Source organism: Pelmatolapia mariae, linkage group LG1 (assembly GCF_036321145.2).
Source record: "Pelmatolapia mariae isolate MD_Pm_ZW linkage group LG1, Pm_UMD_F_2, whole genome shotgun sequence".
Lineage (NCBI taxonomy): Eukaryota > Metazoa > Chordata > Actinopteri > Cichliformes > Cichlidae > Pelmatolapia > Pelmatolapia mariae.
Window position 1 is genome coordinate 21,217,240 of NC_086227.1, and position 144,179 is coordinate 21,361,418.

General features: G+C 38.8%; 1 protein-coding gene across 2 annotated transcripts; it reads right to left on the reverse strand.

Annotated features, from left to right (window-relative positions):
* Positions 1-21,776: 21,776 nt before the first annotated feature.
* On the reverse strand, positions 21,777-108,946 carry galnt18b (UDP-N-acetyl-alpha-D-galactosamine:polypeptide N-acetylgalactosaminyltransferase 18b). 2 transcript variants are annotated; one of them, XM_063475358.1, is made up of 12 exons: positions 108,407-108,946; positions 72,257-72,452; positions 67,799-67,965; positions 61,476-61,508; positions 60,119-60,302; positions 58,502-58,699; positions 58,138-58,252; positions 40,661-40,846; positions 38,678-38,815; positions 30,602-30,697; positions 27,643-27,807; positions 21,777-22,362 (listed from the first exon to the last, which is right to left on the reverse strand). In XM_063475358.1, exons 1-12 carry the CDS (start codon positions 108,642-108,644, stop codon positions 22,216-22,218), a joined length of 1,863 nt encoding a protein of 620 aa, XP_063331428.1. In that variant the 5' UTR covers positions 108,645-108,946; the 3' UTR covers positions 21,777-22,215. The 2 variants fall into 2 exon arrangements, with proteins under 2 accessions (XP_063331428.1, XP_063331437.1); XM_063475367.1 differs by lacking the exon at positions 61,476-61,508 and having other exon boundaries at positions 108,407-108,945.
* Positions 108,947-144,179: the final 35,233 nt, after the last annotated feature.

The window sequence follows — 144,179 nt, forward strand, 5'->3', positions numbered from 1 at the left end:
GGGGAGTTCACTGGCTCACTGAAAGATATGATTGGCAGGCTAATATCATCTTATCCAAAGATTGATGTTCTGATTAGTGGGTCCATGGTTTCCATCATAGAGAGCTTCTTTTTTGGCACATTTTGCCCCTTGGGGACAAGAACGCCTTCAGTCATGCCATTGGTTACAGCTTCGGGCTGCTCAGTGTACTCTTGTGTGGCAAGGAAATCCTTATAGTGAAGGACCCTCCTGGTGCCACGTCCTCCGTCCCTGGTATCTTAGGAATGAATGTCAAAGGCACCGAGACCAGTTTTGGAGGCCTTACATCAGTGTCACCAGTCTGCAGCCCAAGCCCCAGAGGACCCTGTCGGTACCGTCAAGGTACAGGGCCCGCGGGCTGTGCGGATACCTGGTGGCGTCATGCAGCTGGTGGCCACCACCTGTTCTCAGCAGTTGTCAGGTCAGGCTATGCTTTTTGAGCCTCCTGAGTCCAGGTTGCCAGTTGGGTTGCTGGCCTCTCCATGTTTGGTCCAGGTGGATAAGGGTGTTGCCCACTTCCCAGTCACTAATGTGGGGACAGCAGAAGCTGTTCTCCACCCACGGACCCGTTTAGGAGTGATAAGCCAAGCTACTGTTGTTAGCCTCCCTGCTGGTGTTAGCGAGGAACACTCCTTTCCCGTCACAGTTTCCTCCCATACTACAAGCAGCTCTGCTCAAGACATGGTGGATGCGATTGACCTGTCTGCTCCCGCTGAGTCGGAACAACATGAGGTGCGGTTACTTTTACAGAAGTACCGCTCTGTTTTCTCTGCTCATGAGGGAGACTTGGGCTGCACAAACCTCATTTCGCACGACATACCTCTGCTTGATGGCGTACCTGTCCGGCAGAGGTACAGGCGTATTCCTCCTTCCGATTATGAGACCCTAACCGTGTTCGAGTGGAATCGTATGCCATTCGGGCTGTGCAACGCTCCCGGTACCTTCCAGCGCCTAATGCAGAGGATGTTCGGGGACCAGCAGTGCCAGTCGCTACTGCTGTACCTGGACGACATCATTGTGTACTCCTCGTCAGTCTCTCAGCATCTGCAGTGGTTAGAGATGGTGCTGGCAAGGCTGCAGCAAGAGGGGCTCAAGGCTAAGTTGGAAAAGTGTGCCTTTTTCTAGCAGAAGGTTAACTACTTGGGCCATGTAATCTCTTGCAAGGGTGTCTCCACCGATCCAGCCAAGGTCAACGCAGTAGCCAAGTGGCAGTGTCCTCGTTAGGTGTCAGAGTTGCGATCCTTTTTGGGTTTCGCCAGCTATTACCGGCGCTTTGTGGAGGGGTTTGCCACATTGGCGGCTCCCCTGCATCAAGTGGTGGCTAAATTGGCTGGCACCAAGTCAAAGAAGGGCTTGGGACAGACCTTGAGTGCCATCTGGACAAATCAGTGCGAGGAGAGTTTTGAGGCCCTGAAAGCGAAGCTTGTGTCTGCCTCGGCGTATGCCGACTTCACACGCCCATTTATCTTGGAGATTGAGGCTCGTTGTAGCGCGGCCGTTTCTCTTTTTTACTTCAGCCGTGGTGGGGAGAAGCGTTTGAATTACGTCCACCGTGCAGTATAGCGCCTCCGGTTTTGGGGTAAGCCGCCTATATTATAGCTACTAGTTTCACTACTTTGTACTTCATTGTATTATAAAATTCTTGCATTTTTTTTAATTTTTCCTCTCAAAGTCCTGGAGAAGAAGAAGTTTTTCTTCTTTCTGTTTTATCTCCTGTTGCTCTTTCTCTTGAAGAAATTCTTTATTTTCTTGCAGTGTTTCATCAAGCCTTATTTGGAGCACTCTGTACTTTTCCTACGTGTCTTCAAGCTTGCAATCCATTTCTTTCTGTCTTATGTCCTGTTGCTTTTTCTTTTGAAGCAACTCTTGATTTTTGTGAAGTGTTTCATCAAGGCTTACCTGCAGCCCCCTGTATTTTCTCTCCATGCCTCGGAGTTTGCACATGCATGTCTCTATGCTTTATGTCCTGTTGTTCTTTCTCTTGGAGGATTTCTTTATTTTTTCCAGAGCTTCATCAAGCTTTACTTGCAAGACTTCATTGTGTTTTTCGATGTTCTGAAGCTTGCAGTTCATTTCTTTCTGTTTTATCTCCTGTTGCCTTTTCTACTGAAGAAGCTCTTCATTCGTTTGCAGTTTATTAACTTTGTACTTTATCTGCATGTTTTGGAGTTCAGCTGCAGCCCTCTCTGTTTTAGGTCCTGTTGTTTCTTCTCTTGAAGGATTTCTTTATTTTTTCCAGAGCTTCATCAAGCTTTCCTTGGAACTCCTGATTCTTTTTGACTATCTCTTTTTGTTTTATGGCCTGTTTTTGCTTCTCTTGGAGGATTTCTTTATTTTTTTCAAGAGCTTCATCAAGCTTTCCTTGGAGCTCCTGGAGCTTTTTGTCCATGTCTTGGAGATCCCATTGTTTCTCCTCAATAATACCTTCCATTTCTTAAAGCTGGTTGGAATTTTTTTTTTTTAAATTCAGGGCCCTTTCTTTCATTTTCTTCCATCAGGAACAAAATCTATTCACTGTTCATGAGATTGATACCAGTATTCGTGGATGTTCTTGTCTCATCCTTGACTGTGGTGCTGACACTCACCAGTCCCCGGCCTTTTTTCTGCATAGCGTACAGCCTCAGGGTACTGGACTTGGGGTGAAACCCTCCATGCATGGTCAGGAGGGTGCCTGTTCATCTTAGCCGCTATGATGCCTGACAGGAGGTTCCACGTGGTATTGAGGCAGGTTATTGGTCGGTAGTTGGATGGGACCGGTGCCTTCTGGGGGTCCTTGAGGATCAGGACTGTCCGACCTTTGGTTAGCCATTCCGTGTGTCTCTCGTCAACTAGTAGCTGATTCATTTGTGCTGCCAGGAACTTGTGGAGTGCAGTCAGCTTCTTCAGCCAGTAGGCGTGAACCATGTCGGGGCCTGGTGCTGTCGGTGCTGTCCAACTCTTCATACTGGAGACCCTTCCTTGGATGTCTGCCACTGTAATGGTTACAGGTTGCTGTGGTCTGCCCTCAGATCCACTAGCCACTGAGCATTGCCGTTATGGGTTGCATCCTTCTCCCATACGCTCTTCCGGTATTGCTCTGTCTCCAGCCTTGGTGGTGCTGTTCTCATATTTTCATATTGTTCCCCTGCCACTGAGAGTACACCTTGGCTGGTTCTGTGGAGAACAGCAGGTTTATTCTGCTGGCTTCTATCTCTCTGGTGTACCAGAGGGAAGTTATTATTTCGTCACTGCGGGCCATTAAACATCAGACCGATTTGAGTCTAAAGAGCAACACAGGAAAGGAAGTCCTGTTTGCCTATTACTCACCAGGGGATGTCACATAAAAAGAGATGAAAGAGCCAAAATGGTGTGGCATAATCATGGGTTAAAGTAAATCTATGAACAGTCAGTTTCATGTTCAGCATTCACATTCCAAAAGGTTGATTCTGTTCATCTAGACGTAGTGTTTTCAGTGGGAGAAATGTTTCGTCACTCATCCAAGTGACTCCTTCAGTCTCAGCTGACTGCAGGTTTCTCCAATCTTAAAAACAGTATATCTGCACAATGGCTGAATCTAGCCCATCTAATGAACAATGGGTTGTGAGGTCAGTTCCTTGATCATTAATATGCACATTGTCACGACCATTGATCAACAACAACTGATCAAAGCCCATTGATCAATAGCCATGAGTACCATGAGTACTGAAGAAATCGCTTGGATGAGTGACGAAACGTTTCTCCCACTGAAAACGCTACGTCTAGATGAACAGAATCAAACTTTTTGTATTTACTTACCTGGATGAATTAGCATGCATCAAGACAGCATTCAAATTCATTCTGTTGGAGTTGTATTGGCAATTCATTGAGTTGTTATTGATTATTTACAACTAGCCACTTTGCGCATACAGTGAGTGAAAGCAGTGGGTGGACTGAATCAGGCCAAATTAAATCGAGGTATTAGAACTGAGTGGACTCGTATTGATCAGAGAGTTAGAACACCAACTATAAGAAACTTAGATTAGGAAGAAAGTGCTGTTTTATTCTCCTCTGTGTTTTACAAATTTAGGCTAATGGATTGCAGTGTTGGGCAAGTTACTTTGAAAAAGTAATTCAATTATAGTTACTAGTTACTTCTTCAAAAAAGTAACTGAGTTAGTAACTGAGTTACAATATTCTAAAAGTAATTAATTACTTGGAAAAGTAACTATTGCGTTACTTAAAAAAAAACAAAGAACGTTTAACCCTCTGGGGTCCAGGGTATAATTGGCCATTTTTTTACTGCTCTTGATTTTCCCTCGACATTTTACCTTTAAAAACTATTTGCTTTGCCTTGTTTGGTATCATTCTTTTTAGCACAACATCACGTGTCTGAATTTACAGTCATGTTTTCATTTTGACAAACTGTATAACCAGAATTGATCTAAAATCAGACAAAAACCATAAAATCAGAGTAGAAAAAGTTATATTTTTACTGTAACAACCATAAACATGTTTAATGAATCATATTTCATAACTTCAAATGCAAATATTAATTGTCAATTTTAAAATCCTATGCACAAGTTTTGCAAACAACAAATTTATTTGCATCCATTTACCTTTTACCCTTTTTTAAAATAACCATTTCAAACTATTTACAGAACAATCAGCTGTTCTTCAATAAGATGCCACAAATTATTTGTGCCACTCCAAAAAAATAATTTCTGTCCACTATAAAGGAGAACATCACAGCCTGATACCTGCAGGTCTGAGAGCAGGTGTATCACTCCTGTTCTCTACCTGGAGACAGCAGTCGCCTCATTGTTCTAACACACAACACAAAACTATCCACAACACTACACACTAACTACACAAGACAACACATTAACTACACACTCCAAACACGCTAAACGTCACAAATCTCTCACATCTCAAAACTCTCTTTCTCTTTTTCTGCTCTCTCTCTCTCTCTCTCTCTCTCTCTCTCTCTCGCCGTCACTCCTAAAACTTCCCCTGTTTTGTTTTGGTTTTTTGCTCATAAGCAGAGAGTGCTTGCTAGCGCTAACGTGGCAAAACTATTGAGGTAAAAACGCCGCGTATATATTGTTTATCACGACTCTGGTTTTACGTGGCCCATCAACACAATTTATAAACTGGTATATGTCACCTTGTTGCTTTGTCTTTAAGTGGTCATGTGATTGACTTACCACGACTACTTTATTCTTCCTCAGTCAAACAGCAGCACTCCTGCGATTGTTTTGCCCCTTAGCTCCAGGTGTTGTGCTAGACAGTGATCGTGATTGCCATCCGCAGGAGCGCGCGCAGCTGCTTAAAGCTGTAGCACCCAGATTACTTACAGCTACTTCCTGCAGCTGATATAAGATGCGGTAAGCTGAACACAGCTTCAACCGTCTGTTTGTTGAAAAATAGTAACGGACCGCGTTTCCTTGTTAGTAACTGTAACGGCGTTGTAACGATAGGAATAGTAATTAGTTAGATTACTCGTTACTGAAAAAAGTAACGCCATTAGTAATGCCGTTACTTGTAACGCAGTTATTCCCATCACTGATGGATTGTCACTTTTTACTTTCCCATCAGCTGTCACATACAAGTCGCCTGCTGAGTAAGCTGGCAGTGTACTGATTCCAGTCAAATACAACATGGTTTAACCAAATATGGGGATAATTTGACATTTTTGTTTTTATATATACTTAAACTGATACAGCTCTAATATCTTTGTACAAAGCCATAACCTGTCTGTCTAGAGCTAAACCCGTCTGCCTATGAGCACCTGTAGGTCCCACAAATTAACACGTTACATCATGTTTGTTTAATGTTTACAAAAATCAATGAGCAACAACAAAACACTGTGGTGTTTCTGTGAATTATGTACAGTTGCCTGGCAACCATCAGACTGGCCCATTCAAGATTTATAGTTGGTGCTAAATTGGATCGGGCAAAGGAACTCTCCGTTCTGCTAAGACTAGCTCCAGTTGTTTGTCACGAAACTACAAATATCACAGCAGTGTTTAAGGGTCACACTGCTTTGCTCTTGTAGGTTAAAAAAATTTGGAATTGTAATTTTGCACCTCTAATTGAAAGCATTTAACACATCTCTGTATCCCACTTCCCAAGATTCAGAAAATAGTCTGAGGGTTTGTTTAAACAACAGAGTGTTTCAGTTCTATTTTTGTACACACTTTTATCTACATTTTGCATGAGAAAATCTTACTTTTACACATTTACAAATTGAGCTAGACTCCATTGATCTCAGACGTATGACTGGCCAAGCTAGTCCATTTCATGTGCACAATATTCGTGCACAGTAGCGCATGCTCACAGCCACATGCTGCGATGTTAGCATGGAAGTGAGTGAAAAGACAAATGTTGCAGGGAAAGATGCAAAAACATTTGTAGCAATAAATCTAATGAGGCACTTAAGCATGAACATTTTACAGACGCTAACAAGAAGTGGCTAGAGCTAAAGCTATCAGAGCCAGGGATAACACATCATCTTCTGTATGAGCAAAGGATCAAGGTACTTTGGAGGAAAATTATGGAAATAAATGTGAAAGAGAAAACGGTTGTTGTTCCGTTATCTCTTGAAAGTGTGCTGTGGCATCTGGCAATAAGATGTTAGCAACAGATCCATTAAGTCCTGTAAGTTGCGAAGCAGATTGGACGTTTTTTGTCTGGCACATCCAAACAGATGACTAATTGGATTCTGTTCTAGGGAATTTGGAGGCCAAGCCAACATCTCGAACTGTTTGTTGTGCTCTTCAAACTATTCCTGAACCATTTTTCCTTAGATTCATTATCCTGCTGAAAGAGGCCACAGACATCAGGGAATGTTTTTTCGATTACAGAGTGTACACAGTCCATAACAAAGCTTAGATAGGGGTACATGTCAAGCTAACATTCACATGGAACACACTACTGGCACCATTTTCTCCCTTTTCCCATAGTGCATCCTGGTGCCACTGTTCCCCAGGTAAGCAGTGTACACACCTGCCATCAATGTGATGGGATTCATCAGAATTGTTAGTGCTTTTTGCACCAGAGTTAGCATGGACCACCCCACAAGAGCTGCAGTTTTGGAGATTCTCTGACTCAGTCGTCTTGCATCACAATTTGGTCTTTTTCAAATTTGTGCAAATGCTTGCTTGCCCATTTTCCCCACTTCTAATGCATATTGCCATGGATGAAACCCATAGCTGGACTGGCCATTGGGCATTCGCCCAGTGGGCCGATGGTGATTTTTCGTTTTTATGGGCCAATGTTTTTTTGTATGTTTGTTTTTTTGTAACGGTATAAACAATGAAAGGTGGCGGATTGGCCAGACGCTGTGTAAAAATAACTCAGTTGTTTGGTGGTGGTGGCTATGTCGGAGCTTCCACAGAGGCCAGCAAGTGGATGAGGGAAAGGGGAGGCAGGAGGAGAGACCCGAGGCGGCTGCCGGTCCGAGTGTCAGGTGAACTGAACTTCAGGTGAGAAGTTATGACCTGCACTCTATCTGGGTCAGATATAAACCAAGTTTAGGTGGAGTTTATTTTCGTTGTGCTGACTTTTTACAGTCAGTTACAATAACTCGCACTGCGTACTAGCTAGCATGACGGAGTTTCTATACAGCTGGGTCGGTGCTATGATGTTACTGATAGTGAACTTTATTTTATTCATAAGGTTAGTTAGTAGAGTTGCCAACCGTCCCGTAAAAAACGGAATTGTCCCGTATTCAGAGAAAATATTACACGCTTCGCATTGAGCTGAAAAGGCACACATGAAAAAGACACAAAGCTGGAGTTATTTTGCATCTGCCTATTCTTCTCTCATTCTCTCCCCCTCCCTCTCCTGTTGCTACTTCAATCATGAAACTGGTCAATGATCAGCTGATCAGCTTTTCTGACGCAAGTCCCGTCTCTCTTGTTTGTTTATCGCCCACTTTGTGCCGGAAAGAGAAAACCAGTGGATGTCGCGCTAAACAACAGCAGCATGTTTAAGCTTGATCAGCTGTTGTTAGAATTTATTTAATATTAATTTCTAGTATCAGCTGATGTTTGCTGGAGCCACAGCTGTAAAAGCTGCTGGTCATGATGTCGGTTTGGTTATCTGGTGAGAGGGAAACATGAAGATGAAACCAGGAGATGTCCTTACTGAATCATCAGAGCTGAACAGGTGATGGAGAAACAGGTTTACCTTTTAGGTGACATGAATGAGTTGAAGGGAAGTTATGAACTGTTTCTGAGAGACAAATAACACCAGGATCCTTTTCTAAGTAGCTGACAGCTGGTAACTGTGCAGGGGCGGGTCTAGCAAAGTTTTGCCAGGGGGCCAGGTAGGGCATTAACAGGGAGAAGGGGGCACAAAGAAATACTTTTCTTTCTTATTTAATTTAAAATGTCTAGCTTTTAATAAATAATTATCTGAATCTTACAATCAAAGTTTTTATCTGATGTAAAATGTATAGAAATCATACATATACCAACAAGGCAGTGTACATCACTGTCACAACAGTGTTTGTTTTCATTCAAAGGCTGTATGGCTTTTCCTATAAAACCTGGTGGGCCGGTCTCTAGTCAAAATGCCCGGCCGATTTTTTGTCCCAGTCCAGCCCTGATGAAACCGGGATATTCACTTCACCTTTCAGTGGTCACAATCTTATGTATCTTATGCTGATGTATGTTGCATTGAAACAAAATAGATTTTTGTTTTTATATGTTGTCGGTTTTTGTTCTTAGAAGGAAAATCAGAAACGGTCAAGAAAATCTATTTGCTGCTAATTAGGTTGAACTGTAAGTAAATTTTTTAAACAACAAATATTGTGATTGTGGATATGTCGGGGACAGATTCACTAAAGTTTCCTCACTCTGCCTCTGTCTACCTTAGATATTTGGTTGATGTGAGTGGTTATATTTGGCTAACAGTGCAACAACTAGTCACATCAGAGTGTCAGTCTAGTCAATGCAATTAAGCATCATCTAGGAAGCATCCCAGCTCAGAACCAGCTGTGTATTCTTAAAAATGAGTTATACGTGCCTCTGTCTATATCTATCTAAGAGTGAAATTTTTTTCTCTTTTTACTCTTAATAAAAACATGCAACATTTGTTTCTCTGTTAGTTTGTGAAAGGAGAGTGGCTTTGACATGATTGTAACAACTGGTAATGCGGTACTGTTTTATGATTACATGGACTGAACCGAGAAGTGGTTCAAAAAGTAAATACCGCAAAGTTGTCAGATAGACGCCTATTTCAGAGTTTCAATATGGCAAGCAATCTGTTTTCCCGGACCTCATCTAATTGAGTTCTGTAAGGACATTCAGAAAAAGGCTATTGATGGATTTTCTCCTGCAATATACAGGGGATTATAGCTTGTTGTGTGGTGTGTGTGCCCTGGATAAGTTCAGAGTCAGGTGGTCATAGAAATGTGCTTCTCTCTTTCTGCAGCACATACCATTAGATCAGTGCTCTCCATCTGCTTGACAGATGCTGTTTGCTAGAAATGATTAATTTTGCATCTAGGTCAGAACATTTGTTTGGAGCTTTGAACATCAAACAAATGATAACATGAAAATGAAATCCAAAAAGGATGCAAATGAAAGATGAGAAGGATGTCTTCTAACTTAATTGAGCCACTGTTACAGATCAAATTAGTATTGCTCTTTAGCTTTATCTGTAGCTGTGCTGCTGGATATTCAGACACACATCATACAAATTTTTCCATTTAATTTGCCGCAGTTTTCAGCGTGTTATTAGGAACAACATGGTGCACTGCATTTGAAATGCCAGCTCAGAGTTGTAACCTGTAGTTTAGTATTTATGTATCAGGTCAGTGTATAATATGCATATTTTAATTAGCTATTACTAAAATTGTGGCTTGCAAAATGTTTTTTTTAAAATATAAAATATCCTGAAAAATAACGAGTAATGAGTGTACTTTTTCCAGCTGAAATGCTCTGAAGAAGATGAATGGCAGTACTCAAGTACCCCAGTTTCTATTGAAGAACACTACTTCGCTTGCTCTGTGTAATTGTTTTCTATCCCTGACAGATAAGACCATGGACAAAGTAACCAGAGATACACTGTGTGAGGCAGGTGTAGAGAAGCTTGTATCTCCTCTGTGTTACCAGCTTTCAGCATTCGGTACCATCTCAGAACAGCATAGTGTTTAGGAGTTGCGTGACTCCAAAGATGACACATTAACTCAGCTGTCAATAACATGAAACCACACAGCTTTTTGTGTTCACATAGACAAAGTGAAGTCTTTCAAGAAGCTCATCCAGTGGAAGAACAGAACCTGGATATCCATTGTGATGCGTTTTTCTGTTTGGAGGGACGGGGGATCTGTGCGCTAGGGAACAAGAATAGAAATGGAGTTTTGCTCCAGTACTCACAAGATGTCTTTTTCAACATTGATGTGGGAGTGGAGGGGAGAGTCTAAATCCAGATTGAAGTGATTAGAGCGTCTAGGACGTGACTTCATGAGTATAAGCCTTTTTCCCTTCTTCGGATGAATGCGCTGTCTGAGAATTTTTCAGGTCAGGGGTGTCAAGGGGTATTTTCAGTAATCAGTCTGAAGTCAGATTGTTGTATAAGAAAGATGAACTATAGATATGTGTCTGATCTAACCTAATGCACTCTATGTATGACAGCCTCAGACTGAATCAGCTATTGAGTTGTGATTAAATTTTGATTAACCCAAGCTGTCTCAGATGTTCCTTGTTCCTGTGTGATTTGACAGGCAGGGCTTCACTGAGGCAAAACGCCATAACTTCTGTCTTTCAGAAGAGGATTTCCTGCTCTGATTAATATTTGAAGGGCCTTCTTTAAAAAAGTGGTTGCAAAAATCAGATGTGGAAAGGGATAGATGAGAAGATTCTGATTATCTACTATAACCATGATCTAGTTATCTTAGCTTAGCATAAAGACCGGAAACAGCCTGGATTTATTCATAAGTGTCAAAGCACAGACTTACAGTTTAGACAGTATTAAAAACACTTTTTTGGTTTGGTCACTCAAGATTTAAGAACTGGCGTGAGTCTTTGCTTTGGACACACTTTGCTCTTTCTATTTTCAGTCTGTAACAAGGTAACTGGAGCAGTTTCTGGCAGCAACTTTACATTTGTTGCCAAATGCGAGGGAGGAAAGTCATCACGTCTAACTTTCAGTTGCATTGTAAATAATCCATTTCCCAAAATTTCACACTAGTTCCATAAACACATCTTGAAAACTCTGTTTTACATTACATTTTAACTGAAGTATGTGTGTGTGTATATATATATATATATATATATATATATATATATATATATATATATATATGTATATATGTATATATGTATGTGTATGCATATATATATATACACATACATATATATATATATATATACATATATATATATATATATATATATGTATATATGTATATATATGTATGTGTATGCATATATATATATACACATACATATATATATATATATATATATATATATATATATATATATATATATATATATATATATATGTATATATGTATATATATGTATATATGTATGTGTATATATATATATATATATACACATACATATATACATATATATATATATATATATGTATATATGTATGTGTATATATATATATGCATGTGTATATATATATATATATACACATGCATATATATATATACACATACATATATATATATATATATATATATATATATATATATATGTATGTGTATATATATATATATATATATATATATATATATATATATATATATATATATATATATGTATGTGTATATATATATATATATATATATATATATATACATATATACACACACACACACATACATAAATATATATATATACACACACATACATACATATATGCACACACATACATACATATATATATGTACACATACATATACATACACACAGGTGGTATCCGGAGCTGAGGTGGGTTCTTCCAGTTTAGTTTTGTTTAGGACATTTGACTCCTTAAATTCCTTAAACTCAGTAATATAAGATTATGATCAGTAATTTGTTGAGGGGCAGCTGATGGATGTTAAAGAAGACAAAAAAGAAAAACGAAAAATGCACACAATCTTTCCATGAAGGCACATTTGGCTCCAGTATGAAGTTACTAAAATGTAACAGCAAACAGAATGCAGACATCACAGTCAATACTCATTTTCACAGTTTAATCTGATTCACGTGCTTCTGAACGGAACCTCATCCATCACTGTCAACATCCAGTTAAACTGTAATGAATAAAATGTCATCATATCTACATCCTTTCACTTGTTAACACATACTGAGTGGAACAAGAGCAGTACAATGAGCCGTTTAAACATATGCGTTAATGGCTCAACTGACTGGCAGACACAGAAAGAAATTGTTTCAACTCGTGAAAACAATGTGGAAATTAATGACCCACAGTTCTAAACTGGGGAAAAAGAGCACACATGTAAAGATTTCAGAACTGCACTAATCAGTGTTTTCACAAGTTTAAATTATGTGGAAGGTGAAAGTTGTTGCTGAGAACTTCAGCTGTATTTCATTTCATAGCAACAAGCATCATACTGTTGCAGTCCGTTTTTGCTGCTAACATACAGAAAGAAGAAAACTGTAGATGACTGAATAAAGCGTTAGGTCCTAAAACCTAAACCGATTCTTCTTGGTGAAGTGTAGACAATGAGTTCATTAGTCTCAGAGCCTGAGGAAAGAAACTCCTCCAAAGTCTGGTGGTATGGAGGGAGATACTTTGGGTTGAGTAAGTATTGTCTCTTAGTATCCTTTGGGCTGTGCACAGACAGCACAAAAATATCAATTATAAGTGCATGGGTGCTAATGATGTTCTGGGCAGTTTTAATCACCTGCTGCAGAGCCTTCTGGTACTGGGCTGTCCACACTAATATTTGGAGCTCTTTTCAGTTTGGATGCTTTCTGTTGTTTGTACAAGTTAGCAGTAACTTGATGCTAGAACACAGATTTCTTTAGTTTCCCTCATAAGCATAGTACTTACTGAGTTTCCTTTACCAGGGTGGATCCTTATAATATCGAGTCCAAGAATCCTAAAGCTGTTCATAGTTTTGAGCCATAGTTTGTTTGCCACTCTACCAGGATTACCTGTTAATTTTTACTGGTATCATCCTAAAAACATCAAAAAGTAGGCACACATAATAAAGCTGCACAACTCATTTTCAGTCAGCACTCATGAGTCAGTTTTTACAATAAGGTTATTAATGTCTACACTTTCTACTGCATCTGAAAAAAGGATTTATAGCACACTAAAGAGTAGTGTGTTCATTATTCACTGATTGTATCTAATGCTATCTAATTTTATGTGATTATACATGGAATTATACAAGTTGTGCCACTTTAAAAATCAAACTCCTACCTGTGCTCTCAGCTTTTTGTTTCAGTTGTCATTAGTTTGATGGCACAGGTTAGGATCAGTTGTTTATTAGATGCAATGGATGCCTTTTCACCATCCATTAGTGCTCTTTTTTTTGCTTGCTTTTAAACAGTTATGGTTACAGACTTACTTTTCACCTTTTTATACTCATATTTTGAGTGTTTTTGCCATAAATAGAAAAAAAATATCTGTAAGCACTATTGATATCATTGTTATTTTAATTTTTTACACGCATTGTGAGAATATCATTAATTCTTTTGGCTAGTGTTACTGTATGTGTAGTTATGTGAAAGCCCTGCTGGCATCAGTTAAAAATCTCCTGGCTGGTCAAATATCAGCAGATTCTTCCTCTTGGTTTTATCCAAGCGGGGAACTTCAAGTCTGCTGCGGCAAATCTTTCACCCACCGTTATGCTGTTTTACTTTCCATGCAGCGCACAAAGATATGCACAAAAACAAACAGATTCGTTAATTTGCATAGGTCATTCCAGTGCAGGATTAAAAGGGCAAAGATTAAAGGTGCATCTGTATCTGAATGCAATTACATCCTGTCAGGTCTCTTCAGTTAATACGCTCACCTATGGTCTGGTTCCTGGGGATATCTGAGAATATGCAGCTTAGGAGTTGTAGCCATGGAAACGCAGTTACAACACGGATTCATTCTCACAGAAAACAATTAACAGTGACATTTATCCACATGTGAAACATTTTGGCTGCGTGGTGAACACAAATTTCACGCCCACGTGCATTGTTCTGGCGAATCTGTTTTTCTGCTTAAACATTCTCCATTACATTTCTGGCTTGCTGTACATTGCAGGGGAAGATTCGCTTCATCTTTGGCAGGGTTTATGTTTATTTTTAACGCAAAAAGTGCCTGCTTTAGCTTTTCCCTGTTTCTGCTTCTCTCTCTGTGTGTGATGTCCCACACACCCTGCAGTACTGACAGCTTCCCCTCAGCTACCTGTGGCTCACCTACAGGAGAGACAACAGAGAAAACTTTCTGTCTCAATCCTAGGGGGTGCTCAGATAGTCTCACTTCTGACAAGCTGCTTCCTTTTGCCATATGGTATTCTAAACTCAGTTGAATCCCCTGATCACATCTTGACTTGTGCCAGGAATATATTCCTCAATGTTTCATGCTTCTGTGTCGAGGGCAGAAAATAATGACAAGATGTGATAGGTTGTCTCTCAGAGCGTGCTCCCATAAGAAGCAAAAAGATGAATGTTAGACGTAGAAAGAGACTGAGATATCGAGGGAAAAGAGAAAAGAGGAGGCGCGCTCAGATTTTATTTTAAGAAATGGTTTGGCATTTTGGGAAATGCGCCTATTTGCTTTTTTGTTGAGTTAGAACAAGTTCATACAATCTGCATATCTCTACAGTTTAGTGCTGTGCATCCTAGAAATCATTGGCTAAAATCACTCACAGTCAGTACAGCACTCATACTGTACCAGTTGTTACTGAATTGGTTGTTTCTACACATTTTTACTTTTTTCTTTATCTGTTTCTTACCCCACTTAAAATATGGTGGTTGGGACTGAGGTTAAAGTTCAGATTTGACCTTAAATGCACAAATGCAAATATTACCTTAGTTTGTGATGTTTACATTTGTGTCTTTCCTTTTATTTACTGGAAATATGCTGCCATAGGTCACTCTGGAATTTTAGGCCTTACAGAGACTAAAATCCGGATAAGTAAAGGACATAATAACAAAAAGCAAAACTAGACAGGAGTCATAGTTTATCTGCACTGAGTCATAATTATTGATAGTTTACTTTAAAGAAGCTATGGAAGAGATAATGATTTTTCCATATTACAATATTTTAGATATGGGTAATAACAAAAGCATAACAATAATAAACACACAAAAAATGAAATAAAATTAACACTGGGGCAAAAAACCTGTGCCTGGCATGGTTTTCTAAGCACTGAACCTTTCTGAGCACTTAACTGCAATAGTGACCCAAATTAATTTTGACACTGTGATTTTCAGTGTTACGTGTCATTGACCAGTGACACTCTGGCTCAAACTTTCAGCTCAGAAAGCTCAGAAATGATTTGACCCACAAACCTCTGTAAAATGGGATGGATGGATTTTGTTACCTTTGAAATGATCTGGAGTTTTCCGTTCCCCTCTGCGTCCAATCTTCATGCTACAATAAGTTCTATGACTTGAAAGCAGTAACCAACTTCTGACTCTGAGTAACAAGTGTGCAAATAGATATTTTTCTTTTCCTCAAAAGATCAACTGTTGTGTTAAAAAAAATCATAGACTGAACTAAATTGAGGAAAGACGTGCAAGAAATAACATGACTCAAGAAATAAATTACACTTCAAATACGTGTAAATTACCAGGAACTTATCACATACTTGCAGAGGATCTGATGCAGCTTATATTCAGCAGCAGTTTTTGCTCATTACATGTCAAAATGAAAAATATAATCAGAGCTTAATTTGTTTGAAGTACACATAATTGTTCTGTTTTACTGAAAGATTGTATATTAAAGATTACTAGCAACTGTTGCATAATCCATCAGTTTTCAAAGTCCTGTTTTGTATAGTGCATTGCATGTTCATATAGTATTGACTTGTCAATGACAAGGTTTGCAAATCCCAAAGCAAGCTTTTGTTTATCTTCATTCTGAACACTAATGGGGTCCATAATTTACAGAAGAACAATGAACATGAAGTATTAAACAAGTCTCTGCATGACCACTGATCTGCAATTTTGCTGTGAAAACACTAGTTGGTGGTGGTCCATTCACTTACAGTCGATTAATGGCAGCATATAAGGAACTGCCGGAACAGTTGCTGTGAACTGCGTTGATGTGACGTGCAGGTAATTTCCAGTGAGGTAAATGTCAGGTTACAGCGTTAAGTTATAACATAGGGTTTTACCAGGGTTTTGTGGTTAACCATTAGCAGCTGTCACCATGTTGAGATTGGGTAAGGTTTACAGGGTTATAGTTACAGCGCTTTTTTTCTGCTAATGTGGAAACATTTCTTTCCCTTTCTCTACGGCTTTTTAAATTTTTATTTGTTTTTAAATTGGTTTCCTTCCCTGAGCTGCCTTTGTGATTGCCTGATTGGTCCCGATTAGTTTCACCTGTTCCTTGTTACCTTGCCCTCCTGCCTTAATTAGCTCATGCGCTTTCTTTGGTCTTTGTCAGCTCGTCTGTAACCATTACCCGTGTTCCACGTCTGTGCTTCTTGCCTTTGTCCCTCATGCTATTTTATGCTACCCCCCTTCTTTTGTGCCTCACTTAGTGTTTTTTTTCTAGACTTTATTATAACATTTGTTGAATTTAGTAATTTTTGTTAATGATGCTCAGCTTCATATTTGCATTTATTTTTTCTGTCCTCCCTTTTATAACACATAGAAAATTACTTAAAAATACACAAAATTGTTATTTTCTTCTTAAACACAGAGTGAAATCATTATTCATTAATCTCTACAAGAAATGTCCCACAACATAAACAAAGGTTTCAGCAGCATTATGTCGGACTTTAAGTATGAGCTGTGTGGGGGAAAAAAAGAAAGAAAAATCAATTAAATCAGTAAAGCAGGGAGAAAAACGGTGGGAAGTCAGGAACTCAAATGTTTTTGCTGGACACATTTTCACCTAGAGAGCCACTTCATTTACTCAACTGTAAACACATTTCCTTCAGTGCCCTGTGGTTCATGTTAGTTATTAAAAATTTCTGATATATACTTGTACAAGATAAAATCAGAGCTGCTAAGTTTAAATTGAAGAAAACTTTTCTCCCTATGAGGAACACCAGAAAAAAAAAAAACATGTTAAAAGTCAATTTTTGCACGTGTTAAAAGTCAGTTTTTAATTCCCATAGCTCGAGAAGTGACTGTAATTTTGCAAATGCTATATCTCAAAGGGAAGACAGGCATATTATCACTGTGGCTTCATCAGAACCAGGCCAGCGCTTTTCTGAGAAACTGAATGTGACTCATTGATTCTCAGACAAGAGCAGCTCCACAGCTCCATCTCTGTGGGATACATTTAGATGTAGCTACGTCTCCACATTTACAGGAATTTAATTCTCTGCTGTGTACTTTGTAAACCCTTTATCGAGTTATTTTGAGGCACACTATTATGTGCTAAATCAACAAGGGTGAAATATGCATTAAATACAATGAATTTCAAGCAAATATCCAAACAAAGACCCCCTATTAACAGACATGCCCAGCTTAAAGGTGAAAGGAAGGTTTATAGAGTGCATCAGCGGGCAATCAAGACAAGAGCTCTGCTAAAAGAAGATAAAAGTAATGTGCATGGGAGCACTGTTTTGGAGTTCTTTCATTCAAAAATTCAAGCGTGCTCTCTTATTGCATATATTAGGACGTGTTAGTGGGGAAGTCCTTTTGATGAAAGTGGGTTTCCATGTATATTTAATGCCATGGTTTGCTGAGCTCTGCTTGAATGTGAATAGTAACGAGGACTGGCATGTTGGAAGCAGTCTGTGCCACTCGCCTCGTCCCCAGGTGCATACAGTCAGACTAGATAGCTGCCCCATTTCTCCGCTTCTGCCCCAGCATTTGTCAGTACAAACTGACAAGATCACTGCCGTAGCTCTGTACCTTTTAAATGTTCTATGTGTGTGTTTTAGTCAGAGTTAAATAAAAGGTCTCTTTGAAGGTCAAATCTCAACATAGAGCAAAATTTCAGCCTCAGCATCTTGTTGCTTTTCAATTTTAGTTTTTAACCGGTCCTTCTTTAGAAAGCTCGGACACTCTTATTTAATTTTTTTCCTTAGCAGTGCAGCTTTCTCTCTTACATTGTCACCATTGTCTCATATTAACCTCCAGGTAAACTTGTCTTCTTATGTAGAGACATTAGAGTGAGGCTATTTGCAAATATATCATATATACACATAACACACACAGCAAATATTTTAAAGTATAGATTTCGGAAGATTTATAGCCAGCATTACCCCAAATTACAAGTAAATCAGTGTGTCACAGTAAGTTCAAGTGTTAGTGGTAGATTGGACCAGTCGGAGGACCACGGTTTTGTGTTTTGGTAGGTTTGCTGTCAGGCAACTGATAATGCTCTAGAGTTCAAAAAGTTTGTGCTACATCTAAGTGGGTCAGTTTGCCGAGTGGCTTCTTTAATGTTTAATCTTCCTTGTTGTTGACAGGTAGCAAAAACACATTTTTAAACAACTAAACTGCAATTTTTCCATCCCCAAGTGAAAGCCCCAGCATGGTTTCAGCAGGTGTCTGAAACCTAAACAAAACCATTAGCAAACCATTTCCTGAAAGAAAGTGATTTGCAAAAAATTCAGAAAATGGTCTCAGAGTTCAAAGTGACACCATCACAGTGCTTGCTTTTTCCAACCAACAGCCCAAAGCTGGAATTACTGAAATGGAGTGGAGCCCATTTGCATGTTTAAAAAGTGGCAACTGTGAAATTTTGCAGCATTTGTATATACAATTTAATCTGAAGAAAGATTTTTCGGTTTTTGTGATGCCACTCTGTGCTCTGAGGAAATTTATACAAAAACTTCTAGTTAAACATTATCTGTCTTGCCTTGTCTTCCTCTGTCTGACAGATGGTTTCGAGAGTGTTTGAACTCCCAACAGTTATCTCTGTTATCTGTACTGGTTCTGTGCCACTTCCAGTATTTCTGTATTTGTGATTTCTAAATCCAACACGGGTCTGCATTATGAAAGAGGATGTGGACTTACCCAGGCAACTTCAGGGTTAATCCTGGGTTTTCCTTATTGTCACCATGGTAACTTATGTTGCAGGCCTAACCTGCTCCAAAGCCGGTCATGTTCCTAGTTTAACAGATAGAAAATTACCACATGCTGAACAATTAGAGCTCAAAAAAATCCTGTTACCATTCCTGGAAGTCCCTCAGACTTCTGTGCACAGATAAAAGGAAGGTCTAAAGTGTTTTAATATCATCTAAAGTCTTTGTATTTCCCTGATGAGCAGCAGTACGACGCTTAGAGAAGATAAACACAACTCTTCTTTGATTTCGTTTCCTGTTTGCTGAAAAAACGATTTTTTTTTAAATTTTTAAACTACAACTGATATTTAGATGGGCATAACGTCTTATGCTAATCAAAATATCAGTTTAATGAATAACTCCATCAGATTCTCCTGTGATTTAATGACAAAGTATTGGTACTCTTAACTTCTACAATTAGCATTTTGGCCAACTTTCCTCCTGGCTTCAAACAGACAATGTTATTAATTAAGTAGGTCTCTTCCAGTCTTAACATCAAAATTGTTTGGATTGCACACATTCATGCACCACTTTTAACGGTAAATAACTGTACAGTGCTTTTCCTCATGACACAGTACTTGTCACGGACCCGGTTCCGGGGACTCGGGGTCCGTGAACAGTGTGGACCTTCATTATTATTATTATTATTATTATTATTATTATTATATTGGATGTATGTTTTCTGCACTGTGCTCTTGTGTTCCATGCCGGTGGGTGTATATGTGTGCGGGTGTGTCTGCGGGTGTGGCTGGAGAATGAAGGACAGCCACCTGCAGGCCTTATGGGTGTGGCCCTGCCAGCTGCCGGTCACGCCCAGGTTCTCACACACCTGCTTCTGATCAGGCTCGTCGGGGGAGCTACATAACAGAGCGATGAGGCTTCCTCTGGCGCAGGATCGTTGAGTTAGACTCCATGTCAGTGTTTAAAGTGCTGTTTAGTGTATGCCTGCTGGAGTTGGTGCCATAACGGCTGCATCTGTTGTTTTTCCTCAGGAGGAGAGCGGAACACAGGACTGCAGGATGCACAGGGGTGTGCGTAGGCACAGGGGCAGAGAGCACGGGATACCAGCACTTGGGAGAAGACACGTCACGGGAGTCAAGGGAGCACTCTGGAGATTTATTGTGTGGTGTACATTTACCTCACTGTAAATAAATGCACTGCTCATTCCAATAAGTCCAGCGTTTGGGTCCTATCCCCAACATTCCCCACGGTCTGCCACACAGACCGTGACAGTACTAGCTGTGTAACGAAAGTGTCTAACTTCTTGATGTTTTTCTAATATCATAGTTTTATCTTCCTGTTTAAGATCAATCATACTTCTGCCTGTGGACTTTACCGTTTTCCTAACAAGTCAGATGGTGCCAACGCTAACCCCTTCCATGTGAGTGCACTTGTAGCTAGATTGAAAAACTCTGGGTTAAATTATCAAGCTGATAACCGCCTTTGTGTAACTGCTTAGCCTGACTGACAAGTTAGAGCAATTGAAGCCAATAATGGAAAGTTATCCTGGGTGTGTTGAGCTTTGTAGCACAGTGTGTAAACAGTCTTTTTTGAGTTTTAAAATCCTGTCCTGTCTGACAGCTTTTGCAATCAGAATTGTGATCTAAATGCACTTTGGTGCCAAACACACTTTGCTTCAGCAAGAACAGCTATAGAAAATCTCTATAGGCTCCTGTTGTTCATGTGAATCTTTTATCTGTTTATTTAGTCATTTCTATTTGTGTAATTTCAGTTATTACACTACATGTTGTATGTCGATGTCTACGGCAGGACAGGCAGGAAAAAAAAAAGAAGCGGGGAGGGGGGAGATATAATAAAATGATAAAGCACAAATAGAAGTGCACAGTGTATCGCCAACTGCTGTTGCTGTAAGAATAAAAGACAAACACACAGCTCCTGGAACACATAAATCAAAAAATATACAGATACATAAATCAACAAGCTTCTCTCACACACACTCACACTTGTGAGTGTGTGTGAGAGAGAGTGTGTTAGAATGCCTGTGTCTTTATCACTAATGTACTTAATAATGAGGGTGGAAACCCACAAAAATGCCCACCAGGAGCCAGAGGCAGACAGAGATGGACCCAGGACAACCGCGCCATCTGCAGCCAGCTAGAGGCCAGCCACCCTGGTGCGAGTCAAGAATAAAGTCCCAGGGCCTCAGGCACCGCCCCGAAGCAGCAGCAAACCATCCCAGGCTGGGTGTGTGAAACAAGGGTGTAGGAAGATGCCCCCCCACACACACAACTCATTTTTGAAGGTACTTATATATATATATTGGGTGGGTGTGTCATGGAATGTACGGGGGGCACACCCCAGCCTCTGGGGTCACCCAAGGCCCTGTGTGAAATGTGTTTGTTGATTTGATTGTAAGCTTGAATCCTCCATTCATCCATCCATTCGCTTCCGCTTATCCTTTTCAGAGTCGCGGGGGGCGCTGGAGCCTATCCCAGCTTGAATCCTTTCAGCTGATAATTACTGCTAGATTGACCTGTTATTTCAAATACTGACCTCGGAAAAAAAAAAGGCACTGCACTCTATAATTATTGAGCGTTATTTCAATGTTATATATTACAAATATTCAAAAATATTTACATTTAGAAAATATCAATTTCAGATTTATTCCAATATTTTCCACAACTGTACAGCTCAATCGCATAATAAACCTACAAACCTGAGACACTAAAATAAAAAATAATTACAGCAGGGACAGATTCAGAAAGCTTGCTACACAGTAGCAAATATTAACAAGTACCCATTACATATTTGAAGTCAACGAAAATCTGACTGTACTGTATTTACCACAAAATATACTAAATATACTACATTGTCAGATCTGAAAAATATCTGCCAACTATGGCTGTTCCTTTAGGCAAAATAAAATGTTTAACATTTATGATGTGATGTCGACCGGCTCTTCAGAAGACATCGTGGCTCTCAAAATGAGTGCTCCTGCCTCCTAGACTTTCATACACAGAGACTCACACTTGCATACACAAATGCACACAAAAGAGACGACTTCATTCAGTCCAGTTGCTATTGACTCCAGTGTTTCCTTCGGCAGTCAGTCATAGGGAGCTGCTAAACAGCACATTTGTGATGAACCATTTCTGTCCAGTGCATTTCTGCAGAGCCAGTTGGTAGCCAAACTCATTGTCACTGCTTGCTACAAGCTCTAGGCATCTCTTTGATTTCCTGTTTTGAATGGATCCTCCCTGAAAAGATAAAAGCAGGCTGGTTAAAATTGTGCCAGAATCCAGAAGAGAAAAAAAAATGTGTGCACAATATAACCTGCCTCTTTTTAAACCCACACTGCTGTGAATGGTTATAGATGTAAGCTGCTGAGGAGCCCTAAGCTGGTTTTTTTTTTTTTGGCTGATTCACACCATCCTCACTGGGCCACCAGATAGCATCAACATGGTTAAGGGCAAAAACAGCAACGTGATTACCAGCTTTGTCATTAGCTTTTTTCCTAGCAAGGCTCTGGATAAAACAGGCTTGACTCAAAAGAGGAAAACGAGACACAAACACAACAACAGACATCCCAGACAAACAGGAAGAGAAATTGAAACCAGGGCATGAAGGACACAAACACCTCATATTAGGTTTCAGAGCTATTACAATATTGTTTAAAAAAAACCCTTCATTTAATAGACAAGAAGTCTTTGATTTATTGGAGGATGGGACATATGGAGGAAGAGCAAAAACTAAGGTCCAGCAATTTATAAACTTTAATATGACAGCTGCTGCCAGAGTCTGAACAGAATGAGACCATCAGCTCAGTAAAAATATTGAAGCATGTCTTCATGAAATGAGGCAGGATTTTCTCATTACAGTGTCAGGGCTGACAAAGGGCAAGTGACTGAAGAGGAGGCCTTCAACAGTCAATACAGTGTGGAGAGGGCTGTGTGGGGAGAGCTCTTTTCAGTGCTATGAGAGGAATGCAAAGGGATGTGGGAGGAAAAAGACCCAAGGATTGGACAGCCTGTACAGACCTGGTGCTAAATTATTCTTTCTATGTCTTCACGAGTTTTGGCCCATGTGTGAAGTCCAAGAGACATTTTTATAGATAACAGATTTGCAGTAACTCTGGAAGTGGACATTTAAAGACCATTAAGACATGCACCACCTGATGGGGCACTGTGTGGCCCATCAGGAAATAACCTAAAGGATTGGAGCTGTATAGGCACAGATCCCCATTCCTGATATAGAAACAGAATATTTTATATGACAACAGCCTGCTATTCATCTAAGATACTGTTAAGATATGATTTGCAAGGTCAAATCTCATAATGAAATCTGACTACAGAACCAAAAAATGGAAAATAAGCTCTATTACTTCCACAGTTTCAGCCCTGTGCTCTTCATCAGGGTGCTCGAACCCCAGTAAACAGGACCTACATCAAGATATGATTATTGCTATTATTTAATAAGGTGCCTTTGTTTTAGTGTAACCAGCCATTACACTAACTTACCCACAGTATCCTAAATTCTCACTGCTTACAGAACAGTTGATGTCTAATACGCTTAGACTTCAAATATAGAGAACAATGGCTGCTCAAGAGCAGACACCTTCAAACTGTCAGGTTTCCCTAACCAAGAAGAGGAGGATTTTTTTCACAGGAGGGGGGGCGTTAAACATGAGGCACAGCTATTGCATGAGGTGAAGGGTACCAGAGGGGCACACATGTCTTCTCCATAAGCAGATATAGCGACAGCTGTAGCTGTGATACGATGTAGAAGAATATTGCAACAAATAATATGGTATTTCCCCTGGGCTGACTGCATTGAGGGGGTGTGCAGTAGCAATATAACCCCCCAAAACACTTTTCCCTTTTCATTTATTTTTATTTTTTCAGGTTACGTTTGTGTCATTCTGAACATCAGACTATTTGAGGTTTATTTATAAATGTTGCACCTTCTCTGATTTTTGAAATGAAAGCTGGGATTAAAGCCCGTCCTCCTGTGTCAGGTTGTACATCTGTAAGGCTGAAGTACAACATGCTTCCAGTCCACAGGCAGTCTGTGGACGGCCCGTCTACCTGCAGAGAGTGTTTGTTGTCAATCATGCACAAAGTATGTGACACAATTGGTCTGTCGCCTATTCTTGCTTTTGCTGTTGCTGGTCCATCAGGCAGCCTTAGAGAAGAGCGAAGTTATAACATATAAGAAGCTGAAGTGAAATAAAATATAAAAAGCACTGAAAGGTTTGCACTGTAGTCACTGTCTGCATTTGTCATGCTGTATTTTTTGATTTTTGATATATTATTTTTTTAGTCATGCTTCACTCTCTTTCCTATTCCGACCCACTTGTCAACCAATCAGAATTCAACAATAGACAGCATCATCCACATTCAGGAAGGTGCAGGAAAATACCTCTCTCTTAGCTAACTATATGGAAATCCATTTACAAATGGACACCATAAATTATGCAGAAGAGCTGAGGGGTGTATTATGAAGCGAGGTTGCTTAGGAAGCTATGCCACAAAAAATGTCTCTCTTTTTACCTGGCTGAATCACCATGGTAACTAATGCTGAACACATAACCTGTTTGGGAGCATTCTACTATCCTCCCAACACTACAGCTACTAAAACCACTGAATGAAGCGCAAAATGTGCATATCAATGTCATGGGAGTGGTGATGCAGATATCATAAATGATGTTATATTTCATTTTAATCTGGTCTTAAGTCTCTTAACAGAGAACGCACAACAAAAGATTAGAATGGTCTGCCAATATGTCCACAATGTCTTCCTCGTGTCCCTTTCCTCTTCAAATGTGTCCAGATTAGAGTTTCAGAGCTCTAATGTGCAGTACTGAGAGCACACTCAGCGATAAAATAATAAAACTTGAAATAAAATGTTTATTATACTGCTCTGTGTAATATTAACAAGATCAATGATTTTCTGCAGCATTATCCTATTTGTAAGTGTTGCATTATACTATTTTTTTAATGACCACTTTATCAATTAACCTAACATGCATGTCTTTGGCCCAAATAGTACTGGATGAAAACATGCAAACTCCAGATTTACAGTGTGTTAAAAAATAAGATAAAATAATGATAAAACTTAGGGTATGTTCATACCTTTATAAATGTCTTTTTTGGATAATTATATAAGTACATTTGTAACTTAATCCGGGGATGCAGCTATTTGTCTGGCTCTTGCATAGAGGGATGACATCTTTATTCTTATTCATGCCTGCAAAACAATTGTCCCATTGATTTGCAAACTGGGGAAACAGGCATCAATAAACACAATGCAAGACTTATTGGAATCGCTGAACAAACCGAAGACCTGGGCGATGATTCACAGAGCTGGAACATGGCCATTGTAAAAGCCAGAATCACTGTAAATCTGTAACACTGGGTGATAAAAGTAGAAACTCTGGGTTTTAATCAGGCAACTTGTCTACATGAAATCTTGGTACGCCTTCTTAAAATGTGTGGATACATATCATAGACAGGGCGGCTGTTACTTGAATTGTAACAGTGATTAAAAAAAAATGCATCACCCACAAATTATACAACCAAACCAAACTCTACCATTTAAGTTTTCTTTTTAATCTACCACTATGTGAGTAATCTTTACATGAAAGCAAACAATTTATTTATTTCTCAAACTGAGGACAATGGAAATCACACTGTGGCTAATGAGAGGCTTTTAGAGTGAGTAAAGGAGGTGAGGCAATTTTCCACATTTCATTAGAAAGAGATTAAAAATATCTTTATCTAACTAGGTTTTGTACAGAACAGTGCAGCATTTGAATTAAGATAAATCAAAGTTTTTTTTCCTCTTATTTGCAGAGCACTCCTTCTTTCAGAGTTGGAGTAGCTGCATCAAGGCAATCTATTTCTGCTGAAGTTTGACTCCTTGTGCAGCTAAAACTGTGTCAATAATTGATGGCACATTTCAGAGACGTATGCTCCAGCCTGGCTGATATGCCCTCATTCCACTTACTAAATTATACAAAGTTAACTAAAACTGCCACGTTAAGATCAACAAGGGAATGTGTGACATATGATCTTGAGCGTGTGTCTGTTATGCCAAACCAAACAGACACAGGTCTAGAGGCACTGGAGTGAAAACAGTGCTGTTCTTGTTACAGCAAGCCTCTTTAAAGCACTATTTTGGGATTTTATACATAAAAATGGAAAAGAGAACACGAATCTGATCGTACTCTGACAGCAAAGCAGAGAGTATGTGGAGCCAAATGAAAGCACAAAGTAAAATTCCCCCAGTTCTATTGAAATACCACTGAGCTACTAATGAAGTGAGACAGTCATTAATTTTCAGTGAGTCTTTGTGTCCAAATGAGCTGAAGAGAACTTAAATTGTAACTTAACCACCTACATGATTATAATCTTTTTCTGAATGCTTAAACTGATGCTTGGAGTCTAAAACCAAACAGTTGACTGTGTGGACTGTAGATTTTAGGGGATCCAAGATGCATAACGCAGGAGACAGAGAAGCGAGCCTTTTATAGTGAGAACCACATCCAAATACACAAAGAGAAAAGCAATCCAAGCACAGAAACAAGGCAGGAACACACACTGGACTTAGAAAATGACATGACAAAGGACAAGGGGAAGAGAGGTCTATGTACTTTAAATGGAATGTGAGATTTTAAGTGCTCCCTTAATTATTTTTCAATTCAGTTTTATTTATATAGCGCCGAATCACAACGGCAGTCGCCTTAAGGTGATTTATGTTGTAAACTAAAGACCCTAAAATAATACAGAGAAAACCCCAATAATCAGATCATACCATGTGAGCCAGCTACTTGGTGACAGTAGGAAGAAAAAACCCTCAATTTTAACAGGAAGCAGGAAGAGATTTTAGCAGGAAGAGACCACAAACTACGAAAACAAAATGGGAAATAACAAAAAGACCCAACTAAATACTTAGACAAGAAAAATAACACTGAACAAAGAAAACGTTGAGGAGGCCAAAGTGATAACCTAAGAGAAAAAAGGTAATAATATCCCAAAACTGAAAAGCAATACAGCAATAATAAAACCAAGGCAGGGATTTCAAAATAAAACCATTACAAGAATCCAAACCCCAAAACAGATGAGTCAAAACTTTAAATACTACAATATAGAAAACCCAAACTTACATATATAAATGAATGATTCAGCACTCAGAGACAGCGCACGGCCCTGGAACACTTGTACCTTAAACTAAACCAAGTGTGTGAATGCCCTTTTTCTGCTGTGACACCCTTTTTACAAAACTATAAACACAACTCTTTTCCTCTTATGTTCATACACATACATTTTAATATCTGTGTGTATCTGTGTTTACCACAGAACTTCAATTGTCACTGCTATGTGTTGCAAAATGAATGAACAACAGCCACAATTTATACTTTCAGTGAAAATTTGGTGCTAAAATGATGGATGGTAATAATGTGATAATGAGTTTTCCAGGAAGTGTTTGGAAGAGCTATTTAAGGCTTTTTCTGAACATCTGTGCTGTGGGTTTTTTACCTGAGTGAAGAGCCAGTGGAGTTTCATGCGCTTTTCTGCAGCATAGCTGCACTCAATGAGGCGGGGTCTGCTATTCACATCCACCAGGCACTTGTTGTCATCGTCATCAATGGTGGGACTGAGGAGCCCGATGTGGAGCCGCTGAGTACTGGTGTAGTAAACATTCTGAAATAAACACAAAACCCAGCTATAAGCAAACTGCATGCTGCTTTACTGTGCATGTTCAGACTGGCGTGGTTGACATTTAGATAATGGCCCTTCTCCAGCTGTATATGCCATACAGGTATTAAACTATGCAGCAAATGAGGCTTGCTCTTGGGTTTTCTTTCAGTATGAAAGAGAGATCTGTGAGGCTGATTTACATGCATTAAAGATGCATATTTATACTGCTTTCCTGACTGAACACAGGCTAAAAGATAGACCAGGCGAGGCAACAAAAGAATCTCATTGTTAATTCAGGAATTGGGGGGGAGAGAAATAATTGTGCTTTCTCTGATGGAAACCTTCCCAGCAGTTTTTTTCAAGGGCAAATGTTTGCTCATATTAAGCTGACAAAGCTGTAAATCATTTGCAAGAATGAAGCAAAGGAACGAGTTATGTATTCACTGACACAAAACTTGCTTTGGTTTGGTGAAGAGCACACAGAGCGAAAAACACGACGTCTTGAACAAACATAATGTGCTATGCTGTGTACCGATGATATGAATGTGCTCAATCGTGCAGGGGTGGAAGGTAAATAAGTAAACTCGAAACTCTTTGATTAATTAATTACATTTTTAAAAAACTAAAAACATGTTATGTTAGCACTCATTTTTTTTTACCAGAGATATTTCAAAAAGATAAAACTATATGACCTTTAACAAAAAAGAAAATGCAGCTGGACGCCTAAAGCAATAAAAAGAAATTAATGTCGCTTTGTTTTCTTTTTTCCCCTCTCCCACTAATCAACTCACCAGATTTATCTGGTGACCCAGTGGAGGGGCACAACGCCCACATTGGCTGCCACAGTATCTAACTGTGTAGTCCAGAAAACAGTTAAAATTAGCTCCACGCCTCCACCTCGACCAGCCATAAAAAAAAGAATAAAATGCTACTTACACATCAATGGATCAGTATCAAGTGTCTGACTAGACCCCTTTGTATGCAGAGCGAGTACAGCTTTACACGTTGTGCTGTCAGCGCTGTGCTTTTACATGAGCAGAACTGTGACTCTAGTATTTTCACATTGCTTACTAGTAGACTTATAAAAGTAAAGGATCCGGGTACATTTACTGGAAGCTTAAAACAAAGGGATAAAAACAAAGCTCAAAGGTGAACACGTTAATTGTGTAGCAGAATTTAAATGATAAAGAGGTGCAAACATCAACGGAGTAGTGAAATCACCAGAGTTCCAGAGTTAAACTGAGCTTGAAGCAGACAATTACACAGGAACTATGTGGATCTGGGGTACAGATTACCCTCATCATCCCCTCTATTATCAGTCAAAGATACTCAAAATACTTTCTTTTATTAAAGTTTTATTAAAAACACAGAGTTAGATTGTATTACTTTTACTCTAATCATATTTGTCTCTTAATTCCCAAATTACTTCCTGCCTCTTTTGCACCAGGCATTAAAAAAATCTGATAAGTGTGATTTAAAAAAAAAAGATTATCTGTGCTGCTCACTTTTGGAAATGTGCAAGCTGCCAGGCCTTTGTGGCAGTGGCTTCTGTTGTTGCTGTGCTTAAGTCGGTATGTTTTATTACTGCTCGAGCGAGCTGGAGGGCTGTATGTTTGCTGACAACATGCTCTACTGTGGGAGTGTAAGCTTTGTATTACTCTTTCTTTCATGTGTACCTTGGCAGGTTTCTTTTAGCACATTTATGTACTGCTTTTACCACAGCACTTTGGACACAAAGCCTATAAAAGCAACATCTGCGGAAAGTAGCTGACGCTTAAAATGACTCATTCTGACCGACTAGAGCATGCATTTGCAACAGTCATTGTATCTGTACCAATATAAAGGCAATCCAGGGACTAATTCCTCCCGATGATGTAACACTGAAACATAAAAATAGAGCAGACTAGATTTGTCTTGCAGCAGAGATCCCTAATCTCATTAGAAATGCTGGTGCTACTCCAATCCTTTGTTTGATATGCCTGGATTTATAGCTCAAAACAGCTTTATAATTAACAAGTTTTAAGTTATCTAGGCCTGAAAAAAGAGCTGTTTAAGCAGTATATGGAAATAATAATTATTAACATTCCTAAAGCTTACAGAGATATCACCGAAGATTTCTCTGGGATGAGTTTTAAATTGTACAGTGGTGTAAACATCAGCACAGGCCACACTGAGTGTGAAGCACATCCAGTAGTTTCATTTAAATAGAGAGGGATAATGTCAGATCAAACCACACTCTATGAGACAAGTTTACAACCATCACAGCAAGGTTAAACAGTTTGAAAACAATCTGCTCAGATGTAATGGGATGGAGGGATCGATATGCTGGGAGAGACTGGAGAAAGCAAATGATAATCAGGCTGTACTAACATTTGAAGACACAAACTCCCTCCTATTTGAGCTGACATGTGTCCTGAATAAGCATTTCAGACAAACAGCAAATAAAAACTGATTAAAAACAAAAAGACAGAGTGTAAAAAGAAAGCTGGAGAAAAAGATCAAGATACAAAATATTGTAATCAAAAACATGGTCTTTGCAACTTTGTTGATGATGTGGAATTTTATTCCGTGCTGGATTCCTTCAGGAAGGTTCACAGCTAAATTGAGGTGTATTGCGAGTAGAGACAAGTTTAATATGTATTTAAAAACACCGGGGACTGTTGCTCGAGTTATTTTCATAAGATAAAACAAGTTTGGGTAAGACAACCCAAGATATATAGGTATTATATTCAGTTTTAGTATTTGCTCCATGCTGAAGTGAAGCAGAGACAGAGAGGATGTTTAGGAGAGCACTAACCTGTGGTGTCATCCCGTGGCAGAGATACAGGATGGGCATGTTGTCATTGTCAGGCCCCTGGTCCAGACACAGATCAGTCTTCAGAGAATTTTTCAACTGGGGAAATGCACAAAGAAACAAAATTTATTTTTCAAAGTCAGTACTATGACTGTGTTTACATGTGGCACAAGCAGGTAACACTATAAACTAAATGAAGTTTGTTATGTTACCTTTATATCCTTTAGAAATATGTGCTTCCATCAACAGTAGTATCTAATTTCTACAAGGTTCACGCAGCGAAGTGCCGAGCTTCTATTCAAGCCTGTCACAATTAAAAGACAACTCGATGCGCTCTTTTCTAGTACAGCTTGATTTATTCACCTCCCTTAATTTATTGAAGTAGCTACAAAGAAAACTGAAAAGAAACAAGGGAGAAAAAAAAAGATTTTGCTGTCCTGCAGAATTACAATTGTACTCAGAGGGAGAATTCTTGACCAACCTTAAGAGTTTAACTAACTGAGCAAAAAAGGCAATTATTTAAGGTGGTAAATTACATGTCACTTTATTACTCCGTCGATTGATCCTGGTACCATTTTATAATGCTTGCTACAGCACAAGTGTCTTTTCTTTGTCTGAGAGAAGTCCTGTTAGTTCTTCAATTTGTTACTCCAAATGTGTGAAAAATCGATGGTGTACGGAGGACGCTGCTACAAGACAATGATATTTTCTGTGCTGTTTTTTATGCGTGGTCAGTTTTATTTGTTATGCTGGAGTATGTACGGATTATGATGCTTTTGTAATCCAAAGTACTACATGTCAGAGTCTAAGGAGCTTGGAAAGAAAAGCATCTGGACTTCTTTAAGTTGCTTGAAGACGTTTCACCTCTGATCCGAGAAGCTTCTTCAGTTCTAAGGGTCAAATGGTGGAGAGTCCTGGATTTAAGCCCTGTGGGAGTGTCCCCCCAAGAGGGACAAAAGGACCCCCTAATGATCCTCTACCTAATCACACGAACCAAGGTGTAGGTCACAATCAGCCAAGGTTTCGGGTGAGCTCACTGTGAAATCTAGCCCCACCCTATCATGTGATTTCCTGAGGTCAAATGGTCCAGGATGTGAGTGGGCGTTAAGGTGTCTGGGAGGGGATCTCAAAACTGGATTGTAGATGGCAGACAGTTGGTGTTGCAAGCCACCGCCTCTGTTCAAAGATGGTTGTTCACAGTGGACATAGATGGCCTCTTTCACTCCTCTTTCAAACTATCTGGCTTCTCTTTCCAAAATGTGAACATTGGCATCCTCGAAAGAGTGACCTTTGTCCTTTACATGCAGATGGACATGTCAGAGTACTACATGTTTGATCAAAAAGCCAAAAACAGTCCACGAACAGAGCAAGGAAGCTCTGTTCAGCTCTGCACTGCATTATTTCTTCTTCCATAGGGGAGGAAATTATTACCCAGACAGTTAGTACTTCCTGATGCAGTGCTTGCTTTTGCTTTGAAAATACTTCTACAAAACTGTGTAAGTTTGGAGCTAAAAATCCAGAAAGACAAATAAGAATTACACTCACTTGCCACTTTATTGGGTATACCTGTTAACAGGAAGCTAAAAACATGAAACATGATTGTATAACTTGAATATAACCAAAATCGAACAATCGAAGGTTGGAAAAACATTGCCTGGTCTGATGAATCTCAATTTGTGCAGGATCAGTCAGCTGGTAGGGTCAGAATTTGTTCTGAACAACATGAAAGCATGGATCCAACCTGCCTCGTATCAGTGATTCAGGCTGGTTTGATAGTGTGTGGGAAATCTCTTGGCAAAATTCAGGCTCCTTAGTACCAAGTGTACATCTGAGGAATGTTTCCAGCACCTTTTTGAATCTATGCCACGTATAATTAATGCAGTTCTGAAGGCAAAAGGTGATCCAACCCAGTACAAGCGAGATGTAACTAATTAAGAGGCCAGAGAGGTTTACATCCCACAGAAACCATCTAATACCAACATCAATCATACACCTTCACTGAAACTCACAGAATATGAGGTTTAAAGCATAATTACAGAAAATACAGAGGAAAATGGACGTGAGTGGGTCGAAAGATCTAAACATGAATCATATTCTGAATCCTCTTAAACTAATTTTTACTTTATAAAAATGTAAATCAGAACTGTTATGCTTCATGAACATGACTCAGATTTTGAGGCCCAGAGGATTATTCATGTGCGTCATGACAAAGGTCGGCAAGATTGCAAGATACAAAGTGCACTGCAGGGAGCTCAGGGATACTGGTTTGAGCAAGGAGTGAATTAGGCAAAGATGTGAGATCAGAAGAACACAGTTGCTCCGGGGACGTCTACTCGTATCTGATAATCAGTAGATCCACAGGCAGCGCATGGCCACATCAACAGCACAGGTCTAAACTATTCTAAAGCTATAAAAACAATAAATATGTAAGAGTAAGCGACACCTATGGGAAACAGTCACGTTGAACCATCAGGACCTTTAGCTTTTGAAATATGATGTATGAAACATGTTTCAGAAAATATGTGGGTGGAGTATTGTTACAAGAGAGATTTAAAAATGAAATCCTTCAGATTTGATTGGACTGCTCTAATGTGTGCACAGCAAATACAAAGCTGGATAGGAACAGGAATGAGATACAAAGCTGTAGAGGACAAGATGAGGGAGAAATAAATAGACCTGAAACACGTGAATTGAAAATGTGAGGACATTTTTGGCTGTCGAAATAAAAATGATCAGCTTACCACTTTGGTCAAGACTATGAACCCATGCTCAGAGGTTTAAAACACTACAGATGTGTCTTATGATTGAGCAACATCTTGTTTCTGTTAATTAATGCCGCAACATGAGAACAATTAAAAAAATAGCCTACAACCCAACCTGATATCACTGCAAAGCGTGTAACAGAAACACCGGGCCACCGTTTCCATTTTATGCTTTGCTTCTCGAAAGTGTGAAATGGACACGCATGCAGAAGTTGCAATACCAGCAGGCGGCGATAATATATTTAAAGCCAAGAAGTCACTAATGAGCAAGGAAGGTATGAAATACATTCCAGGGTCCTTAATCACTGCAAACAATTAAGATAGGCGGCTAATATGTATTTAGATGCTAATGTGCTAATAATGTCTGTTTAAATTCTTTCCCGTGATTATTTTCATGTTGGCTTAAAATAAAATGTCTCCCTCTGCTGGTACTGCAGCTTACTGCAACTTATTGTGACTTCTGCATGGAAATGGACATGGTGGGCTGGTGTGCCTATTACTCGTTTTGGCCTGATACTGGGTTATACAGCCAGAGGTAATTCATCAGATCGTCAGTTTATCCAGTCTTTTCTTTTATGACCAAATACCTGTGAAAACTAAACAAATTTTCATTCATTGCACTTTTGACTTTGTGTTAGGGCAGATTAGCGAACATTAGGCTAACATTAGCTAGGCTAACATAGTGAATGTGATAAACATTACACCTAATAAACAGCAGATTTTACAGTTTTATTTATTGTTAAAAAGTTTGTGATTCCCACAGCTTCATACACCAAATAAAGCAGCGGTCCCCAACCTTTTTTGTGCCACGGACCGGTTTATGTCTGATAATGTTTTCACAGACCGGGCTTTAAGGTGTCGCGGATAAATACAACAAAGTCAGTGAGATTTTAATATACAGACAAAAATAAAAACAGTAAATACGGCACAACAATGCTCTGTCCTTTTTCTCCTACAGTCAGTAGCAAATATACAACCCATGAGCTCTTATGATCTTATGATTAGTCTACATGATTTTTGAACGGATATATCTTCTTGAGCCCCAATGCTCAAGAGGTATGGAACCCTCAATGACTTTAAGTTCCCTTTAAGTCAATTCACTCAGTACAACACATAAGTATGGGATATCATATCCTCGCATGTCATGGCTGAAGAAACCTTTATTCACGCCTTTAAGGCGGATGACCTGTGATGACATGCGCACAGCCCCGCCTGCACATATACTCCCTGTCATCACAGTCATCCCTCAGTTCTTACGCTCTTCACCTCGCTGAGAATACCTCTGCTGATTTGGGCTAGCTAGCTGCTGCTAGTTAGCTCCGTTGTCTGCTGACTTGACGCAGTTGGAGCGCTAACTTCGACTTTTCTTGTGCAGCATTTTGCTTTGCGTTTTGGAATGGACTCCAAACCTAAGCGAGCAAAGCAGAAATCTTCTGCCCACCCCTGTCCTCAGTGGTGCGGCTTCTGTTTGCACAACAGAGACCAGCACAATGGCTGCCTTGTCTGCCTGGGGATTGTCCATGCTAGGAGAGCGTTGACGGAGCCTGAAGCCTCTGCATTTTGTCACCAGCTCTGGTGCTCAACCCTGGAAAGATGGGTGCCATTTGTGGAGAAAGTGCTGGGATGGACGGCTGTTGCAAGGCATGACACTCTCCTCTCCAAGTCTGGGACCCCGGCTTCATCCGAATCCGAAGACGGATTAAATCACCCAAAAGCGATATTACTAAAACGTGTGACCAATACATGAAATAAAATAAATTTCCATCACAATAGGTTAACCCGCTGTTTTTCATTGTTGTGCCCCAGGAAAGGTACCTCCAACAAAATGTGTTAATGTACATGTTACCATGTTACAATCGACAACGCCACACCAGCAGTGCTGCAGGTCATCTAGCTGGCTCCCTCAATGGCATGCTTGCGCCACCTCCCCGTGGGTGTTGCGAACTGCAGCTATGGGTTACAGGTTGCAATTCCGTTGATGATTCTCGTTTCTGCAGAATCATCAATACTGTTGGCAACGAGGTAGCAGTGATACTGAGGGAAGAAATAAATGCGCTATTGCAGACAAGAGCAATACGAGTGGTCCCTGCTTCAGAGACAGAAAATGTTATTTTGTTGTTCCGAAAAAAGTGGGAGGGCTTCGTCCCATCCTCGACCTGCGAGTCTTGAACAAGTATCTACGAACGTATAAGTTCAAGATGCTAACACTCAGACAGCTTTTGAATTAAGCCAGCCCGGGTGATTGGTTTGCAACAATCGATCTAACGGATGCCTATTTTCATGTGGCTTTACACCTGAACCACAGGCAGTTCCTGAGGTTTGCATTCGAGGGCATAGCCTACAAATACCTGGTTCTGCTGTTCAGGCTGCTGCCTGCTCCTCGCATCTTTGCAAAATGTGCGGAGGCAGCGCTCACACTCTTCAGAGAGAGAGGAACCTGCATCTTAGCCTATCTAGACGACTGGGCTCGTAGCTCGCTCCAGACAGCAAGCGGCGACACAGCTGTCACTGGTTCTGTCACACATTCAGACACTGGGTTTCTTTGTGAACTTTCAAAAGAGCTCGCCAATCCCAAGTCAGCAGATTTCGTTCCTGGAAATATGCTTGCTTTCCAGACATACGCGTTTGTTGGAGCACAGAGTGGCCTTGTTTCATCGCTCACTGCCCACTGTTCTTCTCCAAAATCGACCACGATGCACCCTTGGGCATGGACGGGCTGGTGCACCAATGGCCAGATGTGCTCCTGTATGCATTTCCCCCTGTGGAAAGAATATCTCCGGTTCTAGAGAGAGTGCGTTGGCAGTCTCTCTGATTCTAGTGGCCCCTTGGTGGCCCACAAGGTCGTGGTATGCAGAGATAATCCGTCTGCTAGCAGCAAGTCCTTGGCAGCTTCCTCTCCGCAGTGACCTCCTCTCCCAGGCAGGAGGAGAAGTGGTTCATCCAAGCCCAGATCTGTGGCGCCTATATGCTTACCTGCTGAAAGGTCAAACTTGGTTAATAGGGGCCTGCCACCTAGTGTGGTGGCAACAATTCAGAGCGTTAGGGTCTCATGCAATAGAGGCTTCAAGCAATGGTGCCAGGACCGCCACACTCTCCCATTCTAGTGCTCTATTGTGGATGTTTTGACATTCCTGCAGGAGCTGCTGGATAAGGGCCTTTCATTTTCTACAATTAAGGTTTATTTAGCAGCTATATCTGCTTGTCATATTGTTTTTTTACAGGGTGGCACCAGGTGCACATTCCCTCGCCATACGTTTTTTTAAATGGGGTTCGCGTGACTTGTCTTTGGTGCTGGAGGCCCTTTGTGGCTCCCCTTTTGAACCCATTGAGTCTGTGGATATATAATTTATCTCGTATAAGACTGCATTGCTTCTCGCTTTGGCTTCGGCAAAGTGAATGGGTGACCTTCATGCTCTCTCTGTGCATCCCTTCCGCACACAATTCTCTGCTGTTGGCTGCAAGGTCGTATTGCGTCCGAATGCTGCATATTTTCCCAAGATCATGCCTGCATCTTATAGCTCAATGGAGTTTGAGTTGCTCCCCTTCTTTTGCAGCTGAAGAGCAGAGGAGGATGCATTGTCTTTGTCCAGTGCGTGCACTGGATTATAGAAGCTATCTCACTGGTGTACAGCACCAAGGGTCTCGCTTTGCGCCAGGGAGTGAGGGCTCATTCCACCAGGGGAATGGCAACCTCATGGGCTCTTTTTAAAAGTGTATTAGCTTTATTTTGATACCAAGATTGTTTACAGAGAGTTTGCAATTACAGAGAAATACTCCATTCATTTTGGCCATGTCATTTTCGAGTAGGAAGCTCAGAAAGACCTTTGGGTAGGAACAGGTTATACAAACTGGATTGTATGATGTGTTCTGTCATCTGACTGAACTGTGTACTTTGCCCCCCTCCAATTGCTTGAATAAATAATCAATTTGGTGATGAAGGCTAAACTGTGGCCATCATCTTTTAGATTCATGTTCATATTACAATAAAGGCAATATCTTGTGTACTTACGGGCTATACTAGCCTATAAAAATAACAGATCCTTGGAGCCTATTTTTGTGGCCAGTAAAGTAAAAACTTAGAAGTGCACAGATCATTAAGGGGAGAGTTACTTTTAATGGGTGTGGCTGGTAATTATGCATGATGAATGGGGCTACTCAGTTAGGTGCATTACTAGAAGTAAAAGTAGAGGCACTGGCAGTTCCTTGGCAACCTTATAGGTAAAGATCCAAATACACACCATTAGCTATAATTCATAGGTTAGCTGTAAAGTGTAATTGCTTATGTTAGTGCATGCCATATGGCATGGCAATGTCACATGAAATATCAGCTTTCTTTATCTCTTTAGTAGTGTATTTGTTATGCATGTGAAAGAGTGTATACCTTGGGGAGACTCAAATCAAATCAAATTATATCTGCTGGACTGGGTTAAATAATCACCCTAAATTACATTTGATTGTATACACACACACACACACACACACACACACACACACACACACACACACACACACACACACACACACACACACACACACTAAACATGGAGGACAAAGATAAACTATCTTTAGCATAAATAATACTGAAAAATTAGTTTGACACTGCCGCCTTGCCTTTGTATTTTGTTGTTTTCATTAAACAAGGTTGACAATCTGTTGCATGTAATGAACCCACATGACACCACAACTGAGTAACCCGTGAATGCATGGCACAAATACAGGGTAATTAGGTCAACTAATTCTGGGAAATTAATGTAATGAGAGCCATCTATTCCCTTCTCTGTATCCATCCACTATCTACTGTCAGTTAATGTGGGGGGAAAAAAAGATAAAAATGAGTGTGATAATAGTGTGGCCTGTGTGTCACAGTGGATTAGGGTGGATCATAGTGATGTGGCGTGGGAGGACCGTGGAAATACAGCTGTTTGAGAACACCTAGGAATGGGCAAATAGAAGCACTGCCAGCATGCCAAATGGGTGTTATGTTTTCAGGCATTTCTGACTGAAAACTGTGCCGCAACGCTCTCTAGAAGAATATGCTACAGGTATCTTTTAATTAACCTTACTGCAGTTTATAAGAAAAATGATAAGAATCCAAAAAATAATAAATACTTCAGCTTCACTAATTTATTAAGAGTGTAGGCAAGTGTCAGAGTTGCTGAAGCAACCTGGTCTATGTGAACTGTTTGTGTTCCTGACTGCAGCCATCCGTATCCCAGCACAAGGGATTAAAATGATTTGCTCAGGCACGGTTTAGCCCTGCGCTGGCATTTGCAGACACCGAACTGAATTTAGGATGAAGAGAGAGTCGGCAGCTTACTACTCCGTATGCGATGGTGTCACTGTACATCCTCATATCTGGGTAGATGTTGACCAGGTACCAGCGGAAAGTTTTACACTGCAGCCTCTTCCTCAGAGCCTTCCTCTCAGACACATCGCCAATATCAATCCCTGAGTCCTGCATTAAGGAAACAGCAATACACAGGACAACTCAGAGATGCTCATGCAGAGTTCAGAATTGATTACCTGTAGTTTGTAAAAAGATGACTCAAATAATGTGTCATTGAGGTGCATTGTGCAGCCGTTTGTTGTGCATTTGAACAGCCCCTATAAAGTTTTATTGTTTTTTCTGTTTTGACTTAAAACCCATCTTTACTAGCCAGCTGCCACTTCAAATTTCAATACCCAGAGCTTGCCTTATATTACTAGTGGTGAAAAATAACATTAGATTAAGTGTATATTTAAAAGTACAGCATTCATTGCAGTTGTTTAAGTGAATTTCTTGGATTTAAGATTGAGTTGTTTTTTTATGTGTCACCTCTAGTTTACTTAAGTCCAGGGCTTGGAAACTTCTTCCACCACAGTTACCATCTGCTGCATGTTGTCCTATGCATCGCCTCTAGCACCACCAACGCCTCTCTCAATTAAGATGAAGAGGATGCAAATGTTGCTGATGTGGCTCTCCGTGGTTCAAAAACATCCACAAAAGTGAACTCAGATGGATGCAAACTTCGGATGAGCACTATGCTCATTTTGAGGCTCTTAGAGGTAAATTAACACTGATGATTTCACTGTGTAGTTAATTCATGGGGCTAAAGCTGGGGCTAAATTTCATGCTTCTTGAGTACAGGCTCTGTTAAACGCCTCATTATTGACTGAATGAATTGCCTGCAGATGTTCATCTATTCATAACATGGATTTACATATTCAAACAGATTATTCAGGACAAGAAAGAAGATTCAGTGAACAAACATTTGACTTTGCCTTTGAGGGATGCTACATTTAACATAAGATGACACAGCGTGCATATTTATTTTGATTGACCAAATCCAAGATCAAATAAAAATCATTTTTTTATGAAATCCTTGAAATTTGACACTAATACAACTGTGAAAACACGCTGAAAATGTTACGTAAGTATATGTGAGTATAGCCTCAAATGCCCCAAATGAAGAGACTGAAAAGAGTAAATCAGCGACGTTTCTGCTCCAACATATTGAATAAATGACGTACAGCGCCTGTCTTTGCATTTAATTTTGTTCTTTCTGTATTATTCATTATTTCACTCCCAAGTCACAGCTATAATCCAGTTACTTTCTTTAATTAATCTTTTAAATTATTATTGTCAGCCTTTACAATGGATTTTCTAAATGCTAATGTCCTCATTTAAACCATTTTCTTGAATCATATTAAGCATTTATTTATTCAGTGGCACGTATTTAATTCAGGCCAGTCTGTAAGTCACAAGAAAATCATTTCATTTGAGCCTTCAGGAGGTGTCAGGGGCCTCGTTCAACTAAGCATCTGCGATGGGAGGAGAGCAGCTGATAACAGATGACACTCAACCCTCAACATTTAGATTAGGTAGCTGAAGACTGGACTCAGCCTGATCATCCTGAAATTTATGGTGCTTTTCTCTGATATGATCTCTTATTTGTGGGTTTGCACATCTGACTTTATAAATACTCCCTTTGGATTACGACACAAAAGGAAAACAGTCAATCATGCTGTGAGAAATTATGAAGTTCTTGTTTTGATGTTATTTTTAGGGTTTTGGAAAGGAACCATCATTCTTTGAAGACTCTGAATAGTGAATGAATGCCACTAAAGAAGAGCTGTTTATTTTCCTTGTCTGCACACATCTAAAGTATCAGCAGTCCAATCGTGTAAAAAAATCACAACAATTTCCAAGGGATTAACTTTTTTCATTGCACATTGCACTACTGACAAGCTGTAAGCTGACATTCCCCAACCTCAAATCCAGGTGTGACTTGCGCTTGTTGTCATTAACATGGTCACTGACCTCCAGTGGAATATTCCAGGCCATGTAGACGTGGCTTTTAAACTCATCCATCCAAACTTCTGCAACTCTGAGGGCGTTTCGACGTACGTGCGATGTCAGGTCCTCAGTGTAGGGTTTATGAGCACGCTCTATGTGGGCGATGCGAGCACAAGGCAGGACTTCGATGCTGCCTCCACACTGCCACACCTGGATTTAAGTATTCCAAATACAAAGAAAAGAAAGTTCTGTTAGTTTTTTCACAAAACAACCCAAGCTATTGTTGTGCTGTTTAAAAGTTTATCTTGAAATATTCAATAGTATTCTTCCAGCAATTAAGTCACAAAACAGACAGATACCCCAGAAGACTTTAAGAAAACACAGCTGCACCAAAGGCTGCACAGATGTTGCTGTTACACACTCTAGGGCCTTGTACCTGATGCTCATGCTAGCAAGCAGGCCCTCTATGGAGCACTGAAAGTGTCTAAAGGATACTTTAGAAAGGGACGAGTTTCAATAAAGCTGTGCTGCCAGAACTGACAATATACAGGAAACTTTTTTTTCTGTGAAGACCTGTGACCCATTTTCTGTTGTTTTTTTACACTCACAGGCCACCTTATCTCATTACAAATGCCAGTATAATCAGCCAATGACAACCCAGCAGCTTAATGTATTTAGGCATGTAGACATGGTCGAGACGATCTGCTGAAGTTCAAAGTGGGCATCAGAATGGGGAAGAAAGTTAATTTAAGGAACTTTGAACATGGCATCGCTGTTGGTGCCAGATACGCTGGACTGAGTATTTCAGAAACTGTTGATCCATTAAAATTTTTGTCACACACGACCATCTCTAGGGTTCATAGAGAAAATATACAGAAAGCAGCAGTTCTCTGAGTGCAGATGCCTTGCTGATGCCAGAGATTCGAGGAGAATGGCAAAACTGCTTTAAGCTGATAGGAAGCCAACAATAACTCTAACAAAAACTCATTAGGCAGAAAATCATGTCTGCTGCAGAAGACCACACCAGTTCACCAGGGGCGATCGTGGCTCAAGAGTTGGCGGTTCGTCTTGTAATCGGAAGGTTGCCGGTTTGAGCCCCGGCTCCGACAGTCTCGGTCGTTGTGTCCTCATATAATGAAGACCTCTGGGAGACTCAATGCCCTAGGGCAAGACACTTCACCCGTTGCCTACTGGTGGTGGTCAGAGGGCCCGGTGGCGCCAGTGTCGGGCAGCCTCGCCTCTGTCAGTGCGCCCCAGGGCAGCTGTGGCTACAATGTAGCTTGCCATCACCAGTGTGTGAATGGGTGGATGACTGAATGTTGTGTAAAGCGCTTTGGGGTCCTTAGGGACTAGTAAAGCGCTATACAAAAATACAGGCCATACAGGCCATTTCATACAGACAAGATAAACGTTGTTTCGGGTGATGAATCTCAATTTCTGCTACGACATGATGATGGCAGAGTCAGAATTTGTTCTGAACAACACGAAATTATGGATCCATCCTGCTTTGTATCAGTAGTTATGACTGCTGGTGGTTTCACGGCGTGGTGGATGTTTTCTTGGTACACTTTGGGCCCCTCGGTACCAACTGAGCATTGTTCCACCCATCCAGCAACTGTTTGATGCTATCATGTCAAGAATCTCTGAGGAACATTTTGAGCACATTGCTGACTCTGTTTTACAAAGAAAAGGGAGTTTCCTTCTTAGCTCTCTTCTGATGTTTACATCATACCTGAAAAGCAGACTGTTACTCAAGTGCGAGAACAGTTTTGGAAACTTCACAGTCAGTGCAGTGGGCCATGATGACATCGAGACTGCTTAAAGCACGTAGTGGCTAACAAGCACAGGACCTTCATTATCTCTGCTGCCTGCTGTATCCTTTACTGTGAAGAGGGAGTGCCCGTGGTGGAGAATGTGGATAGTCCTAGTGCCCAGGAGGAAAAGCTTGACTCTTTGACTCTAAAAGCTAGTGGCACTAAGTCCTCATATAATGAAGACCTCTGGGAGACTCAATGCCCTGTTGCAGGACTTTCTAAAAACTTTTCCCAACTGTAATAATCCCATCCAAGAAAATGGAGACCGTTAATGAGCTCAGAATGCTGACTGAAGGGAAGTTTTGCTAAATACAATACATTTGTATAATGACAAACACTTCTTAATGGATTTCTGTTTTGGGAAAAACTTTTTAATCGACATGAAATGACACGTAAAATGGTTGGTTCGGTGACTGCGGTTATTATAAAACACACTTGATTTATATTAACATTTACAATTTCCCCATATTCTTCAACAACCCAATCAGAAATATGAACAATTTCAATTTTAATTTAATTAGTGCATTAGTACATCAAAAAGATTATGAATTTCAGAGTAAGAAAAAAGAAACTTTGAGTGGAATGAAATGAGACTTCAATCTTGGAGGGATATGAATTAGAAAATAAATTGGGCTGTACAGTTCTGCTGATTGCTATCTGAAGAATGTGAATGGCCTCTCAAATCATCCAAAGACTTCAACAAAGCAATGAAGATGTGTTCTTCTGCGTACATGCTCACATTTGTGTGGGTTTGTCACAGGAGATGTCACTAACAGAGCCTGTGGAGGATGCTAAGAAATCACTTAAATGTGTTGAACTCAGCATTATCTCAGAACACCCAATGCTTCAGTGTGAATAAGCTTTAAATGATCACACTGTGCTCTTATGTGAGGACCAAATAGCACAGCTGACATCCTTCCTGTTATTTTCATCATTTTCATCAACCCGAAGAAAACACAAAAAGCATTTGCTGCAAATAAGCATCATCCAGCACAGAGAACAAACATAAGCTGTGGCATACACTCTGGATACAATTGGGGTAAAATTGACATAATTTCTGCAGATGAGTTAAATCGTCAAGCAAATCTGGTCGTGCATTTACTTGTCAGTGTTGTTCTTTATTTTCTCTTAAAAAAGAAATCAAATTCAAAACAAGGAATTCAAATTCATGGCTGGTAATGAGCTGTCGATTATGTACATGATAATGCATTTAATGGTTCTTTGGTAAAAGCAGCTGGAAAGCAGCTGATCACACACCTATTTAAAAGTTCAGGCCACAAAACCCCCTGAGGATCACCTTAGTTTATTTATTGTGTATTTTAAGGTGCAGATCAGGTTTAGCAGATTTCCACAAGTAATACCAAGTCACTGGTTCATGTGGTTGTTAACGCCCGAAAAGAAACTGCTCAGTTGTAGCAGCTGTTGCTCAATTCTTCTGTGTCCCAGAAGAAAACTAAAACACCAGATTAAAGACTAATATTCTTATTCATGCAGTTTCCAAAAGCAGATCAGTGGCATAACTTTTTCTTTCAAAGCTTAAAATCCAGTCAAGTGCACATATGCAAACAGATTAGCACACTAATACAAAAATAAACAAACAAACAAACAAAAAAGAAACTGACCAGAATTTTAAATCCTTTGTATTTTGCTGTTTTAATTTGTGTGTTTATTATGTCTTGAGCTGAGCAAATGAGCAAATAGGTGGATTTTAGGTCCCTGAAGGCTCTTATGTGTCAGATATACTTAATAACAGCTAAAATAACCGAGTTATAGAATTAATAAACTAGCGTTAAATATTATATTGGATAGCAACCTCCTACAAAAGTGATATATTTGTAGAGTTTATCTATCTACAACAACAAAAGGCATTAAATGCGCAGTTTGCATCTGTGACCAAGCAAATGCCGACACTGGAATGATAAAATGCTGAAAATCATTAACAATCTTAGCAGGCCGGCATGTTAACGTTTCCAAATTAGACTGTAACCCAAAGGTCAGCAAAGTCCGACTATACTAATATTTGTTTTTGGATATATTTGTTTACAAATAAACAACAAACTGATATGTTTACCATTATTGTTATGAATGTTTGAATGTCATGATGTGGAGCTCAATGATATCTTTTGAGATATCTTTAATACAATTAATTGAAATTCAACAAACAGTTGTTAGTTACTTTGGTCTGAGCTCGAATTGCGGACTGGTCGGCTAGTAAAAGTTAAGATATCACTGGATAATATATTACTTTGGTGGCAGTTTCAATATTGCACCAATTTTACAGCTTAAACAACTCTGCTAGGACTTTATATAAAACATAATCAATTAGGGCTTCTATGCAGCAGCATTCTCCATTGTTTAGTGTCAACTTTCTTTTCTGACAATGAAAAAAAATATATATATATAATTTTTGCCTTTGTTAAAGCCATGCAGTTAACCACTAATTTCCAGCAGCCTGTTTCTAAATTCATTTCAAGAAACAGGCCATTACTGTCAGGACAGAAGTCTGAGCCTACCATTATTATGCATGCCTATATTGTTATTCTTTTCAAAATACAAAGCCTTACACGGTTACCCTTCCCCTTGAATGATCAAACCCACCACCTAATTTGCATGTTCATTCATACAATCTGTTTTCCAGTGTGTCGCCAAAGCAAAAAGCACAGCTATGCAGCTACTGCAGCAAACAATTACACCACACTTTACTCCGAGGAGTTGGCACAATGTTGGATGAGAAACTGCTCTCAGTCTCCATGCTGTCAAACAGGAGTTTTATAAACCTAATCGCGACATTTAATTGGCCCTTGTCATTACGGGTGGCGGGACTGTTCACCCACACTGTGATACAAATAAATCACTACTTCACCATTTACAGTCCATGAGCCTACTTTGTGTTATTAAGAGTCAGGTCCTCACTCTTCCAAGTCTCCCTGACTCCTGATGATAGAACAATCTCAGGCAGAGCTGCACAACCTCTGCCTTTTCTTGTAAGCTTAAAACCTCCTCAAGAAATAACTCACGTCACCCGCTCAAACCCCTTCCTTCCAGATCCTCTTGCAAATATACTCATGTTTAAATATCCTCTTCCTCACCATCTAGGTGCTCTTCCTCTTAATTTCTTTTTGTAGAACTTTTCAGCCAGAGAGCCTGTCTCACATTACAGCTGTGTTTGCTTAGATCTATTACCAGGGCACCATCAGTCTGAGCCTAAGCTAATTTTACTGCTGCCCTCATCATAATTTGCTTTGGATAAGAGCAAGAGCTAAATACCTTTAATGTAAATGTAATGTGAGTGGAAGTGCTTCATTCATTTTTCTGTGTAGTGGTGCCACTTACCAAACAGATTGTGCAGTGGTTTAAAGTGGATTTTGATGAGAGTAGCCACAAGGTTACTTTGCAAAAATCTTTGAGGATATGAAGCATACCAGCAAAGAACTTTATGGTGCAGCCAAAGTCCTAATCAGATTACATATATGCAGGCTTATCTACTTAATCATTTCATGAACTTTTGTCAACTTCTGGTTTGTACATAGTTTGCAGCTTTAGAGTGTCAAATATTCACTTCCTGCAGGCTTAAAAGGCAGCATGTAAAATGTTTGTGTTTTTCTTCTTCACTGAGAACAGCAGCTACTTGAAGTTGTGTTCGTAACAACTGATTTCAGCATTTTCACAGGCAAAAAGATGAAGATGCACATGAAACACCTCAAAGCACTTTTTTGGCATGAAGTATTTCTCTGCTTCCAAGTATACTCAGGATATCAGAATAGTTAGTCTTTGTTACTCCATGTTTAACTGAAAGATAAACACATTTTACGTTAATGTTATGCATAATTCAAAAATAAAAAATCTGAAATCTGCTCTTAAATCACACACACTATAAATCAATCAATCTATGAATACCTTGTTTCTAGCTGGGAAGACTTGGAGTTCATAAGTTCATGTATCAGTCTTGCTATAGCTGCATCCTGGAGGTGTGCAAATGAAATGGTGTTCGTTTTTGTATTAAATACCATGCCCTTTAATAAAAGCTGGCATGCATTTAAATGCCAATAGATGTAAAATTATGATATATATCTATCTTTGAATAGATTTTCAGCAGGATACCGCAGGGAAAGTTCTAGAGCTAATTTTTGCCATTTGCACTTAAAAGAAAACAGCAACTGAATGGAAAATGGTGTGTACATTGTACTCTTGCTTATGCAAATGAGTGAATTGTCCTATACAACGACACAGCTGATGTAATTCTGACACGAACACCTGGATGTGGCAGCTTGTTTATGACTGAAATGATGCTTCTGAAGCACCATAAAGTCCTGTGATTTTATATATGCTACTTTAGGAATTCTATTTTTTTCACTTCATGCTTGTCTGTGTATCTGAAGGTATCTGCTTTCATCTTGCTGCACAACCTCTCCTGTCCCTCCAGAAACCTTAACTGGCTTTTAAATAAATTCCCTAATATTTCCTACTGCATTCATTTCACATTTCCTCAGTATTTTGTGATAATAAAACCCTTCACATCAAAGCCCAGACTTACTTTAAAGGTAAAGCTTGACTTCCTCTTTTCCTGCCCAGAGCGCAGAGTTAAAGCAGTGCAGACAATTGGTGTAGAGTTTCCACTGAACGTGTATCAGCTTGCACTCTTTGTTGTTTGAAAAGCAAAACACATTTCCCCATCCTTACCGCAGAAATGCTGAACCATTTGCAGACAATCCTAAACACACCAGGCAAAGTATTTCTAATTGACCAAATCAGTCTTATTATGTGTTTGTGTATGGCACAATAAAAACGATTATGTTAATTTAAGCCAGGTTCAGACACTCACTTCATTATGTTAATGTGTTGGCAGTTTCTCATGTTGGTTTTGAATTTAAATAAAAGTCACTGGCATAAAACTCAAAAACAGTCATGATAATGGTTTCCTTAAATGTTAAATATTACGTAAAACTAATATCTGAAGCAAATTAGACTTTAATTTTGGCTTGATCCAAAATTTCAGTGGAGTTTGACTCGGATCACTCAGAAGAGAAGCATCTTCATCATTTTACCTTAGACTGAAGTTTCACTGCTCGTTGAATTAAAAAGTCAAAATCCACGTTCAGATGTAGTGATGCATATAAATGTTTCTCCTGAGTTTTAAACTCTGTACAGTCTAACAGGTGTTTAATTTATGTGAGAAAGGCAGAATTGTAGCCAAAACAAGTACATCTTCAACAATTTCGCTGCCTGTTCTCAGTCGTGAGAACTGCAAAACCTCACAAGGTGGTGTCGCATTAAGCTATCCTCTGAATAACTGTAAAATTAATCAGCACCTTTTTCCGTTCCTGGAATATCTCCTACAGCAAACTTACTAATGGACGTGGATATGCTAATGCTGTCAGAGTGTAGGCGATAAAACGAGCAACTAAATTCTATATTCTACCTAATAAATGGTGACACTGAAGAGAAAATTATTAGGGGATCTTCCAGCCTTGATTAGTGTAGTGAGAAGAGGGTGTGAAGGTCCCTCTTGCTCACTGTGGTCATTAATTAAAGCTCAGAGATAAACAGTCAGTCAAATACAACATAAGTTTTAAAACCCACTCATACAGCGTGTGGGGAGAACTCTCTTCACTTTCACATAATTTATTCTCAGCGCTATCAGTCCCTGTCGCATACTGCGTGCAAAATATTGTTAAACTATGAGAACTAGTGCATCAGCAAGTGTTCTTTCAGATTTGCATATTTAGTACAGAATGGCTAATATACAAAATACACATGTACTCATGCCTGCATGAATCCCATGCCTGAATATTGGCAGGTAGCTAAAGCTGGAGAAATAGACTTTTATTAAATTTTTAGTGTCTTATAGAGACCTAGAATCCTGCACTTCATATGAGCACTGTTTGATATATTCTAGAAAGCGTAGAACCTAAATATTTTAGTTTTTATTATGTCAAACAAGCAAATCTTACTTTCATTGTTATACTGTAATATTTCTAAAATGTTTTCTGACATTTTTAAGGACATCTGATTTACTTATTAAACAAGTTATTGACTTGACAATGGCTAGAAAAATAATAGTATCTACACTACTCTATAGATGTTTTAAGCACAGTGGGAAATATAAAGAACTGTCCTGCAGCAGATGGTACGGGTCCTTCTGGGATTACACTAAGAGACCGAAGACATGGAGACAGTCTAAATCCACTGGAGAACTGTGGCAAGATCCCCAAGTTGCTCAGAACAACTTACTGCCAAGCACATTGAAAAACTTTGCATAAGTCTACCTAAGAGAAATAGTGATATTTTAAAGGTAAAACTACTTTTTTTTTTCAATTGCAGACTACAAACATGCCAACTTTAAATGTGCATCCATAATGTTATCTACTCAGGATTTTTTTTCTTTTTTTGACCCTAACTCAGGTCTGAATGTTGCCCTTGAACCCCCCCCCCTCAAAAAGCTAATAAGGAATAAATGCATATAAATGCAACTTCCTAGGAGACAGGGATGAAGTAATTCATACAGGCGGCATGTGAAGATTCTTAGCCTTGAATTATTAATTAAAACATCCTGTTTTATGGTACAGAAGGGAGCGGGAGATCGACAGACGGATTGGTGCAGCGGCCGCAGTGATGCGGATGCTGTACCGGTCTGTTGTGGTGAAGAGAGAGCTGAGTGTAAAAGCGAAGCTCTCGATTTACCGGTCGATCTACGCCCCTACCGTCACCTATGGTCACGAGCTGTGGGTAGTGACCGAAAGAATGAGACCGCTAATACAAGCTGCGGAAATGGGCTTCCTCCGAAGGGTGGCTGGCCTCTCCCTTAGAGATAGGGTGAGAAGTTCGGCCATTCGGGAGGGGCTCAGAGTAGAGCCGCTGCTCCTCCACATCGAAAGGAGTCAGTTGAGGTGGTTCGGGCATCTGACAAGGATGCCTCCTGGGCGCCTCCTGGGTGAGGTTTTCCGGGCATGTCCCACAGGGAAGAGGCCCCGGGGCAGACCCAGGACACGCTGGAGAGATTATATCTCTTGGCTGGCCTGGGAACGCCTTGGTGATCCCCCGGACAAGCTGGAGGAGGTGGCTGGGGAGAGGGAGGTCTGGGCTTCTCTGCTTGGGCTGCTGCCCCCGCGACCCGGCCCCGGATAAGCGGAAGAAAATGGATGGATGGATAGATGTTTCCTTTACTTAAGAATGGCTTATTGAGAGCCACCACTGTGTTGAGAACATTTCTGATGAGCAGTAGATCAACCGAAGGGTCAGATGTATCAGTCGGGTCTTGTATGTTTTTTGCTGGATTTTTTTCTAGTTCTTAGGGGCAGAACCTTCAGATACTATTCAACTGCTGCAGGTTTTATTTTTAGGAAACATGTTCTTTGGTCTTTAAGGACATACGCCACACAATTCTGAGATATACCAAGTTTTCAGTTTGTAGCTCTTTGGCAATCATGTTAGTGGTGCAAAAATACTATTTTATTCCTGTCAGACTGCTTTATTTGGCATTAGCAACCTAAAGAAATGGGAAAATATTAGGAGATTTTGCAACAGGCTTGATGGTAACAAGTGCCTAAAGATGCAATTAAAAATTATATAGGTAGACACTACACTGGTTCATCTGTTAAATCACGTGTCTTCTTTAAATTCTTAATTAAATCATAGTCATTGTTTAGTGGCTTCATGACCAACCAAACAAACCAAAAATACGGAAAGAAACAAACATGAATACAGCATTACTCTAAAAAAGTACAAGGACTGGGTGGAAAATGAGGGAAAACCAAGGCCAATGTCTAAAAAGAAAAACCCCTGAAAGACCTTCAGAAAGCTTGAAGAACTATTGCTCAAGACCACTCTATAAAAATTACCTTAAAAGGTCCTTGGAAGCAAAACTGAGAGGAATAAGGGATGACTCAAGACTTTTTCACAGTACTTTAAATCTCTTTGTCTGAGTCCTCACAGAAGAAAACAGTGTTTTTCTTTAAAATGTTGCTGTAGACTTATTTTACCTCCAGAAACAACACTAGAAAGAATTTAATTCAGCAGTCTGTATTATGAGTATCTCCTGGTGTGTTTGCACTGGGAAATTCCCACCACTCAGAGGTGCTTTTACAAAATAAAAGCCGGCAGTCTGAACCCTGATGAGCACAGTTCTTCTGTATAGAGTCGATACCGAATCCTTTGAGTCTTTTTTTCTTGAAATCCAAGTAGTTTTCTTCTCGCTCAAAATTTTACACAGATATTTTGGTGCACTGGGTGAAGGTTTTAACATAATAATCAAGCACATTTATCTTCACAGTGATATAGTTGTTGTAATGCCAAAAGCCAAGAACAAAGTGAAGCTCCTAGAGCAAACGTAGCTACGAGTGCTTATACTTAAATCTAATATTTTTCTTAGGAAAAAGGAAACCAGCAATGTTTTTGGTAAGTGGAAAGATGGCTTATGAAATGATGTGAAACACTAATAACAATTTCAGTATAAAAATGAAACCCAGTGAGAGTAGTTTGGTCTTATAATGTTACTCCTACTGAAATTACTTCATATGGGCAGGCCAAAGTAGAGAAGCCAGTCTGAGTCTGTGAACAGACTGGTATTTGTTGGGAGTCATTGAAGTTAATTCTGTTAATATGGCTCCGATTAAAACAGCGTTTCTGCATTTGTCTCAGTACACTATAAAACTATTTTAATGTTACAAGTGTCCAGCTGCTTACTGCAAATGGGATTTAACTCTGGCTCATATAGCATTACCGTATAACAAGGATCATCGTATCCATGAAACTGCAACATTTCTCATTTTTATACAAGACGGTTGCGATGCTGTTCCCATTACCCCTGTTAGAGAAAAGACTTGCTCATTGATTGTCCTGGTGGTCTGAGATTACGCAGTGGAGTTCAATAGATTTTCAGCAGAACAGGGGTCATGGAACTCAATCAGTGCTGTCTTACAATTACAGACTCAGTCATTATGTTACAATGTTTTGTTATTCGTTCGTGTATGATTACAGAGAGCTAAATCTTTTAAAAATTTTATATGGTGGAGAACTTCAAAACAGCATTATGCAGTGTGAATACTGAACACAAAATTGAGCTGGTAATTTATTCACAGGTACTGCTAATGTGAATGTGGCTTTTGTTTCAGATTCACTCACCTGCAATTGATACCCAAAATATTGAGATTAAGACTAAAATAATGACATGTGGGAAACATTTTGTGAATGTGAATGCGTTTTACTATACACAAAGTTTGTATATTCATACACATTATTAGATACACCCTGCTAGTTCTGGGTTAGACCTTCTTTTGCCTCCAGAACTGCCCTAATTCTTATTGCTGGAATCATTCCATATTGACATGATAGCATAACACATTTGCTGCAGATCTCAGTTGCATGTGTTATCTTCTGCAGCTGAAGCCCATGTCCTTCAGCGTTCAACATTTTGTTCATTCAGAGATGCTCTTCTGCATACCTTTGTTCTAACAAGTGCTTATTTGAATTACTGTTGCCACTCCCTGGATATTTTCTTTTTCTGACCATTCTCTGCAAACCGTAGCGCTGGGTCAGGATCAGTACTTTGTGAAATAGTCAAACCATCATCTGGTACCCACAACCACAACACATCTTAAATCTTTCTCTCCTATTCAGCAGGTAATCTTGAGCATGTCTACAGGTGTGCAAAGTAGCGACATGGGCGTTTGCCCAGGGCGGCATCGTGGTGGGGGCGGCATCATGGCATGGGCAAAAAAAGTTGCTCACACCCATGCTGCCCCGACATCATGAGGATTGCAGGAGAGTTTGCCCAGGGCACCAAACAGGCCAGGACCACCCCTGGGTGTGCCTAATAATGATGAGAATATTTTTAAATTTAAATATACATTGCGTGACATTGCTGTTTGATTTTGTATATGCTGAATCTAAATAACTAATTTGCTGTATTGGAATACTTAAACTTACTATATGTGTTGTACCTCATGTCTATTTCATGTGCAGCACATAAAGTATTTCTTCAACAGATACATAACAAAAAATCCTGATGCTTGGTAACTGATCAAACTGCAAGTTTGATTAATGACAACTATCATTTTAAACATTATCACAGAAAAATAGTTCAGTTTGATAACTGGCCTTAATATTTTGTTTAGATAGAGTTTGATTGATTCGACGTCCTATTTATGTTTTTTACATTGTTTTGTTTTTTTAAAGCTCAAACAGATTACACTTTTTTTTATAGCGAATTAAATTGCTTGGTGACTATTTGGCTGAAATCTACTGTGTAAATCATTATGATGACAGTAATGATGCTTTATTGCCACTTCCATAAATACTGTGCACAAAGGCTGCTGCATAATTGTTTTTCATAGCCCTCAATGATTCTCATTTCTCAACACAACCGTCCTGGCACTGTTAGAGTGATGATGTCTGCTTTGGTCTTCTTATGATGCATTGTCCTAGGCTGACTTCACTGGCGCCGTACCCAGTATTCACAGGTGTTTGGGGAAATCATTTGTATTATAATTTTGTTTCATGGTCCTGTGGCAATTTGCTGTGCATTCCACCGTACAGTCTGACTTGAAGGATAACCTCAAAAAAATAAATGATATCTTAGGTTTTTTTTAACGCAGCCACCTTCAGTTTTCAAAAAACAAATCATCCCAGTGTTCCTTGAAGCTCAAACAGAGAACCAGCCCTGTTAGAAACAGGTCAGATTTGTGTTACGGATCTAACGATGCTTTGTGTTTTATTGTGGACATGACTCAGACTCCCTAAGACAATCCTTCAGCATTTTAATGCAATAGACAACATAGATAGATCACATTCAGAAGGACTTTTGATTCTAATTCACTGGATTCAACTCCAACACATACAGATACATTCCCTGAATTTCCAGAGACTGTCATTGGCCCTTCTATCCAGAGATGGGCAGTAACGCGTTACAAGTTACTGCAATCCGATTACTTTTTTCAAGTAACGAGTAAAGTAAGGGATTACTATTGCAAAAAAGGTAATTAGATTACTGTTACTTTCCCGTAAGCATGCTGCATTACTGTGTTACTAAAACTGTGATTTTTTTTTTTGCGAGAGTGTCTCATGACAATGATGTAAGCGAGTGCGACGTTCGTGGCAACAGCTGTGTGCAGATCAACAATGGATAATATAACGAGTGCGGGAGAGAGTATGACCGTGCAGCGTTTACTGACCTTACTTTGAGTTTGATTCTGTAAAAAGTGATAAAAACATTAGCGTCCGCTGTTCACTGCGTGGGAAGAAAACTTCTTTTTACAGCGAAAAAACCCCTAAACCTCCGAGCAAGCACCGACAGTACGCTGCCACGGGAATGTGAAACTCCCAGATCCTTCCACTGACCGCTACGACACACCTGCACCAGGGCAAACCTCCGCCTGCCCCACTCCTGCTATACAGGTGAAAATAGAGCAACAGGACCGCTGAGTCTTTGATTTTATTTATTTTCTGCAGTGTTTTACTTGCATTTATTTGAAAGAGTGAGTGTAAACACAAAAACCTATTTTATTTTATTTATGTGCTGGAATGTGCAGAAAATAGGTTTAAATGTTAAACAAATTTCTTCCAGTCAGAGAATGTTGCATATAATTTAATGTTTGCTTCATGCGTAAAGTTAAAAGATTAAAACTAATAAAACAAATTTTAAAAAGAGACTTTTTCCATTTGATTACATTTTATATGATGGATTATGCAGAAAAAATAGAATTGGGCTGAAAAATCTATTGCTTTATTACCTATTCAGGTTGTAAATAATTTATAAAAAAAGTAACTATGTAACTAAGTAACTAATTACTTTTGAAAATAAGTAATCAATAAAGTAACAGGATTACTTTTGGGGGGAAGTAATCAGTAATTAGTTACTGATTACTTTTTTCAAGTAACTTGACCAACACTGCTTCTATCACGTGTAACTCAGTAGCTATTTTGAAGTCAATAGTTTTGAAATCTGTAAAGATTAAAAGAAAGATAAAGCACTAGCATTAGCTTCCTACAGGCACCATTAGATGGCAATTAGAAATTGCAATGCATTATATGATACTGGTTATAAATACATATATAATGTAATGAAAATGTGAACTTGTAAAAGTGGTCTCCGTTCAGTCTTTGATTGGCACTCAAAATGTGAATTCAAGTTTTTACTGGGGATTTGGTAAAGTCGAAAAGATATATGAAGATATTTAGTATAAATAAGATTATCTGTTCTCCTGCTTTGTTTGACTTCTGAATCTGGATTACCTTTTTGTTTTGTTGGAGTTTCTACAAAACATTGACTTTAAACTGCTTTAAATAACTTTAAACTGATTCATAACAGACAATTGTACATTCTACTAAAGATGTGTATATTTTGTTCCTAGCTTACCTTTGGTAAATAATTATTTGGGGTAAATCATCAACAGCCAGGAGAGAGGAAAACTAAACCAGAGATTCATCTTGAACCAAAAAATGATCTGGGTTATTTAAAGATTTCCCTGTAAAATGTCTTACTTCTAAACATCCCTGATATTCTATGTTATGAATTTTACATATTCAGAACAAATTGCATTAAATTTACATTTGACAAAATACAGTTACGATGGATTTAGCGCACTGACTGCTCACTGTGTATAATAGTCAAATACTCTTTTATATGCACTATGCATCACAGTTGTAAACTTGTGTCAGATAAAGAGAAATGTCCTCAGGTGTGTCCCAACATTTGACTGGTACTGGATTTAATTGAACAGTTTTTTTTATTCTAATGCTTACCAGAACAAAAGAATCTAGCTCTTATGTTACATAGCATAAAATAAAAACCTTATATGAAGCACATGATGCTGGATTTTTTCCACATATGACAGAAATGTATAATCCCCTGTTCATAGGCACAATGACACGCATCCCCCTTCAGTTATACACATAAGATGCCATTTATGAAAACAACACATCCAGATAGTCAAATATTATGCTTCTGCATTGTGACCAAATGTGATCATAGAGCAGCAGTTCATTCAACCCTCACTCTACAGAGCACAAGCCCTTTAAAGCCCCAGCCAAAGCCTGCAGTTTTTGGCCTGGCTTGACTGTGTCTCTGAAGATTCGTCAGCAGCCAGTCTGCATGCTGGCAGGTGGTCTGGAGGCATGACCAATACGCTACAGACAGACAGGCAGACAGACAAACAGACCCTGTTGGGGCTCTATGGGACTGTTAATCTGGGGCCAAGCCAGGGTCCTTCAGACTTGTAGCTCTAAGCTCATTGTCTCACCCTCTGTTTCAAAAATGCTGCAGAACTATAAACTGCATTTAACTCCCAGCAAGGGCAAGTTCCTTCAGTCAATTATAACCATGGAAGTAAACAACATGGTGGACAAAGACTGAACTCAAAGCTAAGATAATAAAGCAAGAAGGCAAAGCGATGGGTTATAATATATGTGATAAAATCATCAATGTGTTCAGCTATAAATCAGGCACTGGGGCTATTATCGGACTCGGGAATTCTAAAAGCATGTAATGACTTGCAGGACTAATCTCCCTTTTTTTACTGATGATTGCATCTCTGTCATTAGTGAGCATGGATATTTCTACATTCAGCATCCTGTCAAAAACTTGTCTCCATTTCCTGCTCACAAAAAAAGAAAAAAAAAAAATCCAGGAAGAGTGCAGTTGAGAAGGAGCTGTCCCTCGTTTCTTGCTTTTAATAAACCGGCTGATAGCTGCATTAATGATCTTGGTATAGTACATGTGTGCTATCATCAGCTAGAGGGTACTTCTAGCTCTGGCCCATCTGCTTTTGGTTCTGCTGAAGTGAATGCACACAAAAGCGATTTTCAGCTCCCAGACAAAGCTGATGAGGGTGTACAAATTAATTAAAGCACTGTTAGAAGGACGCAACTCAACAGCAGACACGGTGCATCTCTCTGCTCTAAACAATGTCAGCATTCTGTTCACACACGGTTGCTATCACAGTCTCACATGTGCTTCAGAGGGATCGCCAGGGCATGAAGGTGATCATTCAGACTTCAGAATTCATTAGTAGTGATCATTTGTTCTAGCTAAATCTACATGAGGGAATATGTCACAGTGTATTCCAGGTACAGTAGGAAAAAAGGAATAATTCCCTCTGCTCGAGTCACTTGTTCCAGTCAAATCATCTCACCATTTGAAATGCATGGCCTCCCTGTTTTTCTACTATTTTTCTTGTTGTAAATTTATGTAAAAAAAGGAAGAGAATTTTATGTTATAAGTAAAAGATGAAAGATTTTTGTTTGTTTAGATGTCACTTGTTTTGAGATGTATTGTTATACATGGCCAGAAATGATCTCTGTGCCTTGATAAGGTAACAATAAAAAACAAAGCAGCTAATTCGAGCCAAGCTAGGCTGAGTCTAGGACAGTGTTCGCATTTTTTTTTATTGTAATGGGAGAAGTAAAATGTTAGTTTTGCAGTTTAATTTTCCAAATAAGCAATATGCCAATATTAATATTTTCCCAAAATTTCCTGTTCCTTAAAAACAAAACAAAACAAAACATATTCTTCAAAAATATGCTTGGTTTCACTTTCTACCCTTCTCTTTTAAGGATAGTAATACATATAGTCCTGAGACAGTCTGCTTGTGAGATGGGAGAATAGATAGCCTTTACATTTTGTGGGTGAAAAAGACAAGAAGTACATCACAGTAAAATGCAAACTGTGCCTGGCTGATGAAAAATGTTTAAATGTTTATCAGCCGAAGAGCTCTACTTCACGTGTCAAGAGGCACCTGCAAGCAGAGCACAGCAGCTCCAGAACACTTTTAACTCAGATGTCATGCCGATTGAAATTCATGAGCTTGTTGCTGCTCACGTGTTGGAGAAGATGCCACCAACTCACTATGCCATGAGTTAGAGTCAGTGCATTCAGAGATAGATGTACAGTAGGTTACATGGCCAACTGAACACCTACCAACAGGAGAAAAACACATTTTTATGGTCCTGCAAATGTGTCCATCAGAATACATTTTTATGGTTGGACAGTGATCGGAGAGGGACACTCCTGTGCAGTTCTCCAAAATCCCGATTGCACGTCTGTGGACGTGGATAGAGTTGACAAGTGTCCTGCAACAGTAAAAGGAGTGACAGTGGAGTTCACCAGGAGTGGCAGAAGCCCAAAAAATGATGAAAGATCAAAAAAATAAAATTAAAATAAAGACCGTGCCTGCAGTGGACACCTTTCATTGTTTTTAACACTCAGTATCACTTGCTGTACTTATTGGGCAGTGTGATACTACTACTACTACTACTACTATGTGTACCATGAAGGGAAATTGTTTTGTGAGTTATATATTTCTGAGAACTTTCCAAAGAATGTTTTGATCAGCAGTAATTTGAAGTGCCAGCCTTATTTTACAGTTCTCTAGTTTTGAGATTAAAAACAGTAGCATTCAGCAAAAAGACACAGTGTTGACAGTTTGTATAATGGATATTCTACATAACCCCAAAGGCTGCTTCATATTTCTTTCCCCCACACAATTTTTAAATGCACAGAGACCATTGCTTGAAGCCAAATTACACTTTCCAAGGTAAGGCTTATGAGTTTAGCATTTTACATATGAATCAGTAAGTGAAGACCTCAGCGACCTTGCTCCTAACAACCATTAAGTTTCATTATCATAGTTAATTTTCCACACATTACCTGGATGAACAATGGCCCATAGCTAGAGGAGTGACATCATTACTCACCCTGATGCCCAGCTCCACGTTTTCACCCCCATACACCTCCATCCCTTCATCGAGCAGGCCAATCTCCTCAAAGTACAGCCTATCCACCACAAAGCAGCCAATCAGAGCTGGGCTCCTGAAGGATTTAAGGGGATGAAGATGAGCTTTTTTTTATTTTATCAGTTGCTATCCTCTGCACATATAATGTTAGCGTGACACAGTTGCTATAGTAACAGAAGGCAGGAAAAGATGTGTGACCCAAGAACGTGTAAAACGTTCAGGGAAGTGCATAAAATCCATTTTTAGCAGGATTTACATGTGTTTTTGAACACTTTAATCATTTTATTTTATTTAGGCTAAAAACGCAATTATGTTGTTCTCTTACTGAATTGGTGCAGTCTTGTTGCCCTTGTGCCACCAGGACTTGGGTGGGTTGAGGTAGCGACACCACAGCTCCCAATCAAAGCCCTGTGCAGACAGCGGATACTCTTCAATCTCAAATGTGTCATATTTGATGTTATCAAAGGACGGGGAGATTATCCGGGTTCTGTCTTCTTTAATTCTCTGCAGAATAGGTTCAGCCCTGTAAATATGGAGAGAGAAAGATATTTCAGTGTCAGTATGTGTTGTTGCGTGCTTTCTCCATCGACTCTATGACCACACTTGTCAGGTTAGGGTATTTGTTCAGTAAACAATTTTATTCAGTTCATTGCTCATCTCAAAACTTTATGGAAATTATATTTTTTAATCAAAATAGGAAGAGATAAGATTTTTTTTTTTTTTTTTTTTTTACACACAATTACACATTTTTTCTTTTCCAAACAGTTTTTCAAAAAATACAATTCATGGAAAAACTAACACAATACACAATAACAGGAACACACACGCACATAGAAAAATTGAAAATTATATTATGAGCTATAACAGAGGTTAGAAACTCCACTTATACAATCACTATACATCTAAATTCCCATCTATGCATGTGTGTGCCCTTCAAAGATTGTGGAAATTTTGAATATAACTGTTATTTTATTTTTATTAAGGCACCTAAAATCCACTTTTTCCCCCTAAAAAAATCATATTCATTAATTTTGATGTGATTTTGACCAAAGGGAGTGAGGTCTTTATGCTTCACATCTAAATACATGAGTGGGTCTTACATGCCGGTTTGAAATGTGGCAAAGGACCCCTGCACCTTTGAATTCATATTTAATATCGGGCTCTGTATTTTTAACTGTTAGTTGATGTGTTTCAGTGATCTTGTCATACAAAGACACAAATTACTGTTGCCGGTAGAACAAAAGTTTATTGTCTTGCTTGGCGTACATATAAATGTATATATTGTGTGAATCACTAAGGCTCTTCACATTCTCTAGCACAAGTCAGTTGTTCAAAGTGCAGAACAAAAATCTTTGGGGAGGGATGCAGCTTTTTTATGCTCTGGCCCACTCTGAGTGCGAGTGAGTGAGTCCCGAGAAGAGCCCGAAGTGCTGTTTATTCAGTCGTAAACATAAAACTACTCAGCTTGGCTTTTTGATGTATGAATATCATGTACTGTGTTTTTTATTTACTTAGTTCATTATACAGACATAGCAATTTTCTTTCTTTTAAAGTAATATGTACACAATACATTTCTAAAATTAGATTTAAGTGAATTTGCAATTTTGTTACAATTTTTTGTCTTTCAATTTTATTTAATCTACAGTAGCGTGACTTAATTTTTATCCACTTGCTTGTAATGCACATTGTGTATGCGTACATTATATTTTTATTTTACAATATGTCTTGTTAATTGATTTTATCTAGCTTTAAATATAATTTAATTTTTTTCAGCTGAATCTGTTCGTACTCTTTTGGAACCTGCGCTAACCTGCTGTTTATATAAAGGAAGTTTGATAAAAAAAAGAAACAATCAACCCTCACAGAGCAATATGGCTCAAGAAGTGGCGCTCTTGTGCTGCTAAGCTGAGCTTTTCTCATGCTGCACTTGTGAGTTACTCACCATCCGACACTGAACTCAACGTGGGCATCAAAGAGGGCAACGACTGGGGCGGTAGCAACCCTCCACCCACTCACTCGGGACCGGATCAAACCCTCCTGCTTGTCGTGCCGCACCATCTTTATGAATCCTGGACGTTGGCTGTTAGTCTCAGAAACAAAATCATGAAGTTTCTCCTTTAGCTCATCTGCAAGAAACAAACAAATGCATATCAGTGTCTGAAGATATCATTTGAAAAGGGTAAGAAAAGTGAGAGCTACTTATAAGTAAACTTCCACCCACAAGAACACATCGTGTCCTCCTCCAGTGGGCAGTATTTCACTGGTCGGAGGCCAGCAGCACTTCTGCTTCACTGCTTTGATCACTGGACCAAACAGGCAGCAGCTTGAGCCAGCACTGCAGACCTCCATGGGGCTTACCAGTCATAACGGGATATTGCAATATTGAGAACTCAGCCTGCAATGCTTTTCAAAACATGGAAGGAGGAGATGAAATGTCTGTGGTTTGATGTTTGGATTCAAAGTTTACCTCCATTATTACCTGAGCTGTATACTGTGTGATGAATCACACCATGGAGAATATGACTCATTGCTGCTTACATGACAAATAAATATGTATTTTACTTCAAGGTTTTGAGAGAGCCACATTTTTGGTAATTTTCTCAAAAAATGCAATAAATTACAACAGCACATTTACAGGTTCACCTTGTGCTTCGACTAGAAAAATGCCAAGGCTAGTGAAACAGACTGAGACGGAAACTAATTCTTTCAAAAAGGCCAAGCTTCTGAGTCTGCTGTAAAATTTCAGCATAGACCAGTGTGATAAGGCAAAATTACATCATAGCTCTATACTGTACTATCAACCAGATAAAGCTGGGGGAAAAAAATAAAAGTTTTATCAGTACTGTGTTTCATCATTCCTTACATAAATCACCCGAGGCTGTGTTCCCACTGTTTTAACCATCTTTTCAGTTTGAAGAGTGAGAAGCAGCTGCGAGAAGACAAAAAGTGGCTACCGTGAAATCATGCTGTGCTGGCTTTATTAGAGGCAGTGTGAGGTGCTTTAGAAATCTGAAAAAAAATAAATAAATAAGTTTGATTTTCTAAACGAATGATGCTAGTAAAAAGTTCTGTTAAAGAAAGTTTCTGTTATTCAAAAGTTGTACAGTCCAGTCCTCATCAACTCTACAAAGATAATAAAGGCAGCATATTTTCTTGGAATGTAAAGATTCCCCACAGTCCTACAATGCATTCAGTAAACCAATATGTGGTCTTTAAATAAAATATTTTTCAGCCTTATTTTCTGCTGGCTTCTGGCTTAATAGTTAATTTTGACAACTGTTAGTAAACAAGTCTCATACCATATGATCCAGTGAATCCACAGCATTGAATTCCTATAGAAAGAGCAGAAATGAGTGCTAAGAGCTTGTCTTTTCTTTTGGAATCCTTTCAAGGGTTGCAAAAGCAGTTATTATCTTCATCTCCTCCATATGTGGAGTATGAAAATTTTATTATGTCTTTCTTTTCATTGATATTCACAGTAAAGCAACATGATTGCCAAAGCCAAAGAATTGCATAGGTTCTTATACACACACATGCGTATACACTGACCGGACACACTAGAGTCTGCTGACATGACATAATTCCTAGCATACTACATTGCCACCCAAGGTCAAGTTGATAAGGGGTCTTGTTTTATAAAAAAAAATCTCCCTCTTGCTGAGGCCTCTTGCTCTTGCTCAAGCTCGAGTCCTCTACGAGACACCTGGGAGTTTAAGGTTTCTGCAGATTATCTTAGCTGTTCCTAGGACTGCACTTTTCTGGACAGAGACCTCTGATGTTGAGCTTTAAAGCTTCTTATGCTCCTATTACCACTGGGAGCACTTTGACCTTTACCTTCCACATCTGCTGCAGCTGTTCCTTCACCCCCCGGTCCTTTTCTATTTATTAACAATCATTCTTTCTGATGTTGTCTACTGGGATTGCCAGATCCATCACTACATCAGACTCCTGCTCCTTGTTAACCACCACTATGTGCCATTGATTGGCCAGCAGCTACTTGTCTGTCTGGAACTTCCTACAGGACTGGCTGTTCCCAACCACCTTTGTTGGTGTCTCCTATCAGGATTTGGAGACTTGTAGTCTATAAAGAACATAGATGATCCCATACACTATCCCAACTACTTGGTTCTGCTTCCTCTGCATCTTATTTCCTCTTACTTTGTGATGGATAGTCTCTGGGGTAAGTTTGGACATTCTGCAACTTGGGTCCTTCTGACTGTGGTAGACTCCTCATACACTCTGTGTCTGTGTTGTCCTTTATGCTGGCCTTTTCTAGCCACTGGTAGGATGTCTTGTCAGCCCCTTCCTCTATCTGATGGCACAGTTCTTCCTTCTGTTCCTCATCATTGACTGTCTGAGTGCCTGAGGCACTCATCTCAGGGGACTATCTTCCAGATGTATTCATAGATGCTCTGTGTTTTTTCAAGGATTCAGGTTATGACGCTAATAAATCTTCACCTTCTCTCTTTCTGGTGCTCGTAGAGCCTCAGAGTGCTGGACTCCAGGTTAAAACCTCAATGAATTGTGAGGAGTTTTTGCGTCTTGACATCAGTGGCATCTATGTCTCCTGTGGCCAGCTTAATATTCCAGGTGAGTATCTGATGACTCATAGGGCTTATTTATTGATGGCTCAGATCCTATTCCTACCATTCAGCTGGCTTCTCAGCACCTGTCTTACTTTCTGGATGTATTTGGCTACGGTTGACCTTCTTGCATCTTGATCATAGTTCCAGTTGGCCTGTGGGATACACAGGTACGTGAAGCTGTTCTATAAAATGTCCACTATCCTGCCTTCACCCTTGAGTCTGAATTATATAATGTCAACAAACTCTATGAAGAATGATAATATAGATAAGATATCCCACCTATAAATGTGAGCGCAGGAGATGCCACTTATTTCAGTTTGTGCACACTCACACTTTCCAGACACAAAATGTCATTGAGCAACAAAATTAAAAAACAAAACAAAAAGATTTACGTATTCAATTCTGGAATATATCACTAGTTTGTTGACTTATGCTTTGGAGGCAACAGCCAACTTTTGGATGATGGGTATAGTTGTTTCTCACACTAATCATTGTTTACGAATACAGATACATTTTAAGAAGTTCTTATAAAGAAATTTGTTGGTTTCGAGATTGCATCTAGGAAATGCCATCTATCTTTTGCTCTCCATTCACACTGTTTATCTGCATGCAACCAAAATCGGACTACAAGCAGACCACACGTGGAAACAGGAGTGCTCCAACAGAAAAGAGTCAGAGTGTGTTTTATTTATTCTAGTGGACGGCTGCCATTTCCCACCAGGTAATAAATAATTCAAGAGCACAGTAATTCTCACAGTAATGAACATGCACTACATGCCACATGAAACTCTGTGATATTTTACATGTCCTGTATGTTGAGTATTACAGTAGCAAGAGGAGTCAGTAACAGTTGGTTTCTATACCTCCTGATTAACTGCAATCAGCTAACAACTGAGATGTGAATTTGCCCCTAATGAGATTTCTCGAACTCAAAGCAGAGTAATTTTTGTACTAATTCAAGTTTAAAGGCATTTAGTAGAGAGATTAGCTATATAATTCCATTTACTTTGGCTAAAGCCAATAAAGCCAATCATATGAGAAGCTGCAACAGATCTATAAGTTTTAATCCATCAATAATTAAGACATACTAATGTGTGTGTGCACTGAAAATAAGAATGATGCTCTTATTCCTCATAACAAATCCTAATAAAACACACTTCATTACACCAGGAATAACTGATAGCCAACGCTCATCAATCTTTCAGGACCAATATCCGGCTGAGGCTCTGCTGGAAAGCAATGAGCTTTGGGATAGAGTTGGACTCGAACAACAAGCAAAACAGGTTATAACATCACTGTGCAGCCGTGCACTAATTCCAGTACATAATTTACAAGTATCAAAGAAAATTCAAGGTTTTTCTCACTCAGAGGATGAATAGCAAATCTAATGGTGAGTGGCAAAATAGAAGAACCTGCCATTTAGCTCACCTCTAGCCTATTCTCAGTCAGATGTGACACAGTTATAGAAAAGGATTTCCTGAATGCACAAACCTTGAAAGCTTTCCATATGGCTACAGGGCTTAAAATCCTCTTGTTCAGATTTTCTCCTAGCTGCACAGAGAATTAGCTGTGACTGTGTCATATATATCATTGCGTGCACAACCAGGCAAAGGATATTTGATGAATGGGATTTTAGTAATTGTTTCCTTCCTCATCTATCTTTCATCATAACTTACATAAATGTTTCTATGAACTGAGCCTATCTGACTATGCCTTGAATATTATATGTTTCTTTCATGCATGTTCAAACTAAACACCATTTATCAGCAAGCAGGAGTTACTGCTTGCACAGCAGATGGCAAATCGTCATGGATACAGGTCTCGCAGTTGATGAGTAGTTTGCACAGCATCACTTGGCAATTTCTCACTGCACAACTCAGTGGTAGTGAAAATCAGTGTTTAAAATATCCAACTGAGAACTGCTCTTCCTCCACAATCAAGCCAAAAAGTCCAAAGGCAGTTTGTTTAAAATAAATAAATAAATAAATAAAAAAGCTAAAAAAACAAAACATGGTGAACATAGAGTACATTGCTAACAGTTCTATCACAAATTGGCACTGCCTGTTTATCATACTCTAGATGTTGATGAAGACATTTGTGGTATGGAAGTTTCAGTAAGCATTGTCAAAGAACAGGAAAATATCTGGACATATTCTTGGCAGTACATATTAACAGCAATTTGAACACTAATACAATCTTTTATTTCTGATCATATCATAACTTTTGTGTAGCCTCCAGCTTTCACTGGCTGGACCTGTAGTAACTGCTTGATGGATATCTCAGTGGTTTCCAACAGCTGCTGGAACCTTTTTGCACACATGAGGGGTTGAACCATTCCACACTAAGCCAGTGGTTACTGGTCAGTAACAAATTTCCATAAAACATGCCAGAAAGTTCTTTAGCAAACTGAATCTATTTCTGTTTTTAAAGGAGCTGAGACTATTATGGTTAGTTCACTATTTTCTGAGCACTTTACATTTAACTTGTGTGACTAAAGGATTAATTAGCCAACAAAAATATTACACTCTATCATATATCAGAATACTCAGGCAGTTTTTGACAACTGTTAAAATCCATAGTAATCTCTGCCTATGACTATTTTTACATGAAGGCAAGGGAGGACATTTCATGCTTAAGCATGCTTAAATTATTTTCATGTTTTTTAGCCACTTTTGAGAAAAGTTTGCATAAATAGTCCGTGTGGCAGAACATTATATTTGCTAAAATGCAATCTTAAAACTATCCTTAAGGTTTTTATTAGCTATCTCTATCTCCTTACTTGAATAAGTGAACAGGAAACCTTGGCAAAAGATTGCATGTTGCCTACAGAGGCTAATCAGCAGGCTAGCCTTTGAATTTCTAGATTGATGCTGCAGAGACAGTCTTCTTCAACAATTTTACATTACTATAAGCATGATTTTTTCTTTCTGCTGTCCATTTTCTTTCAGGTTAGTGTCTCATCATAGAACTCTACACCCTAACATATTACATTTTAGGGTAAAGAATGGATCATAAGTCCTCTGAGCCTGTCTAATAAGCGATACCCTCTCAAAACCCTACTTTTACACGGACAAGTCTTTCGCGGCCCACAGCTTGGGACATTATCCAATTAAGGAGGAATCAGCTAGGTCAATTTGCCCTTCTCTCCCTTGATGGCTACACGTTCTCCTGCATGCTAATGCCTCTCGGAGGTGAGCTGTGACAGCGGCCGATGACTAATGCAAGGCTGTGGGTGCCTCAAAGGTAAGCACTGGATGATGACCCTTTCAGCACTATCAGCAGCATCACAGGTCAACAGGCTAACGACATTTAGCACAGATAAGATTCACAGTCATGGTGATAATGATAACACCAGGCCTATCATACGCAGTGTGACGGAGTGCTCAAGCAAACAGGGCGAAATGCCATCAGCAAAATGTCAACGCGTGACTTGGGTCTCTGAAGGCGCTGAAGGCAACTGCTCTCCAGCTCTCAATTACCTGATGAAATATGAATGAATATTAGTTGTAATTTGGGACGAGACTTCTGGGTTTTACATTTTTTTTATGATACATTTGGATATATCCAACTTTATGGCCAGTAACAGCCAGAAGGAGAGAGATAATTCTTATTCAGTCGAGTTGAGGTAAGTTATCCAGACATACCACAGTGATCTATGTTTTGCTCCAGCAGGCTACAGGCAATGCTCCATGTTGTGCGTTATTGACTCTGGTAAACATATTCCTCCCAGTGCCAGTGTTTCCCCTGTTGATTGGCCCGTAATGGTTGTCTCAGTTCCTGTTACAAGGTGCAGAGCCTATTTAAAAGTGAAAAGCCTATAAATGACCTTGGCACAGTATCATTACCATTTTATAGCCTGCTTTCTGCCTTTGTGATGTAGTTAAAGTCTTCTGCTGTAAATTATCAGGTCCACTTTCACAGGTGACTTCAAGTCTATATCTTGTGCTCTGCAAAGCAGACTAAAGTCACCTGTCAGTGATCTCACACATCAGTCATGTCAGTGATAGCAGCACAGAAGGAACAGAGCTCAGTAGTTACACGCATATATTAAATGTCTTTTTGACCTGACAGTGTTTACTCAACATCCAACGCATACAGATGTAAGAATTAGGTTTGCAAATGCAGACAAGATATGTACAAACACTTCATCACCTTGCTGGATTGTTATCTGCCTTGGGGCAAATTTCCTGGCTTTGCAGCTAATTAGTGTTATTCATCTATCAGTTAAACCCAGTGTACACAGCTCCTAATTAACATTAAAGGAGTTTGAAGGCCCTCAGAGGAGCAGTGCATATAATACAGATACTGACTGCAAGCAAACACCGATATTTAAACTATATTGGCCTTTCCAGCTTTGCATTCTTATGTATGCTCTGTGTTTTTGTGAGCTCATCACTAATTGGCAATTTTATTGAGGATACTTTGGGAGCTGAGCTGTAGGGTTGAATGTATGCATTTTGAAACTTTGACAAGAAGTATTATTGTAATTGTATTGAAGCATAACTCAGTGTATCAGTGGCAGTTTACACTGTGCTCTTGCTTATGCACATTAGAAGAGAAGGTCCTTCAGACTGAAAAGTTTTTGTTGAAGGTAATTTTGAACAACTTTGGCTGGAATTGCTCAGCTCCCCCCCAAAACCAATAAAGGCAGAGAAGGAGAGAGAGATGCTGAAGGATTACTCTGATAGCATCCAGGATGGGCTTCCACACGGTTTTTACATAACCTGTAACCCAACAAAACAATATCTTTATCTGATGGTGTTCTCCATTACCTTGGGAGTAATTGCATGTGACAAGACAATTATCAGATGGAAGCTTAGGGAAAGGTAGATCAACACACTACTTACTCACTTTTGCGCTTGTGATCAAACCACATAAAACTCTTAGAAATGCATAGTAGACAAAGTGTCACCCTAATTGCAAATCCATGCCTATTACTTCAGTCTAGCTGGAAAGGCATCTATTGCCTGTTTGCGGCTGCTGAGCTACAGCTAGACAAACAGTCAATTTCTGTTACATAAAATATGGGTACTTACTATTATTGCTGTTGTCGTCCACCAGGATTATCTCTTTGAGCAGCTGGGAAGGTGTCCTGTTGACGGCAGAGTGAATAGACCGCAGAATGACAGACAAGGCTTCGTTCACAAAAATGAACACAATGCTCACTTGAGGGAGGTTCAAGGGATAAGTAATGTTTCTGCACCTGTGGAGGACAAATAACAAATAAGAGGCAACGTTTAGACCTTCAGCTTGTCTAAAGGATTAACAGACACGTTTGACACTATACCGCTTGAGAGTGAGATATTGTCAGGTTTCTTGCCAAAGTGTCTTCTTGGCAGACTATCAGAACCTTATATCCGATTATCAACGCATAAATGTTGTCACTGGTTTATGGTTAATCTAACAAATACAGGTGCTAGTGCACTCCTGGTGCTCTGCAATGCAGAGGGAAAACAAAAGAAAAGAAAAGTGGTAAGGTCTGTCATCAATCTCCCGCTCCTCTCTTTCTCTTTCAAAACACTGTTTTCTGTCACCACATGTTGACATTTGCATTGTGAATAATGAGTCCAGCTTCTTCTCCTGAGAGGAAACTAAATGTCTGTTTCCAAGATTTGCAGAAAGAGAAAGCTGCACCAAATGCCAATAAAAGTCCGGGAAACATAGCTTTCAGTCTGAACAGAGGTATTTTTAAATGACCCAGGTGTTTATCTGTATGGTTCTATGGTTCCTGTGTTCACAAACAACTACTACCTCAATAACAGCAGTGGACCACACTAGCAAAATTAGTTAAAACCTCCCTATAATATCCTCTAGAAATGAACATTTAATTTAATTAAAAAGAAGAGAATTGGGTTAGGACTGTGTTATTTTATTTGCTTCTACACCCCTCAGAAAAATTCAACAAAACCCCATTGCTGTCCATGCTCATCATGCTCTCCTTTCTTTTTGTATCTACAGAAAGCCATGGATCAGGCATAATGTTTGGGAAATGTGAAACAGAGACACAAAACATGTGTGATTAATGTCTCCCCTGGAACTGTCTCAGATGAGTGTGCAGAGCCAGTGTTAGTAAGAATGAATGTTCTGAATGGAGTTTGGAGAAGAAAATGTCCAAAAGTTCTTTAAGCTGTGTAAACCTTTACACTATATCGCCATTTATTCTCCACCATGGAGCCATCTACATATATCTGGTCCCAAACGTGATGATGTGATGTAATTTTTTCCCTGATCTTTGTTTGGAATAACTAGTGTGATCACATTTTTTGGACTGTGGAGTGGCCTTCATTAAATAGTCATCGTTAAGAAGGTGCACAGTCACGTTTGGTGATGTGAATGATTCTTGTGTTGTGTCCATTTAAGTGCTTGCCCATAGGGGGATTTCTTGATTGTTAGGGTTTCTTCAGAATAGTAGTCTTTACCTTTGACTGTTGGGATAAATATGCATTACAGCTGCCCCAGCACCTTTAAATGGGCGATTTGTGACAGGTATTTGTAGAGTAAGAATTGCCCTTTGACAACCCCAGTGCAAACTGGATTTTTCTTGCATCTATAACATAATTCACTCATCAGCAGGTAGTGAGGGGTGTTGCACGCTTTAGGCAAAAGTAAACTCTTCATTGGGTTTCAATTACTGAGGCTGTGTTTTTCCATGTGACCTTATAAATTCTTTGTCACTTCAAAGTGATTTTTCATTAGAGTTAAAAATCAGAACACAATGCCAGTGTAGATTTCTTTAGCCGGTACATGGATGTTTACAGTGAGATTAGAGACAAAAACCATCAGGTAATTCTTAGTTAATCATCAGTTTATCATCAGTATTAGATTTTAAAAATGTTTAATGTTTTTTTTTAACACAAATAACAAATATTTGATTCTGTTATAGATTTTTTAACATTGTATAGTTTTGTGATGTTTTATAGTTTAGTGGGTGAATTACGAAAATGCAGTTTTCCAAACAGAAAATAGAAAATAAAAAATTGAAGAACAATATTTGCCAGTTCAGGATTTTTACTTTTTTGTTTGGTCAATCGCTGTGGCCCATAAATTTAGAACAGATGTTCATGGTCCCCACAGGATGACTCCATTTACTTTTCACTGCCAAGCTGCAACCTCCAGGGCTTATAAAGGAAGCTAAAGACAAAGTGCTAATTTAAGCTCCTTCAAAGCTTCCAAATATGAATCAATCCCAAAAAACTCCAATAAAAATAACTGCCTGAAGAAAATGGGTTTTTAATTTTCCCCTTCGTACTTTCATAGCAACTATGAAAGTATGAAAGGGAACATTTTAGTTCACTTAATATTAAAATTTATATTAATATTAAGCGATTAAGTAGTATTAATATTAAGGCTTCAAGACAGGGGTGTAGTTATTCTGACTGCTTTGACTGATGGGTGAATTTGACCTCTGTGTTTGTGGTGTTGTATCTACTCTGTGGTACAACCTGTCCAATACATCTGCGCTCCAGTTTTGATGAGTGAAATTCTAGTATTTTATTAATCCCTTCATTAAGCTGCACTACAATTACCATGTAACCGGTCAATATGCAAGTTGGGAGCACTTTGATCGTGTTTCTTTAATTAGGAAGTATTTTTTGTAGTTTTTAAATTAATTTTAAGATGACATTGCCCGTACTTCTTGTTTTCATTCAGTTTTAATAACAAAGCTAAAATAGAATTCCTAAAATTTATCCCATAAAAGGGATTCCTGTATGTGGGAACTGTTTTGAATGTGCCGGAAGTTTTACATATGAGCACTAATCTCTCACAAATAGCTCTAAGCTATTACATTTCAAGGGCCAATATATTAAAATAAATGCATGTACAAATTTATAGACATCATGCACACCAAACAAAAGATATATCTTTTGTTTGGTTAATTAACCAAATCATCAACATCACTGCCAATCAGCCTCTATTCTGCTTTCTTAGTGCTCTTTTGTCATTCTACCATTCAGACTCCTCCCCATCTCTGTCTCTTACCCTCACCTTCAATGCCACCAAGTCTAGTCCTGTCCAAATTTCTATCACTGCTAGGATTCTGTTCTGCTGTGATGAGTCATTGGAGTCTATTTTTTGCAAATAGCTTAATTAAACCCTGTATCAGTAGTTAAAAAAGAGAACACAACAATAATTCAAAAAAACATTAATTTAAAACCAAGATATGCAGAAGAGCATCTCTGAATGCACATGTCTAACCTTGAAGCAGATGTTCTACAGCAGCAGAGATCAGAAAGAGAGCCACTCTTATCAGCTAAAAACAGGAAAGTGAGGCTACAATATACCCAAGCTCACTACAACTGGACAACAGAAGATTAAAAAAAAGGCTGACTGGTATGACATTTGCACGATAAAGTCAGAATTTGGCATAAAAACATGAAGGCATAGATCAATTCTGCCTTCAGGCTGATTTTGGTGGTGTAATAATGTGGAAGATATTTTCTTGGCACACTTAGGGCCCCTTAGCATCAACTGAGAATCATTTAAACTCCACAGCCTGAGTATTGTTGCTGACCACATCTATCTCTTTATGACCACAGTGTGACCACAGTACAGTTTTCTGATGGCTGCTCCCAGCAGGAAAGCCAACCGTCTTCAAAGTGAATTCAAATTAGTTTCTTGAACATGACAGTGAGTTCACTGTAATGTGTGGAATGTGGTGGAATGCCATAAAGAATTAAGCCAGTTCTTATGGCAAAAGATGGTCCAACCCAGTATTAGCAAGGTGTACCTACTAAAGTGACCGGTAAATAGAAATCATAACTGTGTATGTATCACATGTATCATAATTGTTACATGTGAAAAGTTGCAAAGAATTAGTGAGAAAAACTCATTGCGTTACATTTTAGGATAAATGTACCTGTCTCAAGAACCTATGACCTGGATTTTGTGTTTCCCTTTGTATAAATAAAGAAGCCCCCAGGATCTACATTGTGTGCCCCCCCCAGTGCTCAAATGAAGTCAACGAGAATGTTTCCATGTATGACCAAATACCACTGAAACTGAAAAATGTTATAATGCTAAAATGCAAAATTAAGAGTAATGATAAACATTATACACATATACATATTACTATTGTAATTTGTGAATATGGTGCCATGGAAATATTAGTATTTATCATGGATTCTGCATTTAGCATGCAGAATATTAGTCTGCACCCATGCTCATTAATGTGATAAGTTGCCTTCATCGTTGATACATGTAAAATGTGTATCATACATACATACATATTTTTTTAATATGTTATTGCATACCACATCTAATTCAATGCATCTCATTGCAGTTGGAGAGACATATATACTCGCATAGAATTAAACGACCACATTTCAAACATTAAATATGAGCACATGCCTCACTCTCCAACTGGAATTCTGGTTGTTTAAAAAAAAAGACAGTAGGATAGAATTAAACTAAAAGCAACTTTACATCTAAAGTCAGCATATAATCTAGGAATCTAGCACGTAGGCAGTGTTTAAACATTTTTGTACCAGTCTTACCCATCAGGCCGGAGGTCTGCTATTGGCCTGTCTAAAGAGAGACGATCACTGAGGTAGGCATTATATCCATAGTACTGGAACTGCTTCAGAGCCACTCGCCGGTTGTCTGGACTGAGCTCTTGACCCCAGTGAGCAAACAGTGACGAGTCAGAGAATGATGTATCCGGCTGACCATCGTCGTCCTTCCCTGGAGTCTCTATGAGGGATAGAAAGAAAAATAATATAAATATTTGTCTACTCCCCTCCAACTTGTCAGCCTACCTGTGAGGTTTGCATAATTGGATATTTAAGGAATAGTGAAAAACGATAAGCTAATATAATCCCTATGATTAATGTTGTTTTCCTTGTGTTGTAATGTATGTTTGCAGGTGGGGGTGAACTGTTATTTAAAGAGACTGGCTTAGTGTCCTTCAACAGAAATGCTAGAGTTCATGCTGATGATGAGAAGCTCTCTCATGTCCTTGAACACAAGAAAAAGATTCAGTTCGTCCCAGCAGTTGCTGAGCTGCGCTGTAGCTGACTTTGCTGTTTGACCTACACAGACAGGACAAAGTGAAACCAATTTGCCTACAGCAACAGACACAACCTTTCTTTCATAGTTTTTTTTCTCCCTTTCCTTTTAAATCCTGTCCTGTCTGGCAGCTTTATCAATCACAATTATAATCTGAATGCACTGCTGTGCCAAACACATTTTGCTTTTCCAAGATCAGCTCTGTAAATTCTCTATAGGCTCCTCTTGTTCATGGTTTATCTGTTTATTTCTTTATTTCTATTCCTGTTATTTCAGTTATTACATTATATGTGGTATACAGTATGACAATGTTTAAGGCAGGACAGGCAAAAAAAGAGGAGGGGTTGGGGAAGACATAATGAAAGGATAAAGTACAACTAGAAATGCACAATGTATTGCCAAATGCTGCACCTGTAAAAAAAAACAAAAAACAAAAAAAAAAACCCTACAACACCTGGAACGCAAACATTCGAAAATGCGCAGGTACATAAAGCAACAATGCATGTGTAGGTTCTAAGTCATCCAGGTCACAGTAATCTAAGGAGCCTGCAAAGAAAAGTGACTGGACTTCTTTAAGTTTCTTGAAGATGTTTCACCTCTCAGTTCTAAGACCAAAAGGTGGAAAGTCACAGGTATTTAAGCCCTAGTGGGATTTGTCTCTTAAGAGATTCACTGACCAACTATTCATCATGTGCATCATCACATGAGCCAAGGTGTGAAAAAGGGTGTGGGTCATTATCAGCAGAAGGTTTTGGGCGAAACTACTGTGAGACCTATCATGTGACTTATTGAGATCAAATTACGCAAGATGTGAGTGGGTGTTAAGTGTGTGGGTGGGACCTCCGAAGATCCGCCCAGATGAAGTCCCACTCAGACAGTATAAACAGTTATCAGTATAAATTCAGCTACCTACAACATTTCCAAGCACCTCGCCACCATCTTAGCTCCCCTTCTGGGGAACGCACCCCATCACATCAAAAACTCCACTGACTTCACCAACGAGGTCCAGAAACTTCCCACATAACAAAATTGGTATGGCCCGGATCTGGCCCGTACATGGGCCAGCACAAGGCCAGTTGCAGACGCACTGGTGGTCCTGTGCTGGCCCATGTGTGAACTACGTCTGGCAAACCTGATCTGGGCCACCAAAGGGCCATCATTCTTTGCGGTATGTGGGCCATGTGTAAGTTGTGTGTAGCCACGGGCCAGTTGTAGACACACTGCTGGCCCTGTGCTGGCCCAGAACAGTTTCAGCTCTGGCCCCAGATATCAGCCTAATGTGTACCTTAATCAAGCCATGTAATAACAACGTGCCAGAACATGCAAAACAGTGCAAAAGTAACATGACGAACCTCTGTTCAGACAGTGAATGGACTGACTCTTATATAGTGCTTTTCTAGTGTCCCGGATTACTCAAAGTGCTTTATACAACATGCCACATTTATACACTTTCTCTAAACTGAGTGCTTCCTAACTACATTCATACACATTCAAACTCTTGACATGCAGACTGGAGGAGCCAGGGATCGAACCACTAACCTTCTGATCAGTAGGTGACCTGCTCTACCTGCTGAGCTACAGCCACCCACTGGCAAAGATGAGTAAACCGTCACTAGGTTTTGGATAAAGTGTACACTCAATAACCTGTCAAACCTGCATTTGAAATGTTGGCTACCATAGCAGTATAGTATTGCAACATGGCATTTGGGTCTTCTAACTAAAATAGGAAAATAGGAACATAAATAGTGCCATCATTGCCAGACCTGGCCCACATCTGGTTGACATACACCGGTCAGTCAGAAGTGCCAGCTTGATGCCAGATCCGGGCCAGACCTGTTTTCTATGGGCCTGGGCCACATAAACCAAACCACAATCAAACCAGATATGGCATGCCATTACATAGACAGTACCATCTATGCCAGGCCTGGCCCATATCTGGATGACATTATCATGCCAGAAGTCAGCCAATAGTGCTGGCTTGATACCAGATCCGGGCCAGACCTCCTTGCTATGTGGGTTACACTGGATCCAGAAGAAACCGTAGTGTCCTTTGATGTGGTTTCACTCTTTACTTGCAGATATACAACTGAGGCAGTGGAGACTGTCAGAAAACGACTACAGCAAGACAGCTCCTTAGAAGACAGAACCAGCTTTGCCCCTGATCAGATTTGCCCACTGTTAGACCTCTGCCTTACCACCACATATTTTAAATACAGTGAGGGTTTCTACAGACAAAAACATGGATATGCCATGGGCTCCACAGCGTCACCCATTGTGTCCACTGTAAACGATCGTCCTTGAACAGAGGGGATGGCTTGCAGCACCAACTGTCTGCTACCTACAATCCCGGGGCCCCAGGCCCCAGGTCCTGCACCTGGACCCACCCAGAAGAGGCGAGCTTTCCTGCCTCTGCCAGAACCTCTGGACAGGCGTGTAGGACCATATATCATGCATACAGTTCTCAGCAGAGTTCTCTTTGCAGTGGGTGCATATGTTTGAGTGTTTAAGGCCCATAAGATTTCCCATATAACATGTTCTAGATTTTTTATCCCTTTCTCATGCCACGATGCAAACTTTAGTATTTTCTTTTCCTGACAGATGTCTGGATTGTTCCAAATGTGTGTTAGTTTACATGGGGAAAATGAAGATTTAGTTATTTTTAAGATGTCCCACCAGGCTGTCAGAAAAATGTTTATGTTAAGGCTTTTAAAGCAGTTTTGATGCTTAATACTGGAGCTTATGAAAGGCAAATTAGAGATTTTTACATTTCCACAGAGTCTAGTGATTTAAACCAAGTAAAGGGGATTTATTAGGGATAAGTGAGAAAAAAGTAGTTTATTTTTGGCAAAATCATAATTTTCATGGTGGCAACTAAGAGGCGCCTGGCAGAAACATATATACCTATATATCTAATGTTACCTGACTGTAGTGAAGTGGTGGTGTTTTTAAAATTGAAATTCAGAGGCTAAACTGCTGATTTACCCCAGTTGATGGAATAGTATGATATGGATAAGAACTTATCTAGAAGTGTGATTGTCTTTATGAGAGAGGTTTGTGAGTTCCTAAGGAAAAGTAATATATCATCGGCATACAGGCTTATCTTATGGTCTGTATTTTCAATTTGAACTCTTTTGATATCTATATTTTGTCAGATTGCTACCACTACTGGCTCAATAAAAAAATAAATATTTATTTATATTTCTAAATATTTATTTTATATTTTGATATAGCAGAAAAATTCCAGCATTCAGGCAAAGCATACATAATGCTGAGTGCAGAGGGAGAAGAGAAAAGATATGAATGGTGACAAGGGAAATAAGGTAGTGCAGCCACCCAAGAACCATTTTGAGTAACCTAAAATCAACCATCCATCCATCCATCCATCCATCCATCCATCCATCCACTCTCTTCTGCTTATCCTTGCTAGAGTCGCAGGGTGGGCTGAAGCCTATCCCAGCTGTCTTAAGGCGAGAGGCAGGGTACACATGTTGCCAGTCTGTTGCAGGGCTAACACATAATGACAAAAAAAGGAGAGTGAGAAGGGAAAAGCAGAAAGTGGCGTTTGTGTAGATCGAGGTCACCTGACTCAATACAGTCATGGCGTGGTGTTTTGATCGCAATAAAACTGGCCGTTGACATACAGTTTATCAACAGCGATGAAAGCTCGAGAGCCTTCTTGGATGAATTTCTTTCAGATCTCTAACAGAACCTTGTGTCACTCCGGGATGTCTTTGGAAAACTGGTTGTTGACGCTGAAGTCTGTGATTTTTTTTTCTTTTCTTCTGAGAGTAGGGTCATTCCTTCAATTAGGAATTCACTAAATCTTTGAGGGTGGCATTTTCAGCAGCCAGTGTTTCCACCTGCTGCTGGCTGAACTCCACGGACTTGCGCAGTGCCTGAAAATTTTTATGCAGGATTTCCAGGAGGACCAGGGGTACATTAAAGCTGGACAGTTTTGTTAAACAGTGGACGCCAAAATGTCAACAGTGTTGCTGTACTGTGGAGAAGCTGGCTTCAGGGCGGTGTCGTTTAGTGGACAACGTTCCTTTGCTGCTGGAGGGAGTCGGCACCTTGTTACTTGTGCCCAGTACACTTTTTACCTTTCTTTAATAGTGAATCACTTGGTATTGTGTGATCCTTCTTGGAAAATGTGATCCTACTGTGTTCTTACACTACATGAGACTGTAAAAGGACTGTGTTTAAAAGGCTGACAGCCGAAAAATTCAACACAGTCACACAGACATTACAGCTTGTGGTCCGTGTTGATAGACTCACTTCATGACCAGACTCCATAAAGCAGTGGTAGCATCATTTAGACCTTTTGTACAGCTTCCAAGAGACATTAATGCACTTTAGAGGTAAACGTTTGAGTGTGTTTAACAGTGTGAGTGTGATTTATCCATAAGAGGGTCGATCACCAAAAATACAGCAAATAAAGCACATAAAAAAATTAAAAATGAAGTGATGTAATCTCAAAAGAGACACAGTAAAAGTTTTCAAGCTATACTTACAACACTTACAATTATACTTGCAATACCTAATCCCAAAATATTTTCTGTGATGCTTATTAATACAACACTTTTTTCATTTCAGTGAATAGTGTGCAACGGGTCTGAAAACTAAGGCTGTTAGTATTATTAAAAAAACGTGATTGCAAACAGAGGGACTCTAGAGGCGGGAAAAAAATAGTCAGAAAATAATTAACGTTATAAAAAATTACCTCTGTGTCATGGTTAATAATAACATATTGTAAATTAAAATGGCCTCATCAGCAGGAAATGAAATCTAATGGAAAGAGGTTCTGGTGTATCATGTGTTAATAATTTCATTAAGAGAAGGCATCAGTGCCCTGCAGCATAGTGAAACTATAGAACAATAAAAAAGAGAGACAAATTTCATTATAAACCTTCAGTATTTCAGCTCCCTGCTGAAAGACTGCAGCTATCAGGGATAATTCACATCCTACCATATATAAACATTTATGTATGGTTATTTAAAAAAGCTGTTTAGTAGAAGAGTGACAAAAATAATTTCTTCATTTAATTAAATTTTCAAAGTTCAGATTTACTCATTTTTAAGCTGTTTTAATACAGCTACAGTATTCTATTAACTGAAGACTATTATTATTTTTTTACCAATAAAATGTGAGCAAAATAAACTAAGAACTCTCAAAGACCCAAAGAGAAGTGAGGGTTGACTCCTCACTGAGACTGCATACAAAAGACAGGTTACAGACATGTGTGTGTGTGTGTGTGTGTGTGTGTGTGTGTGTGTGTGTGTGTGTGTGTGTGTGTGTGTGTGTGTGTGTGTGTGTGTGTGTGTGTGTGTGTGCGCGCGGGTGTGCGTGTGTGTGTGTATGTGTGTATGCACTGTGTGTTTTAAGCAGATTGGGAAAGGCTAATATTCATGAGCAGATTAAATACAACAATATGGGGAAGCAGGTGTAACAGGATTACATTATGAACAGAACGAAAAACTTCTTCTGAAAAGGCAGGAGATAATACTACTGTGCTTTGAAAGGAAAAGAAAACTACAAAGTTTATACCCCGTTAAATTAAAACACAGTTTCTATCCTGTACACATTTGGTTATTATGAGGACATAATCATAGTTTTGTACCTCAACCCTGAGTCTGACCTTAAAATGGTCTCTTAAAAATTTCTTTAAATAGCCTCTGGGCATCTTGTAATGCAGGCCTTCACTAAATATTTCTGTTTCAGCTTAATATTTCTTTTTACAAATAAGAAATATTAAAACTCTACAAACACATGGTGTGTTAGCCCAACAACAAACAGCAGGCAGTACAGACAAAGCTGACAAGCTAGTAAACATTGGAGAATTTGGAGGATAGAGGCAGAATTAGAGATGAACAAAGCAAACATTACACTCGTATATTCGCCACTGGGCAAGAAATACAATTCCAAATGAATTATCTTGTTTTGTGTAATTCCTGGTGTGTAAATGTACTGTTTGCTAACAAATACAGCATGTAAATGTGATAATTAGTGATGTGCGGCTCGATACTGAAATATCGATTCCTCCGATACCAGTCATTTATGTTCTAGAATCGATTCTCATATTAAAATGTCGATATTTTAATAATTTAGGGAAAATTTGAAGTTGATCATTAACAGGAACACAGTGGAAAGAAACTATGTCATTCGGATTGTCTACATTGGAGGGAACTACTTCCTCTTCCGCCTTTCATAGTCATATACAAAATATGGCTGTATAAATGTGTCGCAGCCCCTTGGCGTGCGCACTCACAACAATGCCTGAGCGTAAATGGAGTCATGTGCGGACGTATTTTACCTCCACAAACAGCCGAGACGTGGTTTGTGATACATGTGGCAAGAAAGTGAGGTGTTGTGGCAACACCACTAACCTCGTCAAACACCTCAGAGTAAATCATATCACAGAATATGACAAGCGTATGTTGAGGCAAACTGAAGAGGAGGAGTGGACAGGGACAGGTGCTGCTAGGGCGAGACGGAGTCCTTTAGTGCTGCAGGCAGGCAACGTGTTCAAATAGCCCACAACTTCAGTTTTTTTATTTCTATATGATGAATTCTGCATTATTAAGTGATAAGAACAAGTAGTCTGATATCCTGTAATCATGATGACACTATAATTTGAGATACAATAAAAGATACAATAAATAAAATAACTTTTTGTACAAAGTATCGGTATCGGATCAGTATCGTCGATACCACCCTGAATTTTACTTGGTATCGGATCGGAAAGGAAATCAGTGGTATCGCACATCACTAGTGATAATGCAGTCTTGCATTATGCAGTCAATCTTGTTCTGAAAATTACTCTGTGCTGTGCTCAAGAAGGCAAAAATATTGCAGAGAAATATGGAGGAATTTTCACTTTTGATTAAAAATTCTAACATGCAAATTCTAAATGTAAATGAGGCATTGAGTCTAGATGGAATTACCTGTAACTAACCTAACCTGTAGGTCTTTTTAAAATGAATTCTGTTTTAACCTCGTAAGAACCGAACTCTTACATGGCATGCATTATTAATTTCTCTTTGCTATTTGGGCTGATTGGGACCTGATGAATGTAAAAACAAAGAATTGCCAGATTTTTTTTTTTTTACCTGGTTTTTGTTCCTGACAAAAATGAGATGCACATATGAGGATATTCGTTTAAAATTTCAATAGAACAGCGGCAGCATAATGTCCTCGTAAGTGGATATCAGGCCCTTGTAGAGCAAAATTTAGTATTTTGGTCTAGACAACCCAAAATGTGATGTCCACATGTGGACACCACCACGTGGACGCCAAGTCCTAGGAGGTTAAAGGTGAACTTGCATAGCACTGTTGTCAATGCAGGACATGCAGCTATTAATGTACTTAACACTCTTTCGAGTCTAGTTGTATAGTGTACACATGTACCAACTAGACTATGAGCTTTAAATGCTTTAAATACTGTGCGCAGTAACAAGGAATAGATTGCACTGAAGCACGAGCTGATGATTGAATGTATTTGTCTTGCTGCACAGAAAGCTACCAGCTGACTGCATGTCTCCTGCATTTATCAAATGTGGTGCAGTATTGTACACAAAGTTATTTATCTTTGATACATCACAGTGGCGTAGCTGTATTTTATAAAAATGCTCAGTGAAACATTTACAAATCAAAAAGCCAGCCAACATCCAAGCTGAGAGAAGACAGAAAACGATACAAGCCCGAGGCAGTAAAACTTACATACAACCCACAGTTGTTTCACTGCTGTGAAGCACAGAGGAAGTGTCTCGGCTCTCGATAAGAGAACTCTGTGATTAGGCTAAGGCCTGCATAAAACTTCTCCAAGTCTTTCAATCTGGGCAAGCATGCCTGAAGGCCCATTCATCTGACTGCTTGTGGTGGTGATTAATTAAGCCTACAGAGATGATTTCCTCTGCGGTGAATCCCAGAAGTAGCTGTTAGGGCAGGTTGGTGTTGTTTAGACAGAGTGAGTTTGGCAACTTGGTGTTTTTTAGTATGTCTACATAATCACATCTGACAAATATGATAGCACAATACAATTACTGCAGTGGTTCAAACGAAGACCAAAGCAATTAAAAGTGTGTCACATGACTCTTCTATTAAGCAGATCACATGACTCACTTTAACCTTGTGTTTGGAGAGTGGTTTCCTCTTGAGCACACATTCTGTCAACAAATACTGCTGCTAATTCAAGTAAAGCACAGCCAAACACCTGAGGCAAAGAGTAGGGCACGTGCATAGTGCATGTAGACTGGGAAAGTATTCCCTAAGCTTCCCAGAAGCACTCCAGCCCTGTGTGGAGTGCAACACTAAGTGTGCTTTCAATGCGTGCACAGCAAGGCAACTGAGTTACGGCCGTCTCCCATAGTCACAGAGGAGAGATGCAGGAAAAAAGATATGCACATACAACCAAAACACACTCATCATTAACAGAAGAAAAAAAGTTGTTAGGGAACAGATAACAGTTAACAAAGACGTCACTGAAAGAGAACAACAAACCTCCAGGTCCTGCATGGTCTAATTTTTGGGAGGAAAAGCAGTACGTGTTAAATTATTCAATTTGATCCCATTAAAGATAGTTCAAAGTGATGAAACCACCCCACAATGCACAAAGATTTTATCAAATTATATTTACTCATGCCCCCATGCTTGTGAAGGGAAAATGTTTTGAATGTCAAACACAAAGCATTATCATTTTTGAGAAATCCCTTCTGTGCAATGCTAACTCACAGTGGTACAGATGTAGACCTCTGATAAAGCTCTTGCAGACATTGGGAGCTTTTTACCTGCGCCTTCAAACACTAAGGTACACAGTACACTTGGTAAGAAAGGCGAGGCTGTTGAAACTATTTAATGCAAATCAATAAGATGATAAAATGTCCTTTAAGAAATCCTTAGTATATCTAAGACCCTGCAAACTGTCAAACGGACAAGAGTGGATGGATGGAGAATATTCTCATTAACCTTATATAGTCCTAAAATAACTTAACTGATGAAAAGCTTTGTTTTGTGATGAATATATGGTGTATATTTCTCAGGGTTTTAGAGACCTTTTTTGTTCACTTTAAGTAGCAGACTGGCCAACACCAAGCTCATGCTAGGTGTGACACCAATCAAGACAACTCAAGTCAGAGCAAACTAATTATTTATATTATTTATTATATATATAAAAAATGATCAAATTAATCTTTTTTTATTATTATTATTTTTTTAGCTCTTATAGTAATGATAATAATGGTTACTATCTTCAAAGATCACACGACTGGTTACCCTTGATCCTTTCTTTATTTAATACATGACAGTAGGCTTAAATTGGGACAGATAATCATCATCATATTTATAAATAGTCGTCCAAGAGCTTCCCCAAGGGATGCTATCCCTGTTTGTATTTCTGACAGTAATTATGGTTTAGTAAGGGGGAAGAGCTTCCTTATAGACACTCTATTCCACTTTGTTAAGATAAAAATATCAGATGAGGTCCAACAGATGTGTTATCGATATGAGAGGCAGAGGTCATATATTGGGCCTCAGTCACATAGGCCTAGAGATCCATTGGTGACACCCTGGCAACCTCTGGCCGCTAGGGAAAAATGTGTATTCCCTGCCTGTATGAGTGGTTACTCGAGATTGTTAGTAAAATCTTCTGTCATCTTCATCAGTTTATGATTTTGATTTTAAAATCTAAATCATTATTAATAATTAATGAGCAGAACAGAAGTTTAAAAAGCCACAACACAATGTCCTTATGATTTCATTGAAATGATTTCAGTGAAGCGATTAGAAAACGTTATTGAACCAGTTCCCCAACCAGCAAGTGGCTGGTGGAGGTTGCTAAGCCTCAGTGTTGGGGGTCATTTAAAACAACAACAACAACAACAACTAAACAGCACCAGTATTTCCCTGAATGGTTGGTGAATTGTTGCCGAAAGTTGCTTGCTTTTACTGCAAGTAGATTACGACAGTCATCACTTGCATGTACGATGACAATAAAAGGCTATTCCATTTTATTCGATTCCATTCTACTCTTACATACCACTTTTGCCTTGAAGAAAAACAATGGTTTGCACAGCAATTTTCAGCACAGCAATTTTCACAGTTTTATGACCTCTTAGCAAGCAGTTAGTGAGTGACAAATCAGCAACTGCCATACAGTCTGCTAGAAACTAGTTGGACAATACTAATTTTTCCCTAGTGACCAATGGTTGCCACATGCTTGCCAAGCAGTCTCGAGGGATAGCATAGTAGTTTGGTAGCCTTGTAAGATATACTGCTTTACCACATTTATTACCACCTCCACAGGTCCAGGCAGAAAATAGCAAAAACATGGTTGATATTAAGAACCTACTTTATAGTCATCATATTTTTACAGCTTATTACTCAGGATATATTGTTAGTGCTTCAGTTTCAGTCTATTATTTTAATCTAATGGCCTAAGTAGAATTTTTGGGGAAAAACAAAATGAAAATCAGATTTATGAACTTCTGGGTTTTAGTTCCGTTATTTCGAAACTAATTTATGTAACTCTCACTGAGATCTAAGCCTCAAAACCCTTAATGCAGGTGCTGAGGAACTCAAATGTGTTTTACTGCAAACTAAAATTGATGAGCACATTTTGCTTTAATCAGTGAATGATCCCTGTTTGACCGAGACATGAGACAATCCTTTCAAAAGGTCTTGTGTCTATTCTTGTGATTTCACTGTCTAGAAAATACCTTCCAATTAAAACAGACAGTCTGCAATCTATCCTATCCTGTCATTTTAACATCCAACATAATGAGAGTGGAGTATGAAGCCAAGACATCAAACACCGTTACGCGATCAATATATTCATTGTATATTCATTCGGACCGTGAGAAGGGAGAGGACCTTCAACATCGATTACAGTCTTATGAAAAAGGCAGGTCTCGTCACATGAAGATTTCAGGCACACGGATTCTATAAAACTAGATCCTGAATAAGCTGCCTGCTAAAAGAGACTGAGTATTTATTTAAAAAAATTTACTGTTCAAGGCCATTTTAACAATAGTGGGGAAAAAAAGCAATGATGACATAGCGACACACACACACACACACACACACACACACACACACACACACACACACACACACACACACACACACACACACACACACACACTTAAGCTATTCTAAATTAAGTGAATGATGATTCAATAACATTTGCTATCTGCTTTCATTAAAATCATACGTTTATGAGCCTAAATATTGCATTTTGATTTTAAGAATCTTGTTCTGCTTATGTGGAAAATCAAATTCATAAATTGCTAAAGATGAAGAACAGAGGACTTGTTTTATGCATTTAAAAAGCTTTGTGATTTATATTGCATTGCAGTTGAACACACACACACACACACACACACACACACACACACACACACACACACACACACACACACACACACACACACACACACACACAGATTATAGGTAAAAGTACTCTTTGATATTGTGGTATTGATCTATATTGCCCAACTCTAAACACACATGCTTCAAAAGTATTTGCCTCCCTCCTGCTTTCCTAGTTTCATATTATATTTGTCACACTTAACTGGTTTGATGATCTGAAATATTTTTCATATTGGACAAAGACAACCCCACTAAATACAAATTGCAGTTTTTCGATTTTGAAATGATTTAAGGTATTAATATAAAAACTGATCCAAACCAGCTTGCCCCCATGTGAAAAAGTAACTACTCCTTTAACATAATAACTGGTTGTGTCACCCTTGGCAGCAATAAGTCCTTCACACCCCTGTGGAGGAATTGTGGTCCACTCTTTGGTCCACTCTCCAAACGTTTGCCTTTTTTAGTTATAAAACAAAAAATCTGAGTCTGAGCCAGGATTGTAAAATAAGCTGGAACCATAAACCCAAATGAAAGACAACACATCATCCCATCCAGTAAAAACATGCCAGACAACTAATAGATAAAAAAAGTCAAAAAACTTACTCATTTCTTATGTACTGACAAAAAGCCTTTGATGCCTTTGAAGCAGATTTCTACTGTATATCCATGTCTCTTCATATACCGAGTTCATCCATCTATTCTTAACCACTTATCCAGTTCACGATTGCAGGTGGTGATGGAGCCTATCCCAGCTGTCATAGGGTGAGAGGAGGGTACACCCAGGCCACGTCACCAGTCATGGAGCTAACACGGGCACAACTAATCATGCTCATACTCAGACCAACTATTAACTAATTAACCTAAGATTCATGTCTTTGAACTATGGGAGGAAGCTGGAGTACATGGAAGAACAATAGCAGGCACAAGGAGAATTTTCAAACTCCACGGAGAAAGGCTCCAGCCGGTCAGCAGCTTCAAACCCGTTACCATCTCGCTGTGAGGCAGTGATGCTAACCACCGGGTCACCACCCAGGCATGGTAAGGTTGAATGGATATTTGGAATATAAAAAAATAAATCCATTAATGCTGCAGCATTATCCTTCACAAACAGACACAGACACAATAAAACATAATGCAGGAAGTCCATTTTCAGTAATTGACTTTCCCACACTAAAGGGAGGATGAGTTGCACTATAAGAGGTTAGCAGTGGACCAGTCCCTGAACTTATCTTTCCCTCTGACCACTGCAGACTGAACAGTAGAAATACTGCATTCATGTTAGAAAGTAAAAGTGTTCTTGCACATGTTCACTTTGCCAATTCAGAACTGTGTGAGGTGGCATCAGCCTTTGCTGAGTACCGTTTAAATTTTTCACACTAAAACTCTGTTGGCACCTCAGGGTTGCAACTCAGTGGTCACATTCAAGTCAGTGTGAGGGGTGCAAGAGAAACAGATTCTTTAAATAAATAATTTGCTGTTGACTGTCTTATCTTATCTGCTTTTACTTTGTTTCCAACAGCAAGTCACGGTAACACTGCTCCACTTTAACACATACGCACTCACATAAGAGTTGTTCAAAGAAAAACACAGTAATTTGCATTTTGTTACAGACTGACACACTGTTCCTTTGCGCCTTTTGTCTAAATGTGTAGCTTCAAAGAATGACTCGTTTTTAATTTTAACTTGATGTGGAAGCGCATGAAAAGACAAGTTCAACGGCTTTCAGAAATATGGTTAAAATAAGACTGTTCTTATCTGACAGTGATGTGAAGAAGGTCACCGATGCTTTGATTTCATTATAAATTACCTTTTTTTCTCTTCCTTCCCTTGCCATTTTAGCCGCAGGTAGCAGGAAATATTGCTGGTAGACGCTTAACAGAAGCTAAATGACATATTAATCCAGTTTTATCGCCTTTTCTCTGTTTCTCCTCGAGGTTTAGAAGAAGTTCAAAGATTTAATTGATTCTGGCATCGCCTGTTTCAAAACCATTTCACAGCCCTGCCCCTCCTCCCCAAAGAGCCAGGCCACAAGAGTCTTAGATCTTCTGTAAATTACCTCACAACTCGTCCAGAATCGAGACTAAATGTGGAATTCATGCAACTGCTGTTAATCAATATATGTAGCAATTAATGTTATTGTCACACTATCTTTAATTCGTATGTTAACAGGGTGTGAGCAAAAAAATATGAGCCGGAAGACAGAGACGAGATTCAACGATCTACATGAAATCAGCACTGGTGTAGAAGCAGAGGTTTTATTGTTTACTCCAATCAGTGAGCTGCAGTTTGTGCTTTAAATGTCAAATTATGAATGCAGGATTAGTCGATACAAACAACTGAATTGGTTTTGTCAAAAGGACATAGAGAATGTCTGCATTTAGAAAGAAATGCTAACTAAAACACTTGTTCTCTTTTGGGGGGTGATCAATGCTAACTTGCCTTAGCGGTATTAATTCAGTTTGGAGCCAAGACCTGTGGTCTGTAAAGCATCTGGCAAAATTCTGCTTTACAAAGTAACGCCATCTTTGTGACATCATTTATTTAACTGTAAATTATGTTACATGAGTTTTAAGCTGTACTAATCAACTTCTGTCTGTTAACACCATCTCTGAAGAATATCGTCACATAAAAGCTGTGACTTCTAATCACAAACTTCCATAGAATAATAACCTGACTCTGCAGTTTGCCTGAGTTTAAGAGGAATAAAGTCCTGTGAAAAAACTAACTACACCCTGTGATTCAGTGGCTTATACAACCACCGTTAGCAGAAATGAGAAATCGTTCATCACTGTCTTACATTGTTGGGGATGAATTTTGGCCCACAATGTTGCTTCAGTTCATTGAGGGTCCCCCGACACATCTAACCAATAAGTGGACTGAACATTCTCCTGTGGTTTGTAATGGCAAATCTTAGTTTCTTTGGAGTCCACTTGGATTTTTCTCTGTGTGAAAAGAACTCAAACCAGGGGAAAGTATACTTACTTATCAACTGATATGGACCAAAGGAAACAAACGATAGGTGCGAAAACATCCTCAGAGCTATGTGAATTACTTGTAAAATGAAGTGATACAACCTGCGCAGTTATGTAAGCTCACCCTTAAGAAGATGCACGCTATGGCAAAACATGTAGAGTGTGATCAGCTTTTCATGTTTATAGACCAGTTACAGCTTTTATTGTCACTCCTTCCTCACACAACTCACCCCTTTTCTGGCAATAAATACAGCTAATAACCAATTAGTCTACTTACTGGCAGAAAGGCTAAGTTGGCCACTGTATAGATGCTGTATAGGCATCTCTGACCTGGGGGGAGGGTGGTAGTGGCGGTGGGAGTCTCTCATTAGGACGCATCAGTAGCTGGCACGTCACACTGACATTTTCCTCTTGAAAGAGGAGAGGGGTGTGCAGCTTTTTCATTGTTTACTCCCAAGAGGGGATATGCAGGGACAGAATTTAGGAGGGTCATGTTTACTTGCAGCGGCCTTTGTCATCTCTACTCCTTTTGTTCATTTCTCCTCATTAAAGCCCTGAAATCACCCATGCCCTTCAGAGGGCCACAGATGCTTTGTTTTTGCTTTTTCATCCTTTAGAAGAAGAAGTCTCCTCTAAAAATTCAATGTCATTAACACCAAAAACATCAGAGCAAAGTAACTCCTAATATTTTCCTTCTTTTGAAGAACAGCAGATATCATGAGACACTGCCGGCGTTATTTGATGTCAAGCTCTGGACATTTTGCTTCTCAGCCACATTTCTCATTCTCACTGCTCAACTTGAAAAGCTGGATTTGCCATTCCATTAAATTCAGTCATCTGAGATGCCTTTTCTATAACCTCGTATCAGATTTGACTTCCTCAGCAATGAGCGTGTGGAGAGAAAAAAAAAAAAAAAAAAACTTCTTCACAGTATCTTTTCATTTTCTATCTTGCAATTTTTATCTGTGCCCTGCATTTAACACCATTCGTCCTTTATGGGGAGGGGTTGTTTTCCCTGAGTCTCGGCTGTAGACTCTTCTCAGAAAAGCACTCATCGTTGTAGGATATAAATCTGAAAATATTTCAGCGCATTGGGAGCAGAAAAATAAACTGATGTAGCCCAAGGCATGGAAAAATATAGGGTCAAGTCTCCCATTTATCTCTCAGAAAGCACATCTGTCTTTTTAAGCCAATACCAACTATTTACTGGTAATGAAGTTTTAAAGTATAACAAAACACTTTTTTTTCTTTAAGACCTAATTTTCTAATAATTTACCATTAACCCAATTTGCTACAACACTATTGCAGAGACAAGTCTGCTCTTAGAGGCAACAGAAAAAACAGCAAATAATTGTTATTGCTACGTTCCTTACTACTAGAAGTGTTTTTCTTTAGCAAGTCATTAAAAGTCCCCCACTTAGCATATATTATGAGTTCCCCGAGATAAGCTATGTATTTACTCTCTATGATGTGTTAGTTGTCTGCACCCCTAATTTGTTTAACCAGTACTAATAGATCAAGCCAGTAAATCTACAAGGCAATACTGACATCAGAGAATCAAATAATACCCACAGACTCGCTAGCTCATTTACATAACTAAAGATCTCCCTATGAAGACAAATAATCTTGGAAAATGCTTCATAACTCATAAAACAAACAAAAGAAAACATGTAAAAAAGAAACCCCCTCTACAAGGTGGGGTTTTTTTTGTTTGTTTTTTTAAAAAAAGGAAAAATCAGGAAATGTTCCTGTCCCAAACACTAACCCCTGAAAGGATGCTTTGAATAAAGCAACAATATATATGGAAAGTATGAATGAAAGAACACATAAACCTGCAACATATAAAAAGAACTGAGAATGAGCTCAAATGCATGGCGTAAACTGCAGCATCATTCAGACTAGTAATTGAAACACTTTCTCTTGGCTAGTGTCAAGCGGTCTCTTCCCAACTTGAAAATTCATGTAATTTTACCAGATTTAAAAATTGTAATGAAATGTTCTGGTTATTCTGAAATTATATGAATTACTTAATTTAAAATAAGTGTTAAAATAAATGTTAAATATGAGGGTTAGTAGGGGAGACCTGTCATTGTTCTTTAATGTTGTGTACTCCTGTCTGATTTTATTTTTAAACTTCTGTTTTGCTTTTTAATTTTAAAGTTGCTTCATTTACGATATAAATTGATCCTTAACTGGAAATTTGACTCTTTAAAGTAACACGATGCACTCCACCAGACTGAAATATTCCAACACTGTTTTTTTCCAACACTCTGCTAGAACCACAGAAACTCTCGGGGTATGCTTTCAACCAAATTCAAGTTCTACAGGAAAATTGGTCCTTACACTAATACCTCTCACTCAAAAGGCTCAGAAGAGGAAAAGCTAGTTGGCAATCCAACTAAGTACAATTCATCTAGCACGTATTTCAGAGCAATCTATCCAACAGTTGTTTAACTTTTTAAGTGTGGAGACAAAAAAAAGTCAAATCATTGACTGACATTGGCAGCAGTGCTATAAGTGTGGCTAAAAACCAAAAGGGGTGTATTTTTTATTTGTCAAAAACCAAAAAATCTATCTACCAACCAACCAACAATAATTTTATTACGTACCTTTTGTTATTTCATTACGTTATTTCTCAAAGGACTGACATAGCTGAGCAATAAATCATCATATGTCAGTGTGTCAGTGACTCTCAGAGAATTCTTTTAGTATTTTACTGTTTAATATCTTATAAGCAATAAAAATTAATTCCAGCAGAGCTGTACAAAAATGTTCAACTACACCAGCACAAATCAGTGAAAAACTTTCTTTTAATGAATGCAGAAAGATATTGGGAAATGTGAAGGATTGTGACACACTAGTAACAGAATATTAAAAATACTGTACTGAGAGTACAGAGGTAGTCTTTTTCTTAATGACCGCATGTAGAAACAGAAATATCTGCTCTATATTCAGTGAAGTCTACATGGATTTAGACAGCAGATACAGACATCGTTATTTCATGTTTTATTTTTTGATCATGCCCTATGTTGACGACTGGTGAGGGGTATTTATCAATTATTCAGGTAGAGAGCTCCTTGATTTTTCACTTGGGGAATTTTGATGGAAATATGGAACAGGTCACCTAACAGCTGGAGCTATTGAAGCGAGTCACTACTGAAAAAGCTGTTCATCTCCTGAGGTTTGTTTTGAGGTTTTATTTCTGATTATACTTGAATGAAATGATGGCACACAAAAGCATACCATTCACACTCTTCACACTTCCACGATCAGGAACTGAACAGGAAAACATCTGCTCGAGTTTCTATTGTTGCATTTGTTTTTGTACTTTAGTCTGGGAAAAAATACTGAGCTGCTCTAGTGCCAAGTGTTTACATAAAAAAGATTTAAAAGATTATATCCAGCCTTCTATTGTAATCTGATTTTGAAACCTAGTGTCTGTAAAGATAGCTCTCTGCCAGATACACACTCACTAGAATCTTTATAAGGTACACCTTTCTTAAACCAGGTTAGACTACTTTAGGCCTTTGGACCTGCCTTAATTCTTTTTGGCATAGATTCAACAAGGTGCTAAAACATTCCCAAGAGATTTTGGTCCATATTGATACGATAACATCAAACAGTTGCTGCAGATCTCCAATTTCACCACATCCCAAAGGTGCTCTATTGGATTGAGATCTGGTGACTGTGGAGGTCATTTTGGGGACAGTGAACTCGTCGTTATATTCAAGAAAACAGTTGCAGAACATTGCATTAAAAATGTGCACATCAGAGCCTGCACAAGTGATTGGGCTAAGAGTAAAAAATATTCAGAGAAATGTCTTATTTGCCTCCTCACATATTAGGACTTAAAAATTCCAAACTTATTGCAGCCTGCCTGAACTACAATCAAGGGAAGCCGATTTTAGCTTAGGCAGACAACTGAAGTCAAACTGCTTCAACATGCCTCACACTCCTCATCACAAAAACCAAATACACTATTCTAATTTAGTTTTCTATTTTAGTTGCAAATCACCCTTCTCTCGCTCTGATATGTTAGTGCTTCTGCTGCCCTATGTCACTGCTTCAGCTTCCAACACACCAGCAAGGACAATTAATCATCACTCCCCATTTTCCACATGTGTTGATGATATCCCTCATTCCGCATCCTCCTTTGTCACACCAACCCTCTGCATGTCCTTCACTACATCCACGAACCTCCTCTGAGCTCTGCAGCTCCATTGTTAACATTCTTTGTCCAATATATCCACTATCTCTCCTCTGCACGTCCAATACCATCTCAGCCTTGCCTCTCTAACTTTGTTTCAAAACTGCTCAACCTGAGCCATCCCTCTGACATACTCATTTCCACTCTTGCACATTCTACTCACTCCCAATGAAAATCTTATCATCTTCAGCTCTACCACCTCCAGCTCGTCCTCCTGTCTTTTTGTTAATGCAACTGTCTCTAAACCATACATCATAGCAGGCCTCACTGCCATCTTGTAAATCTTAGCTTTCACTCTTGCTGCTATCCTTCTGTCACAAATCACCCTTGACACTCATCTTCACCCACTCCACCCTGCTTGCCCTCTCTTCTTCACCTCTCTTGTGCACTGTCCGAGGCTTTAGATGGTTGACCCCAGGGATTTAAACTCATCCAGCTCCACTATCTCTGCTCCTTGCATCTTCACTGTTGTGCGTCTTTACATGCAGAGTGGATAAAGTGCATCTCTGGGAAGTGAAAGCTGGAGAAAGACATTCCTGTATATGAATGTGAAGCAATGTTGTATTGAGGCAAATATCAAAGAAAATGTGCTCATGGGTTAGACTGGCTAAAGCTCCTAAGCTTTGATAACTAATTATCCATTATCAGCTTCTGCAAGTAAGCTGAAGGATTGGAAAATGATCAGTCAAGGCTTTCTCCATTTCTTTTTGGAAAAGGAAAAAAGACCTGAGGTCAAACTGCAGGAGCTACCTGCAGATGAGGGATAAAAACAGACTGAAATAATGTTATCAAACCCAGGAGCCCCAAAATGTCACCGGAAAGCTACACAATTAATTTTGTTACTCCTTTCTAGTTTCCTCATTGAATAATGTGGTTAAATAATTTGCTAATGTCAAACAAGATTGAAAACCAACCTGCTTATGATTAGGAGAAATCAGTTGTTGCATTGAAGTTTTTTGCATTCAGTCACAGATTGTTGCAGTGCCCAGTTTTGATCATAAGGCGATTGCACAGGTTGCATGGTGAGAGGCAAACTATCGCCAAGCAATCACTGTCTGATTAGGACTAACTGCACTCTCAGACAGATTATCAGAGGTTTTCAAATAATTCCCCTCAGACACAGATACGTTGCAGTTCTGCTGTATCGGCCGCCTCAGGTTGAACAAATGGATTTGCTGGACAAACACCAACAGAGTGCCAACAAGCAACCAATTGCTTGTGAAACAAGTGAAACTCACTTGTGACATGTCTCTTTCGAATATGAGACTTGACTCAGCTTGTTGCCAGATGGTTTTATTGTGATTATATTCTTATATAAAAGCAAGGTTACTGACCGCATGTGGCATGTTGTGGTTCAGTTGAGTTTGAGTTTGAGTTTCTGCTGTCTCTGAATCTAAGTAGTTTATTTGAATTTCTGTATTAAGTGACTTTGTATGTACATAGACAGCAACAGATTTTTAATTTTGCAATTCATCACAGCTAATCATCAGATTATCACAAACAGATTGCATGCAATTGCCAGCTTGATGCCCAAAAGTGGATTTGTGTCTGCAGCTGGAAACAAAGACCTGTCACTCTCCATGCAAATGTGGAAACAACTTCACTGACTGCAAGTAGTCCCAGAACTGATCCCTGTCTTTGAAGCAACCACTTCAAAATAAACAAGATTGCAAGTTCACAAGGTTGCAAAAACTTTGGTTGCACCATGCTCTCCAACCACTGTTTTCCCTACTGTAACTGTAGTATAAGACTGTGTTTCTAAATTACACTGTTGATGGATTACTAAAATCTATTCTTTGATGATGGAGAAACTGATCATTAAACTCCCCGCTGGACTGTTTTAACTGAAAGCTAAATACAGCCAAGTTTTTATTGCACCAGTATTTAGCCTTTTTAAATGAATTTCTTTGCTTTGTGCCTTAGATACTCTGTGATATTTTCACCAGTCAGACACAAACAACATGAAGACCCAGATGTTTATCTTAAAGAACAACTTTCAAATTGTCACTTATTTCTAACCACTTTTATGTGAAGTGAAACATAAAAGCACTTCAGCTTTGATATACTTTAATTTTATATTATTTTGCAGTTTTATAGAGACTGAATCAAACATGTTTCTCCTTGTCGACTTCTCCCACCCTTGGTTTTCACTTCACTCAGTGCCCTTATTTGTTGTTTGCCCTTGCCTTTATTGGAGAGAATATTTAAAGATCCCCATGAGGTTTCTTTCTTATCTCATATCTCTGTATATATATTTCTTAATTTCTCCCCATGCCTCAATTTCAGAGGTACGGCTTGTAATAAAAATGGAATCCTTCAACAAAATTCAGGACAAAAACATGGACTGATGGTTCAGAAACACAAAAATCATTGGAAATTAAGAATTTAACTGGATTTTTTTGACAACAGCATAGTGTGTTTAAATGTTTTAAAGGTGGCAGGGGCGGAACACAAAGTGTGAAATGAAGTGTTTTTTGTCAAAGCTGAACAATAGACAGTTGCTTGTTATGTTTTGTGACTGAGGTCAATAAATCAGATGGCGCAGTGATTGGCAACCCCCCCCCCCCAAAAAAAACCCCTATCTCGCCAGGCCTTTATCATACTTGGTTGAGAACAACTTTACAACAATGCTCCCCTATTGATGAATATGACAATGTCTGTACAGCAATCAACTGCTGATTTGTTATTGAAGAAAGGTGACACAGAGGCTGGAAAATAAAAGATAGAGAGGACAAAATGATTGCTACAGGGATTCAGCTGTGCTGCATTCATATTATTGACTTTAAAATACAAATATTACTTTTCCTGAGTTGCTTGTAGTCTATATTCCACCTTTAAAATGCCCAGAAGGAGCAAAACATAGGTCAAAAGGGAAAATGGAGTCAGATTTGGCACCCAGTGTAATGCATGCATAATCATAAGAATCATTAACCTCACATAAAGCGTCACTGTCCAGACGCAAGTATGAACTGGCATGCTTATTCATGAAGAAATAGAGAAAAATGGCCTCAGGCTGTCTTTTTGCAGAACCAGCTGGCTATATGAGTTGCACCTTTCATATCTCTCGTTAAGGGTGAAGAAACAAGGTAAAGGCCAATAATGAGGTTTATCAAACCTTTAGTGGAAAAGGCTGCTAGTGAAAAATGAGTAAAACTGCAACAATATCTCATGGACTGTGAATATGTTCGGTGTTATTAGAGGGAGAAATACATCTAATCTAATCTAATCTAATCTAAGTAATACTATAAATTGAGATACTGTAAGTTAATATAATGCTGAAGCTTTTTTTTTTGCATAAATTAAAACATTGAAAGGAAATAAAACAGTTTCAGACATTGAGTGCTGGCATTACTAGTTGCACTGTATGGTGGTAATGCATGTTATATCCCCACACAACATATATGTAAATGCATTTTTTTTAAAAATGCGCACACAATGCTTCTCAGATACATGCACCAAAAATACACTATGCTTGGGTTTGGGTTAGCAAAATATTTTGGCTGTTTGCAACTTCAGGCAATGGACAGATGTAGCTGCTTCTGTTAAACCCACCAGCCAACTAACTGTAGTGGCCTAAATGTTCTTCCCAGGAGCCACAAAGCCAGGGTTTCAGCCTGCAAAATGACAGCGATCACTGAGAAGTCCAGCAAGTCCATATGTTCAACCTGAGGCTGCAGATACAGCAGAACTGCCAAAGTCAGCTCTCAGTAAAAAAAAAATAAAATATGAACATAGGTGCTTTGTATTTCAATTCTGTAATCACAGGGGAGCAGATGTGCTCCTGCATTTCACACATCACTTTGAATAAAGCCTTACATTCTGCCTCACACTCACACTATCAAGAGTCATAACTCTTCTGCAGAACATATAGGTTAAACATTAATTCCAGCAACAATACAATGAGAGATATAATTAGCTCTAAAACTATGTGCTTTGAAGCAAAAAGTGAAACAACTGACTTCAGTCCTTATCACCGCAGAGCAGATGCCACACAAAAGCACATGACAGGTTTTTTTGGTTTTTTTTTGCAAAGTGCTGGTTTGCACCTCAGGCCAGACAGACGGGATGCTGGTTTGTTGTTGATGGCAGCTGCTGGCCTCTGTACCCTGCCTGACAGCCGAATGCCCTGTCATGTTGTGTCAGAAGATCTAAAAGCTTCCCAAGAACGATTGTAAAAGAAGTGGGACAAAAAAGCAGAGTTAGTTTTATCAGCATTTACACCCTGCAAGGCAAGATAGCTTTTTTTTAACATGGCTTTCAGTGCTCTTCCTAGAAAACGTGACTAATAAATGAAGACATTTTCTTTTTCTGTGACCATATGTTCTCCATACCTTCCACATTAGATGAGCATACAGAAAGTGATGATGATAACTGATGGCCCATGCACCCATTTTCGGGTGGATGGGCTGTTGTAGGGTGAAAGGTGGATACACCTTGGACAAGGACATCATACAGACAGACAACAGGTCTCATATCCACAGTCAATTTAAAATCACAGTTTAGTCTAAAGAGCATGTCTCGTGACTGTGGGACAAACCAGAGCCACCAGAGAAAACCTGTGTGGGCACAGGGAGGGCAAGAAACTCCACAGAAAGACCGCAGTCATTTGTGAGGTTCAAACCCAGGTCCTTCTTCTTTTAAGGCAACAGTGCTAACCACTGCCACCCATAACTGAAGGTCCTATAGAGAAATAGTCCCAGATTTGTTATGCAAGTAACTTTAAATCTTCTCAGGCTACAGTGCAGCTGGGACATCCTGTAAAAAAACAAACAAACAACAATATGTTCCAAAACATTGCGCAGTTTCTTACTTTTTATCTTCTCCTCATATTTATGTTCTCCTTGTATATACAGTAAATTGCCTTTTTAAAAACATCTCTTTTTTTGTATGCAAAAAAAGAAATGCAAAGCGAACCTGATGAGTCAAATTCCTTGTTTGTGTGCACAAACTTGGCCAAATAAAGATGATTCTGATTCTGATTCTAATGACTTCATTTCCATACATATTTAAAGGTGTTAAATAAAAATGATATTTACCACCTTGAAAGGCATCAGTTCTACTTTTATGCAAAGCATTAGCATTCACAAGGCATTTGTGTGCATTTGATAGCTTGCACTTGCACCAGGAAGAGACTCAGACAGGCAAGGGAAGCTGGTGCAGAGCTTCAGGCCTTCAATTGCCTCGTAACGTGACCAAATCTGCTTCTGTATTGTTTATTTCAGAGGGGGAATTAATTAGTGTGTGTGTCTTCACTGTTTATCCTGTCTAAAAAAGGGGAGTAAACAATCTTTTGTTTACTTTTAGAGTCTTTTGTGTATATGTAGGTAAAACTGTTCCTATACATGCTGTCTATACACACCATGCAGACATATTGAATGTTAGTGAATGCAATTGCTTAAGTAATTTTCTTTTCTTAAGACTAATGGAAAAACTAATTTATTATTCACTTACATTATGCTTAAGATTAAACTATGCACTTAAGTATGTATTTGAAAAAGGCTGTAGAAAAACAGTATTCACAGCTCAAAATCCAAGGAAATTCATGTAAGTGCCATATGATGTCCTCTCATCTCATCTTTTTCCCTCTCATCCCACAACCTGTTGCACCCCTCTTTACCTTACAGTAGTCTTTACCTTGCGACTCTTGCTGTCATTTAATGCATTATGAATAAAGCTAGATTGATCAAAAATAACCAACATGATTAAGTCATTTTCACAATTTCTGCATTTTGTCTCATTTTCACCAAAAGAGTATCACAACATTAACTAAAGTACTTTAAACAAATTAATACTTTGATTTGATTCATGACTGTCAATGAAAATGATACAAATTAAAACTTACATATCCAAAATAATATTGAATTTATTGTTATTATTTTAATTGTCCAAAGATTCTGTACACTCTAGCTGAATAAGAAAACATTTTTTTGGCAATTATTTTAATTTTCTGGGATTTATAGTGTTAAGACATTATAGTTTCAATCTTACATGGGACAAATGTGTTTCCATTTTTTGCAGTAATTTACACTTAAATAAGAAGAACATGCTGGTCATCTGAGGCGTTTCTGTGTTTGGATATTCTCCCTGTGCATGCTTGTGTTTTCTCTGGGTGCTTTGGCTTCCTCTCATAGACTAAAGTAAGAATAGATAACAGAGTGAATAACTATCTGTCTCTATGTTAGCCTTATGATAGACCGATGACCTGGACAGAGTGTAAACTTTCTCTCACCCAGTGTCAGCTGGGATTTTGACTCCAGCAACCCCACAACCCTGAACTGAATAAGAAGTTAAGAAAATGGCTGAACTGATATGTGGAAAAGGTGAGTGGCATGAAAAATGTTGACGTAAAGCACATTTACAACCTCTTCATCTCTGTGGGGCATAATGTGAAGTTTCTGTCAGTGATTTAAGCCTCAACAGAGACATAAAAGCTTCAGAACAGGAGGTGGTTCTCACTTCAGATGTTAACAGTGTAACAACTATGTCAAGACATACTGCAAGACAACAACAAAAGCACAGGTAGCAGAGATATCACAGCAGAAAAATATTACTTAATATCTTCACAAATGTGATATTTTCTCTCAATTTTCTTATACACAGCTGTACACTAATTTATATCTCTCTGCAATTCATGCCCAGTTTTCAGAGCAACAACTGGAAATATAAAATTACAGCCCTTTCTATTTTTCAAATCAAAACTTTTATTTATGATATTTTGAAATATTTGTATTTTTTTAAGTCATGTTTTAAACCGGATCGTATGTTTTAAGTGGAAGTGGGAAAGGCCAGTGTGATGGTACTGGTGTTAGGATCTGTCTAATTAAAAGTGATACAATATATCTACCTTAAGGTCAATTCAAACTCCAATCACTAAGGTGGATCTCATGTGATTAATGACTGGATTTTACTAAGTATCTTCTCTGTCTTTTCTGTTATTATTTTATGTGAATTGTGATTTTGTCACAATGTCATTTTTAGAAAGACCGTGAAGATGACAGCCATCACTGCATTTACAAATCCTGTCAATTTAATGAACAAACTCAACATTGCCTCTTGGCAGAGATTGAAAAATAGAATACAATATGATGGAAGTGACTCAGCAGAAATCCCATGCTATAAGCCCACATGAAGCGATGGGACTAAATCTATTGAGGAGATGAACATTTATGATAGAAAGGGAAAACCCCCCAAAAAACTGACAGCTCAGAGAACAAGGGACTCCAAAAGTTCAGCTGCTTCACCTTTGTGAAAAGTAATGCATGCACAAGCAGGATATGGGGACAAGGGGCAAGGGGCAAAGTCAGCAGGCAGGCTAAAATATCAAGAGACCAAAAGCATTAACGGGCAAAAGGCAGAGTCCAAAAGACTGTCAGGATGCCAAAGACAAAAAAAGGCATGAAAGCTACAACTTGAAAAGCATCACAGGCAATTTGGCAGAGGGTAATTGGAAGTGGACAAAATATATTTACACCAGGGAGTGAATGAAGAGATGGAGAGATGTGATGAGAGTTTATGTGAGGGGAATCAAGTGATCAGGAGAGGTGAGCAGAAGTTAGTGTAGGGGTATGAATGTGTATAACAAATGAACTGAGACAGAAAATATCAGATCTGGGTGGAATGATAAGAATGTTCAATGTTCTCCAAATTAATAGTGGAAACAAAAACATTTAGATTAAGCTTTCTACATCAATTTCCACATTTTCTGTTTGGAATTTAGAGTGGTGCATGAATTATTAGAGCCCTAAAAACTTTAGATGGACTCAAGTGTCATTGGTAATACAGCTGAATGCCATTTTAAAATCATCAAGCCTTGACAGTTTGAGATTACAAAAGATTTGCAGTGACTATTTTTAATGATTATTAGAAATAGCAGGAAAGAGTCTTTCTTGTTCAGCACTTTGCTGGAGTTTTAAAGGATGTATTTTGGAACAAAAATTGGAACATTTTAAGAAAAAAATTATCATGTCCATTTGATATTTAGAGAACTGTTTGTTCCATCAGTGTGGCACTATGTGGTGGACAACTACAGTTCCAATTTTGTCTGTATCAGTGATGGATTAATGGTGAGTGAAGCCTGGGAAAATGTATTCTGATAGAGGATCTCAATTATAGTGAGCCGATGATGAATCTCTTTCTGAGGCCACAGTAATTCACTTCTATCTTCTCAAGTCTCACCCTATAATCCATCTACACCGTCCCCATCATTGTCTCACATCAGCAACATCAGCTGACCCAATAAAGAGAAATCAAATACTGACAGATACAGTCCACTATCATGTAGGGCAAAGATGTGCTGATTGGAGGAAAAAATGCATATTCATAAGACATGAAAAAAAATTAACACTATATAAATTTGGCTAACGGAACTTTAATTGAAGTTTCAGTCGAGGTGTGAGCAGATTGGCTTTGTGTACTGAGTGCACACATGGCCGGCATATTATAGATTTGCCATGGAGGCCACACACTGCATGCAGGTCCACATGGTTCATAAAAGCAAATCCAGGCAGCTGGCAGATGGGTGTTGGTGGGTGAACACAAGCCAGACGCTGTATGCACCAGCAGCACCAGCAGCTCGGACCAATTTTCTTCACAATCTGCCCTTCTTTTGTACGACTGTGTGCAGAGATGAAATTATTATTATAATTATTAACTAATATTTAATATTTTACCACTGTGTTCTTGGTATGACTTTATATGAAATGCTGTGTTAGTTTTATGCCAGATGTAGCGGGACACAAACATAAAGTTCAATTATTTATTTATTTATTTTACAAATTTCCCCCCCTTAATAAATGAAATAATTTATAAACGGCATTTTGTATTTACTTATGGGTTATGTTTCACTACTATTGAAATTGATTGAATCTTGAACATTTACGTGTAATAAAGATAAATAAAAAAATCAGAAAGGAGGCAAATACTTTTTCACAGAACTTTGTCTGTCAAAAGAAATTTGGTTTAAAGGGACGAGAGCTAAAACAGACAGAGATTTAAGTATTTGATTGTCTGCTTTAGCTCTGATGAAAGCGTTTGACTTTAATATAGACCCAAAAGTATAATCTGAATGTCGGCAGTCTCATACCAAAGCTAGGCAAACATAAAAGCACAGATCTGGATAATTTCAGATATCTTAAGATATATGCTTTCAGATTAAATCTAATAAAAAGGAGTCGAAGAGACACTACATGAGAAAATGACAGATCTTGTTTATATAGCTGATGAAAACATTCTGTGCATAATGGCATAGCTGTGTTGGAAACGCATACTTCCTCACTTAGTGCCATTAATTATGAAAAAGTGCAGAGGAGCGAGAAAAAAAAATGACTGCTGACAAATCTTGAATGCATAGTGCAACAAAACACTTCAATTTGTTCTTGGCTGTTGCTGCCTTTGCTGATATACACTGAATGTGAAGCATGGAGGTCTGAAGCATTTACAGTGGATTAGAAGATACTTTGAGGACAAACCCAGATGGTGCATTCTTTTACCATTTTCTTTTCAAACAAATACTGGTTTATGATTATTCTGCAAAATAAAGAGTCTCACCTCAATGAGACTCTGTTGGTATTATAACCCCTTACATTAATTATAATTGATATAAAACACTAAACCAAAATTAGGGCCCAGATTTATATAAGAGGTCTGGGTTGCCTAAACATAACCATGAAACAGCTGACGCTTTCCAGTCCATGGATTGACTCCGAATGCTTTGTTGATGCACTCATCGTCTTTTGCGCTGAGCATTTTGCAGATGTTTTAACACAGATACATATCTGTTATGTCCATGCATGTTCTCACAAAACACCCTGTGTTTATTTTTGCTAATTAAATTCTTATAAATGTGGTGTTGACAACTTTGAGGATCACATCTAGCGTGCTAATCTGGGGCTTCATTCTGCTGACAGCAAATAACTACTCCACTGACTGTAGGATGACAACATCTGGTTATCAGAAATGTGTTCCGGAGAAAATACTTTCATTGCACATCAGTCTAAAAATCACACAATACATCTTTATGTTTATCCTGTGAGAATATTTATTATGTTTACATAACCAGCTCCAGGGAAGGAGGTTCTTATCAATAAATCATTGTATATCAATATATAAAGATAAACTGCTTACTGTCAGCTGGGGCTGTAACGTAAATCCCATGCAGTCAGAGCTAAATCAGATTTCCATCTGACTTACAAGGATTGTTTTCATATTTAGCTGCAACTTCAAATTCAGCGGGGGAAAAACAACACTGAGAACATTTGCAAAAGTGAACTGATCAATTCAGGATAAATTGTCAAGGGATGACCTTTTTTGTAAGAGGGCTTTACTTACTTTAACATATTAGCCCTCTGGATTCAAAATAATTAATTGTTTTCATTACCAAAGACTCTCCAGTGGATTAATATCCCTGTGTTTCAATAGCGTCTTGATTTATTGGAATTACCACCCAGAATATTCTCCTGTTTTATATTCCCACTCCTCACACATCCCGCTCTCACACACTGTCTGCAGCCCTGCCTACAGGCTGCGAACAGCAAGTGCTGACAGATGAATCAGACTTGTAATAAATCTACAGCAGAATGTTTAGAGCCACAGTTACATTACAGTACAATATGAAGCACTGTTAAGCTCTGTGCATTAAGATAAAGTCATGCAGAAAAATCCTCTTTGCTATATTTTAACAGATGGTGAAGTCTAAGAAGCACCATCTCTGCTTCATGATCTATTCATAAAAAGAAAAAAAAACATATTGAAAGGGCTGGAGCTATTATAAGCACTTGCATTTTCATGTCTCTCCAAATGTGCCAAGTGTCTTACCTGGCTGCTTACTTAAAAAAAAACATGAAATGTTGCCAGCCTACCAAGACTGCATTATTCCCTAAACAAATATTCTTTTTAATCACAAAATCTTTACAGCAGCGCCAGACCAATATTAGCTCGTCACAGATCTATTGACTTTGCACAAAAGGTATAACTAACTACAGAAACACCCGAGACACCATCCATCCATTTTCTTAACTGCTTATCCAATTCAGGGTCATGGGTGGGGGCTGGAGCCTATCCCATCTGTCATTGGGCAAGAGGAGGGGTGCACCTTAGCAAGGTCTCCGGTCCAACACAAAGAGACAAACAACCATTCACGCTCACATTCTCACCTACGGCCACCAATTAACCTAACATGCAGTGCAGGGTTGCTGTGGCAGGAAACCGCAGTACCCGAGAGAACGCACACAGGCACAGGGAAAACATGTAAATGCCACACACACACTCCACACCTGAGATACATTAGCAGTAATTTTGAAGCAGTATCGAACATACTGCAGATTACTTAACTGAACGCACTGGCATGTTTATTTCCCAGCTGAATTCTATGTATTGGAAATATAGAAATTAAAAGAGTCTGAATCTTAACCAGTTATTATGGAAGTACAGTTTGGAGTGCAGTCACATTTATTCACTCCCATCCCTTTGAGTTAATTTACTGTGGTTCATGATACAAATACCTGAAAAATTAATGACATTCAGCCTTAGCTGCAGGGTACTATAGTACTAATTAGTGATTTTTGGCATGCTAAGGCAGCACGGTGGCTCTGTAGTTTCCACAGTCAGTGCACAGCAAAATGGTCCTGGGTTTGAACCTGATTTTCTATCAGAACACCTACACTGGGCTAAATGCAATAGACCAATTTCCTCAAGGAGCCCATTAGAAAATATATTCCTTTGTCTTATATGAAACGAACATGGCAATTACAGTAGGTGTTGCACCTGTTAAACATGAACCTGCCAGCATTCTTATTGTCTTAGCATTTCACTCAAAGCATTGCTTTGTCTAAGGTGTTTTGCATTGTTTATTTCCAAAATTTCAGTGTCACAAAGAAGTGATATGTATCATGGAAATTCCCCAGCAGGCTAATCTTATAGCAGCAACACCAGGGGAGGGTTCAGAATCACCTGATCTATCCCAAATTACAAGCTTGAACAAAAAGTACAATTTTAAGCCTAAGGAGGGCGTTGGTCTCTTGAATTCAATACAAGAGGAAGTTCTTTCTACAAGAGAGAAACCTGAGAGTGAACGCCTCCCATTCTACTTCTGGAAACTAAGAAGCACACATAAGCCTGCAGGTTATGAGAAAAGTGCTCTATCAGGATAATAAGGTACTATGAGGTCTTTAAGATAGGTCTGATTATTCAAGACTTTGCATGTAAAGAGAAGGATTTCATATTAAATTCCAGATTTTACAGGGAGCCAATGAAAAGAAGACAATATTAGAAAGAAAAATATGATCTCTTTAATAGCCTGCTACAGTAATTACAAGCAGTGTTTCTTCAGTATATTGCAAAGACAGCACTTGAGAACAATGGGTAAAACAACACTGACATTTTCTTGCAAAAATATAATAAAATCACATTTTTGTTCATCATGGATAGCACATTAGTTTGCAACAGTTCTACTAATTCCAAAAACATCATCTTCATCCTTAATGGTTCTGCACGCTAATGCTCATCATGATTCTCTGCCAGTCTGAACCTGTCCTGCCACTTCAGATGCCGAATAGTCTCTCCACCCAGCAGCAGTCTTCAGCTGTTCCCGCTGTCCTAATCCCCTCAACCTGCCAGCACCTGCCCTCAATTACCTTAATTAGCCACTCAGTTTATGCCCACTAACTCTAGTTATCTGCCAGATTGCAATATGTCAAGGTACATGAACTACTAATAGTAGTAGTAGTACTAGTGGTGCTTGTACATTAACCTGTCTTTTGGTATATGACATGTTGGAAAAAAAATCATCACAACCTATAAAAATGTTTCAAATTGTGCTATATCCATAAGGAAAATAAGCTGCTTTGCACTCCAACATAACAGCCGCACCATTTGTGTAGTTTGCCTCACTAGTCTCTGCTGAAGTAACAAGCTCTCAGAGCTGCCAAATGAATGTGAGTCAGATTCAGAAGAAGTTAAATGGTAAAGAGAAACAGACCAATCATCAACAGGTTTCTGCAACGCGAGCCAGAAAGAGAGGTTTTCACACACACACACACACACACACACACACACACACACACACACACACACACACACACACACACACACACACACACACACACACACACACACACACGTATTCTTTTAGTAATACAGAAATGTTTGTGTCTTCTTGTTGTTTATGATGCAAACGCAGTCATTATATTTTATCATAACTTCTGTAAGAAACAAGGCTTGAGAATCCACAAGTATGTGTAAGTGCAGCTTGTTCTTGCCGGGGCTGCATGCCGTAGCCTGCACAAGCAAGCACACGAGCACCTGGACACATGCAGACAAACATGCACCCACCTTTCTCAGTTTTCACCCTCACTCGTTTATTCCAGCCTGCACCGACTTTCCCCAGAGAAAATCACATCAGATAAACAGCCAGCTATAACTGTCCTCTGAGCATCAGCTGAAATGCTCTTTTACTGAGCTTCTCAATTGAGTTGACGGGTGTACAGTATTTGCTTGAAGCCATCATGGGAGCTGTCACAATCATTTGTAGCTAAATCACCACTGCGTTAATGCCTCGCTCACAGAGGCTCCGTGACTGTTCAATCAGACGAATATACGTCCTCAGAGGTCAAATGAAGCAATGAAACCGGCTATCTTTTCATAATCACCGTCGCAATAAAACAGCAGTTTGTTAAAACAGCACAGCTTTTATGGTATACACTCATGCATTTATGTTTGTTTAGTTGTGATAATTAGCCTCATTGTTTTGTTTATACCAAAAAAAAACTAAACAACAAAATCCAAATTACAGGAAACTGGAAGATGCCACCCATTGATTCTTAGAAATTGTTTTTCTTCTTCTTCTTCTTCTTCTTCTTCTTCTTCTTTTTCTTCTTCTTCTTCTTTTTTTTTTTTAACAATTCATTAATGGTTTAACAAAGAACCAAAATGATTTCAAGAATATAATTCTTAGCTGCAGTGCTATTCAGTGCTATTTTTTCCTGCTATGATAACAATGCAACAGTTTGTCACCCAGATCAACAACAAAAAGCAGCAAAAAATAAGACAAAATGAGTTGATGAGCACTATTTCAAATAAAAATATGTGGAATTCTGATGCCTCCTATTTTAATAAAGAATTACAAATACATGTAAATGTACACAGAGCAAAAAAAGCTTGACTATTACACCTAGTGGAGTGCTCCATTAACTATATATTCCAGAGGTTTATCAGACATTTTGTAGCACGACTTGACAATATACTCTGTAAAGTGTCACACATAGAGCTGCAGCATTTGCCCTTGAGTTTTGGGTTTGGTAGCGTAAAGGAAAGAGTGCAGAGAACAGCTCTCATGGCGGACATGTGTGAACGTGCTCGGTCCAGCCATTCGAAAAAACTCTCCTCGGCTGACTCTACTTAATAAAAGAAAGAGTTCAGCCACTTAACATGCTGTTTCCATGATGCTTTATCTTGGTAACAGGCCACTTAACTTCATCACATAGTGGAATATTTCTGTCTCATCCCTGAGAGCGAAGCTGACACCAGAGACATCTCTCTTGACTGTCCGCAGTGAGTCAGCTGCAATAAATGTTTCATTCTCGAATGCGGTAATGCTCTCTGGTGTGAGGGCTCATGTTGGCCTCCGCTGCACTGAAACTAAGTGCATATACAGTTGGTGGCTATGTGACGAGTGTACAATGACTCAAGTCACAGCACTAAACTGAAGAGTGTAAGAGTGAAAATATACCATTTCTGCATTTGTCTCAAATCATCGTACAGAAAGGAAATGTATTTTTAGAGATGTCAAAAGTGCACTAATGACTCTCTGGCTCTTTTTCTGAGGACGCTGTTGGCCACATATGCACTCAGATTATGGGTCTACATTTGCTGCAGATCCATTGAAAGCAATTATCGGGGAAATCCAGACAATATGGCTTGCACTTACAATGATGGGTCATTTTGCTGTTACAGTTTTTACTGTTGCAAATGTGCTCTGACTGAGTCAGCTTCAACAGTCTCCCCCAGCATTAGCCCCAACAGATTTTTGCTTCCAACAACAACACTGTGGTCCCGAACTCTTAAAAAATGACAAGCACTGAGACTTACTGTTGCTATTAAAGTTATCTCTGTCTTGTCTCTGCAGTTTATGACAAGGGCCTGGAAACAGGTTCAGAAACTTAAAAAAAATCCCAAAGCAGACTATAATAATGCTGGCTGACTGTGCAGGAGCTGGTGAAACAATGGAGAAGTGAAAATGTTTGATATGCATGACGTTTTCTTTAAAACTAATTACAGGATGATTGTCCTAGTTTTAAAAGTAGCACAAAAAGACAGTAAGAAAAAACGTGAACCACAGCCTGTTTTTAAAGGGAGTTTCCATTTAGGGAGCTATACCCCTGTTTCTGTTACAGCCAGAAGCCACGTTGACTTAGAGAAATCCGAACAGCAAGCCTTCGTCCAAATGTTAAAAAAAGAACTGAACAACCAGCACCCCAGAGTACCTCCAAATACCATGATACTTCTTGCCAAAGTGAAGGAAAACAAGCTATGGTTTATGGAGGGTTGTGCATGGGAATTGGTCTGGGTGCAGTAATTTCAGCAATATATAACAAGTTAATTAGTGAGCCTCAGAGGGGCTGCAGGCAGATATATTTTTTTTTTAATCTTTGGACAAAGCAAGGTGAGCTTTTTCCCTGTTGGCACTCTTGCAGCTTAGCTTCATTACCAAACAGAAACGAGATGGGAGGGTTTGCGATCTTTTCATCTGACTGAATGCAATACAGTGAATAAGCACATTTCCCCATATGCCAAACTGTGTGTTAAAGCTGGAAAAAGTCCAAGAACTGAGATGTTGCATGTGCGATCTGTCAAAAAGCAGCTTAAAATAAAGTACAGGTGATTCTAGAGACCGAGTCTTTTTCCGTGTAAGCAGCATAATTTATATAGGTTGGGTGATAAGGTTAATAAGAAGCAGAATCGCAGCAGCAGTGGCAATGTCACATATTATCTTTTTCAGTCAGAGTAACAGAAATAGCTGAAACATATACTTTTGAGGCAAGTCACTGGGGGCAACTCAACAAAGCTCCTGCAGATGCCTATGGGTGCCAAGCTGAAATGGAGACCTGCCTCCAGGAGGAATGTTTACCCAAGCTTAGCACAGAGCCTTATTGCTCAAAGAAGCATGAGTAGATTTCTGTCTGCATTTCAGTTCTGCAGCAGCTCTGTGCCATTTCAAATTGGGACCTACCCAAAACGAGCCCCCCTTGTGACGACAAGAATAGCTCTTTTAAAGACAGGGAGAGGACGAAAATTAACCATGTGTGATCAAGCGTAAAGAAACTGCATGCCAGCAAGGAATCTGACCAAAAGGATTCCCGGCATTCCTATAAGTGTAGGAACAGGTCAAGTTCAAGTCAAACGTGATTGGGGAGAAAAGACTTACTTTTTGTTTCAGCTGTTTAATGTATAACTCCGTTTCATTCAGACGAGGAATAAAAGAGCAGATCCAGAAATTCTCTTTGCAAGTTTCTTATACACATAATCAGACTTAATGCAGAATTGAAATATCCTGTCGTGCTGTTGTGTTTTAACGCTGGCAGCGCTCAACGTTTTATTGGATTTTGTCTCTCTAAGAGGAAACGTTTTATTAACATTCCGCGTTGTACAGCATAAACAACCACTAAATAAATGAAAGAAAGATACAATCCCGTGTTTGACAGTATTAATGAAGATTCACTCTCTGTGCGTAAAAAAAGGAGAAAATGCTGATCAGACTTTATTGTATTCTATCTGTTTATTACAATGAAATTCATATATGCAGCTTTTTAAATGGTGTTTATGTGTGCTGTATTACTGTCATATAGGTTAGAGCCTCGCTGCACTCCTTTGCAAACCTGCAGCTTTTCTTTGTCCTTTATTACACCCTCTAAATAACCTGATCGTGAACAGACAAAAGAAGTTCCTGCTCTATCCATTCCCCCAGGCACAACGCACTTTCAAATACCACACACCTTTATGTGACAAAAATGAAACTTTCACATGGTTTAGTGCAAATAGCTCGGACACTATATGTAAAACAGAAGGATTAGTTCATCCAGAACCGCGTTAAAATAACAGGTTTTACCATGAATGTGCTGGTTGACCACATTCTCCAGCCGATCGAGCCTCTCCATGATCCGGAGAGTGTCACCTCGCTTGTCCCCTTCTAACTTTCTCTCCGGTAAAGGCATCGGGACCTTGATGTAAATGTTGGCGATGTAGTTAGTAACCCATCCGACATAGAGCAGGCAAACAATGTTGGTCATGCCGCTCAGTATCACGCATGTGGACACCAAAGTTTTGGTTCTCCTGGTGCAAGCCATGCCGACATCCCTCCATACAGCTTACGGTATCCCGTTAAACCGGAGCAGGAGGCGACAGCCCGCCCGCAAAACTGTGATAGTGAAGTTATTTCCAGCAACTGTTCAGCAACGCAAAATCCAATAGAAAACCATTTACTTCCAAAGAGGTGTTAGTTTTTTTTTAATCCCCCTCTCTCAATTTTGAATCACAGGTTAATATGAAATATCTACAGGTGAAGCTCCCTCTCGCGATCCATCGTAAACCTCCGTCAGCTCCAGTAGCTTTGGAGAATTAAGGAAACTGGAGAGACACCGAGCATCCTGCAGCCAATGGGAGGGTGGAGAGGACTGACAGTCTGCCCGCTGCACGCGTCCTCACACTGCGCACTGATTCACTGTGAAAGTGGATCTGTCAAGACTGTTCGCACATTAAAGGACACAAAGTAGCCAGGCGTTATTTTATTTAGACAGCGAGATATTTCCAGCATGCATGTCTGATGTCTCTCCTCGGACACGTTGGTTTCTTTCTTTCTTTCTTTTTTCTTAATTGTCCCGTGCATGTAGAACACACTTTTGATGCAAGAGCTATGAAATCCACAGCCTACCTGCTGCAATACTGGATCAAACCACGAGATAGAGACAACGGGGTTTCACGGTGAAATCGAGGCGTGGGGTCATGTCATAGGTCTGTGAATCGCCTTGTCAATGCAGAGAAGATGGAGCGGGGAGGGTGGATAATACAGCGAAGATGGAGAATTTAAAATGTATTTTCTGGGCTAAATCGTGAACTTCATTTTTTTCAAATTATCAACATCTACTTCGAGGCAAGCTGAACTGATGTTGCTTCTTTGAAGACCCCCTCCCCTTTTTGAGTGATTAGGTGATGACTGAATTTTAAATTATGGACTTTTGTGTCTGGGCCTAATTGCACCCTCTCTTTATTGACATTTCATTAAAGGAGTCAGTAAATGACACATATAGCGATAACAAACAGCTGTAAATGTTGCCGTTGTGTAGAAGATTTTTCCCAAGTATAGTGCACCAATACTAATGTCTGCAGCAGAGCCTCAGGTTTACGCAGATCTGTCACTTAGTGATTTTCCTTTTCGGTGTATCCAAAGCATATGGCATTTCCTTTTCCCTTTTAAGCAGATCAGAATGTTTTTATTTTATATTAAGAGCACACAGTATTTGTCTGCAGTATATTTTTATTGTCTGAATGAATGTCAGACGTCGTTGACTGTATTTTTCTCCCCCCCACTCCAGCTCTTGATTATGTTTTGACAGCATTTTCCAGTATCATCTCCACCAGATGATTATTTGCTAGTAAAAAGCCTTTGTCATCCAATCTTCCAGACAGCAACAGCACAGCAGCTTGTCAGGGTGAAGCTATTATATTCAGTAATGAAAAATAAAAGTTACATCAATATGATATAGGCATATTTTTTCAAATGGGATAAACAGCGTTAAATGTGATACTTCGTTCCTCCACATTTTTCCTGAGTGACTGAAGCATGTTAGTGAAGTAAGATAGGATAGAAAAGCAGAGCAAATGCTGACAGATTCCTTTGTTTGCAGTTTTATCCCATTCTCTAACTTTACAGAGCAAAACGTGAAATGTCTTCTTTGTACTTGGCTGCTATGATTACAGAGACTGGGAGGGGGAAACCAGGAATTTGGAAAATTGAACTGACAACTGGGAATATGGGGCCATTTGAAAAACAAATCTAAAAGCCTTATTATTCTAAATTCAATCACTTTTAATTTATTTTGACAGTCAAAGATCACCACTGTTACCCGATTTGTGCTTCATCTGTGATGGTCACACTAGCAGCCATTATCACTGAGTAATGTCATTCCCACTCGGCTTCACAGTAATTTGACCCACACTTTGGTATAAAATGTTAAAGGACAGCTTTCAAAGAATTAAACACTGCCAGTGCTTCAGTTTGCATTTTCAGTTTATTAGTTTTGATGCCCGTACTTAAATGAATCATATGTGGTTCTTTATTGGAACTGTAAACACAGAAGTTCTGCTATCTCTAAGATACAGTCAGGTCCATAAGTTTTTGGACAGTGACACTTTTTTGTAATTTTGCCACTGTACACCACCACAGTTGGTTTTAAATTGAACAGTCAAGATGTGATTGAAGTGCAAAATTGAGTGCAGACATTAACTGTTTAGGAATATTGCATTTTCAGAGGCTCAGATGTAACTGGATGAAGTAACTCAATTTGAAATATAAGGACTTTTTTGGATGAAAATTCTTTGCAGTCAAAGACGGCCTGAATCTAGAACCCAAGGACATTTGGTGATGTCCATGGGTTCTAGAGCTTTTAGATGCTCTACCGGGTCTTTATTGCTGCCTCCTTCAATTAGTGCTAGTTTGTGGGTCTCTCGGCCTTCCGTTTTCTATTTAATAACTAAAAAGTATTGGGTTGAGATCAGGTGAATGACTTTACCATTGAAAAATATCAAATTTCTTTCCCATGAGAAACTCTTGGGTTGCTTTTGCCATATGCTTTGGGTCACTATCCATTTGAACTGTGAAGAGCGAGTCCATCAGTTTTGCAGCATGTGGTTATTTCTGGGCAGACAGTGTAGCCTGTACACTTCAGAATTAATCATGCTTCTTCTATCAGCAGCCACATCATCAATAAACACTAATGACCCGGTTCCACTGGAATCAGAATCAGTCAAATCGAGATCTTTCATCTGCTCAATTTGTCATGGAATAATGAGGGACCGGGCCTCACCTGGCCATGAAACTATATGCCAGGCAGTTGTCCAATTACTTTTGAGCGTCTGAAAATGGGGGACTACGAATAAATATGGCTGTACTTCCTAAACAGTTAATTCAGTGCTTTTGTTAAAACCCTTGAATTAAAGCGGAAAGTCTGCACTTCATTCCCATCTTGATTGTCTGATTTAAAATCGACTGTTTTGTTGGACAGAGGCAAAATGACAAAAATTGTGTAGTTTTTCAAAAAACGTACGGAACTAACTGTGAATGATTTCTTTTACTGATTTCCTGTTCGATTGGCAGATTGCCTGCCTTTGGAACAAAAGATTAGACAGCTGAATAGTGTTAATTTTCTACATCTGGGCCCTAGACTGTACCCAGACAGTCTGCTTAAGAAAGAGCTTAGGAGATAATGCACAAATGCTACCTATTTTGTTATTTAAAAAATAATAGTAATGAACTTTCTGAACAGTGTGTTTTGTAGTTGATTTTCATTATTCTGGTTCTTTCCTATCTTATTGGTTTGGTTAGGCAGTATCTATTCCCTGTCAGCGTCACTTAGTGAAGCGTTGTTGCAATTAGAGTCAGTTGCTCAGCCGTGCTGCAACTCAGTTGCTCTTTAACTTGCTTTGTCTTTCAGAACATAGGTTAGCTTATAGTTATCTTTGCTTTGTAAAATTATGTTTATCATTCTTACTGTTACATATTTAATATCGCTGTCCGTTGTTTCAGAGCTTCTGACACCTCTATAAAAGACCACCACCACCTCTGTCCTGTCTTCTCAGCAGCAGCAGCCATTTATGGCTGTGAGATGATCAATGCAGGAGCATGCTGCCCATTCATCTCAGCTAACAGACCTGCCAGACTGCCAAAAGGTAGATTTGTTTTAGTTTGCAATATGTGAAGGGTGTTCCTATTCTCTAGTTACAAGGATCTGATGAAAAAGATTTTTCTTGCTTTTCCCATTGTTTCTACTTATCCCAAACCATTAGATTCTCCAGAAAGTCAATACACTGTTTGCAGTCTTTGCACCTTTTAAGTTAGACTGTAAATTGAGGTCCATGATAAAAGTTTAAAATGTTGTGTATAAGATGTCATTTACAATTATGACACTGGCTATAAATCTTTATTGCTCAGTTAATGAAAACATTCATTTACGTTTGATAATGACATTCACGTTTTTATCAGTATATTTTTCAGCTGAACATTAAAAATGACAGTTCAATTGTGCATATTGTTTCCTTTAGTTCCCTATCAGCTGAACTCCATGATTTTATATGTTTCGGCTAGAAAACGTTAAATACAGAACATCACCCAGACTTCAAAGTAGGACTCATAAAATCATGCTCTTTACATACAAGACTTTCAATAATCAGACCTTATCTTATCCTAATGACCTTATAGTACCGTATCACACCATCAGAGCAATTTGCTCTCCCACTGCAGGCTTACATGTTGTTGCTAGAGTGTTTAAAGGCAGAATGGGAGGCAGCGCCTTCAGCTTTCAGGTCCCTCTTCTGTGGAACCAGCATCCAGTTTGGATTTGGAAGACAGACACCGTCTCTACTTTTAAGATTAGGCTTAAAACCTTTCTTTTTGTTAAAGCATATAGGTGAAGCAAATCTAGTGACCCTGAATCCTCTCTTAGTTATGCTGCAACAGGTCTAGCCTGCTGGGGGATTCCCATGATACACTGAGTGTTTCTTCTTCAGTCATCTTTTTCAGTCACTATGTGTTTATACATCTCTCTGCATTTAATTATTAGTTATTATTAATCTCTGGCTCTCTTCCACAGAGTGTCTTTGTCCTCTCTTCACCCGCTCACCAGATAGCCGCCCCTCCCCGAGCCTGGTTCTGCTGGAGGTTTCTTCCTGTTTAAAGGGAGTATTTCGTTCCCAAAGTGCTTGCTCATATGGGGTCCTATGATTGGCGGGGGTTTTCTCTGTTTTCTTTGTATTATTGCAGGGTCTTTACCTTACAATATAAAGCACCTAGAGGCAACTGTTGTTGTGATTTGATGCTATATAAATAAAATTGCATTCAATTGAATTAAACTGAACAGAATTGAATTGAACGGGTCATTCTTAAGAGCTCACTGAATTTAAAAATGGGTGCTGTAAGATCCAAGTCAGAGTCAATTTTTGACATTTTTTACCTCCTAAGTATTCCACAATCAACTGTAAGTGGTGTTTTTGCAAAGTCTGAATGTTGAGGAAACACAGCAGCTCAGCCACCCTGTGGCTGACCACGTGAATATGAGTCACACGAGTCACCAAATGCTGAGGTGTATTTTGTTGAACAAAAGTTGACAGAGTGCTGCTGATTCACTAATCACAGGGCTATAAACCTGCTCTTACACTAACATCAGCACAAAAACTGTACACTGGGAGCTTCATTGCCTTAGTTTCCATGACTGAGCAGCTTCTGTAGGTGACATGTGCTGGTGGCCCAGCACTAATGTCTGTACCGTGTAATTGCAGCAGCCCTGAAGCAGGCATGGCTTTTTGTTTAACTCATTCATGATTTGTTAAGGTAGTGTTTGATGTAATGTTTTAGGTTTTTTTCCTCATAGTTTAAACTTGAGGTCACTTAGGAACAGAAATAATCACAGAAGTCGCATTTGAATAAGAATTTGAGACATTACCTTTCACTGAGATTGAACAGCCTGTTAGATGCTTATCAGAATTAAATGTCTAAGTCACCAGACGTCCTATTGAAAAGCTTGTTTTTTTATTTACCAAACTGATACACAAATCAAGATTTGTCTGAAGTACAGAATTTCAGCTTTAATCATTTTGTTCTTTTTTCGTTTAATAAGCGGCTGTACTGACTGAACTAAACATAAGTAAATTCAATTTTGTGACATGCAGATTCTGAGAATGACACAAACTTTGAGGCTACTGGGACACTAATTTACTTAAAAAATAACGTTAACACACAGAAAATAAATAAAATGAGTCAGTACAGTTAGTTGTGAGGAAGGAGCTTTACAACATAGCGGCAGGGTAAGCAAGCATCAATGCTAGATGATTTAATTTACCGAAATGTTTTATGATACAAGAAGACCTTCAGCATAAAACTAAAAGAGAGATTACTGTCTTTTCTTTCAGAAATCTCACTGAGTTACTTGTTTTGCAGAGGAGCACAATTAAAGAACAATGTGTCTTTCAGTCAAAACCATTTTTGAAATTTTCCTTAGACAAAAAGATTATTTCCAAAGCAGTATAGCTGCAGCAATTCTGTGTTTCAAGGCTGATCAAAACTACCTGGATATCATGTCAGTATTTGAATGAGTCCTTTTTTCCCCCTTTCCCCTTGGTGTGTTTGACTATAATAGAAGATAAGTGCTTGTGAAGAGAAAGTTGTGCTTCTGCTTACTTTTCTTTTTGACTTCTGTAGACTAAAATTGCAATAACCTTACTTGATTCCTTCCTGCCTGCACAGAGAAAGCTCTGTGGCTTCTCTTTCAAGGCACCAAACTGAGCTAGTAAAGTCTATTTCCTCTAAAAAGCCCTGGTGAGTTCACCTAGCTTTTCTCTTCAATATTCTGTCAAACCAAACATCTATTCTCCTCAAGCCCCCTGCCATCACTTTCGGATACATCACTTCATTTTGCTGCATTAAAAAAGAAAGAAAGAAAGACTCTAAAAACACAGATTTAACCTGAAGAATTGTTTTTGCCTCCTCTGGTAAAGTAAACGCGCATCCTTAAATGGCGACCCTCTGTACTTGGTTTTTCCTTTTCAGCCATTTTCTGAGCCTATTTACTTAGCAAATACTTGCTAAAATTAAAGACATATATTTTGCTTTTTGGTCCATTAAGGCCATGTACCTCCTCAAGACCTGTGGCTTCTCATTTCGATGGTTTTATTTGAAAAGCTGAGTTTCTGCACAGCCAGCCTGCAGAGCACAGCATGTTAATAACACTCAGAGAGCTGACAGAGAGATGAGACTATTCAAATTATTCGTAGTGAAAGGATGCTATACTTCAAATGTGATCCCACTAGATGGATGCAGCTTTGATTGTGCCGAGGGAAGGTTGACGGTGTCAGGTAAACAAGACTAGACTTCAGGATGTACAGGGAGTGAACACAATATCTCTGCAACCTCATAAAATCGTGTTCTGGAGCCCTGCAGCAATCGCTAACTACAAATATATTAAATTATAAGGTGGACATTATATTTTGTCCACACCAGCTCTGCTTAACACTGTGTAACATAATAATAGAAACACACAGAATAAAATTTTCCAGAGCGGGCTTCTCTCATCTCGTCTCAACAAAAACAATTTATTACTTTAAGCTTGACAAATCTATTATTCAGAGCAGGGCTGTTGAATTAAATTATGCTGCACTTGTGATATTTTGTCCACCTCTTGTAGATTAGATGTATGAGTCTATTCTGAGTTCTGTGCTTTGTTTGTTGCCTTGCATTTCAGTTGTTTCATCATGTATTACAGCACTTCATTTTGTCATGTCATGAGTATGATTAGAGAGATCTGGATAGGTTTGCAGTTTCTCTCTCTGGAGTCCTCTGAGACACACTTGTGATGAACAAATGAGCTTGAACTTAATGTGATTCCCATCTCACAATCCCTGTGTCCACATCAGGAAATATAGCTCCACAACCACTTAAATTAATATGGGGCCTTGTTTAAAATTACAAATGTTCAGAGCACTTCAGCGCGAATTAAAAAAAGACTGCTCTGCTCTGAATTTGTGCCCTTCAGCTGTTGCCAGCAAAGACTAGTTACACCACTTCAAATAGAGTCTTTTAACAAGGTGGAGGTCAGAAAAAGAGACATGGAGAAGTGAAAGCATATTTTGAATTAAAATTAAAAAATACAAATATTTATCTGATTCTTGGGTAAATGATTTATGTGTAATCTTCATTTCAAGAACAGAAGCTAATCTCTGTCCATAAATGCTAAGCATATACTGAAAAAAGTGAAAGAAAGAGACCATGAAAAATGTTATTAAAATGTTACTACATGCAGATTTAGATTTAGATATTCCACAGCTGTTTCAGCAATTATACAATTTTTGTTGTGTTGCTTCTACACCCAACCCCAGGTATTTCTTTTCTTTTGCTGGCCACCACAAACAGACCGCTCATACTTCTGGGGGCAACACAACATAAATGTACCAACATTTACATGTATTAAACTATGTCCACCTTCACAAGTATGATGGAAACTGGAGCTGTAAGTGATCTATTTGTGTATATGTATATATATATCATGGTATTCAGACAGAGGTGGAGACAAGCCTTTAAACGTGCCAGACATCTGAGGAGTATTATCCTCACCAGACGCTCTCGAGGGGGTAGGAAAATCACATTTGCTCCATATCTGATCGCTCCTTTTTCCCCTTCTGACAAGATAGGCAAGCACATGATGGTGTCGGTGAGTGGATGTACAAAAACCTACACTTGAGACTTTGAATAGCACATCAAAATACTATGTAGTAAACAAGTGGACAATTCATAATGAGTCGAAGTGCATAATTTCAAGGGAAGGTTTGAAAGTTGGTTCAAAATACCACAAATATCTGCTTCATATTTCCAGGTTGGCACTGCCTAATAATTATGTGTTGAGTGTGTGCTAATTAATGGCTACCGTGGCCACAGTTAAAGAACTTACAGAGGTAGTGTCTTTGTCTGTATGAACTTGCAGTGATGATTAGAGGATAACCTCTCACACACAGCAATTAATCAGACATGCAGACAAGCCCATTTGCTGAGACCGAATGTGACAGTTGCTTGGCTCGATGGCTTATAGATCCCTAATACCAACCTCAAAGAGTCCCAGAGCTTCACTTCAAAAGAAACTGACAGAAATTGCAGGTGTGTATGGTTTATAAAATTAAAAGAATGCACTATTTTGAAGCTAGTTACCAGGGCACCCAGTGATTGTGCTTTCCTGTTGAAGGTGTTTAAAAAGAGACATGTAAAAAGTGCACTGGAGTTGTCAGCTCTCTAATGGGTTAAACATCCAGAATGGTTTAATTTAACCCAAGTTTAACGGCTGATAGATGGTTATCAGGTTGCTTTGATGTCTTGTAGCATTCCTGTCATATGCTCTCTTTTTTTAAACCAAGAAATACAGATCATATTATTATGCTGAAAAAATGCAAATGTGCCGTGCATGCTGTTTTGTTCTTTTTTTGTTCTTTTCTTTTCTGTTCTTGTGCTCAAGCTACTACTTTGGCTTATAATTATTTGTTACTGCTAAGAATTTTTGTACATGTCAGAAAATACATCTAGTGAGAATCTGCTGTATTATTATGTGTATGATAGTTTGCAGCTTTATGCATCTGAATATTTCTAACCTTCATTCAGAGAGGCTTTTCAACCTCTGGCCGCCTTTTATTCGGCGACTGTAGAGCTGAAATAAACTCATCATCATTGACCGTTACAATAGGGGAGTCTAATACCCGGCATAAAGTCTCCTTTCTTTGCCCTACTTTTTCCATTTCAGCTTCAGATTCTTTTCTTTTCTTTTCTCTCATGCAAGAATGAAAAGATTTTGGCTAAACTTTGTAGCTTGCAGTACTTGACATCATGCATATATTTATGCTGCCCAGAATGAGAATCCCAAAGCCTCCGTGGTATGTTTTTCTTTTTCAAGAGTGAAGGTAAGGGAATCTTTTCAGTGTTTTGCAGCAACATTGGAGCTTGAAATATTTTACAATCAATTAAGATGTTTTCTTAAATCCAATCACCTTGTAATTTTATTACATCTTTGTAGATTTGTTTTTAACAGTGTAATTCACAAAAACGTCTTCCTTGAATGAATAAAGTAACGCCTCCTGAACATTTTATTCTCTGGAAAAATTGTCTGTGTCCTTTCTATATTGTAATAAACCTTGGGGGTTTATGTGTAATCCTTATTATATGAGCTTTGTAGAAAAAAACTAATCTGTCTTAAATCCTTTTGTTTATAAGCCTTTAAGCCACGAATGATTCACATTTCCTAACAAGCTTTAACATTTAATACCGAACCTGAGTTTGTCTAAAAATACTAAAGTAAAGGTCTAACAAGTAGAAAATCATGCCGCAAATTCACTTTTCCACAGTTTGACTGATATTAAAGGTGACATCCCTTTGCTGTGGGAGACTGACTTAGGAATGACTTCAACACTTTGAGTCAGAAAAAGGCTTTTAGGGGTTATGACCCAACATGCCCATGCATGTGTTATTCCTGGATGAACAAAATAACCTCTGAGGTCACAATTACAATTCGATGCCTGTTTAGCCAGAAATGCTAATGAATTTGAAGTTGGCCCTGTGGTGTATGTGATGATCTTCAGTTATATTTTTTGGTGATTATCTAGTGTACTGAGCTGAAGCCATGAACCATCCATCCATCCATTGCCACTGATCTGCAGGGGCAGTAGTCTAAGCAGAGATGCCAGGGGGACACCAAGGTGTTTCCAAACCAGCCGAGAGACATAATCTTCCCAGCATATCCTGGGTCTGCCCCGTGGGATCCTGCCAGTGGGACATGCCCAAAACCACTCATCCAGGCAGTGTTATCTAAGGCTGGATACAGGCATGGCTATATATTTCACACAGACCTGTCTGCTTTAAGTTCTTATTTGGGACCAGCGATGCACATGGTACATCACAACACTACAAACTGGCTTCAAATTCCTTTTTTTTTTTTTTTGTACAACCAATTTGATGTAAAATCAAAACCCCTAAACCTAATTAAGAAAGTAAATAACCTACAGTAATACTATCATAACTTTGAGTATCTTAGCAACTAGAGGTAGAAGTATAAGTTATTATTATTAATATTATTATTATAAGTTATTATTAGCTTATTTAAAATCTGCACATACTCAATCCAGGATTGCCAGCACTTTAAAAATGTGTCCTTATCCTGTGTTGAAATAAACGTCAGCTTCCATCACATAAATGTCAAAAGCTACATTAATCCAGACACCAAGTGAAGGAGAGTCTTTCACCAACCATTTTCTTGTGAGCGCTTTCTTACTTGCTTTCAATAAAATGCTCTACATATATTTGTTTTCAAACACATGTGGTGTGTCTGGGCTCAAACCTAAACATATCGTCTCAAAAGAAAAGTGGATTGTCATGTGTAATATTCTTCCCATAGCTATCTTTACCTGACACCAGTTAAATAAGGAGAGATCATTTAAAGGAACTGAACAGAATTCTTTGATATACAGAATTCTGAAACACACAAAATTCTTCATTTAGTAAACTACTTTGTGAAGATGTCCTGAAGAATCTTTTTATGTTCTTCCATCCAGACTCACTCCAAGACACTGTTGTTTATTTAATTTTTCCCATGTTTGCAATTGTAATGTGATATTAATCAAATTTTTCAATTTTTCCTTTATGTATTTTGTGTTTCCCCCTTTAATTCTTGTCATTTGTTTAGAAATGGTGTATAAATATTTCTCCCGGCTGCTTGTCAATATGAAGTCTTTCAAACTGTAAAATTATGTGGCTGACTGAAAGCGATGCAAGCTAAATCTAAAGCTGAACAAAAGACAGGTAATAATGACTTAAATTTATTCAGTCACATCATTAAGAGTCTTTATGCCATTCAGGTGAAAATGTGGGTTTTCATTAACGGCAATGAAGCAGCCAGGTCAGTACCACAGGGGCCCAGGAGGTAGGGGAGACCCAGTGAACATGAATATCAAATTGGACCTTTTCCCCACATTAAATTACATGCAAATGATCATTGAGTTCAATTAAAGTTGCACTATATGTCTAAGCCATAGTTCTATCCTGATTTATTTTATTGAATTCATTTTATTGAATTATTTACTCCACTATTTTACACTACTTTAGTTTACAAGCAAGTGTCTCACCTGAAAGGTTTTGATGAATGGGGGCATCCTGGGATACATATTACTTGTACTTTCTGCCCTGACTCTCTGTCATTTGTGGATAATGTGTGCTAACCTGCTGGTGCCAACTGTGCATCAACGTGTTTCTCTGCAAATATCTCACAGAGCAGTTTGTTACCACAGTAGCTTTATAAATTATGTTTTGTGAACCACAGAAGAAGTAAAAGTAAAAGAGTGGTTCTCAAAAGGGAAATCAGAGGAAAGGGCAGGATGAGTATAATGCCAGAACTTTGGACTTGAACTGTGTTGTCAGGGAAAGATGAGAGAATATTTATCTTTGTGTTTTTGGAAAGGACTGAAACATTTTTACCACTTATATGTTGAAAATATGCACTTATACGCTTCTCTCTTTTGCTCTATACTTACAGAGATTACAGTTGTGTTTGTGCTACTTTAGTGAGGCTAAATCTTTCAGACCTTTGGTAGAAGACGGTATGAGTTTATAGCACAAGCTTAAATAAACGTCTCTGACTGTGTTTGCTGTCCAAACCGAGAATGATGCTTTTGACAATGTTGATTATTACTGTATTACTTTTGGTAACTACACTGCTTGTGTGTGTGTGTGTGTGTGTGTGTGTGTGTGTGTGTGTGTGTGTGTGTGTGTGTGTGTGTGTGTGTGTGGTTTACTAAACTGAATTTTTACAGCAGTAACACATAATTTAATGACTGCACTTATTAAATAAATAGCATCATAAACAAATTGTTAAAAATTGCATGTCATTGTGTATAATCTCTCTAGTAGTTTGTGTCTTCCCTTATTTGCTGTTTGTTGCCTCTCTTGCTTTCCCCTAACCCCAACCGGTCGTAGCAGATGGCCGCCCTCCCTAAGCCTAGCTCTGCCAAAGGTTTCTTCCTCTTAAAAGAGACTTTGTTTTTCTTCCCACTGTGCTTGGTTCACAGGGTTGTGTTTTTTATATATATAAATAAATATGTAGGTTCTTTGCCTCACTATGTAAAATGTCTTGAGATGACTTTCATTAGTATTTGATGCTTTATGAATAAAAATGACGTGAAACTGAACTCAATCACAAGCACTGATTGACTCATTGTCTGGGTCACTGCTGGTGCCTATAAAGTGGTCAATTTTATTATTATTTACTGCAAAAGTTTTATCTAGGCTAGGTTTTAGCGGTTTATTTTCAAAGCAGTGTTTATTGTTTTTAGCTGATTGCTAAAGTAATGTATAATTTCAGAAACTTGGGAGTCTTGTGGCAGGAACATTGCAAAGTTATTATCTGGATACAGAACCAGTGCTGAATTTTATACACTCCCCATAATGAAAAATATAGGACATGAACATCAACTACCCAAATGACTGTGAGAATCTATTAAAATGTGCTCTTTTCATAAAGTACATAGATGAGTTCAAGCCAAGTGAAAGTAATTAGCGTTTTGTCTTTCTTTAATAAATCGCTGAAAATTCAAGGAAAGAATTTTAAATGAAAGGAAGCAAAAGTCACATGGGTGTAAGATAAAAAGAACTGAACCCAACATCAAGCATGCTTTTTTCATTCGTAGATCAGAGCTCTGTTATAATAGAATCTGCTTATTTTCACTCAGCAGTAAGATGTATTTATTATAAAATCCCCAAAAAGCTCTGAACACAAAGATCGGGGTAAAGGATGATGACGAAAGAGCAGCAGAAGTACTTGAACACTGGTGGTCACTGCGTTTTTCTCTACAGTTGAAGCTGGATGAAAGGACAAACTGCAGGTATATGAATGACAAACAGATCAAATACACACACACGCACACACACAAATACACGGAGCTGTACAGTATAAAGCATTATTGACCTAAACATGTTGTAAAAAAGACACAGTTACTTCTGGTTACACCCTGCATGCCCTCAGTGCTGCAAAATGGTCTCTAGTGTACAGTCTGCACTTTATTTTCATACATCAGTAGAATCTGATTTACACTTCAAAGCAGCACGGCACAGGATTGGGATGAAGGGTAGGGGTGTGTGGGGGGGAGGAAAAGGAAGAGAAAGACTGAGTGGCCCATGGCTGAGTTTTGATTTGATTTCCATTAAGCAACAGAACATAAAAGTAAAATCAATTAAAGTGTGACTCTTTGTTCCCTCTGGTCACTGCAGGTTAAAGTGTGTCTGCGAGCAGGAAAGAGCACCCAGCTGCAAAGTTACAGATCCAGACGTGCCTTTGATTAGTGTCTTGATCTCCGGCTTCTCAATCATGCTGTTCCTTCTGTTTCTTTCCCTTGGTTCCTTTGTTGCAACTAACCTTTGCCTCTGCTAGCTTCCTTTTTTATTGAAAACAGCTGTGACGATGGTGCACCGCCTGCTTTGTCAGTGTAAAACATGACAGACTAAGCTCAGAGGTGGTACTTGCCGTTCCAAAAATTAGTTCTGGCCTTATTTTAATTGGTTAAAAATAGCAGGCATCAATTAATTTAGCTACACTACTTTGCAAGTCTTGAGTCACCCATCATTTCTCTATAGTTTGCTTCCAAGCTGCCAGAGTTTCTTGAACAATAGTTCTCCAGGCTTTCTGATTATCTTTATTTTAACTGTTTCCTCTTTTCATTGGAAGCGTGCTTATCAAGGCGCCATGACAATGATCCCAATCAAATTGCCAATGCAGTAAAAGCATACCCGGATAGACAAACACAACAGAATCCTCTCAGTCATGGATTGACTTTCCTACAGCCTGAATCTCAACATTATTGAAGCAGTGTGGGATCGTCTTGACAGAAAGTGGACCAGAAGGCAGCCAACATCCAGAGAAGTCCTTCAAGAAGTTTGGAGAACTATTCCTGAGTACTACTGAAAGACATGGCAAGACAGCTTGCTTAAGTGGGTTCAAGCTGTGTTGAAGAATAAAGGTGGTCATACCAAATATTGAGTTTCAATCTTGTTAGAATTAGACAAATTATATTTTTGTCTTACATACTGTATTTCCATGTATGTTTGCACATGTAATAAATCGCTGCACCTAAAAACATACAAATTAATCAAGGGTGGCTCGAGACTTTTGCACAGTACTATGCACAACAGACTGCACTGAGGTGCTGCTTAGTGTACAAAATTGTCTCTAACTTTATCTTAGTTTGCTAAAAGTAGCTGTCATCAATTAATTTGTATATAACTATAAAACAACACATGGTCAGATCTCATAAACACTTGAGCCTGCACAAAATAGCACGTATCCAGGTGGACTCTATATTTTATATAGACTTTATAACCTTGGAATAGGCTTTACAGCCAGATGTGGGCTTTTTTCTTTAATCTGCTAACTCAGCATCAGCCATTATTTTACAGTAAACTGTTCCCCCCTGACAAACAATATGGGGCCATATGCTGCTTGACTGTTCAACATACAGCCACACAGAACTTCTGTTCTGCAGAAGTTACATTGCTAAGATAGAAAAGCTCAAAAGGCAATTGTTCGCCAAAGCCATCCTTGAGATAATCACAAGAAACTGGGAAAGACAGAGTACTTGTAACTATTAATGTAAAACAAATAAGTTATCTTCTTGCAGTACCCCTTTAATTGCAATTAGAGTTAAGTTTTGAATATGAGATTGTTACATGACCCAAGAGAAAGATGAAATAGCAAACCTTGCTCCATTTGTCTTAATTATGAAGTGTAATAAGAGAAAAACACAATCTTCTAGAAAAGGTGTCTGACCTGCTTGAGCATGCATGAGTTTAATTTAATCTGGGCTTTTACACTTGTCACCTAGTTCATACCCACTGGTTCTCACTATCATCCCAACTGTTAGTTTTCACACGTTTGCATGGCAGAAGGATCACACTTAAACCAGTGACGCATTTATATGGCTATAGATCTGAAGCCACCAAGTAACAGAACCGTAGTCATTACTCAACCAATTTTCCACAGATATCCCTGTTTCATGTAACATTATATCTCGATCCAGGAGGAGAAATTCAGTGTTGGAAATGATCCCCCTCTCTAATTAGAATAATCCAGGCACTTGTGTAAAATGTGTCAGAGAGGAGGAGACTATTAGTGGAAATGCCAGGAGATGCAATTTTTTTGCTTAAGAAAGTTACAGTAATCATCTCTCTGTCCATGTCTTTGCACTACAGCTCCATTTCCAGATGATATAAAATTCTCAAATCAATTTTCAATAGAAAAACCCCTCTTGAATGCTAGGTGGCTCTCAAACTGCATGCCATATGGGTTCAACAAGATTAATAATAGTAATTAAAAAAAATAAGGGGAAACCATCTTATCAATTCCGCATATTTAATTGAAAGAAATATGATGTTATTGTTATATGATTTACCATTAAACTGAATAGATAGTTTTCTTTTTTCCTTTTTCTACAACTGCAAAGGTAATTTTCTTCTATTTCTGGGTCCTTACTTATCAAAGAAAATGATGACAAGAGCAAAGAAACTACTCTTTGCTCCTAGATGCTGTTTCAGAGTAACAGACTCTCCAAAAAAGGACAAAAAGAGCAGACAGAAAAGTGTTTATTATTGTGAAGCATGATTATTATCCACTGACTTTAACCACATACAGTAGTTATTATTGTAACCTAATTGATGAAAGTTCTCCACAGATGCTGGTTACCTAATTTCTTAAATCTCAGCAAAGCTTTGTTTTCATGTCATTGACATGACATTTGTAATGCTTTTGGAGGGGACACGTAACATTTCTATATTCGTGAGTGAACTGTACTCAGTTTGGATGTAATATGTCCTTATCTATTCATTCCATTTCAATAAAATATATTTTTTCACAGTAGTCATTTTCAAAAGTCACAGCAGGACAGACACAGGAGTACCTGAAACGGCCGCAGCTGAACTTGTTCCAGGATCCTGCGGTCGTCCTGGTCCTGTAATGAAACTAAACGATTAACTGAACAATAATGAAGCCAGTGTGTAAAGCTGTGCTCTGTCATACAAATCAACACAAATGACCAGAAAGGTGTTTGTGTAATTCACTGTGCTAGCACTGCAATTAAAATAAAATAAAATAAAAAATAGACATAAAACACATGCAAACTACTTTTCAGTTGCTTCACAACACAAAGTTTTGCACGCAGCATATCGCCTCTGTGACACAGATATGCCCATGCACATAAATCTTTAATGTGAATCCCTTTTAATGAGGTCAGATGCATTTTTTTGAGAGGCAGCATTCAAAGTCAACTTTTCCTTTTTACAGATGAATGGGAATTTGCATTACTTCACCTGCTGCTGGAAATAAAGTAGCCAGCCTGTGTTTAAGACAACACGGAAAAAAAGAAAAACCTTTTTAGGTCTTTAGTTTTTCCCTCAAACTGTGTAAGACCCTTGTGTTATATTTCTATAGTATGAAACCAGGCAAACAAAGCTGCTGCAAACTTCAAAACCGTGTTTCCAAGGACATCTAAAGCTGCTGCCTGAACCTGTGAGGTCCCATGAGTCACAGCTTTATGTTGTGCAGGAGCAACATCAGGGGTGTCAAAACATCCTCCTTTCTTTATCAGTCACAAAGCACAAGAGGAAAAAAAGGCTTCTGCTCTATTACCAGAGTGTTATCTCTCGCTAATATATGCATAGAACGGTAAATTTAAACATTATATTTGCATATTGACCTGCAAATCTGTCGCTGATCTCATACCTCCATACCAGCCAAGTTAAATACTCCACCAGGATGATGCACGACTTTGTCTATAATAATTTAATAAATATACAAATAATTTCCTTACATGCATATTTTTTGAGGTGAAATCATTTTTAGTGTTACTACGTGAGCTTGCAAATCACAGGACATTTACACTCAAAGCCACAGTTCAAGTAGCTGATTCCTGCCTCTGGTTAAGGATTATATTAAGGTTTCTTTTAGTCTAATGCTAGCATTTTATTGTAGTGCACAAAAGATAGAGGTAGTCAAGGTGAAAGCTGAACAAAGTGCAGAGCTTGACAAATGAGACCAAGGTTTATGCAACAAAAGCATAAAGTGTGTAGTTTTTCTTAGATAATTCAGAATCAGTAGGGTGACCATGACTATATGCTCAATAAATAAATTAAACAACAATCAGACAACATCATGCTCATCTCAGAACATCTTTGCAGTCTTGGGACACAAGGTGTAACAAATATATAGGAACTATTTACCAAAAAATGATCAGATTATACCCCAACCGCCCTTTGTAGCCAGATTCCACTGATTGCTTATTTGGGTGTAGTTTTCTATAGCTAATGCATTTTTGTGTAGTTATTGTTAGGGTACATGCACAGACTGCACCACAAATTGCCTCAGATATAACACTAGCAGGTGTCATGTTTGTGTATTATAGCCACCAAATTAATTTCATCATGGAGATTATGAACATTTCATTTAATGCTGACAAACCTTTTTTGTGTAAACAAATGTAAGACAAGAAACAAGCTCTGAAATTGCACACATGCATTAGTAAAATGCTGCCATTTCTCAGCGACATTAGAAGAGCAATTGCTGGAAATACCGCTGGCTCTTTATGGTGGGATAAAACAGATAAAGCGATGAAACAGAAAAGCAGAGATACCACAAAGCATTCATGTATAGACAAACTAACTGATTTCATCCCACAGACATACTGTGTAGTGAAATTAAATTGTCTCCCCCCCAAAATGGCTTCCAATCACACTACCTATGTTGCAGTGGGATGTAATGGTGCCTGCTCAGTATACATGCTGAGCTGGCTAAATAGTTTCTCCCCCTGAGCTCCCCGCTGGGTCACGATGGGTGTCTCCCACAGCTTGAAGCCGTTCAGTAGCATCATGAATGGAATCTGCAACCTGCAGGCCAGATCTATTTAACAGCTTCAGCCTTGGTAAAGTCTGCCCAACTTAACTCCCTGTGATCAGAGAGCTAATGGGCTCCACAGGAAAGAGGCTGAGGTGTTTTGCTGAGCAAAGTGGAAGTTCTTAGTTTCCTGTGACCAATAAATGGGAGCTGCACCGTCGCTTGTGCCTCTGTTAACCTGAAGAAATTGCCAGCGACTACAAGTGACAGATTCATTTTGAGACTAAATTAAATCTGGTTTCCAGGTGCACAAGGTAGAAGAAGTATGGGAGGGGAGGACAGCCTGAAATGGGATTCACCATTTGAAGGTCAGCCTCTGGGAATACAGGGTAAGGAGGATGATTTTTATATCAAAGAAACATCTCCTGTTCTCCAAGTTTGGGAGTCTTAACTCTGCCAGGCAGAACTTATATGTAAAGGGTTTTTTTCTTAAACAGTTTTTGTAAAAACTTAAAAAGCCTATTATGGAGCAAGTGAGCAAAAGGAAGCATCTTTAAGATTTTTGGTTTTCCAGCAACTTCCACCTCAGGTGGCAGGTGGGCGTTTGGAGAAAAAAGGTCACTGCAGTCTACCTGCTGAGCACTAAACAGCAAACAGTCACAGTTAACAAATAGATGATGAGCACAGAGGAACATGTAGCAGCTGAAGAGACAGATATTTCCCCCGGGGGTTGGACCAAAAACAGGAGAGTTGCCAGGTGGCCGATGATATGACTCCTAATGAATGCTAATGCTGCTCTGTACCTTTTACATGTGTCACAAAGAACTGTTTTCCAAAGAGCTTTTCAGTTAAGATACGCCACTTTCTACTGCTTCCAGTGTCACCAAAACATTTTGGGCGGGTTTTAATATTTTAACACAACTTTATATTAATATTTGAATTCTTCTTTTTATGCAGTCAAGTGCAATGACCTTGCCATTTGTTGCCTTTGAAATCGGCACATCAAAGACAGAAACCAGGTCTGTGACTCCTTGACTCAAGATGGCATTAAGATGGTGATAAAACAGCACTAAGATAGAGGCTCTCCGCTATCAGTTCGCAATCATGATCGGGTTGGCAATTATCAGCAAACTAGTTGTAATAATATGATGATTAACTGACATTAATCGGCTAAAAATGTGCTTATCTGTTGCAGAAATTACAGAAATTAATTTAAAGTTCAGCCAGAGAGTCGTAGATCTGAAACGAATCTGAAATTCCTCTGCAAAAGAGTGAGGTAGTTGCTGCAGGATCGCTTAAAGCTTTAAGGTATGGTATGATTTATTTATTTAGTGGTTACTGAAACTTCTGACAATTTTTTAAAATTAATAAAATATTAATACACTCCCCCAAGTTTTAATTTGTATCAAATTTGCTACATCTGGCTTTTTTCTTTTTCTTTTTCTTTTTTTTTTTTGCTGTGTTTTTCTTTGAATCTATTGTGCAATTTATTTTTCACAGGGGAAAAAAATCACACTGATGATGTAGAAGTCTCAAAAACTCACAAAAACTGCTTGAACGGGTGCTCAACAACTTTCCTTTTACATAGAAACAAAACCAGAATACAACCAGTTAGTATCCAATTGAGCTGAGTCCCCTGCTACAAATCACATGTTGCAGATGAGTTGTGTTTGTCAGTGCAGACTGACTCAGACTTATTTAAATATGTTGACAATCTGCCCTGACAGTGATTAAAGTTTATCTGTCTGTCATTTGGAGACAGATTGCCTCCTACTAGGAAGACCTGTGCAGTTGACCTGTGATTGAAACTGGTTGCTCAAAGGTTGTTGGTGTTGCTGTTGTTTTTGAGGATATTCAACCTTGCCAACAGCAAAAAGAATAAATAAATAAAATAGAACAAAATATTAATTATAATAAATTAATAATCAAATACATGCTATCACCAGGCAACTAACAATTTTTCCGAGTCACAAGGTTTCCTGTTTTTTAATCTAGTGTTGACTGAGGCATAAGCCCACCCTCTGAGGCCTCGGTTAGACGACATGCAATTTTAAATGCTGTAAATAAAACTAAAACAGCAGGATAACACATAATGATGTTGGCAGTTGTCAGGTCTTTATATGGTCACTTGCTGATCTCATTCAGTATTAATTAACCAGGTTTACAGTCAGCGAGGATATGCATGGGAATCACTGGACAGTGACCTTGATGGGCGCATCTCATCAAACTAATTAATTCATTACTGTTTCCTCCAAGTCCCATAAATCAACTTGTCACTCTCCACATGGCAACAGATGTAGAGGGCAGTAGACAATCTATTATGTTCATGTATAACTGCTGATACAAAACACCATCACGCTGTCGAGGATGAGAGGACACGGGAGCCCGTTAAGCAGAAGGATTTTCAGCTACTTTCAGCAACCTAATTTGCTGAGAGGTGATTGCACAGAGATTTACAATATTACTTAAATTCAAATATAAAAAAGATCTGAGTGATAAGGACTAAGCCCTACATGTTTCTCAAAAGCAATTATAAAACAGATCCTCCACCCACGAAGATGTACATCAGTCGGAAAGGATTTTGTTATAATGTAGAGGCAGCTAAGAAGGTACGCAGAGGATATTTCTGTTTCATTTAAATGGCTATTGCAGGCACAGCATGCATTCATACAGCATATAGGATATATTACTTAGTGAAAGCCATTCATTACTCTAAGGCCTAAATTGATTAATTGCTATATTGGCATTTAAATGCCATAACATCTATTGAATCATTGCAGTTAACAAAAATAATTATCTGCAATTTTGAACTGGGTTGCAAACATGCTAACAATGTATCTGGAAAACACTAGGATACAGTTTTGAAAATGTTTAACCTGCAATATTATTTAGGCATTTGTTATATTATCACTTTATTCACATTTTCAAACCCATGTATTCTTAAAAGTACTACATAAAACAACATTATACAGCTAAACTTGTCAGAAATTTCAAGAGAAAAATTGTGGAGTGATAGGACAATAAAACAAAATCTGGCTAATGCAGGGCTTACGTTTTTGTAGTAGCAAAATTAGCTAGAGTATGTGAGAAGTCAGCACATCATTGCTAGTTGAAGATTTGTTTAAGTGTCTGACTCATTTTTCTGAGTTGGTTTCATCTTCTTTGTTATTAAAGCGCACTCTGCATTTAACACTACTGCAAAGTAAAAAACTGAGTCCTTGAATTGGGCTGACTTTACTATCAAACCAGATCTTTCAGGGTCTTACATTGCAGCGAGCACTGATACTCCTCCAGGGCTGTGCATGCAGTATCTTACCTCTCAGTACCCTTTGGCTGACTGGCAGGGTTTTGTTCAGGTGTGGGCCTCTATGAACCCCACAGGTCTCACTTACCTGAGTGCACCTCCGCCCACAGACACCCTTTAATCCTCTAAGTGTAGGGTTTTAAAGCTCAACAAAGGATGTCCTTTAAGCTTTGTGCTGAATGGATGCGCTCAGGATGTGATTTTTAAAAATGTAAAGGTTAATGGAAGTCGTGCACAGTTATCGGCGCTCAAACTACTACACAAACAAATAAACCAACACATGTATGCATAGATGAGAGAGGTGGAAACATGGGGGATCCATGCATATACACCTCACATTATTGAAACTGCTCATGCATGGCTCTTACAGCTAGACATATTAGACAGTGGCCTTTTGAGCCATCTATTTATTTATTGGACATCTTCTAATAGAAGTTTCTTTAATTTTTAAGTGTTTTCTAAACCAGTTCTTTAATGAAAACTGTTTTTTGTTTGTTTTTTTTTTGCTAAATCACGCCCAGTGCTGTGCTGTATCTCTGCTTGATAATGCCTGCAGTGCTGAGTGGCTACCCTGCATATAATGAGCTATGTCAATAATGAGAGAGAAGAGTTTTAATACTTCATTAGATAAGTGCAGTGCCTTAAAATGTTTTCAGTCTGTTTGGAGTTGCAGAATTAATTTTAAAAAAAAAACCTATTTATGATAAATATAGCATACTCTTAATTAAAGCATCTGGTGAGTTGAGCAAACATTTCATCAAATCAGTGTGTAGTAATAATTTAGCTGCTCAAGATCAGACTCACCCACTCCTCTTACAACGACGTACTTCCTGACGTGCGTTGCCGTTTGTTCTTGTTCTCTGTGGTCCACCCCCTCATCCCCTTTTCGCTCTCCTTTCTCCTCAGGTCCCCTGGGGGTCTGATGTTCCTAAGAACCATGGCAGATCCTTCTTGAAGCCCTCCCCACTACACAACCATCATCGTGAGTGTCTTAATTTTGTTGCCTCTCATAGCATTTTGTATGCTCTATTTGCTAACATATTATACATCAGTAAATTTATCGTTAACAACATCCCGCTCTGCCATCTTCTGTCATATTCAATAGATTTTCATCTGAGTTGAGATATTTCAAGGTCTTTTCACCTTGAAGCATCAACAAATCATACTGCTCACAGCATGTGAAAAGGATTTACAAAACAAGTCTCTGTATGTAGTGTATGTGCCTCCTTGTTCCAATAAAGGTCACTGAGCATCTCACACATCAGCTTTAAAGGTAAGCACTTTGTCATCGCATTAAATGACAACAAAAATATTCTGTGCTGAACACTGTCCATGCCTCAGAAAATAATGAATACTTTAGCTTCATTATATGCAACTCCATAAAATGAACAGTGAATAATACAGTCAGTATAATGTATTTTTTCTTATTCACAGCCACAAACTGTCACATTTTTTCTCTGTTAGTGAGTGGGAAGTAATACATTTAAATACTGAACATATTTTATTTCAGAAGCATGTATAGTTAATTAAATAAAATAAACTAAGTACACCCCATGATTCAATGGCTTTAGCAGCAATAACTTGAAGTAATAATTTTCTGTGTGACTTTATCAGTCTCGCACATCATTGTGGAGGAATGTTGGCCCACTCTTCTTTGCAACGTTGCTTCAAGTTTGCAGAAAGTGCTTTCTTGAGGTCCCACTAGAGCATTTAAATCAGGTTGAGGTCTGGACTTTGACCTCAATTCTTCTCTTTTTAAGCCATTGCATTGCAGATTTGCTGCTGTGCTTGGGATTATTGTCCTGTCATATGACCCAGTTTCATCCAAGCTTTAACAATCATGCAGATGGTACACAGAGGAGTTCATGGCTGACTCAGTGGTTGCAAGGTGCCCAGGTTCTGTAGATGTCAAACAAGCCCAAACAACAGCAATCAGAGAGCATTGTGAAGTTTGAAGACGATCTATGAAAAGTTGTGTGTTTCACATTTGGTGTGACTTTGACCTGATTTTCACCAAATTTAATTCAGGTCGAGCTGTTATTGGTATCTACACAAAATGTGAAAATAATATATATTAAAAACTGTGGACAGCCAACAAACAGACAAACAGAGGTCAGGGTGATCAGAAGTTGTCAGTCAGTCGCAAACTGGTCTCTAGACCTTTGCGATTGTGGAATTACAGACTTCTAGAATAATCCATTTTTACATTTATTTAACTTTTATTTGAGGTTGGCCCAAAGCTGAGTGAGTAAACTTAGCATGTAACTGCTGACCCAATACCAATGCATATAATCTAAAACGGCTCACTTGTCTGTGTTTAGGATGTACAATTTTTGCATTTAACATTTTTGCCTTAAAGTGTGAACATTATCAGAATTGGCATACTTCAATATGTCAATATGCTAATTTTATTATTATTAATCTAGCCACAGCTTTACAGGCTTTATCATGCCAGCAGCAGCAGCTACAGGCAAACCACTGAAGAGTCTGTTATTAAGATTTCAATTTCAATAACAAAGCTGAAAGATTTTAAGATTCTACAGACATATAGTTTTTTTTATTTTGGTTCTTAAATAATTTAGGCTAAAAAGCTGAGCAAGTAGTGTGCACTCGACAGACTTAATTACTCTTCCTCCTGAGACAACCAGCTGATTTGTTGGAGAGTAAGAGTCTATACTTCTATTGATACCTTGTGCACCTGATTGATATGCTTAACAGAAGCATATCAATCAGTTTCTGTTTGTTTATTGAGTTTGTACAGGGTATTAAAGAAGGTGGTGTTTTGTTTACACACATACTGTATGCAATCCAGCAGTCCAGCAGTGTGAGATTAATTTAAAGGTGCTTTCATGCTCAGTAGTTTCACACTTTCAAATTACACTTGCATTATTTCTAAATTACCAAGAAAGCGAGGCAAGAGGAGATCATTTAGAAGCCAAGTCATCCTCTGTTTCCTGACAACATCTGTCCTACACCAACTGAGTAACTATGCAAAAGTGCAGGCTATAATGTTCCACGCATGGCATGCTTCTGTTCTACAAATCACATCAATCAGCTTGTACATCTGCTTCTCTGCTTGAAATGTGTCATCTGCTAAGTGAGAGAGAAAGTATGATGAATTAATGATGGTGCACAACTGTGTAAACCAAAGATGTAAATTTGACACGATGGGTTTCGCCTCAAAACTTTGTAAAGCTTGCTTTAGAAGTTGTGCTTCAACTTTCTCTTGATTTCGTTTAATGAATAAGATAGACTATTTCTCAGCCGCCTTCAGCGCTCAACATTTGTCTCGAGTTTATGATCAGTGGGGAAAAAAAGCATATCGCTTTGTAAAGGATATCTTGACATTAAATTTAATTTATAAATTTTCTAATTAATCAGCAGACATACAACATCCTCTGCAGCAGTGGTTGATTGCTCTGGGAATCCTCTTCCTATTTACAGTACTATCATTCCCCAGGCCACGTCTTTTTTTTATGCTGTTGTTGTTGTTTGCTCTGTATTTAGAAACGAAATTATTTCAAGCTGTTTCTCCCCAAACGCCTCATTTTTACTCTGCAGCCCTGAAACATTATTTTGCATTTTTTATTACACAGTAGGTTCCTTTGTTTTCTGTGTTCATGGTTACATCAGCTACAATAAATACTCATGTGAAAAAATAAGTTTTCACGGGGCCCCATGCAATGCTGTGAAAAACCAAGTGTATGATTCAATAGCTCAAGCAGCAATAGTTTGAAGTAGTCGTGTACTGTGTGACTTCATCAGTCTCTCACATTTTTGTGGAGGAATTTTGGGCCACTCTTTATTACAACATTGCTTCAGTTTATTGAGGTCTGCAGGCATTCAGTAAGTATGCGTGACTCACTTAAGGTCCTGCCATAGCATAGCTTTTGACTGGGCCAACTCAAAACCTGTGACTGCAAAGCAAGCCTAAATCATCACTCCTCCACCACTGTGGAGGTATGAAGTGTTTGGTTTTCTCATGGTGCTGTGTTTTACAGTCAAACATCTCCACTTTAGTCTCATCTGTCCAATTGTTCCAGAAATCTTCTGGTTAGCTCTGATGCAATTTTTTGTTACTGTTTTAGAGAAAAGAGACTTTAACCCTTCCAAAAAAAGCTTTGATCAGTCTTTTCCTAATTTTACTGCCGTGACCTTTAACATTTAACATACTAACTGAAGCCTGTAGAGTCTGAGATGTAGTTTTTGACTACTATGATGTGGTCTGAAGATTTCAAAGTCTGACTTTTGATAAATTTCCTGGTATGTCCACTCCTGGGAACATGCACCTGAATGCTCTAGAGCAGCACACTGTCAAAACTTCATGATGATCAGTTGATCAACTGCATTTGATTAGCAGAGCATGGCTGCTACCTACCCACTTGGCTTTTGACAGGATTGCACAGTCTTGTGAAAACTTTTTTTTTTTCATGTGATTAATCTCAGGAAACTGTTATCCTTTCTATACAGTATCCAAAACAAATAAAAGAAAAAAACTTAGCACAGAATTAAAAATATTTCCTTGGCACAGACCTAGAAAAGCTGAAGCCTCCAGATACAGAGCACATACAGCAAACAGTGCACAGCAATCCTGTACAAACACACTGCAGGCAAGCCACCAGAAGTCTGTTTTTATTCTTATTTGTGTAGTTCACCTGGGACTTTTTTTTAGTCCTTTATCTGTGTATTGACTGTGTCTGAGAACAAAAGGAGCTAAAACATGACGGGATCAAAAAGAAGAAGTCTGGAGAGTTATTGTTTTCTTATATGCTTCTGTTCTGTGCTGGTTAGAAACATTTTATCTTAAATCAATCCGTCACACCAACGTGACAGATTTTTTTCTGTCTGAAAACACATCCAAGTGTGATCAGTTCCATTTTCTAGAGGCAGTTTGTGGGGCAATCAAGATAAATACAGGACATAAAATTGTCCTGCTCTGACAGTTCGCTGACAGGTTTTGTGTCTTTCTGTGCTGTGCAGAGTTGTTCCAATTTACATGCCTTACCATAATAACATCCTCCCTCATTTCAGTATTAGAGCTGATTCATGTGCATATTTGACAATTGCTCATTCCTCAAAAATTACATTTTCCAGGAATAGTTCAAAAGACATTCATGTGATGTCTATAGATGGAAACCCAGCATGAGCAAATTTAGCAAAAAAAACATGAAAGACACAGGGGTCAGTATTCAGTAGCATTCATGTGGAACATCTTGTGAAATCCATCTTTTCAAAGATCACCTACTGTTTTGAGAGGAAAATATAGCACCACTGAGCGAAGAAGGTGTTCTTAATATCATGCACACTGAGCTCACAGCATGAAAATTAAGTCAGAAATTTTCCTCACTTCTTGGACACCAGGAGCTCTGAGCACCTCCGAGGAATGAAAGGCTTTCCTTTATCTCTACACCAAAGTTCTTTTTCCCTGCATGAACGAGAGGATCTACTGAGGCAGGACATTTCTTCTTCGCTGCAGAGACTTCTAATTCTTTTGCTTAATTGCATTCAGGGATTCTATTGTTCATTTTTTATCTGCCTGCTTTTACTTCCAATTTCCTTCCTGTTTCCCATTCGCCCATGGCTCCTTAAAAGACACCACACAGTGACTAAGGCTGGGCAATTTACCTCAATGAAGCTAATTAATTTAGGGAAACAAATGGCTGGAAAAGAAATAATGGGAAAATTAGCAGGATTTGCAGTCATCTAGAAAAAAATCTATTTGCCTTTAACATAAGATTATAGAAAACTTTAAATCATGTACAATAATAATAATAATAATAATAATAATAATAATAATAATATCTGGAAAAAAATCAATGCTTTACTGCCAGTTTCAATTTAAAGCTGCTGTACTTTTACTGACCATACCATAAAACACTGGTTAGATTACAATGTTGAGGAACCCCCAATTTCTCATGGTGTACAATTTATTTCTGGATTACTATTACCACATAACACTGCATTACCATGCAATAGGTTTTCCAGTCTATTTGCTGCTATCATAATGATCAATAATAACCAATCACCTGAAGTAGCTTTGGAATGTGGAGGACATCGAAAGAAAAACACTCTTCTGGAACAAATGTACCCGTTCCAGATGTTATCTTTGTTAATTTATACAACATAATAAACATATTTCCAAGTTACGGTTTCAAAACCTGTTAGCAAAATTTGGGTTATTTATGTTGGTTTGCTGGTGATCTTTTTTAATTGCATTAGCTAATTGGCTAATGCTAACAGACTGCTCAGACAACATGATTTGTCAGTTGCAGTGCTGATCCTGGACCAACATTGTTATGATGATGATGCAGAAACAACACCGAAACAGGGATATCAGGGATATATTTATTTTAACACACTGCCAGGAAAGTCAGATCTTGCATTTACTGTCATTACTTGTTTTAAAAGGCCAGTGGATAAAGTTATTGTTTGTCTTCTGCTGCGGTTCATTCTGTGCTGCTATGGATAGGTCCTCCTTTTAAAGCTGCAGTGCCTCTATGACAGATGAGTTACCAACCCAACAAATAGCAGGAGTAATACTGTAGCTTCACAGCACTCCTGACAGTACAGCCATCACTGTGCAAGTACAACTGATGCATGTAGTCATTAATGCATGCATTTAAAACAAATGTAGCTGTAAAGCGCAGCTATCACAGTGAGAGTTATATGATCCCAAAGCTGCAGAGCTCCGGTCTGTCCAGAATCATTCAGAGGAAGAGAGCTGCAGAACAGGCTTCATTAGTTCTCTTTCTAAATGCCATAGCACAAACTTGTGCATGAGCAGACACAGAGCAGGATGCATTCACTCTCAATGGAGTCATAACCAGCAGCAGAATTACATAATACAGTATTATAATCAAGCCAAAGCCTTTTTCCTGGGGATCTGTGAATGGCTCTCCTGGGCTCCCTGCAATACTTTGTGAAAACTGTCAGTCTGCTTAACAATATCCATATAATGTCCAATATTCAATGCTCCCTCACTTAAAGTGATTCAGTATATTTCAGCACCCTAAAATTAGGAGTTCCAAGTTCTGCAAGAGCAGATGTAACTCAAGGACACACAAGCCCTCACAAAAGTTAATTTGTTATTTCAGTTAGTAATCGTGATAATCTGCACATTACCAATGTCATCTTTAAAGTTTCACTTCTTCAGATTGTAATCGTAATAGCTGGCTGAGTGCAGCAAAAGGAGTGCTGGTCCACAAATTTGGTTCACAGTTAAATATCTCATTAACTAATGGATGATTTGTATCAACATTTTGTTCCAGCATTTGTGGTCATCACTAATTACAAATTTATTACATGCATGAGTGCAGTGATGTGGTAATTTGTGTGTGTGTGTGTGTGTGTGTGTGTGTGTGTGTGTGTGTGTGTGTGTGTGTGTGGTAGAAGTAAGTAATTACTAAATTATTAATTTAGGTCACTGTGTAGGTAGACGGTTACAATCTCATGGAATGCTAATAAAAGGAAAACACATACATTTCAACACAATAATGAAAGGTTTAGTACAAACACTGACTTTAACTGCAATGTTTGTGACTGTATGCAGTCCTGTTACTGCTTCCACAGGAGTGTAAGTATCAGCCACTTATACTCCTCAAAGCATTAAATTAACTGATTATCAGCAAATGTGCACTCCTCTCTAAAAGCAGTTCCGGCACTCTGGACTGGATCAGATCAGGTGTGTGTTAACAATGCCACAATCATCCCAGGAGTGGGCATTGTCAAGCATGGTGGTGGAAGGGTGATTATTTGGGTTTGAGCACCTTGCAGTCACCTTGCCACCTTTCCATGAACTCCTCTTTTTACCTATCTATTCTATAGTCAGATGTGAGAACATCTGTCCAACGGGTAAAGTGCTGCTAAAATTGGGTCATGTACCAGGACAATGATCCCAGCAGCAAATTCACAACAGAATGGACCTCAATGTTTTGCAATGATTCAGTTGACGTTCAGACCTAAACCAGTTCTGCCGTGCCCTCAAACCTAACCGAACTCAAGCAATGTTGTACAGAACAGCCACAATTCCTCTCCAGTTATATGAGAGACTGATAAATCCATAAAGAAAACAATTACGTCAAGCTACCGCTGCTGTGTTTCTACAAGACACCAAATTATGATGTGTTCTTAGTTTTTTACATGGTGTAATTAGATATCGCTGAGTCTTGTGAACATTTACTTTAACTCATACTTTTTCTGAACATTTAAATGATGCAAGAGTGCAAACAGTCAAATGAAGGGGTCAAAAAGGAGACCCAAAGCACCAAACTGAATTTAATAGATAACCACTATTCCTTTAGAGAGTAGTACATTAAATTTCAGCTAGTAGCTATTATTTTACAAACCTGAAATTTATTATTTAAGCTGCTCTCATGGGGATGTTTTAAGCAACTGAAAGGAGATGATTCAAGGTAAAAAACTAAACTAACCCACCGTATGTTGTACTTTTAGACACAAAGATCCTTCCAGGTGTGCATAGGTTCAGAAAACCTTGGAAATACAGAAACACAAGCAGATCAGTACAAACTGGCTAAACTCTTCAAGGTCTCTTTGTACTAAAGAACACGCATGCCTGCATCCTACTCAAAGGATGTCTAAGCTGCCCAAAGAGCGGGGTTCAATCATAGAAATCATAACTAACTTACTAAGAGTTACAGTTGTTATTGCAAATAATCACACGAGGGTGCAGGTGAATAAAACATTAATTTTAAAAAACTTAAGCAATAAAATATTAAAAATTAATGTGCATTAATTTGTCAAACAATACTGTGGGTCCTACATGTACATTACCTGTTCAGCAACTTTAGAGCACGCAGACACATCTAGCAAAAAGCTAAACACACTGGATCATTTAGCATCTAAAGTACCAGACATTTTTCTCTGAGAGAAGCAAATAGTGACTGAAAAAGAGCTAAATGGAGAGTGAATAGATGGCCAGAATCACAACTGCAAATTAACTAATATTGCGTGAGAAAAGGTAACTTTGTCATTTTTAAAATGGCAAAGATGATTACGAGTCAATATTGTGTTTATAACTTTTTGAGCTGCACCCAAGTGGTAAAAGAATAATGAAAAGTTCATATTACCTTGTTTATAATAAGCACAGGCATAGATAACTCCATGTTTCCAGACCTGGTAAAATATTTTAATGCTGTATAACTATTCATAGCAGATGCACAACTAGATTTAGGCAGGAACTCACAAAAATATGTTTATCAAATCCTGATTCATGACTTACTTATGATAAGAAAAGTACAGAAAAAGTTTTGTGTGAAGGTTCTTAAAATTTTAAACCTGTAGTGCTGGCAAACCAATTTAAACTTTTATGACCTGGGTTCATCATCCAAGAAGAGAAGCTGGTTTTACTTCTTCTACTGAGCTGAGCTGCTTGTTGCAGAGGAAAATTCAAATGGATAGTCCTGTAAACACTCGTAAGAATTTCTTGATGCCAAGATGTTTAAAATTGACTCTCGCTGATTTCAGTCTTGCTCAAGCAGATGTCATGGACACCTGCTCTGAACTTAGTAAAATTTTCTTATATTTGGACAGTTATTGCAGGAATTCACTAAAACACTGAGAGTTAAATTAATATTTGACTCCTTTAAAACAGAATTTATCTCAATGCTGACATCTGGTCTGTGGACCTTTATTCATGGTAATAAAATGTTCTGTTGCCCATTTGTGGTTTCATTTTCATCCAATAATAATATGGAAATTAGTCAGAAGGGGCTGGTTGGCTTGTCATCCAGCACAGCACATCCTAGGTCAAGGGTTATTTGGGATATTCTTTCTTCTGCTGCCAAGCTTATGTTACAGCTATTATCTGTAGGTTTTGCATTGGCTTGTTTCATATAGAAGGAGATAGTTAGTTGCCCACTTCCACATGTTGTCTTGCTGATCAGTAAGATACAGAGTACAATTAAGTCTGGCCCACAGTGGACTGGAGGGGAAAACAATTCATTGCTGTTTATTGATTCTGTATTGACAAACGTTTGTTGTGTGTGTGAACTGTGAACTTGTGAAGCTTGAACCACAAAGAAAAAAAAACTCAGTGAAAGCCTGAGACAGTTCAATTCCCTCCCTTCATGTTTTCAAATGTTTCAGAAGACTGTAAAAAGGACTATAAAAAGTCTCAAAGTGGCCATGTAGTAGACTGGACTTTGAACAAAAAAACCTAGAAATAATTACTTTTTTGAACTGCAAATTAAATCTCAGAAGACCAAAGTGCCAACTGGAAATAAGATGCGGGGGAATGGGAACACTGTTGTCTCCTGACACGTTACCTTTACAGTCCAGACATGCAAAATATGTATGTCAATGTTTCATATGTTAAAAATAGTTTTCAGATTCAGTTTTTCTTAATGCAGTTGTTCCCACCAACAGTATAATTTCACTGGATGTATTTGCAGCATTTATATGGATCCAGAGGAACAGATCTGACCAATTAGACCACTACATTTGGCAACAAGGGTGCCATAGCACACCGGTTATGAATTTGCAATGATATGGAAAGAGTAAATACCTCAGGCACACAGGTAGACGCTGCTCTGGGTCAACGGGCTCTCTGAAATTATTTCTCAGCCTCCTCAGATGTGGTCCCAGCTCTGCCAACAAGAGCTCAAACTGCCCCACTGACATCCTGAAATATGTACGAAAGCATTCGTGATACAGCTTCAACGCCTGGATCAGGCAATGAAATTCTGCCTGCTGCTGTCTTCTGTGAGAAATAGATGAACCCAGAATCTCAGTTTCTTCCTCTTCTTGTTTAGAAAAATCAGGACCATCTTATCACTTGATGTTACCTTCATCTTTTTTAGTGAGTTTTTTTAGGACAAATTTTCTGCAAAAATGCAACCCTTTGGTAAGTTTATACATAACACAATAAGTTTCGATTTAAAAAATCGTGGACTTTTGCAACCAGTTCTGTGTGTAATGGCCTTTACTATGGCTGCATATGCAGTAGTGTGTTCATGTTAAGTAAAATATTCAAGTGCCATTGTAGACTAATGTATTTCTGCAGTTTTAAGCATTTTACCTTTTTCAACATATATGTGAAATATGGCTAATTATGAAATGCTGTTATGTTTGCAAATACTTAAAGTGCTAACCTATGCTAACCTATGGTAGCTACTGGATAGCTTCTGGGTCTAAAAAATGAAGCCAAGGCAGAGATGACTTAAAAATGCTATTTGATGCTCTTTTACAGAGAAAACAGTTTTCTGTCTTGACCCTTGTAATCCTGTCCTGCTGTATTTATGGCCTCAATCACTCATTTTTTGGTCACAGCAAGATCTCAGATCCCTTCCCAGATGCCTTAACGCCCACTCACACCCTAGGCCATCTGACCTCAGGAAATCACATGATAGGGTGGGGCCAGGTTTCACAATGAGCTCACCTGAAACCTTGGCTGATTGTGAACTACACCCGTTTTCACGCCTTGGCTCATGTGATTAGGTAGAGGATCATCAGGGGGTCCTTTTGTCCCTCTTTGGGGGGAAACTCCACTGGGTTTAAATCTGGGACTCTCCACCATTAGACCCTAGAACTGAAGAAGCTTCTCGGATGAGAGGTGAAACGTCTTCAAGCAAGTCCAGACGCTTTTCTTTCCAATCTCCTTAGACTATTAAACACATTGTACTCCTTTTAAAAAGAATTTCTGTTTTTTTCTAAATACTTTAACCATTTTTTTTATTATTTTAACATGGATTTCAACGATTTTAATATTTCAACATATTTTAATAAGTGACCTTTTTAACCTGGTTTCAACAAATAAGTTGATTAATTGAAACAAATAAACCACTTAAAGAAAAGCAGGAAAATGTAAAATAACAACAACAGAAAATATACACATGTACTGAATAATAACCAATAGGCTAACACATAATAAATTTTGGACATCGTATAGATGTCCAGAACTGGTCATGGACCAACGGACCCAATATAGACATGATCTGCACATTTATCTGACGTCCAATGTTTAGTGGGAAGACACTCTTAAACCTTGTGAGAAACCTTCCCAGAAGAGCTGAAGCTGTTATTGCTGCAAAGGGGGGACCAAGATCATACCAAAACGCTGTGGGTTAAGAATGGGATGTCACTCAAGTTCATACGTGTGTGAAGGCAGACGAACTAATACCTTTGGCAATATAGTGTACATAGCTAGACAGATAGATAAAGACTTTTAATCCTGCACAGATGGAATTCATTTGCTATACTGAATTAGAGATGCATTAAAAACAAATAGAAACAAATGAGAAAATAGTTTTCATAAAGCCAACATTTCTAAAAATGCACAAACAAAACAATATGAGTGATTTGTATTGTGTACAATATACAATAAAATACACTCGAATATACAGAGAAGACATACCACAGAGACTGTTTTTATTTGTACCTAAAGTGTAGTGAGATTGATAGTATATGCACTTGTATTATTTAGCAATTATTTATAATTTACATATTTATTAGTGTACAGTTTGATTGCTATTGGGATGAAAGACCTGCAATAACGCTCCATTGTACCCAGTGGCTGTAACAGCCTACTACTGAAGGAGCTACTCAGGGCCTCCACGGTCTTATCCAGGGGCCTCATCTCATCCAGCTTCTATATGGAGTCTAAGGGACTGGCCAGGGCAGAGTTACCTCTCTTCACCAGTCTATTAAGCTGTTTCCTGTCCCTTTATGTACTGCTACCTCCCCCAGCAGACAACCACAAAAAGGATTGCAGAGGCTATCACTGTATCATAAAAGCTCCTCAGTCATGTCCTGCACACTCAAGAAGACCTCAGCCTGCACAGCAGATGGAGCTGACTTTGGCCCTTTTTTTCAGAGGTTGAGTGTTAAAGTGATCACCCAGAAATTTGTACATATTCACCATCGACATCCAAACCTTGCTGCAATGGGTAGTGATTTTCTCTGAACATTAACCACCATCTCCTTCATCTCACTGAGAGTGATGTACAGGTGGCTGTGTATATGATGAGATATCAGTAACACACGCACCATCTCATGGATTACTGACTACCTGACAGTTCGCTGTCTGATTTGGTGATGTGGGCCACAGGAGCTCCACAGGGGATGGGGCTGTTCCCATCCCTGGTCACCTTGGCCACCTCAGACTTTCAGTACAGCTCTGGGTCATGCCACTTACAGAAATAGTTTAACCGTTGTGGAGAGGCTGAATACATTAGTGATGAGTAGGAGAAGTACAAGGCACTAGCAGATGTAGTTAGGGAAGAATCATCTGCCTGTCAATGTGAAAAGCACCACAGAGAGATGATGATTGACTTCAGAAGAAAAAGGTTGGCAACGCAACTCGCAACAGGAGTGTTGATGCGATGGAGGAGTAGGAGTGCCTAGCTGAACCGGAGGAACAGCACAACACTTTCTTAAGGAAGCTAAGGAAGATAATTGAATGTGTGAAGGAAAATGATGGAGCTTTTCTATCACTCACTTGTGGAGGGTGTGTAAAAGAATCTCTGAATTATGGAATAAAGTATTTACATCTCATCATCATTAACCCAGTTTGTTGAGTGTGTGTTTACATCTTGAACTAACAGGTTTTGCTTTATCTAGAAAATCCCAGAGTCAAATCACAAGTTACTACCCGTGACAGAGTGTCTTTTGATTTATTTGATTTTTAATAGAAACCTGACAGATAGATGGATGGTTGGCTGGTTGAGTAGATAGGAACTGCCCACCTTGTATTAACTGACCACAGCAAGATTTTTTTGTTTATGATTTATGGGCTGAAATGTTCAGCAGTTTTTTGCTGACTTTACGTACTGTTGAGTAACAAAAAAGAGACTTGAATATTGTAGTCTGTGAAATACAAGCTGTATACACATCACCGCACAGTGCAGTTTTCTTCAGGAGTGCAAAGGTTAAAATATGTTTGGAAAGAAAATTATTGTTCT

Coding starts and splice junctions, on each gene's coding strand:
- galnt18b (XM_063475358.1), bottom strand. CDS start 108,644: ATGGCTTGCACCAGGAGAACCAAAACTTTGGTGTCCACATGCGTGATA. Junction 30,698..38,677: donor ACACCATCGCATACGGAGTA/GTAAGCTGCCGA, acceptor GCATTTCCCCAG/TTGAAAAATTCTCTGAAGAC. Junction 22,363..27,642: donor TCCACTGGCTCTTCACTCAG/GTAAAAAACCCA, acceptor TTATCTTTTCAG/GGAGGATCCATTCAAAACAG.